At 35.2% G+C, this 114657-nt stretch overlaps 9 protein-coding genes and 2 pseudogenes across 9 annotated transcripts; 7 read left to right on the forward strand and 4 right to left on the reverse strand.

Moving 5' to 3' along the window:
* The first annotated feature begins 9636 nt into the window (after positions 1-9636).
* Positions 9637-11349, forward strand: LOC125203195 (pelargonidin 3-O-(6-caffeoylglucoside) 5-O-(6-O-malonylglucoside) 4'''-malonyltransferase). The gene is made up of 2 exons (XM_048101501.1): positions 9637-10328; positions 10564-11349. Exons 1-2 carry the CDS (start codon positions 9653-9655, stop codon positions 11142-11144), a joined length of 1257 nt encoding a protein of 418 aa, XP_047957458.1. The 5' UTR covers positions 9637-9652; the 3' UTR covers positions 11145-11349.
* A 2988-nt stretch (positions 11350-14337) lies between these two features.
* On the forward strand, positions 14338-17487 carry LOC125206129 (annotated as a pseudogene).
* A 2497-nt stretch (positions 17488-19984) lies between these two features.
* On the forward strand, positions 19985-23466 carry LOC125207869 (annotated as a pseudogene).
* Positions 23467-24457: 991 nt separating this feature from the next.
* Positions 24458-26592, reverse strand: LOC125206130 (polygalacturonase-like). Its single transcript, XM_048105423.1, has 4 exons — positions 26167-26592; positions 25258-25547; positions 24768-24993; positions 24458-24685 (listed from the first exon to the last, which is right to left on the reverse strand). The coding sequence occupies exons 1-4, from the start codon at positions 26590-26592 to the stop codon at positions 24458-24460; spliced, it is 1170 nt and encodes a 389-aa protein (XP_047961380.1).
* A 988-nt stretch (positions 26593-27580) lies between these two features.
* On the reverse strand, positions 27581-37824 carry LOC125206131 (polygalacturonase-like). Its single transcript, XM_048105424.1, has 4 exons — positions 37390-37824; positions 32659-32948; positions 32348-32576; positions 27581-27802 (listed from the first exon to the last, which is right to left on the reverse strand). The coding sequence occupies exons 1-4, from the start codon at positions 37822-37824 to the stop codon at positions 27581-27583; spliced, it is 1176 nt and encodes a 391-aa protein (XP_047961381.1).
* An 11676-nt stretch (positions 37825-49500) lies between these two features.
* Positions 49501-50987, reverse strand: LOC125206132 (ankyrin repeat-containing protein NPR4-like). Its single transcript, XM_048105426.1, has 2 exons — positions 50715-50987; positions 49501-49641 (listed from the first exon to the last, which is right to left on the reverse strand). Exons 1-2 carry the CDS (start codon positions 50985-50987, stop codon positions 49501-49503), a joined length of 414 nt encoding a protein of 137 aa, XP_047961383.1.
* A 3667-nt stretch (positions 50988-54654) lies between these two features.
* LOC125206133 (ankyrin repeat-containing protein NPR4-like) lies at positions 54655-56645 on the forward strand. Its single transcript, XM_048105427.1, has 3 exons — positions 54655-55215; positions 55784-56455; positions 56549-56645. Exons 1-3 carry the CDS (start codon positions 54655-54657, stop codon positions 56558-56560), a joined length of 1245 nt encoding a protein of 414 aa, XP_047961384.1. The 3' UTR covers positions 56561-56645.
* Positions 56646-58060: 1415 nt separating this feature from the next.
* LOC125207509 (UDP-glycosyltransferase 86A1-like) lies at positions 58061-60756 on the reverse strand. Its single transcript, XM_048106884.1, has 2 exons — positions 60168-60756; positions 58061-59072 (listed from the first exon to the last, which is right to left on the reverse strand). The coding sequence occupies exons 1-2, from the start codon at positions 60706-60708 to the stop codon at positions 58180-58182; spliced, it is 1434 nt and encodes a 477-aa protein (XP_047962841.1). The 5' UTR covers positions 60709-60756; the 3' UTR covers positions 58061-58179.
* Positions 60757-62618: 1862 nt separating this feature from the next.
* On the forward strand, positions 62619-64267 carry LOC125207510 (hydroquinone glucosyltransferase-like). Its single transcript, XM_048106885.1, has one exon. It carries the CDS (start codon positions 62705-62707, stop codon positions 64121-64123), a length of 1419 nt encoding a protein of 472 aa, XP_047962842.1. The 5' UTR covers positions 62619-62704; the 3' UTR covers positions 64124-64267.
* A 20695-nt stretch (positions 64268-84962) lies between these two features.
* On the forward strand, positions 84963-88190 carry LOC125204923 (UDP-glycosyltransferase 86A1-like). Its single transcript, XM_048103696.1, has 2 exons — positions 84963-85533; positions 87126-88190. The coding sequence occupies exons 1-2, from the start codon at positions 85014-85016 to the stop codon at positions 88046-88048; spliced, it is 1443 nt and encodes a 480-aa protein (XP_047959653.1). The 5' UTR covers positions 84963-85013; the 3' UTR covers positions 88049-88190.
* A 13369-nt stretch (positions 88191-101559) lies between these two features.
* LOC125204907 (pelargonidin 3-O-(6-caffeoylglucoside) 5-O-(6-O-malonylglucoside) 4'''-malonyltransferase-like) lies at positions 101560-103165 on the forward strand. Its single transcript, XM_048103680.1, has 2 exons — positions 101560-101626; positions 101702-103165. Exon 2 carries the CDS (start codon positions 101730-101732, stop codon positions 103011-103013), a length of 1284 nt encoding a protein of 427 aa, XP_047959637.1. The 5' UTR covers positions 101560-101626; positions 101702-101729; the 3' UTR covers positions 103014-103165.
* The last annotated feature ends 11492 nt before the right edge of the window (positions 103166-114657 follow it).

The following is a 114657-nucleotide window of genomic DNA, read 5'->3' on the forward strand; positions in this document are numbered from 1 at the left end:
TAATTTTATCGATTTTTTGGGGCATTTGAAGATTTGAAGAAGGCTTTGTGCGCGCCCATCCCCCCCCGTTGGACCAACCATTTGAAATATGTGTCCCCAAGCGAAGCTCTTGGGTCCCTTTGGGGAAAAAAGAGAGATAAGATTTTTTTATGGTCATTTATTACGAAAACAGAACCTTGTTCGCACAAAAAATTTTACGACTATAAAAAGGGGGAATTTTTGTATAGTTTATTCTTTTGATAAATTCATGGCTTATCTTGTTGGAACTAAGACCATTTTTACATTTTGACCATGCGCTTTGACATTTGTTTAAAAGAAGGGGGGCGGCAAGGAAACCCTGGATCTTCTACCCCAAGAGTTTGATGTCGAGATCGGGGGCAGAAAGGATGTGAGAATGTATGGCAGATCATTTGTCATGGTTAGAGCACCGGTGGAAGGAAAGACCTATTGCGAAATGGGTGAGGACCCGATGAGCTTTTGTTCCCACTCAAGCTTTTTTCCATTTTTGGTTTTTTGTAATTTTTGGCGCCAAGGTACCCCCCGATCATTTATAAAGGAAGATATTCTATAGAGATATTAGATCTTATGTTTGGGACAACCCCCACTTTTTTAAAGAGGTTAAGATCGATTCTTAGGAGGTGGTACCACAAGAATTTTGGGCCATAGAGAAAGATGCCAACCATAGTAAAAAAGATGCCCTGTCCCCAAACTGGGGGACCTTTGGAGTAAAAGGAGATTAAAATCCTACAAAGTGGGTTCTATTGGCCAACCATTTCCGTGTTTCCCCGGTTTTGTGCTCTCAAGAAATTTCCTAGGTTTATCTTTTCCATCTGGGTAGATAGGGGTTCTGATAGCTTATTTCTAATAAACATGAAATTTATACTCACTCCGAAAAGAAAAAAAAACGGGGTAATCGAGAATTAAGACAAAAAGGTAAAGAAAGAGAGGAGAAGAAGGGTTTGGAAAAAGTAAAAAGAAGAAGAATGGTATGGTAAAGAAAAAGAAAGGGAGAATGGTAGTTAAAGTCATTTTAGTGGATAGTGAGACCTATATTATTAAATTGATAAAAATTTTTTGAAATGAATGAAATTTTTTTAGGGGTGAGAAAAAAAAAAAAATAAATCAAAAAGAATATAAAAACAAATTTTGAAATTCGTTTTTTTTTTTCGATTTTCGGTTTGGTTGTTTTTAAAAAATAAAAAAATTTCAGTTTTGGTTCATTTCGGTCAAAAAAAAAAAACTTTAAAAAAATGAATTATATTTTAAATATAATATTATACATATTTCTTATTAACAATATATTTATCATATACCTATAATATATATTCTTTTTAAAATATTTTTATATAATATGTATTATATATATTTTTAATTTTATATTTTATATATTTATAGGTGGTGAGTTATATTGCTAACTCTTCTTTAAGGGTAACTACAATAGATATATCATTAGATTTTAAATAAAAGGCCAAGATCAATCAACTCCGGGGAAGGCTTTTAAAGGGGGTGCGACGGTTAACATAATTTAACAATTATTAATTGCACAAATAAATCACATAATAATGGACCCTTTTGGGATTATTTAGACAAAATCTTTTCTGAATTCTATATGTATCATGCTCATAACTTAATTAATCATGTTTTAAAGAATATTAAAACCTAAAACTTTTTTCACAGGAAATAATCCCTAATTAATTCCCCAAAAAATTGAAGATGGCAAAACCCCTTCCCCCACGTGGCTTTGAATCGGGGAAATTTTTCTGGTTCCCATGTACTCCGTTGTGGGCGTCCCCCGAATCTAGGACTTAAAAAAGGCAAAAGAAATCCCTTTGGAATAGGAAAAATTTGAACCCCTCAATGGGGGGGGGGGGCCGAAAATTTTATTTTATTAAAACTTTGTTTTTAAATTCCCCTTTTATTCCCTTTTTAAATTTAAGTTTTTTTGGGGGCCCCGGGGCGGGGATCTATGGAAGGTTTTGGATATGAGCTCATCATTTACTTTTTACTAATTAAATTAAACTAAATTTAATATAAGTTTAATTGGAATATTAAGTACCCAAAGTAATATTGAACTCTCCCCATCAAATAAAATTATAATAATCGGGTTTTGTTTTTAACTTTCATTTCCCCGGGAAGATAAAAAAAGTCCATTTTAATTAATGCGCTATGGACTTAATTAATTTAAATTTTCAAAGTGGGCTTAGCATGAAAACGCTTATTTATTATTCTAGAGTAATTAAACTCCCCTAGCAAAGTTGGAAATAAAAAAAGCCCCCTCTTGAGGACATTTTCAAAAGAGACTCTCCGCACGATTGTATAATAGCAAACCACACCGAGATATTAATAAAACCCATATATGGGTTTATTGGGGTCAAAAACCGCCCAAATTTTATAAATCAAAGTAATGCAAAACAATACCGTATACTCAAAGCTAACCTATTTGATTAAAAACAAATATTATCAAGACCTCCCTTTTTAGTGCCTGGACAAGTCTTTTTTTAGATCCGTTGTGCTATACCCCCAATGTCACTTATTTTGGTTGGTTTGAAATATCGGTGACATTCAAACCTTTTGATGGATAGTCTAATTTCATCTAGGTTGTGAAATTCTTCTTTTTCTTTGTTTAGGACTGACCGTGTTACCTTAAAGTGGACGCCGCCCATAACCGGTCTACTAAAACAAAGACTTAGACTTTGTTAAGTTAACTTATAAATTTAAACATGCATGAACATCCATTAAATGTAAAACATAACAGCATTGTGACCCAAAAATATGTTGTTTTATTCCTTGGAAAATAAAATAATAGTTTTATTTACAATATTCAATCACTCGAAACATGATTTCTAGTATACAAACTCTCACTTCTAATATCAACACATTGTAAAAAAATGTAAATAGACTTTGTTAAGTTAACTTATAAATTTAAACATGCATGAACATCCATTAAATGTAAAACATAACAACATTATGACAAAAATAATCTGTTTTATTCCTTGGAAAATGAAATAAGAGTTTTACAGTATACTAATCACTCGAAACGTGATTTCTAGTATGCAAACTCTATCACTCTTAATATCAACACATTGTAAAAAAATGTAAATAAGGGTATTAACAAATTAGTTACACCTAACTTTTGAAAAATATCACAAAACTTTAAATGCATATAACTATCACAATTTAAATTATTTTTGCACTCAACATATATCAAATTAAATATAGTTATATAAGGATTCTAACGAGATCTCACCTGCATATGTTCGGATTTTTATGAAACAGTTTAATGTTAATGTAGTTATCACAATATGTCAACATACTATGTATAAAATGTCAATTCGAAATTGTATTGACATATTCAAGACATTGTATTGATATGTTTAATACACTATAACATTTTGATCCAAAACCCTAATTTTGAGAATTTTAATTATCCTTTTAAATATAAATAATAAAAATACAAATTTACACATGGCAAATTATAGACCACTAGATCTCTAAACATCTTATGATCTCTAATTAGTTGTAGTTAGCAATTTATGAAGAGTTAGCAATTGATCACACCCCTATTTATAGGTTTGTGTTAAAATGACAACACATCTTAAAGTGACACTGTGACACCACGTATCCAGCAATATTATAAACGCCACACAACAATAGTATAAACGCTACACATCAACCTATAGATTGTTTTCTAGCATATTGGATATTTTTGGCCGATAAACAATTGCTGTAAATTGTTGTGTAGCGTATTGGATATTGCTGGCCGAGAAATTTTACCCTAGAGCATTTTTTATGATTGCCACATGGCAACTGATTATTCGTCTACATGTACAAATGATTGCCTAGGAATGGTGGTATGATGTTACTTTAGGTGTTGTCATTTTAACGCACCCCTTTATTTATATTCTATATAGATAAAATAAAATAAATTATATATATATACATATATATATATATATATTAATATATACTCCAGTTTATTTGAAAATTTCGATTTTTTCGGTTTTGTTCGGTTTTTGAAGTTCGATTTTCGGTTTTTTGGCTTTTGGGTTTCGGTTCGCTTTGGATTTTGAACTAAATTCGATTTTTCGGGTTTGGTTTAGTTTTAGCAAAAAATCGAACCGAAACCCGAATATACTCACCCCTAATATTTTTACAGGATGGACGAAAATGGAAAGTGCATATATTTTTATGGGACGGAGGGAGTATTTTTTAAGGCTAGTTCATTTTGAATATATATAATGTGAATTACGGTATCATATTGCATACGTTGGTATTTTAATATACATGTTGAGTTATGATACCTAAAAGACTTGAAAAAAGGTAAAGAAATGAGATGAAAATGAATTGGACACACACAATAGTCCTTTGAGTTGATCTCATTGTTCGCCGAGTGGTTCAGCAGTCGATGATGCAACACCCAACTCCTCGCTTTGTAACACATATTGATTCGAGAACATGCCCAACGACCCTGTAACGCCCGAGGCAAGAGTAGGAAAGTGATGCCAATGCAGAGGCATGGAAAATGAGCGGTTCCTACATTAGAAGCGGAGGGGGACATGAATGAATCGAAACACACCAGAACTAGAGGGATTATGAGGATATGCATGTATGAGACCGCATTTGAGGAAAGCTTAACAGATATGGTAGGAGCTACTCATACCAACAAATGCATCTTCTTTTATGGCATCCATTTTATAAGAACTCAAACGTTAGGCGTGCTTGGACTGAAGTGATTCTAAGATGGGTGACCCCCTAGAAGCCGCTGCCCAGAGAGCGTGTAAGTAAGGACAGAGCATGCTGTAAAGACTTGTGTTGGTCTATGAGGATATCCGTCAGTCTAGGGTCGGGTCGTTATAGCTTGCCGAATGAAAGTCAACATCCTGCCAAGATCAATGTTGAGAACCTGAGACCAAGTCAGTATTCCCCCGAGCGGCGCACAAGCTAAACCTTAGTTTGAGTTGATTTCTACTCTTTTGAGCTGTAGTTATTTACCAAATCAAAGAATGAGCCTTCAAGTTTATAAATATCCCACCACATACTTCATTGAAGATGGTCTAACTTTTGACATTAAAACTTTATATTTTGATTTACATTTTCATCTTTATTCATATTCTGAGTTGTGATCTATAAAAACGAACTAAAGACTTCAAGATCCAACCAAACATTTTATCTAGTTGTTATTTCAAAGAATGACGCAAAATAATATAAAGAATGACTGAACTGGGAGGTTGATGCACTTTTTATTAGCACTAAAAATACCTGCAAGTATACAGGGTAGATCTAATATAGCTAAAGGTCAGTATCGGGTTGTCGAACATGGGGAATATAATTGCAACTGACTATTATGCACTAAGCTTCAAATACTATCTAGATAAATAAGAGAATTTGGATTTTTGAAAATAAAAACAATTAAAAGCAAGCAAACAACTAAATGCAATTAAATCACAAAGATAAAATATGAGAGATAAGAGGAATTCTAGGGATGTGCGTTCACAATTATGGTTATACAAATTCCAGCTACAATACCCTAGCACGGTTTATACCCCGATAGAGGAGCGAGTCACACTAGTTATGCCCGTGCGGTACTGGCCGTAGATTACTAGCAGTAGGGTTATTGATCCTAGATTCGTAACTCCTAAAAGCTCCTAAGACCCTTGAAAAGTCCGCATCAACCCCTTGCACAATGAAGAACTCTCAAATTTATGCTATGAAATTAATTGTCAAATATGAAGGGTGAAAGATTAGGGTTGGAGGAGGAGCTATGAAAGCTCCCCTTCTTGGGGCTATGGAAGGGTGAATTCTATGAATGAGGCTATTGGGTATATATAGTCTTGAGAAGGATTTAAATTTGGTAATAAGTTTCCTCCAAGTATTAGGAAAGATAGAATTTTCGTGCCCCATAGTAGAAGGAAAAGATTTGGCTTCACAAGGTAATAATTTCTTTCTTTCTTTAAATTTCCGCCTGGACTGCAGTTGACAGCTTTGTGCGACTTTGGTAGAACGGTCATGACTCTCTCCATAGAACTTCGATTGAGGTAATATTTGTACCATCTTGAAGCTATTTTCAAGACGAAGAGAATGGTGTGTAGAACGCCCTGATCGGACTTTAGGATCGCCGACAAATTGAGTTTGAACATAGTTGTCGTGCGCCGCGTTATCCCGGCGGTCACTGGCAAGGGTCTAGCAACCGCTGGAGAGTGTCAGAGCCTTCTGGAGTCTTTGCAGCGACCGCTGCACTTGTTCCAGCGGCCCGCTAGGCGTCCCTTCAGCTCCTGCTTCTGGAAATTCACCTTTATATGCTCTTTTTCTGCTCTATTTTGCACATTTCTTACAAAACACGTCAAAATACTAAAATGGATAAAATATGCGAATAATGGACATGTAATGCAACTTTGATACTCAAAACGGACCAAATAATCACCTTAAAACCGTGCAAAATCCGAGTGTATCAAAGGTTATCACAGAAACCTTTGTTTTCTGAAACAAAAATACTTCCTTCATCCTATTAGAAATGAAACATTTGCTTTTAAGCATGAGATTTTATGTAGTATTGTTTTGTGAGTTAAAGATGAGATAATAAGAGAGATGAAAAGTAAAAATGATGTTGTTTCCATTGTAGGAAAGATTTCATTTTTAATGCGACAACCAAAAAGAAAAAAGTTTCATTTTAAATAAGACAAATGGAGTATTATTATAAAACTAGTGTTAGCCTACGCGCTATGCGCGACACATAATATTTTTGTTCTATTAATTAGATATTTTGAATAAATTAAATAAATAAAAAATAACATCATTACATAATATTAAAAAATAAAAAAATATAGTACTATATAGAATAATATGTTAAATAGACATAAAATTAAATAAATTCAAAATTAAATAACATGAAAATATTTGTTAATTACGATACTTCTCAATATGTTATATAAATTAAATAAATTAATAATAACATCATTACATAAGATAAAAAAATTAAAAAATATAGTACTATATAGAACAAGATAAAATGATGTACAAAGCAAATAAAACATAAACATTATAACAATAAAACAATAAAAAACAATAGTTTGTAAGACTTAAAAAAAATTACTATGTGTGAACAATTTTAATTGTACAATAATAAGAATAGCAAAATAAAATAAAAAATAAATAATAAACACAAACGCAAAAATAAATGTGATAGTTTATGATCTTCGTCTTTTTTGCTTCCTTTCGTGATTTCGTTGCTTAAGGTGTTTTCTTTGCATGAAAACTATGGAGTGGTGAAGTTGGTAACAAATGTGTAATGTTATAGCTTCAAAATATTATAGATAGTCAGAATGTAAATTCTATATTTGTAAAAATAGAACATTTATAGTATGGACAGAAAAATTGAAATAAAACTAATAAAAATAAAACAAACTAACATCAAGAAAAAACTGAAATATGAACTAACATTGTTGAAACAAATTAATCTCAAATAAATGTACAACTATAGGTAAAGAGTAATAACCATTTTAAGAAAAATTCTTCCTTTTGCAAAGAATCCGTGATGCAATGGGACATGACCATGAGAAATTAATTATAAGCTAGCAAATGATACATATTTATAGACAAAAAGTTGAAAGTATTATGTAAATTACTTAGAACCGTGCCTTGAATCCTTGTTCCATGCATGGAAAAATAAACAATGAATGATTTAGTTTTAGAAAATAAAATTTAGTAAAAAGAAAGCTGAAATTAAAACCCAATTGGAACATTAAAAATTTACATCTTTTTTTAATGAACTTAACATGCATGCAAAACCCCAAAACAAAAATAAACTAGGAGCCCCCAATTTTGGCATTAAATTTTTTTTGTTCAATTACTTGTGAATAAACTAAATAAAAAAAAAATAAAATTTTTTTAAAAAGATTAAAAAATATTTTTTTTTAAAATATATTAAATAATTATCGTAAAAAATAAAATTCTAAAAAACCCAACATGAAAATATTTTAAATTTTGACATTTGGTCCCCATTGAAGAAAAAATATTGTTACAACAAATAAAGTACTATTAATAAAAAATTGGGTTAAAATTTTTAAATCACAACTAAACTTGATGAGGACAATAAAAACAATAGATCGTGAATTAAAAAAACTTATAGGAAAGTTTATTGCAATTATGAATAGCAAAATAAAGAACAAATATAAAAAAAAACCCCAAAATAAATCCCGGACTTTTTAAAACCCTTTTTTCCTTCTTAAAATCCAAATTAATGATTGATGCATATGTAAAAAAATGTGATATTTATGATCTTTCTTTTTTCCCTTTCCCATTTTGTTGGTTTAGGTTTTTTTTGTAAAAACTGGAGTAAAATTTTTAACTATTAAAGTTGAGCCAAAATAATAGATGTCATAAATTTATGAATTTCATTTTTTGGAAAAAAAAATATTAACTGGACGGAAAAATTAAAACAAAACCACAACAAAAAAACAATCTTAAAAAGAAAAACTTAAATATGAACAACATTACCGAAATAAAATAATATTACATAAATGTACTAATAGGTAAAGTAATAACCATCGAAATATTTTTCCTTTTTAAAGAAATTATGATCATGGCAAAAAATGGGGAATAAATTATAACCCAAATGATCATATTCAAAGAAAAAATTAAAAAGTATTTTTACTTTCCCTGGGAAACGTGTTTTGAATTCTTGCCCCCTCTCAAAAAAAAAAAACAATGTATAATTTTAGTTTAGTAAAAACTTAAAAAAATAAAAAAACAAATAATATAACCCGATCGTGGAACACACCCCCGGAGATTACTTTGGGTTTTTCCGGGTTTAATGAATTTATAAGCCCTTTACTAAAATTTCTTTTTTGTAGATCGTTAAAAAAATTTCCCATTATGTGAAAAAATTTATATTTTAGCGGAAATTGGATGAAGTGAAGAAAAAATTGAAAAAATGAAAAAAATCTCAATTGATACATATTTATAGATATATAAAGTATTAAAAAGGGAATGAAAAATGTACTTTACAAATTAATAATTTGCATGATTACATTCATTTTTGTTTGTTTTTTTTATGAGGACAGTGTTTTGATAAAAATCAAGTTTATGGAAAAAGAAGCGTTTTTTTTTTATATATTAAAGCCCACAAGCCCTAAATTTAATTAGTTGACCTTTCAATATAATAACTCTAAAATTTATATAGGTTCATTAATCAATTAATAATTCTTAATTATAAAGAAAAAATTTAAAAGGCTGCATTTAAGATTCCCCGGATATAATTTTATCATTGCATACAATGAATTAGTTATTTATAAATATTCAAATTAATTCCAAAATTTTATTATTCTAGAATGAGGACAAAATTTAAAAATTTTTTGAAAAAACCCCCTTTTTATATATTATGTTTTGATGTGAACAAATTTTTTTTTTTTCCTCAAATTTTTACTCTTGCAAATTATACATATTTATGTATAAAGTATTGAAAATGAATCATTAATGTGGCAGTTAAAAAAACAACCATTTTACATGTATTCCTAGTCCCTTTATTAGAATGGTGGTTGGCACACATTGTTATCAAATCATATAGTCAATTGGAGTGAGTAAAAGTTAAGAATATTATATGTATATATACAAGGCTAAAAATTAACCATGACACATCACAACCCCACTACTAAACATGAAGATCAACAAAACCAGCACCAAGTTGATCAAACCACTGACCCCAACTCCTCAAAACCTCAAGAACTACCACATTTCCTTTCTAGATCAGCATGTTGTGAAGAAGTACATTGCTGTTGTTCTCTGCTACCAATCGGCCCCCGACAACGGCCGGTTGGAAGAATCACTCGCCGAAACCCTAGTCCACTTTTACCCTCTCGCCGGAAGATACATCAAGACCGATCTCATGGTGGATTGCAATGACCAAGGCGCCGAGTTTATCGAAGCAGAAGCTCAAGACGATGTTGAAGTAACGGATATGATCGGGAAGACCGACACCATCCACCTCTGTCCAGAGCAATACTTTGGTCTGGACGAGGGTGCTGATGATCCGCTCCTGTCGATCCAGGTCACGCGTTTCTCGTGCGGTGGGGCCACCATCGCAGTCAGTGTTTCTCATAGGGTTTTCGACGTGTCATCTCTGGAGACATTCCTTTCTGCTTGGTCGAGCGTGAGTAAAACGGATGGAGGAGTCGTCCCGGTCATCCCATCTTTCGTGCTCGCCACGTTGCTTCCAAACAAGGATGAAAAATTCGGGCTGGATTCGAACAAGTGTCAAGGAAAGGAGCAAAAGATTGCTGTGAAGCGGCTTTTGTTCGAACAAAAGGCCTTAACGAGGCTCAAGAGTGAGAGAAGTATAACAATAGTCTCTTCTCACTATCAAAAATTGAGACGCAATTACTAGCGTTAGAAAATTATTAAAAACACAAAATAAACCGTCCAGAACAAATTATCTTAATAAAAAGACGCTTTCTAATTTTTTTTGGGACACTAAAACACTTTATAAAGCGTTGGTGGTAAAATTAGATGCACAAATTAGCTTCTTTAATAGCATTAAAAAGTGTCCTTATCCGATTTTTTTTGTTGCAGTGTCTGGTGTTCGTGTAGCTTGTGCCGTCATAACAAAAGCCTTGATCCGTGTTGACCGCGCAACGCAAGGCAAGAGAAGAGACTTCGTCGTGTTTCAGCCAATCAACATGCGGGGGAGGACCAGCGCGTCGTCTCCTAAAAACGCTTGTGGGAACATGTCGTTTGGCTCATTCACACGACGCGTTTCTTCTTCTGAGGAGGAGCTCGGGATAGGGGAGCTCATGGATCTGATCAGGGACGGTGTGCGGAAGGGCATTGCCGAATACAAGGAGATACTAGATCCGCATCGAGACGGGCGCGATGTCATCATACATGTTCGCAACAAGAATATAAAAGAGGTGTTTAAACCTGAGACCTTTGTGGTTTCTTTTACAGATTGGAGCAAGTTTGGATTCTATGAAGTGGATTTTGGGTGGGGGAAGCCGATTTGGAGCGGCGTCGGGCCGCAGCGGCCGCGTGGGAACCAGACTATAATGATGAGAAGCAAAGAGGGAGATGGGATTGAGGCGTGGGTGCACTTGAATGAGGATGACATGGATTTGTTTGAGCAAGATGAGGAGATCAAATTATTTATATCCTAAAATAGTACTTTAATAACGTTTTTATGAATTCACTTTTGAAATAAGTCTTTGTTAGTGTTCAGCATTCCTATTTCTTAGCTAGTATCTGTTTAGATAGTGTTCCTTATTGTTATCTATTTTCAGTTATGATAATTTGACCTTGTGTTTTTAGAGGTCTTATAAATAGCACCTCATTTTAGTGGAATAAATAAGTCATTTTGAGTCATCTTCTTCTTCTGATACGTTTTTTGGCTACAAATATTATCTCATTCTGTGTTCTCTGCCTTCTTTTTCCAACATGTGTATCTTGCAATTATGGTAGGTGGCAGCCCGATCTGCCGATTCCAGCGTAGAAATCGGGCAAAAAGCGCGGTGTCGGATTGATTTGAAATTGGCACGGTACATACGAAAGCATAATTTAAGGATCGAACTCTACGACTTGGTCGAGATGATGGACGATGGATTTTGGTCATCGACATCGTTTAGGGGCGAAAGCGCATTTGCTGTTTTTATAGAACTTTATTTTTAATTTTTAATTTTTAAATTTTTTATTTCCTTATGAACAGAGGGTTTTTAATGACTTATAAATAGCGTTGCTTTTGTTTTGGGCCGGAGTTGAATTTTGATAATAATATTTCGTTTTCATTGAAAGCTAGGGTTTGATATACAGAATTCTTCTCGTTGATCAGTTACTATTTATACGTTTTGCATCGGCCACTCTGCTCCTGCCCGTCATCAACACTAAAATTTCTTGCCACATCATCATTTTAAGTAAATAGACTAGCCTAAGGCATGAAATTTATGTGATAAAAATAATTAAAAAACTTGACTAAATTCTGAGGAATTAAATATACGATAAATTACGGAATTAAATTTACGAGACATATTAATTTCATTTTTAAAAAAAAGTACATTATCATTAAAAAAAATTACATAATAAAGAAAAAAAACTATCAGCCGTGCAGTCTTCCGTGCCCACAACTCTTCAATTAAATCCTTTTGGAGTTGAATATGAGCATCTGACTTGGCGCATGGTCGGCATGTGCCTGGATGCGGTCGACTTCACATCGTGAGGTACCACCCGTCGTACGTTAGGGACTGGAGCACACCAAATGCGCGCTCCACGTCCTTGCGCGCCGACTCCTGCCGTTCCGCAAAGTAGGCCTTCCTTTCATCACTTGTTTGCCTGATCGTCTTCACAAAGACCGGCCACCGAGGGTATATCCCATCCGCCAAGTAGTAGCCCATATCATGCCGGTTGTCGTTGGCCACAAGCGACCGTGGCGGACCGATGCCCGACACTTGCTCGTTGAAAAGGGCGACAAGTTGAGGATGTTTAGGTCGTTGTTCGACCCGCTACCCCAAAATATGCGTGCCAAATCCATAACCGATAATCGGCTACGGCCTCGAGGATCATCGTGAGATTCTTTTCCTTGTAGCCGGTCGTGTAGGCCCCCTTCCGAGCGTCGGACAGTTCTTCCACTCCCAATGCATACAATCTATTGCCCTAACATCGGGGAATCCATGTTGCTCCCCGTGCATCGCATCGATCCGACAATCTTGGGGGGTAGGGCTTGAAGGTGCGATCCGGAATATTTCAATCACGTCGACGAGAAAAACATCGGACATTCCGAGGCGACTCACCGATGTGGAGGTACTCATCCCACATGTCGCTGCGCTCTGTAGGCAACGCACGATTGCCGCCATGCACTTTTGAGTAGGGGTGTGGCCGGGTTTGCCAGCCAGCATCGTGCCTGAGCGAAACAGGATATCGGCTGCTCAAAGCGTCAACGATACGCATAAACAACTCCCTGCGCATTCTAAAACGCTGTATGAATAGGTTGGCCCCAAACCGCGGGTTATCGAGAAGTAGTCGTCATATAGCCGCGATGTGCGCTACGTGATCCCGATCAATCAGCTGTTCGGGGTGGACAACAGGTCGAGGGCGAGGTACCGTCGGCTGCAAGGCCCTTTGCATGTACCGCTCTATCTCGCGGTTCATGAGCGTCCAATGACTCGTTCATTCGCCGTTCCTCCTCAGCATCCTCACCACTACCTCCACTACCACAACTACTACCACCCGCGTTACTCATTTTGCGTTGTTGCTCTTGTACATAAATTTAGATAGAGAAAACTCGTTAAAACAAGTGGTGCAAATGAAAATGACGTGAAAATCACGAATATATAGTGTTTCAAAAATTTTAAAAAAATAATAATAAAAAATTACTGGCTGATCGCTCGCGATCGCCGGCCACAATGGCGGCAGCGCATCGGCCGCGCCTAGAAATTGGCGTACGCTCACCTAATTTCTCGCCGATTCGGCGTTAAGCGATTGCGTGGTCGGCTAGCGGAACCCGGCTAGCGCGAATCGGCTAAGCGCGATGGGCAAGCTATTGGAATGCTCCTAAATCGTGGCAACTAAAAAAAGGAAACAATGGGGAAAACACAAAAATCAAAACAAAATTCGGACGATAATAAAATGATGTTTTCGTCTCTTAAACGATCTCACATTTATTGATTGAGTGCTTAGTTAGTTCCTTAGCCCATTTCACAAATTCAGTCTGAATTAAGTGATTTCTAGACAATGACATTTTCAGCTTAGACTATAACTACATTATCTGTCCTCATTAAGTTGTCTCAAGTGTTCTCTTCTTAAAAATAGATAAGCTTATCCCACTAATTGGGCTCATTGATCAGTCCTACACGACACGCAAGTCCTACTCCACATGTTCATCTTGCATAAGTTAGGGCATCCACAATAGAGGCCTGTCTCTGGAGCGTTTCAGAGCCTATCTCTATTTTCTCATGCTACGTCAACAAACCTATCTCAGAGCTATCTCCCTGCAATGAGAGTCCATCCAGAGTCTATCTCGAGTCCATCTCATTTCTATATCATTACTATTTTTATATATTTCACTTTTAATTGTTGGTGTAAATTAAAGACAACGTAATATAAGGTAAAAAAACAAATTTCATTAATAACAAGCGAGTTTCCCTTAGCGAGGTTCGGAAACTAACCTCCTTGGCCGGGCAAGCTGGTTCCCATCGTCGGAATTAGTGGACTCATCGAATTTATTTGTTCAGAGAAGTAAAATTAAGATTGGAAAGGAATGAATGTGAATTGGGGAATAAGGTATATATAGTGTAGATGAGATGAACTAATTTTTTTTAAAAAAATAGATATCGGCCACTGCATCGGCCCGAAGATCTCGCAATGGAGGCCGATAGACAAGCCGATGAGGGCCGATATTGGCTGGGGCGATGCAACGACCTTGGGGCGGAGCGGAAGGGAGTGGCCATCGTCTCCCTCTCCATAGTGGAAGCTAGGGCTGACAATTTTCAACACAACACGATAATCCGACACGAATCCGCACTAAATTATTGGGTTGGGGTCAAGCCTTATTGGGTGCGTGTCCTTATCGGGTTGACCCATTAAGAACTAGATAATTTCGGGTTGGATGCAGTCGGATACGAGATAACCCATTAAGAAATAATATTATTATTTTTATTATTATTTAAAAAAATATATATTACTTTAATTTTTTTATTTCTTGTAAATTAGGTCTAATTAGTAAAAAAAGAATTTTATCGTGTAAATTAGGTTGAAAAATAAGGTTTAATCGTGTAATATTAGGTTCGGTCGTTATCGTGTCGTTTCAATCCATGTTATATCGTGTCGGGTGTGGGTTGTGTTGGATTTGAAGGTAGCGGTCGGGTTCGTGTTCGGATTTACAATTTCCTTAACGGATCGGATTCGAGTTAGGCCTTATTGGGTTGGGTCGTTATCGGTTGACCCGGCATGAGTTTTAAAAAATGTAAAGGAAAGTGAGTTGAAAAAGTTAGTGCTAGGTGGATCATACCTTTTTATAATATAATATGAGGAAAATGATTTAATAGATTGTGAGGTCAATTACCAAAATAAGTAAAAGTGAAGTGAGACAATTAATAAGGGACAAACAAAATAAGATTAAAATAGTTATTTAAATCACCGAATTTGGTTAAAATCTGATCTATTCCAAAAGCTTAAATTCCACTAATTAAATCACGAAGTTTAGTTTTCTAGTTTATCCCATGGGTCTAATTTTAGGTGGAATACTTGCATCTCTACATTGAAATCCATCTTGAAATTTCAATCTATGTCAACAAAGATACTATCTAAAATTTGACTCATGGGGTAAACTACAAAAAAAAACTTTGTAACTTAATTATCGGATTTCTAACTTTGTGAGATAGATCGATTTTGACAAAACTTGATTATTTAAATGGCTATTTTCCCTATCAAGAAATATATAAATTATTTTATTTATATTTCTTGTTTATATATAAATGGGGAGTTATCAATTGCTAACTAATTAGCAATCCCAAACTAAGACTAAATCTTAGCCATTAGATTAGAAGATCTAGGGGTTGAAATAATGCCACATGGATTATATTTTTAATTAAGAAAATTAATAAATAAAATTAATAAATAAAATTAATAAATAAAATTAGAGAGTATTAATGTCAATTCCCTCTCATTAAAATCATCTTAAAACTTTAAATTTACGTAACTCTCTCGATTTAAATGATTTTTTCACAAAAATAGCAAATTAAAGATAATTTTATAAGGATTCCAACGAGATCCCAATTGCATATGTTCCAACGATGTTCGGATGATGAAATTTGATATTTAATATTTTTTATTTTAGTTTTCGAAATGTTGATAACGATTTTTATCAACAAATACATAAAAAATCTCAATAAAACAATGTAAAAATTTCAATAAATATGAGTTGATATTTCCTTGTACTAGTGTTGATATTCTTATGTCATATTGTTGATATTTGTAATACACTATGTTAATATAAAAAAACATTACGAAAATTATCATATGATAACATAATGATGATATTACCCTTTTGTTGATATTTTGTCTACTATTTATTGAAATTGTAAGATTTAATCTCATCCACTCATTTTAAAATCTAAAGGTGGAAATTAGGTCTTGATTTTAGATTAGGTGCTATAAGCATTAGAATATGACCCATATATAAATTACTTAAATATATACATTATTTTATTTATATATCTTGAATTTTTTCCATTTCTCGTTCTTTATGTCCTACGGTATTCCGCCATTCATTTTACTGGTAATATTTCATAAATTTTGTTGTGAAAATAGAAATATTACTATTATTATTTAATAAATATAACTGAAGCATATCACTTGTTTAATAAATCTAATTGATATTTATTACTGAAAGTAAAAATTTAAGTGTATATGCAATATTTTACGATGTGGTGGAGATGGCCAGTGCCGAGCGCCATGTTGTAGGTCTGGACATATCAGGCATTGCCATTAAGAAAGCAATGAAAGTAAGAGATGATTTTATAAAAAAGTTTGCAACTTTCCTTGTAGATGTGATGAAATGTTATACAAAAAGACTTCGCAACGCCCTATTTTGATATCGGTGTAAACGAACTTTTGTGTGCCTATATCACTTGATCAATGTATCGAATTTGTACAATATTTTGCATCGAGGTTCTTGTGTGTAATCCACAGTAGTTATGATGGTTGCATTACATTGTAGTTGAAGTCTGGTTCAGCAAAGGCAGAGCACTGTACTTTCTTAAAGGGTGACTTCTTCACATGGTGTCCGGCTCAGTTGTTCGATCTCATATTTGATTACAAGTAAGTTTCCTGCCCTAGGGACATGACATGCATTCATGCTGCATTTTCATTAAATCGACCTCTACAGGTTTTTTGTGCCATTGAACCCGAGCTAAGATCGTCGTGGGCCAAGAAAATGTCCCAGCTTCTCAAACCAGATGGGGAGCTCATAACACTAATCAATCTGGTTAGTCAAAATATATATACTGCATACTTGAATTATAAATACTAATAACGGAAAAAACTTGCGTACGTATTTATTTGAAGCACTTATATCGTTTGCATGCTATTTTTTTTGTCAGATCGATGATCGTGAGGGTGGTCCTCCGTTTAACGTATCAGTTTCCGAGTAATTTCCACTTGTTTTTCCCTACACTTCAGCTTTGAACTTGTCTGGTGTGGTTTTCATGATTTCGTTTATCTACACAGTTATGAAGAGGTGCTGCATCCTGTTGGTTTCGAAGCAACGTGTGTTTCAGACAACGAGTTGGCTATTCCTCGTCAAAAGGTAGATTGATTTCATGTGAATGTGGACAAGTCTTGTGATCGAAAACATCATATTTCTAACATCGATCGTTCTTGAACGCATGGCAGGGACACGAAGCTAGGAAGATGGAGAAGGAGAAGGGTTTCATCATATTCTGCAGAAAAACACAGGGACATGTTGACAAGTTGGGATGCTTGTCTATCTTGTTTCCTTTGTCTCGGCAATGAAAAGGAGGCAAATAAACGGTTATTCATTGATGAGCTATACTTTGATTTATGAGAATGGAATGAACATAAAAAATTGCATCTCGATTTTTTACTTTCGATAAAAATAGTCAATTTTTTTATACAACATTTTTGATACCTGGTCCTAATATTTGCCCAAAAAAGACGTTTTCACATGTTTGTCATGAAGGGCATTTTCGGGCATACCGAAAAAATCTAAAATGGGAATATGCTCTATTTTCTTTTTAATTGCCCACAAGTATGCGATTTAATAAAATTTGAAAACTCCTTTTTCTCTTATGAGGTGTGAATGTGATTCATTTTCCACTAACAATACTTTAATTACTTTTCTCTCTACATCTCTATAACTTTACCAATTTTGCATTAAAATCCGCTTTAAAACCCAAAGTGTATATTCTTTTAGGATGAAGGGTGTAAGTATATTATAAAAATCTTCTCTTTTTTTCTCTTCTTCTTCCCTAACTAATTTGATGCATATAAAAATTGTGTTTTCTTCCACCTTTAACAATATGCCATACATTTTTCCATTTAAATTGCAAGTGCATTCCAATTGGCATGGATATAATATTTTCCTTTGTAAGGCTACTAAACTAATATTTCTAAATTCTAGTAACATGAAAATTTGCTACTTCACACAGTATAAAATTGGATATTACAATCTGAAGTCTTTCCATATTGCCAAAGCCACCCCATCGAATTCAGAAATTTTCAAATAATTAAACAACATATTATCATTGCAAATTAATTTATTTACAATTAATGTCATTTCACTATAAAAAAAGTCTACTTTCTACTAACATTTATTTTATTAATTATATATTACTATTCATGCCAAAATGTTTCTATTTAATTGATCAATATCTGGTTTTAACCTATACTTACTCCTATAAGTTCGTTGTAAATATTATGAATTCTTTGAAACCGCGAAAAACTTGTCCCTCTATTTTAGTTTCTCTGTGATCACAATCTGACATTTTCTTTCTGCATCCGACATTCACTCTCCCTCCCAATTTTCAATTCCCATCTCCCAACTTTGATCAAAACACTAAAATTGAAAATTCTTGAGAAAAAAGCAAAACAAAAATGGACGATCCACCCAAAGATCCCGACGCCAAGGCGGTAGATGAGGTATCCCAGTCGCCTCCGCGCCCGAAATCCAAGTTCTACAGCCAGCAGCTGCCCAAGACGAGCGGCAGCCACCACCCCCGCAACCACAGCCTCGACGGCGCCGACGTCATCGGCGCCTCTGACGAGGAAGACTTGTACCGCTATCCCGTCAACCACATGATGGAGACGGGTGATGGCGCCGACGCCAGCGAAGACGCTCAGATGCTGCCCAACGAGCCGCTGCCCGAGTTCATTGGCAGCGGCGGCGGCGTCGGGGTGTTCAGGCCCCTATTAGAGCCGCGATGCACCCCACCCGCCCGCCGTGTATCGAGATTAGGCCTCACCCTTTGAGGGAATCTCAGGTTGGATATTTTAATTATCCATTGTCCAATTGTGTCAAAATATTGATTTTAATTAAATTTTTTAATATGGATGTTGAGATGAAAAGAAAGTTGGACAAATTGGAGAGTACACCTAGAGTTTTAATAGAAATTGATAAAGTAAGAGATTGAGAAAAATGTAGATAAAGCATAGTGGAAACTTTTCATTTATGAAATGAGCTATGTTATTTTTCGTGACAGATAGAATATCGTTAAAAAGATTGAAAAACCAACATGGTTGGCCTAGTGTTCAACATCTCATCCCTTAAGACCCTTGCCCCGCTTAGTGTCCTGACTTTTGGGACAAGAGATTAGTCTCTAGTTGTCGGTAGTATGGGACATATACATTCATTAAAGTAAGAAAGAGAGAATAAAGTAATAAAGTAAGATAGGTGTTGAAGTTTTGTTTTTAGCTAAAAAAGAAATTGATCATTTGTGGTGGGACAATTCAAAATGGAAAGTTGATCACTTGTGGAGTAGGGTTGTATGTTTGTATTCACAATTGAATTAGCTACTGTGCTTTGGTAAATAGAAGATACAAGGTGTGTGGATTTCAGAATTTTGTTTGTTTGGAAGTTTCTTAACAAAGAAATCAAATTTGTGATAGCAAAATGTTATGTAGTTTGTCATTGTGTACTTGTCTTTATAACAAGTCTATTAAGTGTAAAAGAATCTAGAAGTTTGTGGACTTCAACAGGGTGGAAAATTAATAAAGACGATTGCTAGCACAGACACACAGCTGTGGGGAGGGCAGGAAACTGGTGTAAGAGTGTGGAAATATTCGGACACATTCGAGCCGGGAGTGTAACGGAGACAGCTGGGCGAAGGTTACCAAGGGGAGACGAGGAGGCCGCCATGTTTCACGAGTCAGCAAGCATGTCTCAAACACTCTGCTTGATGATTGACGAAGCAAGTAAGATGGTTTGGAGCGGACACAAAGACGGTAAGGTTCTTCCTGGAAGATGGACCAGCAGTTCACTGATGGCAACACCTTCAAAGAAGGCTTGTCTTGGCAAGCACACAAAACTCCTGTTCTTTCCATGACAATGTCTTTCTACGGTAACCCCTTTCTTTAATCTTTCTCTATTTGTTGTTTATACATGTGTTCCGTTTCTTATGATCTCTGGGCTTGTATGTGAAGGTGACATATGGACGGGTGCAGAGGGTGGGAATATAAGGATCTGGCCATGGGAAGCTCTAGAAAAATCGCTTGGACTAACGCAGGAGGAAAGGCGGATGGCTGCTGTGCTGATCGAGAGATCAATTATCGATTTGAGAGCTGAAGTCACCACTAACGGCGTATGCAACATGCCCTCTTCGGATGTGAAATATCTGTTATCTGACAATGTTCGAGCCAAGGTTTGGGCTGCAGCCTCTCAAACCTTTTCACTATGGTACCTGCTCTCTCTCGAATTCATCTGGCTCGAGAAAATCCAAAAGTCTGATCGTTTGTATTAAACAGGAACGCTCGGACGAGGGAGCTTCTTAAAGTGTTCAACCTAGAGGGTCAGATTGAGAATCGCGTAGACAATCCATCTCAAGACCAGCCAGTTGAAGACGGGGATAATGCGAAGTCCGTCTCCAAGGGAAAAAGGATAAACCACAGGGCTTCCTGCAGAGGTCGCTCAATGCTCTGATAGGCGCTGCGGATGCTGTTCGTAGAGTAGCAAAGGGGGCGGGAGCTTTAGTCGAAGACACAAAGAAGATAGAAGCAATGATGATTGCTGCAGATGGTGTGATTTGGACGGGTTGTTCGAATGGATTGATAATCCTTTGGGACGGGAATGGGAACCGTATGCAGGATTTCACTCGCACCCTGCTGCTGTGCAAGCTTCTGCTCTCACGGTTCGAGGATATGGGTTGGATACGCAACGAGGAACATCCAGATACTAGACCTCGAAGGGAACTAGTAGCCGGCTGGGTTGCCCACAACGAGCCTGTTATAAAACTAGTCGTTGGCCACGGACATCTTTTTAGTTTAGCCACACACGGTGGTGTTCGGGGGTGGAACATATCCTCCCCTGCTACCATCGATAGCACGTTGCGCCAAGAACTATCGGAACGAGCAGATATGTATACAAGGCAGGACAAAGCGACCATTATGATTGCAACATGGAACGTTAGCCAAGGAAGAGCTTCTGAAACGGCCCTCAAGTCCTGGCTGGGATCTTCAGCAGTCTCCGACGTTGATATTGTAGTTGTCGGCCTGCAAGAGGTGGAGATGGGTGCTGGTTTTCTTGCCATGTCTGCAGCGAGAGAAACGGTACACCTCTAAGTACATCAAGTGTGTGATTTCGATGATTTTTTAAATTAGAATTTGACAATTGAGTTTGCTTTTTTTTAGGTAGGACTAGAAGGGAGCGCTGTGGGGCAATGGTGGCTAGATAATATCGGCAAGGCTTTAAACGAAAGAACTGTCTTCGAACGTGTGGTCAAGGCAGTTGGCTGCCTTGCTGATAGCGGTTTGGTATAGCTTTCATACTCTTAAGGGCATTTAATTTATTGATTCTATATGATTAGGGAAAAATTTTTGGGTGACATCGTTCTTCGTTTCAGGGTAAGAAAAACGGTGAGGCCCCATGTCGGGGACTTGGATGTTGCTGCGGTGGCATGTGGTCTAGGGCGAGCTATAGGAAATAAGGTGCGCCGCTCTAGTCGTCCCTTGACATCGAAATGGTAATTTATGTCGTCTCTACACTTGCAGGGAGGTGTAGGATTGAGGTTGAGAGTGTATGATCAGCTGATATGTTTTGTAAATTGTCATTTAGCTGCACATTTAGAAGCAGTAAACAAACGGAATGCTGATTTCGATCATATTTTCCGAACAATGACTTTCGGTCGGTCTACGCAAACCGCTGGTATGGTGCGATGCCTCTACTTGTCTTGCTCTCTTCTTCTCTGTGTATATTTATTTTGGCTGCTTTATTCGTTTGGCTTTCCGTGGCTCCTCATTTTCGCAGCTGGTGTTTCGTCGGCTAATCAGGCTGTCAAGAACTCAAATGTATGGTTTAGTTTTTTAGTTTGTTTGATTTTGTTAAGTTTTGGTTTGGGTGAAGTTGTGTGTTTTTCTCCAGCAAACAACACCTACTAGTCCTGAAGAGGCCAGGCCTGATCTTGCTGAAGCTGATATGGTCATCTTTAATGGCGATTTGAATTATCGCCTATTCGGCATAAGCTATGATGAAGCTCGGGACTTGGTTTCGCAGCGAAGCTTTGATTGGCTTCGCCAGAAAGATCAGCTACGCGCAGAGATGAAGGCTGGAAAAGTCTTCCAAGGGATGCGGGAGGCCATCCTTATGTTTCCTCCCACCTACAAGTTCGAGATAGGAAAACCGGGTTTAGGAGGTAAATTCAACGCCTTATGTGATTGTCTAATCCGACACGAGGTCCGAGGATATGCTGGTCTAACGGTATACGTTTCAGGTTATGACTCGGGTGAGAAGAAACGCATCCCGGCTTGGTGTGATAGAGTTCTGTATCGGGATAACAAAGATGGTACGACGACGAAAGAATGCAGCTTAGATTGCCCCGTGATCGCCTCCATATCCCAGTAAGGCTTGTTTCTCTTAAACACTACTTCTTGTTGTTGCTTAAATGGTAGTGATGTTTGGATGTTGCGTTCAAGGTACGACGCTTGTATGGACGTGGTTGAGAGCGATCACAAGCCCGTCCGTTGCAAGCTCAACGTCGACATTGCTCATGTCGATAAAGCAGTTAGGAGGCAGGAGTTTGCCAAGATCCTCATGACCAACGAGGAGATCAGGTCGAGCATCGAGGAGCTGCGTTTCGTCCCTGATACGTCGGTCAGCACCGACACCATCGAGCTCCAGAACCAGGACACATTCTGCTTCAAGATCACCAATCCAAGTCCCGAACACTGCGTCTTTTTCAAAATCGCGTGTCTAGGACTATGCGCCAATGCGGACCCCAACTGCCGTCCACGTGGCTCATTCGGTTTCCCACGTTGGCTCCACGTAAATCTCCACTTCTTAATTCGCACTCGTTTTGTAAAATAAGAGAAAAATGTTTACTTTTACTCTTTTTCTGCTTTAACTATTTATTACTATATAATTTTTCAAAACTAATAGAACAAATGAGGTACAATGCTAACTATCCCACAACAGGTGGCACCAGCGGCCGGCTTGATCAAGCCGGAGCAAGAGGCGGACGTATCGGTGCACCACGAGGAGTTGCACAAGTTGGAGGAGTTGACAGGGGGAGCTGCACAAAGCTGGTGGGCTGAAGACGGCAAGGACAAGGAGCTCACCTTGTTGGTGACAGTACAAGGCAGTTGCTCGACCGACGTCAAAACCCACCGTGTGACTCTCCGGCACCGCTCCATTCCACTCGGATAGATTAAACACAAGAAGCCACAAGGCTAACAGGAAGGTACATATTTGTAGAAATGGATATTCTTTAATGTGTTTAGATTCAGTAATATATCAAGGAAAGCGTGGTGATATTTTGGTAAAAATAATGGATTCGGACAATTTTTAAATATTTGGATCCTTTTAATTTTCAACCCTAAAAGAATTGTATTTTAATTAGTAAAAGTACTTATCTAAACATAAATATAAAGTTGATGAATTTTTAAGACTTGCATATACAGGCCTCAAAAAAAAATTTGCAGTCATTTTTGGACTAAAATTTTACGTGTTCCATATAGGCAACCCTACACCCTACGCTAGCCCCTCCCCAATTAAAAACATTAAATTGCACTATTCACTACTATTGAATGCATCGCTGCTCCACTTATGTCACCTAAAATTCATCTTTTGGCAGATTCATAATTTTTAGAATTTGGGGTGCGATAAATTTAATTGGATCAGTTTATGTCTCTTTGTTACGTTTTGGCTTCGCACGAACTCGGTCATCTGAAGGCCTTGAAAAATCACTTCAGAAGTCTTTCTTTCAGTTAGTGAATTTTCATATTATTATTTAGGAATATTTTAAGGATTGGACTCATAGGCAAAATTGTAGGTTTTTAATTATCAAATAAGTAGTTATTAATCTTGACTTGTATAACCTGATATAACTCTCTAAACCCCGTTTGGTAGTCGAGTTGGGATTTACCATGTCAGTTACCAAATGAGAAATCATTTAGTTTTATATGAATAAATATTTAAGCACCATATTTGGTATATTAAATTGTATTTTTGTTTGAATTGTAAGTCCACCAAAATACCTTTATTAAATCTAAATTAAAATGGAATGATGAAAATTTGAGGACAATAAGATAATTTAAGTCATTATCAACCAACCTACCAACTTGGTTGGTTAATTTAACACATCAAAACATAGAAAATGATATGTGCCAGAAAACTAACACGGACAAAAGATAATTTAATTTATATACCAAACATCAAGTAGAGCTAGGAGAAACATAGCTACTAATACCATTCCTAATGACTCGTGCTTGTATTAGACTATTATTATGAAAGAAAATAACGACAAGTAAGAAATCTTTAGCAATTTGGAATTACAACACCATTCGAAATGACTCCTGCATTTTCACAATGTGAAGCTGCATGCTGTTGGTTAGAAAATGTATTGATGTAATTTAGATGAATATCTTGCAGATATATACGTTCACACGGCTTCGTCCAACTGCAAATCAACACCAACGCGTCTTGAGTCCATGATGTGCCTGTGATGTTGTAGAATGAAACGTCGCTTAGTTTCACCCCAGAGTTCTGCAAAAGATGAACAATCACGTTTATGGATATTTCATAAATACTAGAAGGAGTAACTAATTAATCATGCAAGAATTTATACCCCATTTGGACAATTCTTCTCTGGGCAATACTCTTGATCAATGATTATAGGGTTGGAAACATTTTGCATTTGCAAATTTTCAAACTTGATGTCTCTTGCGTATCCATTGAATGGTTTAGCCCATGTTTTAATCCGAACTCCGTTTTCTGTTCCTGTGAAGATAGAGTTGTTTACGACAATGTGTTCCACTCCGCCTTCGTCTGGATTGCCTCCCATACTTCCAATGCTGATAATCATTTTGAAATTTCAAACATTATTCATCAAATTCAAACCTCACTATTAGAAGCTCTAAAAAGTAATCAAATGTTTAAACCCTTATTTTAGACGAAACCCTAAATGACTCATGCTTAAACCCTATTAGACGAAACCCTAAAGGATTCGTGTTTAAACCCTACTATTAGAAGCCCTAAGCAATGATTAAATGTCCATTTGTGTTTAATAATCAAGTTGAATTTGAGATAAACATACAATTTAAGACATCCGTACATACCTAATGCCATGGCCAGGGCCGCAAACAATGTTGTCCATGTACATTTGGGTGGTGCCGGGGCCAATGGAGATACAGTCGTCGCCGGTGGCAATATTAGCATGGCTGACACTAATATTATTCGAATTCCCAATGTGGATGCCATCGGTGTTGGGGCTATCACCGGGAGCCACAATTGTCAAATATTGAATTATCATGTTGTTGCATCCATTAATAAAAACATGGACTGCGTGGCTGTTATGTGATGTCAAACCATTGATTTCCACATCGTTGCAACTTTGGAACGAGAACGACTGCAATCACCATGAAATACATTACCAACTTTATTTGATAATAATAAGAAAATTTGTAAGTGATAATTGTATAAAACATTTTCGGCGCTTAAAAGAGAAAAAAGTACAACTAATAACCAAACCCTTGAGTTGAAACTTAAATTAGTGAAATTTGTATCTCATTTTTGCATAATTATAATAATAAAATGTGAGTAGAATGAATTACTATGATGAATATCTATTTAATATTTATAGTTAAAATAAATGGAGAATCTTAATTGCAGAATGACTTAAAAGGTAAATCTGACTCTTAAAAGGGAATTGAAAACAACCATTTTAAAAAAGAAATGATTCTAGTATAGTTGGAAAATTTGTGTCTATTTTTGTATATGAGTATAATAATAAAATGTGAGTAAATGACTTAGTGTGATGAATATGTATTTATCATCTATTGTAAAAATAAATGGAGAATGTTAAATGCAAAATGACTTAAATATCGTGACTCTCAAAAAGGGAATTGGAAACAACCATTTTCAAAAAAAAGGAAATGATTCTCATATCACAATACACAAATCGTAGATTTAAGAAATGAAAATCATACTCAAACAATATGTCAAAAAGGATAAAAAGTCGAGTTTACCCTTGCTCCAAAGGGGCAATTGGCTCCACTTCTTTTACATGCCCAATAACTTGTGCCTCTTGCATCAATATCGCCGCCAACAACTGATAATCCATTCACATATTCGAATCTTATCCAAGCTTGATCAGAGAGGAAAGACTTGTAATCATATGGAGCTACAAGAGCTCCAATTATTTGGAGCTGCATTTTACTCTTGCAAGCTCCGCCAAACACTATCGAGTTCACCAAGAACGTCCCCTTAGGGACGTACATGGTGGATTGCTCAACCGAGCTGCAGGGAGCCGCCCAAGCCTTGAGGAAGGCCGATGACGAGTCCGTCACCCCATCGCCCTTCGCTCCAAAATTTACCACGTTATAGAATGCCGCATTGCACGTATGCAATGTTGCAATCAGTGCAAGAACAATTGTGTGAGACAATTTAAGCATAATTAGGGTTTTTAGTGTGTGAGGAGGAACAGATTAGTTTGATTCTGTTGAAAAAAATAGAGTGGTGTTGCTGTAATTTATATAGTAGGGTGTGTGTTGAGACTATAATTAGCATGTATCTTATTGTCTAGCGGCTAATTAATACGAATAACTTTTTTATAAATGTGATAACGGATAATTATGTTAGTTTGTTAGAGAAAGGATCTTACTCTGAAATAGCATATGATACTCCTAACCCATATAATTGGCTCACTCAAGAATCTTTTGGTCATATAGCTAGAATGATAATTTGTAACGTATATACTTAATTGTAACTCATTAAATGTGCAGATCGTATATACTTCTTATGTTATTTTATGTATATTGAACATAAGTAGTTTGTACAGAATTGGGGCAGGAAGATAAAACCAGAATTATATCGAATAAATGGATTTGTCACAAGGATTAATTAGAAAGTTATTGAATGATAAAGTTCTTAATTAATTTGATAAATTTTAATTTTGGAAACGACTAACGAGGAGTAAAAATTCCATAATCATTCAAAATATTAGTACTATCATTAATAATAGAAATAAACCAATATATTTGACTATTTGAGTTATCAGAAATAAGGCTTTGTACGAAAGGAGGAGTACTATTTATGTTTGAAGATTTGGGTCACTTACTGTATATTCTTTTACTTAGTAACTCGAATTGGAGAAAAATTTATAAATCAGACTTTGATATCGATAATTTGCATAGTTGATACTGCAATGACTCGTAGTACCGATGAGAATTTAACTCCACGAGATATTGAACAAAAAGCAGTGGAATTCGCCTATTTCTTGTACAGATTGTGCTAGTATATATCATCAGTTACTAACATAAACTGATTTAATTAAAGACAATTAAAGTTTTACATACAAAACTAAATATATGCTTCAACTATCTCATGCAAAACTATTCCCAGTACTAATTAGATTAACATATCTTTATATATATCTCTTTCTCAAAACAAGCAGCTCGATGGTTCGACAATGCCGGCCACCGTGCCGGCGGCATTGGAGCATGTTGCTCGTGCAGCTTGGTTTTTGTAACTAAGGTTAATGTTTTCCAATTTTATGGCATGACATGGACTACTCTCACTGCACTCGAATTTCACGGCTACTTTTGTTGCCGATGTACCTTCAACGTCTTGGTAAGTCACATTTGAGATTTTCACCCCAGATACCTGTCAAATAAATACATAAATTAATAATATAATTGTTGGATATTGGACTCCTTGCTTTGGACTTCTATTATTATTCAGTTGGGCTGCTACTACTGTTGAGCCCATAAGATTAATTGTTGGCCCAAATCGAGCCTGGCCCGTTTACTTATCCAGAATGGCTGGATGTGTGCCACCTGGCTACTCCACGCGGATCACGGCTCACAGCCGTTGGATGAGTGTTGTGTTTGTTAAGTGAGAGAGACCGGTTAGTCTTCTCTGTATTCGATACTCTCTCTCTCTCTCTTGTTCCAGAAACCGCCTTCATCTCTCTCCCTTCTCTCTAAGATTCCGGCGACTCTTGCCGGAGTTCTCCTTCGAGCTTTCAGTTCCACCGATGATTCTCAGTCCCTAAGAGTTCTACCGGTGTAGATTGAGTGTTAGGCAACTTCTTCGGTTTCCTTCTCTTTCTAGGGTTTGGTCGTTAGTCTGTGACCAATCCCGAAGTGCTTGGAGTGTATAGTGAGGGGTCTTGCGTTCTTGGCTGTGTTCTGGGGTTGTGTGGGTGAGTCCGCGTGTGAGATAGCCGTGGTGTGCGTTGGCCGGTGAGATCTAGGGTTCCACTGATCTCTGGTTTTGGCGGGATTCGTTGGCAACGGTCGCTCTCCTTTGTGACTTCTTTGTGAGGATGGGGAGATCTGAGGCCTAGTGCAGTCTTCTGCTGTGACCTGAGCCGCTCGTGGCCCGATTCTCTGGCTTAGTCTCTTTTGTGTTTAGATCCTTCGGGATCGATCTCTTGTGTGACTAATCCGGAAATTTCTCTTAGAGTGCAGGAATTCTGACCAGAAAAGATGGACTCTCAAGAACTAAGGAGTTGCTTTAGCTTAGTCTAGGGTTTTTGTTTGTAACATTGTACTTAGTGTGTAATCAAAGATACACACGGTTGTATTTGGCTTGTACCTCTGAGGTGTAGCCATCTCAGAATTGATCAATATAAGAGGTCCCAGTAATTAGCGAATCCCGAGTGGTCTGATCCCTACACTAGCTAATTGATTCAGGATGCACTTTTCACATATGTCCTTTCAAAGATTCCTTTACTTTTCTCAAACCTGTGGAAAATGCTTTTGTGTCCATGGCTAATGACAAGAAGTGTAAAATCCTTGGCATTGGTACTGTACTTTTAAAGTTTGAGAATGGATACCTGTTGCCTTTGAAAAATGTGAGATATGTGCCTGATCTGAATTACAATCTGTTGTCTTGCTCTTGTCTTGAATCTGACGGTTTTGAGGGTAAGTGGGGGCAGGGTATTATGAAGATCTATAAGGGTGTGCTTTGCCTGTTTAAAGCTGTGAAAAAAGTGTAATATGTATGTGTGTACTGCTAAACCTCTAACTAGTTATGATCATAGTGTAAATCTGGTTAAAATGGATAAGGCTTCACTGTGGCATAATAGACTTAGGCACATGAGTCAGAAGGGGTTAAAACTTTTGAAAAATTCTGATATTTTGAGTGAGTTGGATTTCAAAAATGAGCTCCCCTTTTGTGAAACTTGTGTGATGGGAAAACAGCACAGGGTGTCTTTTCCCACCCCTTAGTCAATCTGTCTTAGAGTACTTGCATATGGATGTTTGGGGCCCTGCCTCTGTTACTACCCACTCTGGATCTGTGTATTTCTTATCCATTGTGGATGATTTTCCAAGAAAAGTTTGGTGTTTTTTTTTTAAAAAAGCCCGATTTTTTTCAAACCTTAAAATTTGGAGAGTTTTAATTGAAAATTAAAAAAAATGTATCAAGACCATTAGGCGATAAGGGCCCTTTGATTTTTGCAATGCTAAAAGGATTTTTTGTGAAAAACGAGATTGGAGACATAAAACCCCCTTCACCCCCAAAAAATTGTTCCGAGAGAATGAATGGGACTTTACTTGAAAAGGTTAGGGTCTTGTCCAAAAGTGGTTTGTCCAAAAAATTTTGGGGGAACCCTTTTTCCCTTTTTTGTTATTTGATAAATAGACCCCCTTCCGTTCCTCAAAAGGGGCGATGCCCCGAGCATGTTTTCAGGTAAAAAACCCCCAATGCACCCTGGGTTTTTGAGTGGCTTTTATTCATTCAAAACCAAGTTAGATCCAAGGTCTAGGAAGGGTGTTTTTTTTGGCTATCCGGTTTTTTAAAAGGGGATATAGGGGGGGTTGGGGGATAACCCCGGTTTAAAGGGTTTGTAAGGGGGATTTATCTTCAATGAAGAGACTTCCCCGTGGTGTCCCCGGCCCCCTTTTTCTCCATCCTCGGGAGGTGAACCTTTTTGTGAGGGGGAGAAACGAGGGGGCCCCCCAAGTGAGGGGAGTCCCGGGAGCCCCGAGGGGAGCGGGGGAACTCTTCCCCTATCAACCCGATCCTATCCCCCCCGAGTTTTGAAAACCAAGCCCCCGACTAGAAAATGTTTTTGATGGTGAGCCAAAACCCCAGAATAATTTAGATTTTACACTTTCAGTTAACTGGGGATGAGGAAAGGGTTGGTAAAGTCCCATAGATTTGGTTCATTTGTGAATTTATTTGCCTAGTTTTTAATGTGTTTAAACTGATAAATGAGCCTCAAACCTTTAAGGGCTCAAAAGTCCAAATCCCGGGTTTATGGTTTAAAGCTATGCAAGAGGAAATCCACCCCCTATTTGTCAATAATATTTGGATCCTGTCCTCGCCCCCGGTGCCCCCGTAGTTATCGGGGGGGTTTTAAATTTAAAAGGTTTCGGGGAGGTACAAGGCTAGGTTGGTCCAAAGGTTTTACTGGGGAGTTTGATTATACGAAATTTTTGCCCCCGTGGTTAAGTTTACCCCGTAAGAGTGATCTTTTATGTGCTCTTTTTAATTGGGAATTAAAGCAAATGGATGTAAAAACCCGTTTTTCTTCATGGGATTTGGATAAACCATATACATGAAACAACCGAGGGTTTTGGGACCCAAATTTTCCCAATCATGTGTGTTTGTTTAAAAAAGGGCCCTCATGGTCTTAAAAAATTTCCCCTGCAATGGAACATTAAGTTTAATACAAATGCAGAATTTAGATTTATTGGGAGTACCTTTGATGTGCTTGATGTGAAAAACCTTGTAAAGTATGTGTTTTTCTTTTGTATGTGGATGATATGTTGATTAGGGTCCCATTAAGTCTATTAAACATGTGCAAAGTGCCTTATGTGAAAATTTTGACATGAAAGATTTTGGGATGCAAAAAAGTTTTTGGGGATCAATACCCTTTGGGGATGGAAGTCCTCTCCTCCTTCACGGGAATTTTATGTGCAAAAAATTCTTGAAAAGTTTAATATGCTTGGTGCTAAAATTGTTCCCCCTTTACGCCATTTTATGCAAAGTAAGGCCCTTTTGTCCTAAAAAATTTCCGGGGTTTAAAAAATGAAAAAGGTCCCTTATTAAATCTATTGGTTTTCGTGATGTATCTTATGGTTAGACGGGCCCGATTTTCCCTAGGTTTTTTTAGTGATACATGCTAACCCCGGGGGCGGCATTGGGAAGTTTAAGGGTTCTTAATCAAAAATATTTTAAGTATGGTTTGTTTTTTTCTAAGCATGATCAAGGTTTTGAGTTGTGGGTTTTTTTATTCTAACTAGCTAATGAAAAAGGATAAGAGGAAGTCCACAACTTCCATGTTTTGGGGGTTTGGGTCTTGGTTACGGAAATCACCCAACACTTGTAGCTCGTACCAGACCGAGTATATAGCCATTCGAGGCATGAAGGAGGAAAATGGGTTAAAGGGGTTCTCTCTAACTCAAATTTTTTAAAAGGGCCCTGTGTTTTTTTTCGAAAACACCGCCATTAAATTTTTTAAAAATCCTTTTTTCCATGATAAAACAAGCAATGGTTGGGTTCCATTTTATTAGAGATGTTGTGAAAAAAAGGGGAAGTTCTTTTTTCAAAAAAAGCATACGATCATACCCCCTGAAGGGTATAAATGTCTCTTGGGGTGTTGTTTATGATCAAAAAAATTTCACTTTGATTTTGGTTAGCAGTGATTGTATGTCCCGAGGTAAAGACCTTGGATCTTTGAAGTCACAAGAGCTTAAGTCCTACAAAACTATTGGGGTTTTCCATCTGTTTTGTTAGGAACCCGGTATCTTCTATCTAATGAACTTTGGGGTTCTTTTTGGGATGGGAAAGCCAGTAATAACTAATAACTTTCAATTCTATGTATTAAAATTATCTACACAAATCAACACAAAGACATAAGTTTATCAACACAAGAATATTGATAAATTTATGTCTTTGTGTTGATATTTTTAACATACAAAATTGATACTAGTTATTAGTTATTACTAAAAATTAGTTAGTATTTGATCACACACCATAATATCTATCTATAAACTACATAATGTCGATGCAAAAGCGCATAAAGAATGATTGAACTTAATCAGATAAATTATAGTTTTTGAAAACAAAAGTAAGTATTAATCGAATTTATAAGTGACTAAAAAACCTAGTGACCCAGCGCAATTATAGATAAGCCCGAAATTCAAATGCTGTAAGTTGGTTTTTTTGCACGAGTTTATATGGGAGAAGTAGTACCTGGCTAGGACAATTCTTGTTACTCGGACAGTAGTTCTGATCAATGACTATAGGGTTTTGGACATTGGACATAATGGCATGTTGGAACAAAATATCATTTGCAAACCCTTTGCTTGGTCTTCCCCATGCCTTTATTCTCACTCCATTTTGTGTGTCTGTGAATATTACACTTTTCACTGTCACATTTTCTACCCCTTCCTCTTCAAAATCCTTACCTAGACTCCCTATGCTGAATCTCATAATTATCAAACAAAAATTTAATTGGTAGGAGATGTATTTTGGAAAACAAATTAATTTTGCAAATCAATTACCTAATGCCGTGGCCGGGGCCACAACCGACGCTCTCGATCCACAGATCAGTGGTACCCGGCCCTATCGAGATGCAGTCGTCTCCCGTGCCAATTTTCGAGTTCAAAATAGTTACCCCAGTCGACAATTGTACGTGAATTCCATCGGTGTTGGGACTATTTTCAGGGGCTAAAATAGTAACTCCTTGTAACATCACATTTTCGCAACCATTGATCACGATATGGAACATTTGGCTATTTAGGGATGTCAATCCCGAGACTGCTACATTTTTTGAATTCGTAATTCCCAGTGTCTGCATCCCAAAATAATTTCAGTAATACCAAAGAATAGAAACGATCAGGTCATCTCCAACCATCTAAGTTTATTTAATAATTTTTTTAATTTAAAATATAATTTACATGATATTATTTTAACCACAAGATCTCTTAATCTAATGACTAAAATTTGGTCTTAATTTGTGATAGCTAATTAATTAGCAATTAATTATAATTGTTTGTAATGCATACATATTTGATATATATGGATAATTTGAATAAAAATTACCCACAATAAATTAAATGTAAGAATTTACTTAACGATTTTCCAGTTGATAAAAAAATCATGATTTTCAAATAGTATAAAATATTATTAATTAATTACTAATTCGTAATTTGTTCGGATTCACGTACATATAAACTAACGCCGTCCACTTCTTCACTAACCTGAATTAACTCTATAATTACAAGGCAGTTAATTAATATCACAACATTTATGCTCAACTCAATTATACAATGTTATAAAATACTAGAGCTACAAAATTTAAAACAATTTATATGATCCAAATTAATTTATTATACATTGACATAGGGGCACACTATGGTACCACCTATATTAAAGTGACAATGTAACTCTATTCTTAACCGCCAGATCTCCTATATAGATGGTTTAGATTGGATTGTAGAAATAGAGTTGAGATTGCTTGGTTGTTATTATTGTGTTGCTTACCAAGGTAATTGTGTCTTTTTGTTGTTGGAATTAAATTCGAGACGGAAAGGAAACTCCCGGTTTTTATGGCCCTGATTCACTCTCTCTCTTCCACTCAGCTATAATGCACACCCACTCCGTGAAAAACTAAATCGTTTCTCTCTCCAAATCTTCCAAAACTATCTGCCGATTTTTTTTTTCATACATTTAATCAAACCCTACTTTGCGAGCGATTTGTGTCTCTTCTTCTCTGCGAGCGATAGTCACACCGGCGGTTTCTCTCTCCAAATCTCAGCAAAACTCTTTGTCAGCGATTTGTGTGTCTTCTTCTCTGCGAGCGATTGTCACACCGGCGGTTTCTCCCAAAAATCGGCGCTTGAAGTTTGCAGCCAGTCTCTTCAACCTCCGTCTTCTCCATCCGAGCGTTTTGTGTTTCATTATTGATTAGTCTGACTGCTTATTGAAGGTTGAGGGTTTATTGAGTAGTGATTATCCTCATTTGGGTTAACTTCGGACCTGTTTTCACCAACATTATTCCAAATATTCTGGGTTGAATATTCGTTTTTTTTTTCCTGGGTTATTTAATTGAATGAATCGTACTCAGTTGCTGGAATGCATTTGTATGAATCGGTTTTTGCTTGGTTAATCTTCTGAAATATTGTATTGGATGCTTTGGTCTAGTTTATATTTTGCTTTGTTCTATGTTGTTGTTTGCTTGGGTGTCATTAAAATGTATTTGTTTGCTTATTGAAGATTGATATTTTGCTTATTCTAATGTTAGGAAGTGTTGGGTGTCATTAAAATGTATTTGTTTGCTTATTGAAGATTGATTCTTTGCTTATTCTAAAGTTAGAAAATGCTTGGTCTCATGACAGACATTGTTTCATACGCTTTTGTTACGTTTTTTTGGTCACTTAGATTGCTTGTTTTTACTGTTTTTTTGCTTTGTTTTATGTTGTTGTTTGCTTGGATATCATTAAAATGTATATGTTTGCTTATTGAAGATTGATATTTTGCTTATTCTAGAGTTAGGAAATGCTGAGTGTTATTAAAATGCATTTCATTGCTTATTGAAGATTGATTCTTTGCTTATACTAGAGTTAGAAAATGATTGGTCTCATGATAGACCTTGTTTCCTTAGGGTTCTTTTGTTGATTGATACTTGATCTATTTCTGGATTGCATTTGTATGAATCGGTGTTTTTTTGTTAATAGGAATTGTTGTGTTGGGCAGTAGGAATTGCTTGCTTTCAATGTAGACATGGTTCATGCGAATTGTTGTGTTGAGCGGTAGGAATTGCTTGCTTTCATTGTAGACATGGTTCCTGCGAATTGTTGTGATGAGCATTAAGAATTGCTGTGTTGAGCAGTAGGAACTGCTTGCTTTCATTGTAGTCACGGTTCCTGCGAATTGTTGTGATGAGCATTAACAATTGCTTGTTTTTATTGTGTTGGTTACTTTGTTGGAAAAAGATTTTGTACACATTTTATTAACGGGGTGCTGTTGGGATTCATACATATTAATGGCGCATTGTTACCTTGTAAGTGCTTTGTTTTAATGTAATTTTTTTTTAGGACACGATTATACAATGGTGAGAAAGACGGCCAAGGGGATGCCAAAGGGCTTTTTCAAAATTTCGTAATCGGATAGGAAATTAGTTAGTAAAAAAAGGGAACCCCTTTTTTATTTCTTTTTGTTATGTTATTTCCACTTTTATTGTTGAACACCGTATCTCTTTTGCATATTTTTTTGCGCTAAATGTTCTCTTATTTTAGTACATTTTATTATTTCATTTCGGATGTAGAATACCAGATGTTTTGTTTTGAAGCTTATTTATTGGTGGGTTGGACTTTTTAGAATTCCCGAAAAGGGGTGTATACTAAATTGCCATTTTTATTCCAAAAAAAACAATGATCGCATATTGCTTTGTTTTTTTATACTAAATTGCTTTTTTAATGTTCCGAAAAACTTTGGATCCCTTTTGACAAACCCTTATTCTTCATCACCCCTTATGTTTAAAGGGAAAAAACAATTTGTGTTTTAAGGGAAACCTATATTAAGAAGGTTTTAGAAAAAGTTTTAAAACCCTTTGTTTCTTATTTATTTTTTAAAGCGATTCTTTTTCCCGGAAAAAGTTTTTACAAATATAGCATGTCCTTTCCAGGTTACTTCAATTAAATTTCCCCGATGTATTTAAAAATCCCCCTTGGGGTTCCGGATAATTGCCCCATTTTTTTCTTTTCCCCAACATAATTTGTCTCTTTTTTTTTTAAAATTTTTGCGATTTAAAATTCCCCAAAATTTCATTCCTCTAAATTTTTAAAAAACCAATATATAAAGGGGGAAATTTAACCATCCTTTTTAAACCCCTTTTAATTCTTTTTAAAAAAGCCCCCTTAAAAGGGGTTAACTAATTTTTCCAAAGGAGGAATTAACATGAGTTAACCGCAACCCTTGGATTTATAATTTTTTTCCCGTTGGCTATGTTTATGGATTTCCTTGGTTTGAAAAACATAAATTTAAATTTTTCCCTTTCATATATCAAAATGTTAACATATTTTCCAACCAAAAAAAACATAACCCAAAAATACCAAAAATTGAAATGGGAAAGCCTTATTCCACCATCCAAAACGGAAAAAAACCCAAAATTTTAAAACCGCAAAACCTAAAAACCAAAAAAAAAAACAATATTCGAAACATCCAAATAAAACAAAGTTTTTTTGCCATTTTTTTTTAAAAAAATGACAGTCACCACTCAAGGTTTTGGGGAAATCTTCCCCCATCTTTTCAACATCAACGCCCTTCTTGCCTCTTCAAGGTGGTCGTCGGCTTTTTTTTGAATCCTTCCCTGCATGAATGTGATCCATTTCAATCCCATACTTCAACTCTTCCCCTTGCCCACAATATATTGCCAAAAATAACAAACTCCGGAAATTTGGTTCCATGTTTCCCGTGTCATTCCGAAAAAAAAAGCATCATAGAAAGCAATTTCGGTGTTCAAGGTGTAAAATTTTTTGCCAAAGAATGGTTTTTAAATTTTTCATCGCAATGGGTTTTTTGGGGCTCGTGGATATAGAATGAGCTTTAAAACCAAATGAACCCAAAAATACATGGTATTCAATGGGGGGTGCAATAAAATCTGAATTAAAAACCAAAAAACCTTTTCCCATTTTAAACATGAAGCAAAACGGGATTTAAAGGCCCCAATTGGTCATCTATTACTAATTTTAGAAAAGCAAGCAAGGATATTTTTTTAAAAACAATCAAATGCAAATGGAGCCCAAAAAATTTAAAAAACCCCCCCATATTTTAAAAACTGAAATTTTTTAAATAATTAAGCAACACAACATTTAACCCAAACAAAAAGGGACAACTAAGCAACACAACAGTTTAACCCAAACAATGTAAATAAAAAATCAAAAAATTTGTAATTTTATGACAAATTCATAAACTTCATCAAATTCGTGAACTCCCGACAAATTCCAAAAATTTTATTTACAGTTCAACTAAAAAGATATTCGGTGTCCCAAAATCAAATTCGGGGGGAAATTGATTTTTAAAAAAAATTTTAGCATTTCCCCATTGGCATATTTTACAAACTTTTGAACAAGTTATTATAAAGTTCATGTGATACAAAATAGCATGATTGCAATAGTCAATAGAGAAATATATTTATTTTCAATGCATGTTAAAGTTAAAGTTATTAGTATTTTAAATAAAAGGTCTATGGTTCAGTACAAACTTCAATAAAACTGTTGATGATATCGTACCGTGGCACCATCGGGGCACTTGTTGCCACTCATCTTGCAAGCCCACAAGGCGGCACCATGACCATCGAGGACGCCGCCTTGTATGGAGACGCCGTGGGCCCCTTCGAAGAGGAGCCAGTTGGCGGCACCTCCAATGGAACCATAGTCGGATATTGGAGCGACTAGGGTGCCGTTGATGCGGAACGTCACGGCATTGTTGTTGCACGGACCCTTGAAGTGTAGGTCTTTTAGGAGGAATCTGCCTTGTGGCACATAAATTGTGGGTGGGGTTATGGAGGCACAAGCTAAGGTCCATGCTTTCAACATCGAATTTGTGGACTCGATTTCGCCGTTGGGATTTGCTCCTAAATCCACAATGTTGTACGTGGCTGATTGTGATTGGTGGAAGTATACAATGAAAAGTGTCTTGAAAAGAATGGTTGAAGGTTTAGCCATGTGCGTGGTAATGATTCTTGGCAATTTAATTAGTATGTGTTGTGTGTGTGAAATGAAAATTGATGAGGAGATTTGGAAGTGTTGGGCATAGTAGTGGGGGTTGTGGAAGTTCAATATGGTATTTATAGTTAATAAATGAATGCAAGAAGGTGCGATGTAGTAAAAATTCAATAGTCCGGATATATTGCCATGCAACATGCCTAATGAATTATGATGATAGAAAGAAAGTAAAAGATAAATTGATAATATTTTTGCAGATGTGAATGGTTCGACATATCATGTGACAATATGTTCAATAATTCACACAAGAGGTAAATCGTAATATTTGGACAAAAAGGATTTGATGAACTCAGAACTATAAAGTATTGACGGAATTTTAGTGCGGAGCTTTTGTTCCAAGAGAAAGCCATATATTTTTAAATGAGGCTCAGTGATATCCTTTGTTTAGGCTCGTGATGACTTGAACCTTCGATCCTATTAGATAGCCGAAAAACGTGTTATTAGTTGAGTTGTGTTTTATCATGTTAGTGGAAATAATTCCCAAGGTGATATTTTGATTTTTATTTTGCTTATTTCAAATGTATATAAGATGTACTAATAATATACATCATAGCGCACACATATCAGATGAATTTTAGAAGTAAGTTAGGAGGAATATTGATGGTAGTGTCGGACTTTATAAATGAAATTAATTCTTTAACTTATACTTAGATAATATTGTTATTTTCTTTGTGGATTTTTTCGGATTTTGGCACCATATATGCATCTTTGAATTCCACTATATAATATTCCTGTTTATGATTTAATGATTCATTTTATTATTTTAGGATGTTCACGATTTAATTACATCAGACTATAATTCTTAAATAAAATTAGTTGTATTTTCCATCTCAAAAAGATGGTCGATGTCGATGCAAGATGACAATTTACAATAAAAATTAGTGTTTTATATCATTATTAGTATTATCATATTAATATACTAAAAGTTTATTCATTTTTCTTTATTGATTTAGTTATTTAAGATAGCTAATTAAATACGTTTATTTTTAACATAAAATATAAGAAAAAAGTAAACTTAAAAGTATTGAGCGCTTGTCTTTAATAAAGAGAATACACCTGCCCACATTTTGAATTATAGTTTTAGATTTTTGGCATATTAAACAAATCATTGCAATAATAACAGTCTAAATGAAATAGACACATTTAGGCCATCTCCAACTATTTACGTCAAACTCAAACCCATTTTTGAGTATATGTCACACCAAAAAGTAGTTTTACTTCAACCATTTACATCATCTTTAAGTTTACACCATTTTTAAGTATTTCTCTAACAAAATTTTGGAGTAAATACCATATTTGGTGTTATTCCATTGAAAAACCTAAAAATGAATTTAAGTTTAGTGTACAGTTGGAGAAATTATCTACACCAAAAATAAGTTTTAGGATACGGTTGGAGATGATCTTAAACGACCAACAAAATGGCGTGGTGGAATTGTTTTCCACATTAATCGCCTAGAATTGAACATATTTTTAATTGATAGTGGATAAGTGGGTACCACACGTCCGCACAAAATCTTGGATACCTCTATTTTGTTGTAAATAACAAAATTATTGTGATGATATAGCTGGTCATAAATAGTACTACTAGTACTACAATATAAAAAAATATAGATATTATAAATATTAGTAATAATTTAATGTCATATTTAATGCTTAAATAATTTTACACCATTATAATTTCTATTTAATTGTATGTGTACAATTCTTTTATTCGAATATTATGTTTTTCAGAAGTTAAAAGGCCAAAAGTGGTCCTAAACATATGACCGTTTTATCAATTTGGTCCTTAACATTATCTTTTTGATTATTTAGTCCCTCACAAATGAACTCCGACCTGAATCAGTCCTCCAATTGACGGAACCGTCAATAATAGGCGGTCAACGTCATTTCCGCAGCCAACCTCAACTTCGGCAACCTTCTAGCAGCCTGCACTCTCCCCCTCTTCAACCTCAGCTTCGACAACACCTTCAACCTTTCCCCCCCCCCCCTTCGCCGCCAACTACTCCGGCCCCTTCAACTACACCTGCTCCAACGCCGCCTTCTGATTCCCCGCCTCCGCCAACGGCACCCAATCCGACTGCATCGCCGCCGTCTGGCTCGCTGATTCACTTGGATTTTACATGACTTTAGAGGGTAGCTTTACTTGGTTTTGATCATATATTGTGTACTTTGAGACATGGTTATAGCTACTTCTCTATTATGTTGGTATTTTGACCATTTTGTGAAGAATGTGTAGAAAAATGTCCAAAATATGTGGATGTCCAGCTGCTCAATGTTCGAGACAGCTTAGCTGGAGATTTTGAAGTTCGATTCACATGTAATGCATACCATTCTCTTCATCTTCGAAAGAGCTTCGCGTGGATATCTTAAACGTCTCAATCGGAGTTCGGTAGAAGAAGTTATGGCCGTTTTACCAAGACTGCGCAGAGCAGTGACATAGCTGGCGACCCGCCGTGTTCGCATGCAAACGAACCTGGCGACTCGCCAGCAATCCACGAAAAAAAACGCCGTAAGCAGCTGGCGACTCGCCAGCTTCGACGCACACCCAACCTGGCGACCCGCCCAGCTTCGTCGGACAGCTTATTTCGGGCCCAAAGTCAACCCTAGGTATATATATGCCTAGGAAACGCCTCCGAACACAACTTACACGCCTTCAACCCCAAAAATACTACTTTTTCACCTAAGAAGAAGAGAAGAACGAGCAGAGGACGAGTATTCATCGCAAGATTGAAGACGAGACCTCCAATCCGCCCAATCCAATTCTAGGAGTTTCTACTTTTAGTTTTATTCTTGTTCAAACAATGTTTTTGATTATTTCTTTGAATATTTCTTTGACTTTTGTGATGAACATGAGTAGCTAAATCCTTCGTAGAGTTCTACGGGGGAGATACAATGATTCTTATGTTTAATTGATTTCCTTTTTCTATGCCTTGGCTCATGTGGTTATTTTGATTTCTTCTGTGCTTATACATTTATCTGACTGATCACCTTATAAATGCATGTGGATTTTACTACAAGAACTGAGAAGTGAGTAGTTTAATTTGAAAGAGAAGAAATTGACGTCTTTGCCAATATAATCGAGAGATTTGAGCCTTTGAATGAAGCTAAGTATCTTAGGAGCTATTAGGAGTTGTTGCCTTAGTTCTAGGAAGGAGACTTCGGTTCTAGGTAGCAATCTACAAATTATATGCTTTGAGAAAAGATATAGTTTTACCTTAGTGATATCTTAATAACCCTTGAGACCCTTTGTTGGCATGGTTAGGAAGTTAGTTGAGCATAGGATAGTTGTTATCGATCCCGTAGGATTCTACCCTTCTCATCCTTGATCTACATTCGTTTTCTTATTTGCTTTCAGTTCTCTAGTTGTTTTAAATTGTTTTTATCTTGCTTTAAAGTAGATTTAGAAAACCCAAACTTTCCGATTCATCTAGATAGTAGTTGAGGTCGGTTCGTGGTAATTAGGTTAACACTGATTGTCTCTGTGGATACGATACTCTTTGCCTACATTAGCCCCGTACACTTGCGGGTATAATTGTGTTAAAATAAGTCGAGTCACTCGCCGGCGCCGAGCTCCTCCGCACCAGCACCCCCTAGTCCACCCCCGACTGCGTCTCCCGGTCCTTCAACAAGGACGTCACCCGCTTCTCCGCCCTCCTCCGTCGCCCCAAACTGACCCTCTCCGTCATGCTAGACAGCTAGAGAACACTGTTGATGATTTCTACACCGGCGCATTCAACGTCAACATCACCTTCCTCTTCTACAACGTCCGAAATTCCCTAATCAAAAACCGCCGCTCGCTCAATTCGATCCCTAGAAAAATCATAAAACGCAATCACCGGTGGCGGTCAGCCGCGCTCAAGAGCAACAGATTGAACATCACGCGCGGCCATGGCGTCTACCGCGAGATCCTCGTCACTCTCGACGGAAACGTTATGCGGTAGGATTGGGTGTTGTTGGCGGAGGCGGAGAATCAGAAGGCGACATTGCAGCAGGTGTAGTTGAGGGGGGCGGAGTAGTTGGCGACGAAGGGGGGGAGGTTGAAGGTGTTGCCGAAGCTGAGGTTGAAGAGGGGGAGAGTGAAGGCTGCTAGAAGGTTGCCGAAGCTGAGGTTGGCGGCGGAAATGACGTTGACCGCCTATTATTGACTGTTCCGTCAATTGGAGGACCGATTCAGGTCGGAGTTCATTTGTGAGGGACCAAATAATCAAAAAGATAATGTTAAGGACCAAATTGATAAAACGGCCATATGTTGGGGACCTCTTTTGGCCTTTACTCTTTTCAGAATTATTCGTAATTCAATGCTTTACTAAATATTATATATAATCTTGACAATAGTGTTATAGTTAAGTTATTGCAATATAATGTACGGGAAATGAAATGCCACACTCTGTATTTTGTATGAGCTCCTTATGTAAACACTACCCGTGCTCGACGCACATTTAACGTTATTTATTTTGTTTTATATATTTAGTTTAATTCAAATACATTAAAAATGTTACGGACATTTTTAATTTAAAAATTCATAAAAATCAATCTAAATCCGATGCATGTTTAACTTTGTTTGTTTTTATGAATTTTTAAAATTAAAATAGTCAATAAAACTTTTAATGTATTAAAATTAAGCTAAATATATAAAAAAACGTGCGCCGAACGACAGTGATGCTTATATAAGATATGCAACATAAGTCATGTAAAACCAACTAATCAAAGTACTTTACATGAGCCCTCTTGCCTTAAAGATCAAGACTTGCAATATGAATATATCTTTCAGTGGTTTTCTAGTTTTGAACTTAAATATTTCAACTGTTCTGTTTGTGTCAAATTCTATTCCATTAAAGTTAAAAGTTGGATTTATTTTCAGTTGTTTCCAACTAGGATTAGAAGTTGAGTTAGGTCTTTTTTTGTTGCATATAGGCCTTAATTAATGTCAATGTAAATGGTAGCTTTTTTTTGAAAAAATTAACAAACAGGTTTTAGAAACTTGAGTTTCCAATTTGTTTATTTCGTTTCTCTCATATGTTCGGTCATTCTCGAGAGTGATTCAACATCATTTGGTATCAGCTTCCAGGTTAAGCACAAATGATCTAACGAAGATGTAGACTTGGTGGTCGTAACATTCATGTAAGGGACAAGGAGATGTCCCCCAAACGAACAGTGGCGGATCCAGAAACTTTGATTCGGAGGTGCAATTTTTATAGAGGTTTAAAGCTTTAAAATTTGGCTCCTGTATTAATTGTGAATTATGAATATCTTATATACTAGTTGTAAATACCTAATATAAATATAGATACAGAAATACACAATAAATAAAATATTTTGAAAGAGAAAAAAAGTATTTGAATAAAGTTTCATTACTAAAAAAAACGTGAAAGGAAAAATATAATACAACGATAGTCAAATATTAGGAAATGATAAATATTTAGAAATTCTATATATGATTAGAAATAATAATACAAACGACTAACATAAATTAATTCTATATATGATTAGAAATAATAATACAAACTACTAACATAAATTATTTGTTAAAGATTTGATTTCTAAATGAATAAAACTTGAATTCAAAAAGTAGAAAACAAACTGCGTATACTGGGAGTCGACCTTGTGCCACTCCATAGGCTTAACCTTTACTCAGCCGCCGTGCCACTACTACTGTAAACAAATGTTTGTGTCAAAATATACTAAACGAGTATTGTTTGGGGGTACAACTGTTCTACATTGGCTCTGCCACTGCAAACGAAGATGACTCTCAACAACATCATCGACGGCGTACTGTAGAGAACGATGCATTGTGGAGATAAATTCAACAACTTCAACCACGCCTTGTGTGTTTGGAGATTTTTTTATTGATCATGTTGCAAAAATTGGTGAGGACAGTGATATCAATAAACCTTTTGTGCAAGACTCGAGGTCGAGTCTTTTTTAAGAAGGGAAGAATGATGCATGTGTTAGCCCTCTTGCGTTAAAGATGAAGACTTATAGTATGAGTTTATCTTTTACACCCACGGTCCCCCATTTTTTTGTCAGTCCCCCATTTATTGTCCACTTTCACTTTTACTAAATGTTAGAGGTAGAGTCACCTTCCACTAACTCATTCCACTCATATTTTATTATACAACTACCAATATACTCCCTCTGTCCCATTAGAAATGAAACGTTTTCCTTTTTAGTTTGTCCCATTAAAAATGAAACATTTCCTAAAATGGAAACATCTCTATCTCTACTTTTTCATCTCTCTTACTTTACTCTCTCTCCATTAACTCACAAAACAACACTACATAAAAACCTGTACCGATTCCCAAATGTTGCATATTTAGTGGGACGGATGAAGTATAAAAATGAGACTCACATTCTACTAACATTTTCTACTCATCTTCTTTATTTCTTAAAACTTCGTGCCTAACACAAAGTGGACTAAAAATGGGGGATGGAGTAGTTGTTTTCTAGTTTGAATTTAATTTTACATATTTTGTTTGCGTCAAATTCTTCCCTTTAATGGAATGAATTTATTTGCACTAGTTATGCTCTTAGGATTAGAAGTTGAGTATAGATATATAATTCTATCCCCTTAAGGTTATCATAAGGATTTTTTAAAGGCCTTATTATTAATGTTAATGGCAACTTTTTTGGAAATTTAATAAACAGGATTTAGAAACTTAGAATTTTTCTATCGGTAGGTTTTGTTTTCCTCATATGTTCGGTCATTCTAAAAAACGTCGGCATCATCCATGGACACAACCATAAACTAAAATTTAATTTGTTCAAAAAAAAAAATTATTAAAATCAATAAGAATGCGTTAAATAAATTATCTGCATCAATATGTAGCAAGTAAAAGTGAGTGTATCATCTGCGTTCAAACACACCTTTATAAAAACTGGTGTTTTAGACGGATAGATGCTTGATATATCAACTATCATTGCTGAAAGGTAGCAAATCATATCCCACACCACCGGCGACGGAGGCCCCCAGGAACCTACTTTTCCGCCCCCGACCTCCGCATCCGTGACTCCCCCCACCCCACCAAAAGGGCGAACATGGAGGCGCCGAGCATCACAAGGGGAGGCCGCAGAACGAAGGAGTTGGGGGGGAAGAGTCCTTCGTGTTAGTTTTCAAGGGAGAGAAATGATAATGGGGGATGTCATTATTGTTTTTTCTTTTCGAATTTTTTTATATGATCAAAATCAACTTATCTAAATTAAACACATACTTATAAAGTAAATATTTCTTAATTTCTTTTAATTTTAGTTTTATAATTTAAATTTCAAACCTTAATATTCATATTCGGTTTTTTTAATACTTAAAAAATTGGGGTGTTATAAAAAAATTTTCCATTTTTTATAAGTGAAGTGTTTTCCCTTTTTGGAGTTTTTTTTTTTATCCCAAAAAACAACACGTTGCCCTTTTTTACTTTATTCTCTCCCCATTGTTTTTTTTATTTTTTTCCAATGTACACCACCGAGACCCAACAATTACATTATAATATTGCATAAGGTTTTAAAGCTAAACTGTTAAAGCTTGTTGTTTTACACATGTTGGAAATAATTAAATACTACTATAGTTTTCTCTCTTTATTTGTTTCCTATTTCTTTTCTTTATTCCACTGTGAACGTAATTCGGTTGTGAACGTTATGCCCATTAAATAGGTTATACAATATTCTCAGTTTTTTTATGAAGGAATCATGCATATTCTAAGTTGATAATAAACGAAATATTAAGCTACTCTTTATTTGTTCCGACACAACAAATTCTTCAATTATAAGTCAAATATGGCTTTTAATTCTTTTCCTTGTTGGGAAGAAAGGAATTACTTGCCATTTCAATTTCGTTAGATACTGCACCCAACAAATAATTCCCATTCCTCTGGATAATTTCACTAAATCTTGGTACGCTACTTTGCTAAGTAGTACAGAATTAGCCAAGTAGAATTTTGTTTGAAGTCAATCAGATAATATGCGGTCCTTTTTAAAACAGCATGTGGACAAATATAAATCGATCATTTGTGGATAAGATTTTATAATTAAGCGTGAGATTTTAGGCAGCGTTCTTTTGTAAGTATAAGGAAGAGAATAAAGTAAGAAAGAGGGAAAAAGTAATTCTATATTTAGAAATATGTCATTGAGATTTAGAAATCCTAAAAAGGAAAATGTTTGACTTAGAGAAGGACGGAGGGAGCATTGTGTGTATATTGTGTTGTGTGTGTAGGGTGTGTATTTTGTGTATAGTGAGTGCAGTGCGTGGATTGTGTGTATTTTGTGTTTGGTATGTGTTGTGTGTGTATTGTGTGTGTAGTGTGTGTATATTGTGTGCAGTGTGTAGTGTGTGGGTTATGTGTATTTTTTGTATGGTATGTGTGGCGTGTGTATTGTGTGTATAGTGTGTTTGTAATGTGTGTAGTGTGTGTATAGCGTGTGTATAGTGTGTTTGTAATGTGTGTAGTGTGTGTATAGCGTGTGTAGAGTGTGCATTTGCGAAGTGAGTATTTTGTGTGTCTGTGTGTATAGTATGTGTATTTTGTGTAAAGTGTGTGGGAGTGTGTATTTTGTTTATTTTGTGTATGCATAGATTCTTCAAATTCAGTTGCATATCAATTACTTCATTTTATCAAACATAGGACTTGGATTTAAATTAAAATTCTTCCAATTCAATTCTAATTTTGTGTAGCAAAAGGAGCCTAAGAGAATTTGAATAAAGAACCTAAAAGGCATTCACTTGTATCTTAAGGAACATAACCAATATACAATATGGTTGTACGTTATAAGAAATAATGTGAGCAATAGTAAAAATATAAAGCATTATTTGGCCCCTTCGTTGGGTTCTTGAGGATTGGGTTTTCCCTTTAGAGTTCTTGGAGAAAGAGCCTGGTTGTTGTGAGTTCTATGACTCGGGGGGTCTCTTGTGTAAGGGTGGGGTATCCCAGGTTAGGGTTTGGTTTGCGGGGCTCCCGAGACTTTTGGGGAAAATTTGGGGGGTGGCCCGTGAAGTCGTTGTGTGCGACTGACTATATCCCAAATCTTTGAACTTTGTTGCTATTTCGTTTAGATCCGGATCTTCGTTTGATTACTAATCCTTTAGGTGGGGGTTTAATCGGGTCAAGCTTTTGGGGGGGTTTTGAAGGCTTGACAGGGTTGGGGGGAAAAGGGGTTTTTCGGCAAGAGGGGGGGGCTATACATAAATTTTTTCTTTGGTTAAGTTTACTATTTGGAGTGAGTTCCTTTGGCCATTTTAAATTGGGGAAATTTAAAAAATGGATGCAAACGCTTTTTCATGGTGACTTGGGTAAACCCTTTACAAAACAAACCGGTATGGTCTTAAACAATCTCCAAGGCAGTGGAATATTAAGTTCAATACTTGCATGCAGAAGTTAGGCTTTGTTAGGAGCTCCTTTGATGTTTGTTTGTATGTGAAAGATCTTGATAAAGTGTCTGTGTTCTTGCTGCTGTATGTGGATGATATGCTTATCATGGGTCCTTGCATGAAGTCTGTTAAACATGTGCAATCTGCTATCTGTGATAATTTTGACATGAAAGACCTTGGTGATGCCAAAAAGATTTTGAGGATCAATATCCTTAGGGATAGGAAGTCCTCATCTCTGATTCTTCATCAGGAACCTTATGTGCAAAAAATTCTTGAAAAGTTTAATATGCTTGGTGCAAAAACTGCTTCTGTTCCTCTAGCTGCTCATTTTTTGCTAAGTAAGGACTTGTGTCCTAAGTCTGAGTCTGATGTGAAAGCTATGAAGAAGGTCCCTTATTCTAATGTTATAGGTTTTGTTATGTATCTCATGGTTAGTACTAGACCTGATATTGTCTATGCTGTTTCTTGCTTAAGTAGATACATGTCTAATCCTGGACCTGTGCATTAGGAGGCTCTTAAATGGTTGCTTAGGTATCTGAAACATACTTCCAAGTATGGTCTGTGTTTTTCTAAGTGTGATGATGGTGTTGAGCTATGTGGTTTTGTTGATTCTAACTATGCTAATGACAAGGACAAGAGAAAGTCCACTACTTCTTATGTGTTTACTGTGTGTAGGTTTTGTATTAGTTGGAAATCACAATTGCAGCACATAGTTGCCCTCTCCACTACTGAGTCAGAATATATAGCCATCCCAGAGGCTATGAAGGAGGCTATTTGGTTAAAGGGAGTTCTCTCTGAACTCAAATTCTTGCATAATACTCCTGCTGTTTATTCTGATAGTCAGTCTGCTATTCAATTGTGCAAAAATCCTGTTTTTCATGATAGAACTAAACATATAGATGTTAGGTTCCATTTCATTAGAGATGTTGTTGAAAAATGTGAGGTTTTGTTGCATAAAGTGCATACTGATAAAAACCCTGCAGACATGGGCACTAAGTGCTTACCTGTGGAGAAACTGCTTTCTTGCATTAAAAGGCTGCATTTTGATTGTGGTTAGCATGTGCATATGCATGTCCCGGGGGAAAGACCTTGATGATTCATTAAGTCTTGGCTTAGTTGAAATCACAAGGCAGTAAAAGTCCTATAAGACAAATTGGCTTGCCATCTGGTGTCTTATTAGGCAACCTGGCCTTATCTCTTGACTAATGAGCTTTAAAACTCTTTGGTGTCTTGAGTGGGCTTTGTAGGCTATGATGAAAGCAACACATGACCGTGGCTCTCCTCTATTTACCCAATTTAGTCCAAGGTGGAGTATGTGAAGTATGATGGACTCTAATTGTGATTGGGCTTGATTAAGTTGGCTGGGCCGATTTAATTCAGAGGCCGAAGTGTTTATTGGTGACCCATGATTGGTTTTGTCCCAATAACTTAGAGGGATGCTCCGATGGCTGCCACGTGGATGCCTCACTCGGATCTTGGATGAAGGCCGTTGGATCTGTTGGTGTGTTAGTTTAGAGTCTGGTGACTCTTTGCTTTCTCTCATTCGACACCAGACTCTCTCTCTCTCTTGTGTGAGCTGCTTCTGCTTCTCTCTCTTCTCTCTCTTTGGATTCCGGCACCTATCGCCGACCATCTCATCCGATCTTCTGTTTCCCTCGTTGGTTCTCGGTTCTAGAGAGAATCATCGGTTTAGTTTCTGAGTGTGTGAGTCTTTGAGCATTCCTTCTCAGATCTAGGGTTTGTCCAACCTCTTCGTTGGATTCTTGAGAGATTGGAGGTTTCCTTGAGAGTTCTTGTGTTGTAGAGAAGAGCCCTGTGGTTGTTGTGAGTTCTGTGTGACTCAGGTGGTCTCTTGTGTAGTAGCAGTCGGAGTATCCCTAGGGTTAGGGTTCGGTTACTTCGCGGTGCTCCCTTGAGACTTGTTGGTGAAGATTGAGGAGGTCCTTGGCCCTGTGAAGTCGTGTGTGTGCGACCTGAGCCATATCCTAAATCTTCTGAACTTTGTTGCTATTTCAGTTTAGATCCGCAAGGATCTTGCATTTGATTACTAATACTTCTACTTAGTGTGCAGGTGTTTAATCGGATCAAGCTTGTGGAGTCCAGCCTGGTTGAAGGCTTGACTAGTAGCTAGGGTTCCTGATTTGTACTCTCTGTACTTAGTGTATTTTGTAATTTTGCTAACTTGTAGCTATTGTTGTACTTGGCTTGTAATTTCTGAGATTAGCCGTCTCAGAGATAAATCAATAAAGAGGTCCCGGTAATTAGCGAATCCCGAGTGATCTGATCCCTACAACACCCCACCTGGGGGGGCTCACGGCCGCCTGGAACGCCATGGTTGTGATCAGGGTCATCACCACCATGGTCTGCTCTCTCTTCTTTGATAAGTATCGATAAATTTTGGACTGAATAACATTTGTCCTGAAATTAGTGATGATATAATGCTTTCACTTTCCTCTTCTTTCAAGAGTTCCACTGCTGTTCTGCCCATCGAATTCCTTGCTTTCTTCTCTACTAATTTATTGATCTCTACCAAGTACTTGACCATCTGCGCGTGAGATTCTAATTATTGATTATTGGTCGTTGACTGCAGTTCGGATTTTAAGAAATATAAAGGAAACTGAATTGAAAAAGTTAATGGTATATTGAGTTCTACTTTTATGTAGTACTCCCTTTGTCCACCATAAAACGTCACAAGTTATTGGAATGTGGGACCCATTACCAAAAATAGGTGTGACAAGTATTGGCAGACGAAGAGAGTAGTATATAATCAAACATGAATAAAAATGAGTTAGTGGACCAAAAATAGTAAAAATAAAGTGGAACAATTAAGAGTAAATGACAATTTTAGTCCTTAACATATAACAAAATACGAATTTGGGCCAAACCATTCACTTTTGAAAAACAGGTCCATAACAAATGAAATCCTTGTCGGAGTGTTTTTTTTGACGATTTTGCCAAAAACTAACGGTCACACAACTGTGCAATTAGCGTTGACCGTTAGTTTTTTGACGGAACCGTAAAAAAAGGAGTACTTTGGTGACAGATTCATTTGTTATGGACCTATTTTTAAAAAAGTGAATGTTTTGGACTAAATTCATATTCTGGTCATATGATTAGGATCAAAATTGACCTTTACTCAACAATTAATAATGAACATGTATGAATTGGTGGATCAACCAAAGTTGAAGGGGCTCTTATAATTATTGATACTCCCAACGTCCTAGAAAGATTGTCCCATTTCCTTTTTCACACTCGCTTTGCAAAAATAATAATATATAGTTAAAGTAGAGAGATAGTAAAGTAAAAGAGAATAATGTAGAGAATAGTCTTACCTACATTATTCTTTCTCTTATTTTACCCTATTTCAACTTTACCTATTTATTATAATTTTTGCCAAACGGGTACAAAAAATGAACTGGGACAATCTTTCTGGGACAGAGGGAGTATGAATGAAGAGTTGTGACATGTGACTCACCTCAACTTGTTGGGTCCTAACAGCCCAATGCAAGAGTGTCTCTCCATCATCATCTTTGGCATACACAAGGTCACGCAACTTGTCCGCCAAAAACTCCAGTGCCCTAAGCTGGCGATGTTTCATGCACAAATGCAGCACAGTTTGACCGCGGTGCACTCTCTCCATAACAGACAAAAGATCCTCTTCAAGCAGCTCTTCCAATATCTCAACATGCCCTTTCTTGGCTGCAACTTGAACTGGGTTCAGGCCTTGCTCGTCTCGCCACCAGCACATCTCCGGGGCTACTGATAACAATCTTCTCACGATTTCAAGGTTTCCTTCTTCCAGTGCAATGTGAAGAGGAGATGATTTTTGGGAGTCAGAAATCCGGGCTAGCCCCGGAGCACCTCTTCAACGATGGCTACTTGGCCCCGTAGCATTGCTACGTGTACGTAGAAGATTTCTCGAACATGGATACGAAACTATTTCAACAAGATACGGATCTTGTTGAAGCAGTTGTTGAAATTTTGTTGCGTCTCCTTTCGATGGAGCATCATAAACCTTCTTCACAAATCATTCTTTCAACCTTATATATGAATTGTATCGTACTATTATTATATAGATATACGGACTTCTTCTGCATTATTCATATAATTTACTTTTGCATGTGGAAAGTAAAGCTTTTGGTTTACACATGAGGGCATATACTTTTGTTTCTATATTTGTATCCGATTCTAGATGCTTTTCTTTTCTTTTTCCTACATTTATTTGATTTATGATATAAATGGAGTAAAATAATTGACAAAGAAGAGATCTATGACTAATAATTAACGAGTAGTATGAGTTAGTTAGAATAAGATACATTAATAAAGAAAATATGTGTGAGTAGAAAACAAAGAGACAAAATCAGTTTATTATATAAATATAAAAATTATATAAAGTTTAATTGTGTATTATCATATGAAAAAAATCGAGGACACTTTTACATATATTTATGTATTGATTGTTATCATATAATTCTGACGGATGTATACCATTAAATTTTCTATGAATTTAGATAAGACTTATACATTATGAAACAAAATTAAACCTAGGTTTGAATTTAAATAGGTATATATATATATATAGGGTTTTGATCTATAAAGACCAGATTTAAATACAGAAATGCAGAACACGGTCATACGTAAGGCATTTTTAGGTCATAGTTAGTTTATTTTTAGGTCATGCTAACAAAGCATGACCTAAAATGATCTTAACATGACATAAACCCAAATCTTATAATATGACCTAAAACTACTTAATTATGACCTTCCGTGTTTTGGGTTAATTATTGACCATTAGATCATCTAATCCTAGGGCCAAGATTTGGGCTGCATTTCTGGATTTAAACACATACTTGTTTTGATCATCTCCCTATATATATATATATATATATATATATATATATATATATATATATATATATTATATATATATATATATATATATATATATATATAAAGGGAGTGTATATATTGCTAACTCAATACCTAATTGCTAACTACAACTAAATAATAGCCATTAGATATTCAAATTAAGGGCCTAGATCATCAACCAAGAAATATCAATACGATAAAAAAAAACGCCAATAAAGCCATATGATTAATTCCATAAAATATCAATAGGGGTATTAACTACATGTTTAGTTATAACTAACTTTTAAAAGAAATCCCAAAACTCTAAATTCATATAACATATATCAAATTAAAGATAATTTTATAAGGATTCCAACGATTTCATATATCCATATGTTCCGACGTCAAAATTTGAAAAAAAATTCAAAAATTTTTCAATTTTTTCGTAAAGCAGAAATGTCAACATACTATATAAAATATGTCAATATAATACATATAGAATGTCAATATAAGCAATGGGTTAACATTCTTAAAGCATCGTGTTGACATTCTCAAAGCATTGTGTTGATATTTCCGGAACACTAAATTGATATTTTCATCTAAAACCCTAATTTGGCGTTTTTTTTATCTTTTTTTATTTTATTAATAAAAACGAAAATTACACGTGGCAAATTGTAGACCACACGTTTTCTAAAATCCTATGGCCTTAAATTAGTTGTAGTTAGCAATTAAATGATGAGTTAGCAATTGATCACTCCCTATATATATATAGTAGATCAGTGATTGTATAGGGTTTGTCGTTAAAATGACAAAACCTCTTAAAGTGACACCGTGACACCGCTTTTTATACAAAGAATATTATAAACGCCACACAACAATATTACAAACACTACACAGCAATATATAGATTGATGTATAGTGTGTCGGATATTGTGGACAAGAAAAATTGCTGGATAAAGACCAAAGCAAATTGCTGACCGAGTTTTTCAGATTTTTTTTAATTTTTTTGCCACGTGGCAGCCTTTATTATTCGTCCACGTGTACAAATGATTGGCTAGGAATGGTGGTATGGTGTTATTTTAAGGGGTGGTAGCACCCTAACATGCCCCGATTGTATATTTATAAATGATAGAGATTGAATATTGAATATAAATAAAATTTTATACATAATTATAATCTAAAAGTAATTTCAATATACCAAAAAGTTATAAAAAATAGTCAAGCAATTAATACAAATTTAAATTTGATTTTAAAAATATATACAAATATACGTAGTACAATAAATTTAAAGTCTAAAGAATCCATTAAATTTTTTTTATCGGCTTATTGGTAATCCATGATCAACTTCCTTTCCTAGTACCCTACCCCCAGGGGAATTCGAATCCCCGCTGCCTCCTTGAAAGAGAGATGTCCTAAACCACTAGACGATGGGGGCCACCTTGACCAACCGCCCTCATAACGAAATCACAATTTTCAAATATAAAATATTACTCCCTCCGTCCCACAAAAGATGTCACACTTTCCTTTTTAGTTTGTTCCATAAAAGATGTCACATTTCCCTTTTTGGAAAAAGTTCTCTCTTACATGAATATAAAAATTATATATTCTCTCCATTTAACACACAAAACAAAACCTCCTAAAATCTCGTGTCGTCCCACAAGTGTGACATCTTTTGTGGGACGGAGGGAGTATTAATTAATTGGTAATTCATAATTTATTCGGATTCACGTACGTAACTACGGCTGTCCAGTTCTTCACTAACCTGAATTTAACTCATTATAGTTGCAACAGTTATGCTCAACTCAACTATCATGTTATAAAAAAACTGTCCAGTTCTTCACTAACCTGAATTTAACTCATTATAGTTGCAACAGTTATGCTCAACTCAACTATCATGTTATAAAAAAACTAGAGCTACAAAATTTAAAACAATTTATATGATCTCATTTATTATACATTGACATGTTTTACAAACTTTTGAACAAGTTATTATATGTTCATGTAACACAAAATAGCATAATTGCAATAGAGAAATATATTTATTTTCAGCACATTAAGTTAAGTTGTTACTAGTATTTTAACTAAGAGGTATATGGTTCAATACAAAATTCAATCGAACTCATGTTCATGACACGTACCGTGGCACCATCCGGGCACTTGTTGCTACTCATCATGTAAGCCTACAAGGCGGCACCATGACCGTCGAGGACGCCGCCTTGTGGGGTCCACTACCAAAAATAGTAAAAGTGAAAGGTGACAAAATTTTTAAGAACAAACGAAAATGAAAATAAGTAACAAATTTTCAGAGATGGAGAAAGTAATTTTTAATTTTAGTGGGAGTAATGTACACGAATGAAGCATATGTTAAAATAGGATACAAACAAAGACACAAAAGTATAACTAATTAAGCCAACATATGTAAACCACAAGCTTTACTTTCCACATGCAAAAGTAAAGCAAATGAACATTGTAGAAGATGACCTTATATGTATATAATGATAATATAGAGTACAATTCATATATGTATTAATGTCTTAATCAACAATATAGTAGAGTAGTTTGAAAGAATGATTGGTGAAGAACTTTATGATGCTGCATCGAAAGGAGACGTAACAAAATTTAAACAACTACTTCAACAAGATCCATATCTTGTTGAAAGAGTTTCGTATCCATGTTCGAGAAATCTTCTACACGTAGCAACGCTACGGGGCCAAGTAGCCATCATTGAAGAGGTGCTCAAGATCAATCCGGGGCTAGCTCGGATTTCCGACTCCCAAAAATCTTCTCCTCTTCACATTGCAGTGGAAGAAGGGAATCTTGAAATCACGAAAAGATTGCTATCAGTAGCCCCGGAGATGTGCTGGTGGCGAGACGAGCAAGGCCTGAACCCAGTTCAAATTGCAGCCGTGAAAGGGCATGTTGAGATATTGGAAAAGCTGCTTGAAGAGGATCCTTTGCCGGTTATGGAAAGAGGGCACCGCGGTCAAACTGTGCTGCATTTGTGCGTGAAACATCGTCAGCTTAGGGCATTGAAGTTTTTGGTGGACAAGTTGGGTGACCTTGTGTATGCTAAAGATGATGATGGGGAGACCCTCTTGCATTGGGCTGCTAGGACCAAACAAGTTGAGGTGAGTCACAAGTCACAACTTTTTATTCATCTAACATTGTTACTTTACTTTCACAACTGTCAATTTTATTACTTTGGGTGATCCACCACTTTATACATGTTACTCCCTTCGTCCCCTATTATGTGTCTCAGTTTTGCGTTTTGGAATGTTCTTTATTAATTGTCCCATTTTATTTTTACTATTTTTTGTCCACTAATCAATGTCATTCATGTTTTATTATAATACTAATATGTAAAAAGTAGGATTCATGTAACACGACTTTTTCATTTCTTAAAACCCATGCCCGGTCAAAATGTGACAAAATTTAAGGGACGGAGGGAGTACATTTTTCGGCTATTGGTTGCAAATATGAGGACTTATGGCCAAGTTTCAGATTATTCCATAAACTTAAAACTTGATCATAAAAATTACGAACTTTGATTGGATTAACGGTAGGGAAAAACAACGATTGCGCTATGTTATTCATGTCCATCGAATTTGTTCCTCTTCTTCAATTATATATATGTTCAAATTTCATGATTTTTACGGCCAATAATTGACCATATTTTTTCTTCGTGCAATCTCACAGATGGTAAAATACTTGGTGGAGAGCAATAAAGTAGAGAAGGAATCAAAGAATTCGATGGGCAGAACAGCAGTGGGAATCTTGAAAGAGAGCCATGATGACAGTGAAGGAATCATATCAATAATTGCACCACCAAAAGCAATGTCATGGAAAAAAACAAATCCAATATTACTCGAATACTTATCAAAGAAGAGAGAGCAGACAATGGTGGTGATGACCCTGATCGCAACCATGGCCTTCCAGGCGGCCGTGAGCCCCCCTGGCGGGGTGTGGCAGGATGACACGTCATCACACAGAGCCGGGGAAGCCGTGATTGCAACCACTCATCCCAAGATATACAAACACTTGGTACGAGCAAACACCACCGCTTTTGTCTCGTCTCTCATCACAATCTTCTTGGTCGCAGTTCCGTTTCCGATCGGGCGCGGCGCTCTCTTTGTTTTCACCACCTACGTGATGAGGGTGTCGATGGCGGCTATTTCGGTCAGCTACGGAGGTTCGGTGCTGGTCAGTGCGCCGAATACGCAGACGCGATCGCTTACCGGAATCATTAATGTGGTCCTCGCCGTGTCGCTTGGCTTATTCGGGATTAAGCTTGTGCGGAATATTGTGATGATGTGTTGTAGGAGACTCTTTGGTTCGAGGTTCGTTGATGATGATCTCTCGTACCTTCGGGTTAGGATGTTTCAGACACTCAATTCCATTTTGTGTGGTCTTCTTACACCTGACCCATGATTTTTTTTATTTTTATTTTCCATACTATGGCAGAGTGAGAAATGAACTTATTTGGGCTGGATTACCAAATTCTTCATTTTCTTGTTGGAACACTTTGACTATGCATTATGGATGTTTATTATTGTGTGCATGTGTAGGTCAAGCGATAGAGTGGTTGATGCTTGAATCGAAGGTCATTAGTTTGAGTCTACCGTGGTGTAGTTTTTAAAATTTATATTTAAATACTAGTATGAAGCAATTGAGCATTGTGGGACACATGATGCTTTATTTTAACTATTGCTCACTTTATCACTTCATAACTTCGGTACAACCAACTATATTATATACTTATATTGCTTAAGAGCATTTGCAATAGCTACGTTCCTCCCAAAGTCCTCTAAAAAATTTCTCCCGCCACATTATCGCGTCTCTCCCACAGTCCCTTCCCAGTTCCCCCCAATGCCGTAGCCCTTCCATTGCTCTCCCAACAGCCCTCCCATTTAATTCATTTTATCAAATTAATTGTTCGTGTTTTTATCAAATATTAAAAAACAACAAATACGAAATTAGAACTGAATATACACACAACAAAATACAATTAATTCTCTACACTATCTACTCTCTTCTACTCTTTACGTGTGCCTTACCAAACCGTCTATGCCTCTCTCGATCACCATCTTTAAGATGATATACATAAGCTATACCAGCATATTAGTCAGCTGGTATGATGTTTATTCCAGAAGATCATTTTATTCTTAATGTTGGACTATGTAATGAGATAGTCGATGTTGAATAAATGTCCTGTTTCGTCACATGAGGAGGTGCAGGGGCTTGAAGCTTTCAAGAAGGAGCTTAGTGGGTTACCTGATGAAGAAAGTGCCTTTATTCAGCCTAAAATACCATTGAAATTTGAACATCTCTCCACATAAAGCCTAAACCAACTTATGGTTTCAAATTATGTACAAGCCTAATAACACTTGAAAATTCAAAGGCTTGTTTGATCAATTATTGGCGATTAATCGTCCTGTCGACAATTCTGACAAAGGGCATTGGTTCTTGCGTGGATTAGGCAGTCAATATTCATCCTTTGCTGACATACGACTCGCTCTTACTCCCATGCCTCTGTTTCGCAATATCTTGCATTACTTAGGTGGATAATGGATTTCGATGTCCTTAATTTGCTCGACTTTTTCATATCGGTTGAGTTTTATTAGTAATTTCTTTTGGCAATATTTCCTTGGGTAAGACTTTGAACCAGTCTGTCCAGTTAAAACTCTGCTTAAGCCCTTGTTTCCCACATTGTTTTAATATGTCTTTCTTAAGTAAGCTATATAGATTTCTCCAAATTGAAGTTTCACACATTGCCCTATTTTTATTATTGTTTCTCATGGGTGCATTACTTTTCGAACAAATGGAACATGGTTTTAACATGAAAAATATCCTAAAGACCCTACATTTCCTGAAGGATTGTTGTGGATAAGCAACGTTTGCCATTGTAAGACAAGTTTTAAATGAGTTATAATGTTAAATTTCTTTCTCCCTTGAGGCCAAAAATAACATGAAAAGGAATGGAAAATTCTCTGTGTATTTCAGAATATGTTTATGCTCCAAAAGTACATTGGATCTTGAGTACCTCCAAGTTGTTGATGTTGGAGTTTATTGAAATCGATCAACTTTGGTACTTATTAAAGCCTCAATTTCAAACCCTCACAAAATAGGTCCAAATTTTTATGTGATGACCCTTCTCCCCCCAATGAATCTTGCAACTTCTTACGCACTTTCTCAACCTCGCACTTCATCCGAAGAGCAGAGTTTCCCTTCATCACGACATCGATCTTCTCAGCAACTTCCTCCCTCGTCACGCGCCCTCCATCGCATAAATTCACCCCAATCTTCCAATCATCCACCACAAGCTTCCGGTTCGTAGGCTGATCAACAAGAAACGGATAACAAATCATCGGAACACCATGCCACATGCTCTCCAGAACCGAGTTCCATCCACAGTGCGTCAGAAAACCTCCCGTGGCAGGGCTGGCCAGAACCCCGCCCTGGTCGCACCATGGCACGACCAGTCCTCGATTTCCCATCCCATCTTTAAAATCACTAGGTAGAAATTTTTTTTCTTGATCATGAATATTATCATCCTTGATCACCCAGATGAAGTAAACTTTACTCATGAGAAGGCCGTAAGCAAACTCCGCGACTTCTTCCTTATCAGCAATGAAATTGATGCTACCGAAGGAGATGTAGAGGACTGATGAGGGGGGCTTGGAACTCAACCACTCTGTGCAATCTGTGTGGGGCCTGAGGCTCCGGGCCAGGCTTGCGTCGTAGAAATTGATCGGGCCGATGGGGAAAGATGGAAGGATTTGATTCAGGGCTGAAAGGGTGTCGGATTCGAGCTCTTCAACTGTGTTGTATAGGATGAAGTCTGCTTGCTTCACATGATCGAATGACTTCACTTCAATCTCAGTTAACATTGGAATCATGTCTGGGTATTGCACATACGACATCAGATCTCTTGGTCTCATTGATCCTACTCCTGGTATGTAGTTTATGATGCCCTCCTCGCCTTTACCTGAAATTGTTACCATATAGATATTGCAATACTTTGTATAAGTATGATTTGATATGAGAAACTTTTACATTTTACATATTTTTAATACTATGTTCACAAATAAGGAAATATCCAATTACTTGATACAAAGACTACAATTTACCATTATTAACATGCCACTCTACTAAATTGTACTGTACTTCGTCCTGGAGTCCTTTACTCGCCATGATTTTAAGAATGTCAGTGGAATATAAGTATCTACTTACAATTTATAGTAAATTTATAGTAAAAGTAAAAAAAGGCCCTAATTATGGGACATACCAAAATAGCAAAAAGAAACTCTAATTTTACACAAGGAGTATTCGGGTACGACACCTCCTCCAAACTAAGCAGTGTTATCCTACCAATCAGTCCTCGTGTTAGTTTGTTATAATAGACCTACAAATCCTCTAAAATCAGTACACCCTCCGTTTTTAGGAGTCTCGTTTAACTATTTTAGTATGTCTAATATTAGGAGTTCCGGTTCACTTTTACTATAAATAGTATGTAGATTTCACATTCCACTAACGCATTCCACTCACATTTTATTATAAAACTAATATATGAAAATGGGTTTCACATTTTACTACTCCCTCCGTCCCGGCTAAGATGACATATTTCTTGGCCGGCACGGGATTTAGGAGTTATTGGTTAATGTATTTAATTGGAGAGAGAAAAAGTAGGTGTAAGTATTAAAATAGAAAGAGAAAGAAAGATGAATATTTTAATATGGATGAGAAAAAGTGTTTAGATGTATTAATTGAAGAGAGAAAGTTTCGAAAAAAGGAAATGTGTCATTTTAGTCTGGACAAATCAAAAATGAAAACGTATCATCTTAAGTGGGACGGAGAGAGTATCTTTTTCAACTAATTTTTTATATATTTTAAAAATCGGTCCTGAACTCAAATGACACTCCTAATGACGAATCGAGGGATTACATGTAGTCTATATTATTAATTTACATATCGATCCTACAAAGTAAATAATGTTGTTTCATCATACTCAATGATAGTGGACCACAATTACCGCGATTACTCTGATTAAAGAATGAAAGTATTTTGCAAAGAAGGAACATACCATGTTGAGGGGGGAAATGGGCATTTTGTCTAAGTAGATCAAAGTGATAGTTGATTGCAAACACAGTAGCCGGCTGTGTCCAAAGAGAAACGTTAAGCAGGCCATATTTCTCACAAATCGGCGTCGCCACCCAAGAGAAGAAGGTGTCGGTGATCATAATCGACGGCGGCGAATCTCCGCTGCTCGCGACGATCCCGGCGACCAGTCCATCCACGCGCCCCGGGAAATCGAGAAACATGGTCTTCCAGTAGTCGGTGTAGTTGCGGTCGACGTCGTTGCCGTCCCTGTCGAAGTCGACAGGAAATCCGTCGGAGACAGGGGCGTAGCGTATGTCGAGGCCCGCGTTTCGGGCTCCGGTGAAGATGTCTTCATCGGCGTGGAGATTGTGAGCTTTGGAGATGGAGTGATGGTTGAATTCGAGGGGGATGAAGGTGATGATGAGGTTTTTTGATGCGAGGTTTAGGCATAGATTGATCATCGGAGTAATGTGGCCTTGATATGGGTATGGAATCACAATCGCGTGTGGCTTTGAATTTGCCATCTTTCGACTTTGCAGATAGAGAGAATGAGAGAGAGGGAGACAAAAGTTTCGATATGATGTTGTCACATTACTCTACATAATTTAATTGTCGATTTACCAACTCTTCAAATTACTCTCATCGTTTCTATTAATTTTATTACATTCATATTTTATTACTCCTTATAATAAAACTAAAAGTTCTCTATCGATTCATCAATACCTATAACAAATTTCATGTTTAGTTTATTATTTTTGCTACTTTTTTATAATATCATATTCCCATTAGTCAACTCATTACACTCATAATAAAATATACCATATTACTCTACCTAATTCCACTCATAATTTTATTATGAAAGTATAATAGTAGGACACACATTCTACTAACTCTTTCTATTAAATTTACTTTATCTCTCACTCCGAATGGAGCATTTTTGTTTAGCAAGATATTTTATATACTCCTTCTGTCCTATTCAAGATGACCACCTTTCTTTTTTTGTTTGTCCAAATCAAGATGACCACTTTCCAATTATGGAAATAACCTCCTCTCTCCTCTCTCATTAAAATATTCAAATACTTTTTTCTCTCTACTTTATTCCACCTAACAACACTTCCTAAAATCCCGCGTCACTCAGAAATGTGTCCATTTTGAGTGGGACGGAGGGAGTACGTAGTTTATTTTATGAGTTTAGTGGAGAGACAATAAAAGAAAAAGAATAAAATATAGATAGTGATGTTTCAATTTTAGGAAATATGTGAGGCATCCAAAAATAATAAAATTGTTATTTAGAGAGGGACGGGGTAAGTATTTTTTGACACTCGAGCCGGGTTAACTGATGACAAGTAATAGTGGACAAATGTAGTGTATAAAGATAAAGTTCATACTCCATTAGCTTTTTTCCAATCGTTGCCATTATAATTCTTAAAATGCGAACCGAATCAAACTGAGACAATTAATGATGAACGAGGGAGTACTAGCGAATATTGAAATTATGTACTATTTATATATTATAAATTAACTGTGTAATACTCTCTCTGTCTACTATTCATTAAAAAATGAGACATTTAATCATGGACGGAGGGAGTATATGCTCTAAATAGAATATTTTTAATTTAGCGAGAGATTTTATATAGAGTTATTTTGTAAGTAAAGTAAAGATAATAAGAATGGAAGAAAAAGTAGAAAAGTGATGTTTCTATTTTAAAAAACGTATCATTTAAAACAGCGCATTCCAAAAAGAAAAATGTACAGTACGTATATCATTTTGAATAAGACTATGGGAATATATATAATTTACATTGAAGGAATCATACACGCATTTCACGATTTATATTGCGTATTGACTCGAAAATCTTTTGGTTGAATATGAATTAATTATCGATGGTTAGGTGCATCAGTAGATCAATTTCCCGAGATAAATTGATATTTTAAGAGGGATATATTTTATTTGTAGTAATTGATATACAAGCCTCGACGACAATTGAGAGTCATACAATCTTCATAATACATAATCCAAAGAGGAAAACGTTATATTTTTAGTAGAATTTTATTTTTAATAGTAGTCAGTATATAATTTTTATCGACGGAATCATACATGTATTTCACGATTTATATTCATATTGACTCGAAAATCTTTTGGTTGAATTGATTATCGATGGTTAGGTGTATCAGTAGATCAATTTCCCGAGATAAATTGATATTTTAAGAGTATATATTTTATTAGTAATTGAATATACAAGCCTCGACAACAATTGAAGGTCACTGACATCGATGATATGTGAATATATAGATTTTTATCAGTTTTCAATGTATAATGCACGATCTTAATTTTTAAAGATCAGTAATAGTAACTTTTAACATTTACAAGCTGTAAATGATTTTAAAGATCGGTTAAGACACATGATCACGAATCAAGTCGTTAAGAGGAATAAGCTTCCATGGCATTAGGGCCTAAGCTATAAATTGCACTGCAAATCAATTTTTTCACATTCCAATTCATCGATACAAATCTCCACCATGGAAGCTCGTCACAACATAGCCTTACTACCTCCTCCGGGCTTCTTAGGCCACCTAATTCCCTTCATCGAACTCGCAAAGAAACTCGTCTTCAACCACAACTGCACCATCACCCTCATCATTCCCGACTACGGCGACGGCTCTCCGGTTACCCTCCAATCTTCACTCCTCCAAGGAATTCCGGCTGCCATCACCCCCGTCTTCCTCCCCCCGGTCTCCACGGCCGACCTCCCCGATGACGCCAACCCCGAGATCCTCCTCCAAGCCCGCCTCGTCCGGTCCCTCCCGGCTCTCCGCGACATCCTCTCCCGTCTCAGAGAGTCGGGAGCCCCGGCCCGGGCCCTCGTGGTCGATCTCTTCGCCCCCGACGCCATCGACGTAGCCAGGGAGTTCGGCATCCCTGCCTACGTCTTCTACGTCGTTGCAGCCATCGACGCGTTGCTCTCCTTGACCCTGCCGGAGCTCAACTCGTCTTGCACGTTTCGCAACGATATTAAACAGGCGGAGCCGGTGAAGCTGCCAGGGTCTTTAACCCTGGAGGTTAAAGACTTTCCAGACACATTTACGGACTGCAGAGTCCATAAATGTGCCATGGATCTCAGAGAGATGTATCTCTCTGCGGACGCGATTCTTGTCAACACTTTTTATGAGCTCGAACCGGATGCGTTTCGACATCTAGAGAGACGCCGCCCTGGCATCCCCCAAGTTGTCCCGGTTGGGCCGCTGATCCGATGGATCGATAATAGTGAATCGGATCGGTCATCGGCCTATTTGAAATGGCTGGATAATCAGCCACGGAACTCGGTTTTATTCGTCTCGTTCGGAAGTGGAGGGACGCTCTCGGTCGAGCAGATCACTGAGTTAGCGGTAGGGCTGGAAATTAGCGAGCAGAGGTTTCTCTGGGTGGTGAGAAGCCCCCAGGAGAACGCGGCCGCTGCCTATTTAAAAGTTGGTGGCCGCGACCCCAGGGACCCTCTAGCGTTTTTGCCGGAAGGATTCCTGGAGAGGACCCAGGGGCGCGGGCTAGCTGTGGCCTCCTGGGTCTCTCAAATCCAGGTGCTGAGCCATAGCTCAACAGGTGGATTTCTGACGCACTGTGGGTGGAACTCGATACTGGAGAGCACAGTCCATGGCGTGCCACTGATCGCGTGGCCAATCTGCTTCGAGCAGAAGCTCAACGCGACAGTGGTGGCGGATGGACTGAAGGGGGGGATTAGGGTTCGGGAGAACGAGAAAGGGATAGTGGAGAGAGAGGAGATATCGTGTGCGGTGAAACAGCTCATGGGAGGTGAGGAAGGAATTAAAATTCGAAATAAGATTTCCCAATTAAAAATTGCTGCTGAAAATGCTATCGGTAAAGATGGATCTTCTACAAAGGCACTTGTTCAAATTGTCAAGAGCTGGAGCGCTTCAAAATAGACATTCCTACATTAAAGTTACATTCAATGTTTAATAAACATCAAATGCAAATGTCAACACTATCCAATATGCATGTTTCTCTGCTCACAATAATTTGACACCTTTTAGATGTTTCATTTATAATTTCTAAACCTTTTCCTATAATTTTATTGACTAAGTACTATGATTTTAAATTTATTAATTATTTTAAATTTAACGAGCACATATTACTAAACACTCTTATACATTATTTATTTAACTACAATCAATGTGGCAAATGGAAGTTGTATAGATACTAACGAATTTAATGATTGTATGTTTTTTTATAGTTTGTAAGTTTTGAATACGTTGACAAACGATTGGGAACAAGAATTAAACAAGAATGAGTTGCGAAAACGAAAATAGGAATCTTAATGATCTTGGTTGAGAGAGAAAACGAAGAGAGTGAGCTGAAATCTAACAGACTAAACAAACTTTTAAACCTAATTCAAAGTTCACAACTTAATACAGACACTTCTGATATTACTTCAGATATTTCTTATCACTTTCTAACTCCTTTAATTTTTCTTTTTTAAACAACCTTCCTTTCTTTTCTTTTTTCTTCTTTTTAAATATCCTTTCTAAATTTTGGCACACTTGATTTTCTTCTAATTTTCCCAATACACACTTTTGCATCACATTAAATTTCACTACTTTCCATTATCTCTTCGATTCCTTCATAACATACAATCACAGGAATTTTCCCCATTACATTAGCTTCCAAAAAAAGGCTCAAAGTTTCCACAGGGCTAACAAAGTTAAAATGGAACATATATTAAGGGTCCTAAAAGTAGCTGAAAGCCTTGCCTAACGTTTTTAATCAACTTAAGCACTATACAAATTTAGGCAAACAAGGAGCAAGTTCTAAAAAAAAATGCATGTATGCAGATAAAAAACAAAAGAAAAAATTTAAACTCAAATCTCGCATGATTCAAGACGAAAAAACAACTCACTAATTATGAACATTTTCACCAAACCATGAAATAAAGGCATCAATTCATACTCAATAAAAATGGTGGAAAGAGCATTGCCAACCCAGTTTAATATGTCCCTAAACACGCGAGTTTCTAAAATTCTTCAAGTTATGCTTATGACATGTTTTTCCTTTGGCTATATTTGGTTGACGAAAAAATAAAGTTGATAAGGAAAATGATTCATGGGAAATTGAATCTCGAGAATACGATTCCTAATAACTTTACTTTCCTTTGTTTTGGAAAATATCAATATTTTAAATTTTATATTTGATTTAAACACCAAGCTAAAAATACACTTAATATTTTTTTATTTGTAAAAAAATATACAAAATTTTTAATAAACTATTCATTACAAATGATAATAATTTTATTATTATATTTATTATTATTATGATGCATAGTTTAAATATGGATCATTCGTCATAATATATATTGATATAATTGTAATTTTTTTTTATGATATAATTGTAATTATAGTTACATGGAGTATTATATCATAAATGACTAAAATATTAATATAATAATAATTATTATTATATTATAATAGTTATGGATATTATAATTAAATAAATTTTGTAATTGAAAATTTCACTATGATTTTGATTAATTATTAATTAATAAATTATTATTATTATTATTTACTATTTAATAAATAATTATATTTTAATTGTTTAATAAATTATTTTTATTATTATGATAATAATAACAATAATATATAAATATAGTAATAATATAGTTATAATTGAGATAATTTAAATTATAGTTATTTATTATACTGAAATTAAGTATGATTTACAATTTAAAATTATTTTAAAACATTTTATTTAATAATAATAATAATAATAACAATAATATATTACAATAAATATGTAAGAATTCTAAATTTGGGAAAAAGAATACCTTAGAAATTTTAAAATTTAGAGTCTTGGAAAATTGTACTCCCTCCGTTTTTAAAAATAGCAACTATTTCCATTTTGTGCAGGTTCCTTAAAAATAGAAATTTTAGAATCTTTCTATTTTAGGACATGGACCTCACAATCCACTAATTCTACTTTCACTACTTTTTCTCTTCCTTTCTCTTACTTTACTCATTTTTCTTTTCTTCTCTCTTACTTTACCAATTCTTCTCACTTACTTTACCAATTGTTCATTAATATCCTTACCGTTTCAAATGTTTCTATTTTTTGAATACGGTCGTTTCAAATGTTTCTATTTCCTTAAAAATAGAAATTTTAGAATATTTCTATTCCAGGACATGGACCCACAATCCACTAACTCTACTTTCACTACTTTTTCTCTTCCTCTCTCTTACTCTACTCATTTTTCTTTTCCTCTTTCTTACTTTACCAATTCTTCTCAATTACTTTACCAATTGTGCATTAAAACCCGTGTCATTTCAAAGGTTTCTATTTTTTGAATACGGAGGGAGTACTAACTTTCCTTGTTCTCGATATTTGATTACTTTCCCAGTTCGATTAGAAATCGAAACAAAAATAGAAATTTGAATTTAAGGAATCAGATTACTTTCCCAGACAGAATCCTGACAACAATACATGGCCTTTGGGTTTTCTAACCTTAAAGTAACTAATAATGCAAATAAATCTTAATCTCACAGTCCACCATGTCAACTCCCAAACTTATTCAAAATCAAGTGAAGAATAAGTTTGTATAGTCTGTAGGAATGTGAGATAAACTAAGAAAACAATTGACTGAGTCTAGTAGCTGCGAGTTTCAATAAAACATGAAAACAAGAATTAAAATTAACACAAAAATAACATAAAACTTTAAGAATAACATAAAAAAGTCAGAAATAACATTGTTTTAACAAAAACATGAATAAAAAGATAACAATGTTGGTTTGCCTCTCAACAAACGCTTGTTTTTCATCGTTAGCTTGATGTTCTTCATTCAATCATTTTGAGGAGGAGATAGCAAATGGGTGTTGAGCTTATCAAAGATATCTGTCAAGTAGGATAAGTCGCCTTTCATATTTAGGCCCTCTTGTCTCGCCTCGGTGGCCATTCTCTGCAGCTCGGCAATTTGTTGCCATTGTTGAACATCTTGGAGCCTTTGGCTCTCCCAAAATTGATGCTCCACCGTCCTCCAATCATAGACCATCTTCCAATTTTGGCGGTTGTGATCATTCAATTGTTGTTGCTCCGTCCATTGATTGTCCTAAGTTTGAGACATGTTTCGCATGTAGGAGTACATCTCATCAAGGTGGCCTTGGTCGACTTCGATTCGACCTATTTTGGCGCGATGATGCTTAACCTCTCCTTTTCTTCGTCGCAAGGCAACTCATGAGTGCCTCCTCGTTGGTTGCTTGACTCTCCACCTTCGAATGGTGCGATGGGACCAAAATTGGGATCATTCGTCGGATCATAGATTGGAGTAGTCCTCGGCATGGTTCTCCTGTGGAAGTGACCTCGAATTGGAGTAGTCGTTATGGCCCTTTAGTGCATAGGGCGATTGAGCTTACAATAAGTTTGGTTGTCACATCCCTCACCTTTTGCCAAGTATGGATTTGGGACTGGAAAATGGTCATCATTGCCTTAGAGAAAGAATCCCTGGCCATTGTTATCGATCCTTAAGAACTCCATAGAAAAAAGAATCTCATACGTGATGAAGTTCTCGCCCATGTTGGGATTTAGATCATCAAAAAGAACCTCAATGTGCTCCTCAAGCCGTGATCAAACCGTCACAACAAATAACCCCAATGTCCCTCGTGAGGATGCAGTCAAAATAGTTGATAACCATAACTCCAACATTGAACCTCAATGAACCACATCACCTCTAGCTCGGTGTTAGACATCCCACAACCATCTACTCGAACAAAGATAAGTTGTGTCATAGCGCGGTAGAGGTATCTAAGGACGGGGTTGCGGATGGTCGTGGACTTTTACTCTTGCAAGACTTAAAATCGTTCGTCTCTTCCTTGATGGAGATTGTCCTCCATATCTCGGGGTAGTTGTACTTGACCTCATCGGTCCGGCTCATGGAAGTTGGAAAGTTTGCACAACTCCTCCATGGTGAGGGAATGGTTGTGGTTTCCGAGATAGAGTCGATTCTCTCCGGGGTGCGGGTGCGCCAATCTCTCGTCACCTCCAATGTGTATTTTCTGTATGAGGGCCACCTCCCCCTAAACACATTCACTAGGCCTTCACCACCTCCAACATTGTAAAGTGACCAAAAGTCCTCTGTGATCCCCAAGGTAGCTATAGGTAGCTTGTGAGGGTATCTCGACATCATAGAACCTCGAGCCTATATTTATTCACATGTCTCCTTGTCCTCAGCGCTGTTAAGGTGGAGCCATAGTTCCTTGCCTTCTCGTATTTTGCGTGGGGTGTTTTCATAAATATGAGGCAAAACCAATATGCAACTAGCTAATGGTTATTCTCCAAAATTGTACTCCCTCCATCCCTAAAGAATATGCACTTTGGGTTCGACACGGGTTTTAATGCAAAATTTGTAAAGTAACAGACATGTAGAGAGATAAAGTAATTAAAGTATTATTAGTGGAGAATGGGTCCCACCTCACTAGAGAAAAAGTGTTTCCAAAATTTGAAAGTGCATATTTTTATGAGACAGACTAAAAAAAAAGAGTGCACATTCTTGCAGGACAGAGGGATCCAAAGTATTGCCCAAATAATCATTTGCAATAAGAATAGGGCATACAAGTTTGAACAATAATCATCCCCCAACATATATATATATCCCCTATTCGAAGAGATACCTAGACAATAGTAATCATTAACCAAGCACTCTTATGAATCAATAAATACATAATTCATAGAAATAATAACAGTCTCAAAATGCTATGATTATTTGTGAAAAAAAGCAAATGGAGAAAGTAAATAGAATGTGAGACTCATTTTAAGTGTTCCCTCCTTCCGCCATTACTTGTCACACTTACTTTTTACTAGTTTTGGTAATGAACTCCATATTTCACTAACTCATTCTTCTCATATTTTATTATAAAATTAAGTATATAAGTATATGATACATGTTCTACTAACTTTTTCAACACACTTTCTATTACATTTCTTAAAACTTGTTGTCAAATTTAATGTTTAATGTTGAGTGAAAAAAGTAAACGGTGGACAGAGAGGGTATTATTAGTTTTATAATAGATTGTGTCTGAATAAAAAGTTAATGGAATTTGAAGGGAAAAAAGTTAATGATTCTTGAAATAGTAGACAGCTCAAAATGGCATAATGACTCTTTAAATATTGGACGAAGGAAGCAATGAAGTAAGACAAAGTAAGATGACGAATAAAACAGTCTTCAGGTTCTGATTTGGTAGCATTTGATGGAGACATATGATCTGTGACATCCCTAACCCGAAACCTACATTATTTTGCATATCATCATATTGCATATTATATTGTCATTTATGCTACAGAGATATGAAGTGTATCATAGAGAATATATTTATTTTTATGATTGACTCGGTATAGTCGTATATATAGATAGTTTTGATTCAGGAGAATTTTAAGTAGGAGAGTGTATATAGTATATAATTAAATTAATGTATATGCTATAATTATTTAAATATATGTGCATGTGTATATAGTACTAGTACTTATACGTACTTATAATATAATATATATGTATGCTTTAGGATAAAAAGTTACATGCATTAAATAAATTGCTATGTACGTTTTGTTAATATAATTACTACATTGTTATATTATTATTTATGTAGTTGACGTACGTGCTGCATTTTTAGATAAGAGCAAGACACTTGTAATTATAACATTCATTTAATTGGTATGAGTCAGGCAAAATGGCCGACGTACATAATTGTGTACAAATATATATACATATACCTATTGAATAAAAAGGGTTCAGAAGGAAAACAAAAGTTAGAGAAAAAAGTTTCGTACCGGGTGTTATAAATCAAGAGTCGAATCAGGAGTTTGATAAGTTTATCAATCGTGACCAGGTGTGTATAAATCACACTTTTAATTTTACATATTTTTATGTGATTGATTGCTATGTGTTAAATTGGAGTGAATATTTGAATTATACGTTGTGAGCTTGAAATGGTTATGTGTTATTTGATATTGATGGTGAAATGTGATGTGGATATGTGATTTGTGCAAAATATATGTTTACCTATAGTATTGGAATTAATTGATGGAATATATGGTTATGTGATTGGTGCAATGGATATGTTTGATGTATCATATTAGAATCATTTGAATCATGGGATTAAAGAGGATATGTGACACTCTTGCTCTGAATCTGATATACAATGGCAAAAGACCTACGGGTCATATACAATGATAATAGACCTACGGGTCAATACAAAGAGCAAAGAGGGACCTTCGTGGAAAGGTCATATCAAAGAGGGGCCTTCGTGGAAAGGTCAAAATATGCAAAGAGGGGCCTTCGTGGAAAGGTCAAATCAAAGAGGGACCTTCGTGGAAAGGTCAAATAAATATAAGGGACCTACGGGTCGTATACAATGGAAATCCCGGGCAGATACCAGGCTTGATGTGTCACAGAATAATAAAAAGAATGGAGAGACATATGCATATGAATGTTAAATTGTTTATGATATTTATTACTTCCGGTGATATATGTTGGTAAATGAATGTATTTGATATTTGTATATGGAATTAAAGGTAAGGTTTATATGCACTGAGTTGTGGCTCATATAAACCACTAATATTTTTCAGGAATAAGATATCAATGATGTGTGGGTTGATGTGAGTTACAGTTATTATAAGGGTCGGCGGCTGACACGTTTTGGCAACCTTCTCCTCCTCATCGTTTTTGCATGTAGATAAATGTACAGTATATAGAGTGGTGAGAGGGTCCCACTGCTTTTTAGAATGTTTGAAATATGTACTTGATAAATGTTGATTTTTGAAATTATATAATATGTTTCTGAATTTATTTATAGTAAGTGCATAAATCATAAGGGTTGGGATGTGACATGATCATTGTGTTACTTGAACTTTAATTTGGACGCCTTATCGTCCATTGATATTTCTCTTCCTGCCACATCATCCAGCACTAAAATAACTCCTGCCACATCATCAGGACAAGCAACTGGACAAGCAATAGGCTAGCCACATGCTAGCCACATCATCAGCACTATTTAAAAAATAATAACTAAATTTTACAGAATTAAACACAAAATGCGGAATTAAACATACGACACATATACGGGAAAATTCATTAATTTCATTAAAATAAAAAAATTAAATAAATTAAAAAAATACCATGATAAAAAAAATACACAAAACCAAAAAAACTATCGCCGTGCAGTCCTCCGCGCCCACAACTCTTTAATTAAATCCTTTTGGAGTTATATATGCGCATCCACTTGGCGCATGTCGGCATGTGCCTGGAGGCGGCCAGTTTCATCGTGAGGTACCCCCCTTCGTACGTTGGGGGTGGCCACGCCGTGGCTTGGACCGGCTTCATCGTCATTGGCCCAATTAGTCAGTTGTACACCTTCATCTTCGAATATCATGTTGTGCATGATAATACAGGCGTACATTATAGAAGCAATGCAGTCGACATGCCACAAACGCGTTGGACCCCTAATTGCCGCCCATCGAGCCTGGAGCACACCAAATGCGCGCTCCACGTCCTTGCGCGCCGACTCCTGTCGTTCCGCAAAGTAGGCCTTCCTGTCCTCATTTGCGCATCTAATCGTCTTCACAAAGATGGGCCACCTAGGGTATATCCCATCCGCCAAGTAGTAGCCCATATCATGCCGGTTGCCATTGGCGAAAAAACTGATGGCCGGACCGACGCCCTGGCACTGCTCGTTGAAAAGGGGCTACGAGTTGAGGACGTTGAGGTCGTTGTTTGACCCGGCTACCCCAAAATACGCGTGCCAAATCCACAGCCGGTAATCAGCTACGGCCTCGAGGATCATCGTGGGATTCTTTCCCTTGTAGCCGGTGGTGTAGAACCCCTTCCAGGTAGTGGGACAGTTCTTCCACTCCCAATGCATACAATCTATGCTGCCTAACATCCCCGGGAACGCATGCTTCTCCCTGTGCATCTGCATCAGATCCTGGCAGTCTCCGAGGGTAGGTTTTCGAATATACTGGTCCTGGAATATTTCAACGACGCCCTCACAGAAATGCTTCAGACACTTCAGGGCAGACGTCTCACCGATGTGGAGGTAATCATCCCACATGTCTGCCGCGCCTCCGTAGGCCAACTGCCTGATTGCCGCAGTGTACTTTTGAATAGGGGTGTGGCCGGGTCTGCCAGCCGCATCCTGCCTGAAGCGAAAGCATTTATATCGACGCTCCAAAGCGTCAACGATACGCATAAACAACTCCATGCGCATCCTAAAATGCCGCCTGAACATGTTGGCGTTAAACCGCGGCCGCTCTGCGAAGTAGTCGTCATATAGCCGCTGATTTGCAGCTACGTGATCCCGAGCAATCACTGCTCGGCGGTGGACAACGGGTGGAGGTCGAAGTGCCGCCGAGCCCTTTGTAGCAGCCGGTCTATCTCACCCTCCGTATAGGCCTCCAATGCTTCGTCCATTTGCCGTTCGTACTCCTCATCACTACTACCACCCGCGTTACTCATTTCGCGTTGTTGCTCTTGTACAGAAATTAAGAGAGGGAGAGAACTCGTCAAAACAAGTGATGCGAATGAAAATGACGTGAAAATCGCGTATATATAGTGTTTCGAAAATTTAATAAAAATAAAATATAAAAAATTGCGCTGGCCGATCGCCAGCCTACAATGGCGGCGAGCGCATCGGCGAACGCATCGGCCAGCGCCTGAGAATCGGCGAGCGCGCTCGCCGATTGTAATGGTTAGGCGAGCGGACCGGCTAGTGCCGGGTATCGGCTAGCCGGTCGCTCGCCGATTAAAGTGGATGCCCTTACCTTGTGATATTCATTGCATTTTTCATGGTCATCATTGTGATTTCCAATTTGTCAATTCATTGGGACAAAATTTTCATTAAGCTCTTTGTTTCGCCAATGAAATACGCAAGAATGTTGGATGATTGAATAATCCAATTATTGAGTTTTTCTGTGCTTAAAATTGCAGTGATGTTTGTGGGCTAATTTGATATACCAATGCTACCTGAGTGGAATTTTTTTTCATAGGTTATAAATCAAGCATTTAGGTTACTAAATAAATGTTTAAGGACTCTTTTTTTATCAGTTAATATATTCTGATTTATGTTTTTAAATACATTATTTAAGCTTTAAAAAATGTAATTCGTTTTGATATATCAACTAAAATCAAGCGACACAAACAAAAGTATCCTAAAAAAATAAAATATTAAGATGTCATGGACAATTGTGCCTTAAATTTTAGGGTGCTTTTCTTTGCACCATAAATTTGGCCTTTTCTTCAAAATTTTCAATTCAATCAATTGTATATTTAATTTTTTGTCCTTATAACATAAGTTTGTTGTAGTATGACAATATATTGATGTTACGCATTTACAACTTATACTATTAGACTCATTATTAAACCTTATTAAACCTTATTAAACACTAATAATAATGTAAATTCTATTAGTCGATACTATTTTATTTACCAATTATGCATTAATTCTCTTGCTATTTTAAATATATATTTTCTTTTTAAACGCAAGGGGTATATATTCTCAAAGTGTGGTCTCTACAATGATATTCAATGATTTATAATAGTTCAAAAAATTGATACTCTCTCTGTCCCAAAAAAGTTGAGTCATTCCATTTTTTAAACTCGTTTTGAAAAAATCGTAACAAATAGTTAAAGTCGATAAATAACAAAGTAAAATCGAAAATAATGTAGAGGAGACTTTTATCTACGTTATTCTCGATTTTACTTTACTATTTATTTACTCAAACTATTTATTACGATTTTTTCAAAACGAGTGAAAAAATAAAGTAAGTCAATTACTTAGGACATAAGGATTTCAGTGTACTAATATTTTATAAATTTAAAAAATTGATAGTAACTTTTAGAGTCATGATTTCAGTGTATTAAATTTTATTTATGAGATAGACGAAATTATGATTGACAAATTAATTTATTAGTATTTTATTTTTAAAATTTTGACGTTTGGGCCGTTTGGTTTGCATGAGATTACAATATAACAATACCTACTGCGTGGACAGTGAGAATCCATTGAAATCCTATAAATATTTTCGGAGCTACTGGATCGAAGCATAAACTTACTAGTATACGATCTATCATTGTTTTAAATGTCATTTTCACTAAAGGTAATAAATAAATTCAACCACCAAACAATGTTTGATTTACAATAGAAGAAATAGATCTAAACAAGGATTACTCGATCATAGATTGATTATTACGAACTCAATTCTCATATCGGTTATGAGAATAATTTACGTGGGGTATATAGATTAAATGGGCTCTTTCTTCAAACAGACTAGTCTTTTGTGATCGGTTCTCCTGTTTAGTCTGTATCAGTTAATGCTTTCATTGAGAGCCCAACGGCTCGGAATGGTGGCCGGACAACAAACTCGCCTTAACGAACGAGTACATTTGGGTCTGACGGTGGCCGGGCAAAGAATCTGTCGTGATCAACGAGAACTCGGAATGGTGGCCTGACAAGAACAACCCAGACCAATGTGGCCATGACCAACGAGGACGTTGGCCCTTAAACGAGGGTCAAATGTTACAGACTCAATTACCACATCGGTTGTGAGAGCAGTTGGTGTGGGTATATATACAAAATGAGCTATTTCTCTCTTAATAAACTAGTCTTTTGGGATGAGTTCTCTTGTTTGGTCTATATCATTGATATATAACATACTCCCTCCACCCCGCTCTAAGTTGAATAGTTATAATTCGGCATAAATATTTTATATAGTGTTGTTTAGTGGTTAAATGAAGAGAGAATAAAGTATTCCTTCCGTTCTATACTAGTAAATTTATTTTGTTATTTTGCTAAGTTCTGTAGTAGTGGAGTCATTTCATTTTTTTAGTAAAAGTCAACACATTTATTTCCAGTTATTTTACTCTCTCTTATTTTATTATATCTTCAGTTCTCTATTTTTTTTCCCTTTTTACTTTATTCTTCCTTTACTTAACTCACTTACCATAATTTTTCATAATTTCCATGTCGAAAAGAAATGTCTATACTATTATGAAACGGAGGAAGTAAAAATAAGAATAAAAGTAAAGAAAAAAATTTAAAAAAATGAAACAATAAGAGAAATATAGAATATTACCATTTTAAATACTCTTATAAAAGTGTCTCATTATAGTGAGACGGTCAAAAAAGTAATATGCTTCACCCAAACTTTGGCTATGAAATTTCTAATTATTATAAACATTTGTCATGTCTCTTGTTTAATTTATTACCAATAATTCATTTGTTGATTTCCGTATTTTAGACTTGATTCCCACAGACAGTATTCATTTCATACAAAATTACAAATAACAAGGTGCAATGATGTTTGGACCATTTCTTTCAATGGCAAACCTGCGTGGGCAGAAAGTCAATTGAATTCCCTTTTAAAATGAGTTATGAGTTCTTTTCAAGTTGATATCGTGCCAAAAACATAAATTTCAACGTCATTTGATTATTGAATTAATGTTTGGTTACCCACTCCATTACATTTATAAATATTTGTCAGGTCTCTTATTAAATATTAAGACTATGATACTTCGAAAATGACGACATATAAACAACTAAACAAGTGTCAAGCATGCAGAATATATTTAATTCTTCAATACTACTCCCTATAATACCGATATCTGCTGCTAACAGCAATATACAGCATAGTGGCAAACACAAATATCACTACCATTCAGTAAATTCAGTTCATTGTCATTTTTTGGACCATTAAAACTTTATTACTTCTTTTGTGCCATCCTAATTGAAGCGCTCCCATATGCATAATTTTTAAAAAATTATATTTAGTAGATTAGGTGAAAAGAATAGAGTAACGGATAAAATAAAGCAGAAAGATTAAACGAAAATTAAGTAAAAAATAGAATAAAGTAAGAAAATAAATTGTTTTTTCGCTAAAAAAAAAGTGTATACCATGTAATGACACGATTATTATCTTCTCTGCCCTTTATAAGGTTTTTTTAAGTGACGAGTGACTTATTTTTAATACCAAGATAGAATAAAATAAAATCCAATTTTATTGTGTTTTTTCTATTTCATAATCTCGTGAACATCGGAGAAATCTAATTTAATAAACTACTACTTAATAATTAATATATGTCTGTGGCAGTAGTGCGATATGAAAGGATCAATTAAATGTTCCGCCATTTGAGTCTCATACATACCTTCACGATGAGTCATACAAAAATATTTATTAAGGGTTTGAGCCATCGTGTTAGTTTTTCTTAAATTGTTAACTTGTTAACTCATTAATAATAATGTATTAAAAATATTAACATGATGATACTGAAATGTTAATACGATTTATTTAAATATCAATACAGTTTATTAAAATATCAACATATAATTAATGTGATCGTATTGACATTTTTAATAGATAACAAGTTAAGTAATTTAAAAAAAAAGTTATCATTTTAACGTATCTCAATTAATTAATATGAAATCAAATACATGTATGGTTAGTTGAGATTTTACTACTTAGATAATCGTGAGTGTTCTTCCTCCACGTGATTTGAGTCTCGTACATAACATCATGATGAGTCATATAAACACTAATTAATGTGAAATATTAGTATGGTTAGTGGAGTTTTTTCTACTTTTAACAATCGTGAGTATTCTTCTTTGAAGTGAAATCCAAATCTATTAATTACGATGCGTGTATGTGAGAATAATCAGTAGTGGGATATTAATTACGTTAGAGCACACGAAAGCAAAGGAAAACGAAATTATTGAGATTTTCCCTAGTGAAGTTCTAGGGTTTGTAAAAGATTAAGAAAATGAAAGTTTGTTCATTATTCTCATTGTCCTAGTGAAGTTCTAAGGTTTGTAAAGGTGAGAACACGAAATTTTGTTCATGATCCTCAATGACTCGAACTAATAGGATTTTATAATTTACAAAATCCCACCGGCTTGATTCGGACTCAGGAAAGAATCAATAAGAAAACACGAGAAGAATGACACAAATCTAATCCAACCACATAAGTGAGTCTTTCCTTATAAAGAAAAAAAAAATCATCTCTCTTACTTTATTTTTCCATCTTTTTTATTCTTTTCACTCATCTACTTTTCTCTCTCTCATACTTTACTCTCTCCAATTTAACTCTTTAATTATCAATTTTTTAAATCATGTGCTCAAAAGAAGTGACTCACTTATGGTGGGACGGCGAGAGCAATAATCAAATTTTCCAAAAAATAATGAAACATAAATAAGGAAATAAATCCAGCACTATCTCCTATCGCAAACTGAAATCGTGATATCTTCCGGAATTGGTAATCTTCCTTTTTAGTCTTTCCTGCTTCTCTTCGAATTTGTTGCGCCTTATGTGAAGCAAATTGTAGTCCTTTATTGCATTATTTTAACACACATTATTATGTGAAAAACTGACTCATTTTGATAAATTGTATGACAAAAGATAGAGCTATAAGTGAGAGTGAGGAAAGGAAAAAAGGTTTGAATCTGAACAACAATTATCCCTCAATGATAAATTTCAAATGCTCCTACAAGGCCATCATTGCATTCATCTTCAAAAGAGCCTCGTGTATATGCCTCGCACGTCTAAATCGGAGTCTTGTAGAAGGAAATATGATTGTTTTATGAAGACTGCACATTGCAGTGAAAAACACGCGACCAGGAGATTTGGGGCGTGTCGCGAGTCGGTAAAACGCCCGAGTAGGGTTATGGAACATGAACTTCTTTAACTGAATATTTATGATTTGCTTTTAGTTCTTATCTTTAGTGATTATTCTTATCCTTGTTGAGTTGATCATAAAAACTTAATTTGGGAATTGTCATGTCTCTTTAACTTAGAATAAGGAACAAACAAAGACAAGGAGCCTTCAGGCTATAATCGACTAGAGGATAAAACGTGGGTGGATCCCTTGTGTTGAATCGTGTCTAAAGCCACAAATTTATCACTTTTTAGTTAGATTTAGTACTCCTCCCTTTGGGTTCGATACCCTTTTGTACGTCTGTATACTTGCAGAAGTAGTATTTTTAGAGAATTAAAACTCGTTTTGTGAACTTAAATCACACCCTAAAAATCACAACAGCGCCTCACGTCCTTTTTGGTTGTTTGGATGTCGTCATTAGTTGTTTCGATGGGTTTTAAATGAGAGCCTCATCGAGTTGAGGTGCGACTACGCTTGACGGGAGGGATGTATTAAGGAGTCCCTATCAAACCCTCCAAAACAACCGCCTTGTCTTAAAGGTGGACGTATGGAAAATTTGCCTTTAACTCTCCATTTATTCCCACTATGGAGTAGATGACGTGTCAGTTGACTCTTTCACTAACCATTGCTCTCGTGGAACGCGATTGACGAGTATAGAATCCATAGTACGAACGAGAGAGTCAATGGGCTGTCAGCATCGAATATGAACCAGAAGGATGGTAGTGGCCAAGTCTTCCTGCGGAGGAACAAACAACCTTAAAAGCGAGACATGAAACGTGTCATGGATTGTACTATCAACGGGTAACCATTATAGTGAATGGCCTTTAAAATCGACGTCTGAGCTTTGCTGAAAGAGGTTTCCGACCAAATGCTAACGATACGATTGGATGCGAAGTAATAGCCTGATCCCAATGCTAAACTCAACATCTTTTCGGTGACGATTTGCGTAGTTCACCACTTCTCGTTTATAGTGAGCTATTTTCCCTGAGCGCGCGCAATATCTTTTCCATTTCCGACAAAATGTCCACCATGATGTTGTGCGACGACCTAGGGTAAGTGGAAAAAAGAATTGGGGGTTCTTTAACATAAAGATCTTGAAAAAGGTATGAAGCACAACTGCAAACACATCCAACACATCCAATATAACAAAATTGTCAGAGTAAGAGGAAAGCATCTGGAAAGCTTGGTTCGTCAAGACGAAGACTTCCATTTGCTCGAATATTCTTCGTGACATTAACTATCTTGTTGTTCACGTTTTCGTTGTTTACTATCGAAGTTTTTACTAGTTTACTCGGACATGAGTTGATAAATACCTTTGTAGGGTTTTTGGTGAAAACTACTTGTTTATGTTTTGGTTCATGATATTGAACCTTTTTTCCAAGCTCTTGTGAATTTTTTTTTTATCATTTTTGTACTTTAGCTAAATTAATAAAGATATGGTTAGTTTTACGTGGTAAACGTGATGACCATGAAGGGACTGGCAACGGAAGCGTGCGGTGTTTAAGCACAACAAATAAATCAGATAATCAAGATCTATTTAGCAGAATATTTTGACAAATTCTATTCGTGCAATTATCACATGTATCATGCTCATAACTCAAATAAATCATGCTTTAGAATAATTGAAACCTAAAACATGCTTTTCTGCGGTTTAGCTATTTTTCCTTGATGATTTTCCAAAGAATCGAAGATAGCTAGCGCCTTCTCCACGTAAAGATCTTTAGTACTAAACCACGGATCTTCTGTCTGGTTCCCGGACTGATATCAGGGTGGGCTGATCTCACCAGTATACTAGGACTTAAATAAAGAAGACGGAAAACCAATCTCACTGAGGAGAAAAATCGTCCCTCACGGAAAGGGGGGCGAAAATTTTGTGTAAAAAACAATTGTGATTTATGTCTCCTTTATTCACCTATTTATACAACATCGGAGAGGCAAGAGGATATGCACAAATGGCTTAGGGAGGAGAAATGATTGGGGGAATGCTCATTCAGAGCTTCTCTTAGCTCGGATATTACTTCAAGTTCTAGCTTAGATTTCTACACACTTGGGACGGGGAGGATTGCTGGTGTTGGTGTTATTTCTACGTTATAGCTGCTGAGTACCACCACTCTTGAGGAGTGAAGAAACAATCTCGTAATTCTGTCTATTTTTAGTATCGTGTTTTGGATACCATTAAATTCTGTGTAAATTTGGGATGCTTGTTGATGTTGTTCGATCAGATTTGATGTTTGAGGGTTGAAGTTGTTTTTGCGTTGATGTTATGAATGATCTGTGGATGTCTTCGTGAATCTGATGTTTGCCTATTGTTGAATCTAGCATAAATCTGTTTTATAGTTGAATTCTGTGTCTTACTATCGAGGTTTCAACTAAAATGTTCGGATCTGGTTTGTTTAATGATTCTCGCATTCAGTAGTAGTAATAGGGTGTTGGATTTAGCTTATTTTTTGTGCCTCGCATTGAAAGAGCTTTTAAACTGAAGTACTCAGAGTTCACATGCATATTAAAACACGTAGAGTTGTGCAACTTGATTAAGTCAGACAATAGATGGTTCATGCTGGCTAACAAATACTGGTCGCTGGGTATGCGAACAGAGAGACTCGGGGCTTTCAAGACCTTAACCCACAATACCATTAAACTAGTAAAGGGAGGTAAGGGTCGAATCCCTCAGGGACAGAGGCGAGTGGAGTTAGGATTGAGACATTTGGGAGATTGGCTGCGGCCACGCTTTTCAGTGGGTTAAGTTTATACTAAGGAAAAGAGAACTGATCAACTAACTATACTAAACTGATCAATCTAGACTAAACTACTCATAACTAGTGAACAAGTAACTTGATCAACTAAGCTCAGAACGGAAGGGTAAAAGTAACTTGGGACCACTGACACAAAATAAGCGCACTACCTAAAAAGCTGTAAACATCGAAATAGTGACAGAGACTACAGTTCTAACAAACTACTACCTTCTTCTTCTAAACAGAGCAACAAACATAAAAACAGAAATAAGATAAAACGAACACAGATCCATATGAAATCGACGTAAAGAAAACAGATCTAAAATATCTAACCTATTCTCTTGCAAGTTGACGAACTAAAATGTAAATTTACCTACGAGAAAACATAAACAAGGCAGAACTAAAACTAACGAAAGCAATCAAAATAGAGAACATCAGATCCAACACAACTTGCATCAAAAACTCCATTTCATAAAAGATCTTCAATAAACGTAAGTAAAACAGAATTCCAAACAAGGATTTAAAGATCGATTAACAACTGAAAAGTAACTAGAGTAGCAACTAGAAGAAAAACATCAAAAGCAACTGAGCTACGGAAAAGATGAACTAAAAACATAATAGAAATTGTTTTAACCCCTCGGGGTGCAACAAAAACTCCAACTACGAAGACTTCTACGCAGATCCAGGTGCCTCCTTCCTTGACGAGGAAGAAGAGATGAAAGTAGAGGTGGGAATGACGCTTCTGCTTCTAACTTCTTACTCCATGCTATGAGGTGAAAATGAGGTGACTGAAGGTGATGATGGTGTCCAACTCCCTTCTTGTGTGGACTCTCTCCATATTTATAGGATGATATTGGGCCCAATTCCTTGGGTAAGTCCATCATGTCTTGATATTTATGCCCTTGAGATGGCATCTTTTCATCTCTCTCCTCTAATCACCCATTCCTCAAGATGTTTGCAACAAATGAGAAAACACATCATCTCTGTGGGATTTGACCCTCACTTCCATTTACTAATTCATAATATTGTGGGTTAAGGTTCTTTGAAGTGCAATTTTATTTTAATTAGTGCAGCCAACGACAACGTAGATTTAGTCCTTAGAGATCGTCTTGATCAGTCTGTCGATTTTCTCTAGCTCAGTTTGCGACTTTTCAGCTTGATCAATTTGCTTTGCTTGCACACTAGATTTACAATAACTTGTACAACTTTCATTAGACAACAAATCGTCTGATTGTATCCCAAATTTGTATCTCGATCTTAGAGTGAACTAAGCTTATAAAAATATATAGGGGTCGTATAAAGAAGAGACATAATCCTACTAGGATAGGGAGAATAAATTTTTGATCTATACTCCTAAAGTGGAGATGAAAGTTTCTATCCTTAGAATGTATCTGTCTCTCATTTATTCTCTTATTTATAAAATCATGTTGGATCAGCCAGAGAAGTATGAAGGTTTGGATTTGGGCCACACTTATTTGACTTTAGTTAATCAAATTTAGCCTCAATTTAATACAAGTCCATATAAAATACTCCTCCCGTCCCATTTTTTTCTAGCACGGATTTTAAGAAATGTTAAGAAAAGTGGGTGGAAGAGAGTTCGTGGAATAGAGTTCACACTTGAATATATACTCCCTCCGTCCCAAGGAAGATGACCCCTTCCTTGGACGGCACGGAATTTTATGCAATTTTATTTTGTGTGTGAAGAGGAGAGACTAAAGTAAGAGAATAGGAATAAAGAAGAGATAAATGTATTTCCATTTTAGTAATTGAACATCTTGATTGGGAAAAAAAAAAAAAAAATTGGTCCCGTGGATTGAGTATTAGTTTTAAATCACTCTCCACTAAGTATCTTGGTGTCTTTTCAGTTGATATATATCATTATAATAGCCATAACTTATTAATGTTTTAACGCATCAAATCCAACAAATTTAGCATCTAATCCAACAAATAAGATTAAGGCATCAAGTGCGTAGATTAAGGCAAATTTAGTATCAACCACTCCATGTTCTTTCAAACTAGGCATCAGGCACACACAATATCCAAAATAATCATAGGCATGGCATAACAGTTTAATCCACCCTTATCGCTCCACTTTCATATATTTGCAACATAAGAGAGAGTTTAAGAATAAAGCCCACCTCGATTTCCTTCGATTTCAACTACGTACTTCTTCTTGTTATCGCACCGGGAACGCGAGCTATCACCTTTAGTTCATGTATTTCAAATAAGTCTCAAATCATGGATCAAAATATGCATGTTCTCACATTTCCCTTTTCCCAGCGATTATTTTCAATATTATCAATCGAAATCAAAGTATGATTATCATATCGTTTCTATTCACACAACAACTCTAGATTTAACATCAAATCGTGTCACGCATGAGTGTCTTCCACACACAACACACGCACACACACACGCACACACACACGCACACACACACCACACATACACATGCATCCAAATTCACCGATTAATTTCCCCTTCACTCGTTCTAAATGCATGTGGACTCAAGAACACGATTGATCGGTATAAGAAGAGAAGATCAAAAATAAAAATACCTTTTCAAGAGAACAATCGGTAGGAAACAAGTAGGATCTTGATTCTTCAACAAATTCTCGAATTGCAGCTTAAATGCTTCTCCAAAAGATGAAGAATTAATGGAGAAAGTAGAAGAAAAATTTTGAGAGAGTGGGAGAGAGGGAGAGATCGAAATTGAGGGAGTGGGGGGCGTGATTTGTGATGCTAGGGTTAGATTTTCACTCTTATTTATAGAGTGCAAGATATAATATCTTTAATTAAATAAATTAAAGATTTGGAGAGATTTGAGGGAAAGTGGCGTTAAAACCGTTGAGGAAAAGGAGGATTTCGAATTTCTTAGGCTATTTAATTAGCCTATGATTAAATTTGAATATTTCACGGAGTAGAATAAAATATCACGGAGCATGAAAATAATAATAATCTCCCAAAAATATGGTAGTAGGCGTGATTTTCAAATTCCTACTCCAAGGAATTTATTGAAATCCTAATTTAATTAGGATATGGTAAGATCTTCTTAGATTTGGCAAGATATGCTAGGATATTTGAATTTATTTATGGAAGAGAATAAACAAGGGATCAAATAATATAATAAAAAATAATCCATTCTCCCATAGTATAAGGGATTTTCGAAAATCCCATTATATGACAAGGGTTTCGAAAATTTCATCAACAAAATAAGGAATATTCGGACTTTGGATTTAATTCGGATAATTATCCCAAGCAATAATTAAATCCAAGAAAAATAGGATTTCTTTCCAATAATTAGGAGTGGTCGAAAATTCCACATAATTAAATAATGCTCCTATTTAATTCTCACTCATCCCTTAGGTTCCCACATCAAAATATCCACATATTCGAATTTCACCTCCACTTCACATTTTCCAACGACTTTGACCATTCCACGGCCACGTCATATTTTCCACAATATTGACTATTCAATAGTCACGTCACATATTCAACAAGTTGACCATTCAACTCAATCTCAATTCCAAATCGCAATTAGGTCACAAAGAACATTGCAATTAATCATCCATCATTTAATTCCACATAATCATAGCATTAAAAGCATTTAATGCCAAAATTTTATATCTTGAAAATTAGGGTTCGAAAAAGCGGGATGTTACAAGTGGAAGCGGTTTTTTTCGTCACGCAATCTCAGAAAAATATGTCTTAATTAAGTGAGTTTAGTAAAAGAAAAATAAAGTAAGAAATGAAATGGGTGAGAGATGAAGAGAGAATTAAAGTAAGAGAGAGTAAAGTAAGAGAACAAATATGTTGTTTTTTATTAAAAAAAGGAAAGGACTCCACTATAATACAATGTACCATAATGAAAAAATGACTCTATCATTTGAGGGAGTAAGAGAAAGAAAAAAAATGATTGAAATTAAGTAGTACCAGATGGTAAGACCCTTAAATAATAAATAAACAAAGAAAGGAGAAAAATACTGTCATCAATGAATATGGGCTTTACTCTATGAATAGGAGGGAGTACATTGTTCTCATGTATCATAAATGTGTTACTAATTGTTATACCTTCAATCTACTCCTTCTCTACTCCTTCTGTCTCATTGAAGATGAATCATTTTTCTTTTTGGTTTGTCCCAATCAAGATAACCCATTACTTAAAATGGAAATTCCTTTATCTCTACTTTATTCCCTCTCTCTTACTTTACTCTCTCCACTTAACACACAAAATAAAATTGCATAGAATCTTGTGACGCCCAAGGAAGGGGTCATCTTCCTTGGGACGGAGGGAGTATTATCTATCTATTTGTTATACCTTCACAATCAATCTATCTATCTGTAAGTAGATGCCGGAGTAGTCATATATGTTCACAAATATTGCTCAATCTACTAGAAAATAGAAATCAATGGCTGAATCCATTAAACCACACGCAATCATGGTGGAATTCTTATTCCAAGGCCACATTAACCCTTTTGCGAATCTTGCCATTGGCCTCGCTTCAAAGGGTTGTACCGTCACTTATGTCCAAACCGAGTTCATCCACAATCAGATGTCTCAGGCCAGCCAAAACCCCGGCTTCCTCTTCTCGACTGCTCGTGGCTCGGGTCTCGATATCCGTCACAAAACCATTTCTGACGGATTCCCGTTGGATTTCGACCGGGATTTAAATTTCGACGAATTTTTCAGCTCTATAGTGCGGGACTTCCCCACCCGCGTGGACGAGCTGGTCGGGAGGATCGTGAGGACGGAGCGAGGGCGTGACACGTCGACCTTCTTGGTCGCGGACGCTTATTATACTTGGCCGCCGGAAGTGGCGGTCAAGTACAACTTGGTGTATGTGTCCTTCTGGCCTTCACCAGCTGAACGGCTGTCGGTCGGCCATCATTTGGCTCTGCTCGAAGAGAAGGGCACTCCCATCACCTATGGTATGCACCTCATCTTTTCTTCAACTTCAACTTATTAATTTGCGTAACGTTTTTTTTTTTTTTTTTTTTTTTTACTGTAAAATGGTTGTCCCTGTATCCCACTATAGTTTCATTTTTTTATTTGGAATATCTAAACTAAATTCAGTTACTTATTTTTTTTTATAAAATATCTAATTCGTCTAAATTTATTTCCACTCTTACTTTACTTTCTATTATCTCTCATACTTTATTTTTTTCTTATTTTATATTAATTTCATTTAATTTATTTAATATAATTTCGTAATCTCCATATTCAATAGAAATACATCAGTTTATTTAGGACAAAGGAAGTATTCCTTTTTGCAGTGACGGATCCAGAATTTTCAATTTGGGAATGCAATATATAAGTACAGTGCTTCAGAACTTCAAAATTCGGCTTTATCATAAATTAAGATTAACATTATACTATATCTTAATACTTGAATTTAAAATATATAACAGTGACGCAATGTTTGTTGTATACAAAAAAGATGTACTATGTCAATTGACTTCAATTTTTATAATTTTTTTTTTAAAAATAAGAGCACTAAGGTAATATATGTCAATTTACTTTAATTTTTATGGATAAAAAATAAAAGCCATGTAATACAAAATACTAGACTAGTGTAATATTTATTAAAATAATATATATTTTGTCAATTGACTACAGTAAAATATATTGTATAAAAAATAAACAAAATTGGTAACTGACGCTGAGAGAAATCGAAGACGGGCCTCCAAAAGCGAATGTTTACCTAAAATATAAACTCCCTCCGTCACAGTAAGATGACACATTCCTTGGCCAGCACGAGATTTTAGGAGTTATTGGTTAATGTGTTTAATTTGAGAGAGAAAAGGTGTGTGTAAGTATTAAAATATAAGAGAAAGAGAAATGAATATTTTAATAGGAGTGGGAAAAATGGTTAGGTGTATTAATTGGAGAGAGAAAGTTTCCAAAAATAAAAATGTGTCATCTTAGTTGGGACAAACTTAAAAGGAAAACATATCATCTTAAGTGTGACGGAGGGAGTAGTTACGAAGAAATTTGGAGGTACAATGATACCCCTTATTCCATGTGGCTCGGCCACTGCCTTTTTGGATTGTAGTGCACTAACAGATGCGAATTTGCCATTAGGGATTAATCCTCTGGCCATCGGCAAGGGGGATAAGATAACCTTAGAAAGTACTCCTTTCGTCCGCCATTTATAGTCTCATTTTGACTCGACACGAGTTTGAATAAATTATTTGACTTTGTAAAGAAAATGAGAAAATGAGTTAGTGTTGGATCCCACTTTTATATATTAATTTAATAATATAATGTGAGTGTAATGAGTTAGGTGAATAGTTGAATCCATTTACTTAGAATGAAGAAAAAAAGGGGAAATGGGACATCAAATTGCGGATATCCTGAAACGGTAAAATGAGATATAATTTCACGTATGCATGAGTACTAAAAAAAGTATATAACTTAAATAAGGCTTACATTTTCATGTTTTGAAAAAATCTTATTTGCTTTGGAGAATTAATCTTATCTTTGAAACCTAACAAATTTCCCGTTGATGACATGTTATTAGATAATTACAAGGATCATATAGAGGAAATAACAGAAGTTGTGAAGTCAAAAAATATAGGAGATGTCATCAAATACAGCTCTCCTAGAGATGCCCCTTTCTGCCCAGAAATCTTGATGGAGACAATAATGAAAGCACATCTTCAAGTAAGAAAAGCCCATTTCATACTCTGCAACACAGTGGAGGAGCTCGAACCACACACCCTTTCAACTCTAAACCAAAAGCAGTACCTCCCAACTTATGCAATCGGCCCCACTAGTCTACTTTCTTCAACCTTGGCACCAGTGAGCAGCCTAATACCCGAGGTGGACTGTCTCGAATGGCTAAGTTCCAAGCCCCCTCGTTCGGTTCTTTTCATCGCATTTGGCAGCATTGCTCCGGTCGAGAAAAATGTGATCCGAGAGATTGCTCATGGACTAGCCACCAGTGGGGCGAATTTCGTGTGGGTTCTGAGGCCGGATATGGTGATAAATGAGGAGAACGACGACGTTCTCCCGCCAGGGTTTGAGGAAGAAATTGTTGGCCGAGGGCTAATAGTTCCCTGGTGTGATCAACGTAAGGTGCTAGCAAGCCCGGCTGTCGGGGGATTCCTGACGCACTGCGGATGGAGCTCGATTCTCGAGAGCATGTGGTTTGGAGTTCCCATGCTCTGCTACCCGATTTTGGCGGATCAGCCTAATAATAGGAATATGGTGGTGTGTGATTGGAAGATCGGGATGAATCTTTGCGACGAGCAAGAGATTTCGAGGCGGGAAGTGGAGGAGAAGATCAAGGGTTTAATGAGGAGTGGAAATGAGGTGAGAATGGAGATGAAGAAAGTGAAGGAGCTTGTGCATAATGCATTGGGCCAAGATGGATCATCCCATGCTAATATGAATAGGTTTCTGAGTGATTTGAAGAAAAAGATGTGCATGATGGAAAAATAAATTTTTAGAATAGACATCCTTGTGTTTTATTTGGAGCAATTTGGTTTTGATCTAATTTTGCCAAAAATGGGTGTTAGACAAGAAATTGTCACATTTCACAGAAAAAGATGTGCATAATGGGAAAATAAATTTTTAGAATAGACATCCTTGTGTTTTATTTGGAGCAATTTGGTTTTGATCTAATTTTGCAAAAAATGGGTGTTAGACAATAAATTGTCACATATCACTTGACTATTTTAATATTTCTCCCTATTTCCATGAAATAATATCCACATTTATTTTTTTTATTTTTGGTAAATGGATCTAACTTTCCACTAACTCATTAGATCACATGCTATTATAAAACTAATAAATAAAGTGGAACCTACATTCTATTAACTTTTTCAACTCACTTTTCTTTACATTTCTTAAAACATGCACTGAGTAATAGTAGGACTTTAAATCGTGGACAGAAGGAGTATAACAATAAAAAAAACCGAGGTTGCATTGCGAACTAAAATTGGGGTTGCAAAGTACTCCATCCGTCCACGAACAGGAGTCCTCTTTGTTACATTTTAATTCGTCTGCAAATAGGAGTCTCTATAAATTTTTACTACTATAAATGGTAATAGGGTCTCATATTTCATTAACTCATTCTACTCACATTTCATTTAAAACTAATATATATAAGTGAGACTTATATTTTATTAACTTTTTTCATCTACTTTTCTTAATATTTATTAAAATTCGTGCAACCAAGAAATGAGACTTCTAATGACGGACGGACGGAGAGAGTAGCATCCAATCGAATGATTGGAGCATGTATCATAAACAAAAGAGTTATGTACGAAACATTAATATTATGAAGTACTATATGTCATATGAAACAAAAATAATTACATGTATAAGTCGTGCACGACTTTCGCTATGATTATTAAGGAAAAAACTTGCTACTCTATGCTATATGAATAATATGATACTGATGAGGATTCTTATTGTTGAACCCTTGCATAATCCCAAAGATGTACCTCAAGTAGTGTTTGACCTCAATTTAAATTAAGATAAACAAGGATAAGTAAAGCCTAGGCTCAAAAACTAGACTCAAAATGGATTTGGATGGAGAGAACGAGATGGATAGAAATGTGTTAAGAAGGAGGAATCTTCTTTGGGACCTAAGACCTCTCCTAAGAAAATGGAGGCAACCCTAGGCTTCTTTCACAAAAGCAAATACTCTATTTGGCTCCACGTTTATGACTATAAACCATAAATGCATACCTCTACTTGATTTAATCTAAGACTAAATCAAACAACCTACAAGTAGGAATTTGGATAAAAATCTCACAAGGGAGATGCTCTCAAAGGAGTCTTCAAAATATCATTCATCAAAGTCTATCAACAAAAGTCTTACAAAATAGTATTTATACCTAGGGTTGGAATCCCAAGAAAATGGTTCAAAAACACGAAATTCGGCTAAAAACAGTTAAAACGCCTGGTCGGGCGTTTTGGACGTGAAATTGCTCGGCCGGGCGAACTCTCTAGACTCCTCGCCTTTTGTCGCAAACGCCCGGTCAGGTGTTTTGGAAAGGTGAAATCACCCGACTGGGTAAACTCTCTGGAATCCGCCGCTGCTTTGTCAAACGCCCGGTCGGGCGTTTTGGGATGGTGAGTTCGCCCAGTCGGGCATTTTGGAAGGGTGGATTCGCCCCATCGGGCGTTCCTTCTGCCTCCTCCATTGGGCTCCGCATGTAGTTTGAGATGCTCTCTCAAAGCTTTTGTCTCATGGATCTCGTGACAGGCCTTCCGGGCAGCCTATGGGGAGTCATGGTCGCGTCCGCCTTGGCCTTGGACCCCCAGTTCGTATCAGATACTCCCTCCGTCTCTTAAATTTTGTTACAGTTTGACCGGGCAAAATTTTAAGAAATACTCCCTCCGTCCAGCAATAGAAGTCCCGTTTTTCCGTTTTGGGACGTCCGGGAATAGGAGTCCCGGTTCTACTTACCATATTTGGACAATCTAATTACCCTACTCATTCACTTAAATTTCAAAAATGCCATCCAAAAACCCCCCAAATTGATTCCCTAATTTCCATTCTCTCTCTCTCATTCTCCCATTCTCTCTCGGAAAACCTAATCCTCCACCGCCTCCACCACGCTGCCTCCACCGTGCCGCCGCCATCGCCATCGCCATCGCCATCGCCTCCTTATCGTCCGTCGCCTCCACCACGCTGCCTCTACCACGCCGCCTCCACCGTCTCCTCATCGCCTACCGCCTCCACCGCGCCGCCTCCTCCACCCCATATCGAACCATAATCGGTCATCTCCTTCTCTCTATAATACAATCCAAAAATTGTCCCTTATCTCTCTCTCTCGGCGAACCCTAATCCCTTTCCTCTTCTTAAAATTAATTGTTGTGTTAAGTGTAATTAGGTTTTTTCGACTGGTTCTGTGCCTGATTTGGACAAAGATCCAAAACATTGTTGTATTGGAGTATTAATTTCAAAAAAAATTGTTCTTGAAAAATCTGTTCTTGTTGCCTCTATACGGTTTTTGATCTTTGATTTAAGTTTGGTGCTAGATTTGATTCATTAATCTCATCTTTTGAAATCGATTCAGATTGGGTTTGATTTAAAGTGTGGTTTTTGCTGCGTGTATTGCCTTGAGCTGGTTTGGTTTGGTTTGGTTTGGCTCCGTTCTTGGTGTTTAAATCTTCGTATTGTGACTGCAATTAGTGAGTTTTGTTTACTTTGATTGTGGGATAATTTGGAATAAAAACAGTGATAAAAAAACTAAAATCAAAAAATTATTGCACCATAAAAGATGAATTTATAAATTAAATATTTTAAGTGGACCCAAAATTCTACTATCACACATCATTTAATACACACTCCAAAATTTTCTTAAAACCCGTGCCTTTTAGAAATGGGACTGCTATTGCTGGACGGAGGGAGTATAATGGTAAGTGGATTGAAAAAAGTTAGTAGGTCGTGAACCCTACTTTTAAAGTATTAGTTTTATATTAAAATGTGAGTGGGAATGAGTTAGTGGAATGTGGGGTCCATTACCAAAAATGATAAAAAAAAAGTGAAATGTGACAAAATTTATGGGACAAACGAAAATAGAAAAATATGACAAACTTTCAAGGACGGGGGAGCAAAATATTTTGTTTTTACGGTTATTTTCTAACTTGTGAATGATAATAATTAATCAGCCGCCAGATTTTGTTGATTTACGATGAAAGAAATAAAACAAAACACTGTATATTCGACGATCGATAGACCATGTATACTTTGTCTAACCATGGGTAGTGATAAAATGCAAACTCAAATATTGTACAAATTCTAAACTTTTCAACACTGTCAACACAACGTCAACACAATATCAACCAAATAGCAACACGGTGTAAACCGTTGACACTGTGTTGATATTTTCTATTGTTGTTATTTCATAATCTACGGTTCAGATCATAGTTTAGAGTTTATAAACTATTTAGAGTTTTATTTGATTACATTCCGTCTAACCATTATACGGAGTACTCCCTCTGTCCCATTAAAAATGAAACATTTTCCTTTTTTGGTTGTCTCATTAAAAATGAAACGTTTCCTAAAATGGAAACAACTCTATCTCTACTTTTTCATCTCTCTTACTTTACTCTCTCTTCATCAACTCACAAAACAACACTATATAAAATCCCGTGCCGATTCACAAATGTTGCATTTTAAGTGGGATGAAGGGAGTATTATTTATTGACGCAATGAAATACGAAGTCATGCAGACACAAACATAAACATTAATTTTTGAAGCAATAAAATAATCCAATTGTTGATTTTCCTAATAGTATATTTTATAGTAGTTGATTACAGACTTACAGTATTAAACATAAATACAAAACACAAGTTACAAGTACCCTTCTCAAACACTGAAACGGAAATTAATGCCGAAGTAGTTTATGTCTATAGTTGAAGTGATGTTTGGAGACTGATTCACGTGAAATCCCATTCATTTGTTTTTTTCGACTTTGATAATCGTTCAAGGCCATTTTCTGAGATCATGAAACACCTTTTAATTTTTTAAATTCATGAAACACCTTTCAAGATGTGTACCGACTTTGAAAATCGTTCAAGGCCATTTTGTAAGATCATGAAACACCTTTTAATTTTTTAAATTCATGAAACACCTTTCAAGATGTATACCTGGGAGTAATCAGTAGGGGACATCAATTTCAAATTCCACCTGATTTGATGTCCCACTATTTTCAAGGTGCATGGAGTATAATTTTATTTTTATGTTGAACGAAGAGAATAAATCACGGAGAGTGACTAAAATAAAATAAAATAAAAAATTATTTGCAGTAATGAGACTTCTTACATGGGACAAATTAAAAAAACAGATTATTTTTACTATCTCTAATGGGACAAATTAAAAAAAACAGATTATGTGATATAAATGGTTAATAAATTAAGAGAGATGAAAAGAGAATAAACTAAGATAGAGAGGTTCTTTTTGTCAAAATAGAAATGACTCAATTATCATGGAACTTTCCAAAATAGAAAAATAATTCAATAACATGGGTCAAAGGGAGTAGTAGACAGTGGATGAAAAAGGTTAGTGGAAAGTGAGTCCTACTTTTATATACTTCCTTCGTCCCATAAAAATATGAGAATATGTGGAACAATAATTAACACATAATTCGTAAAGTAAGAGAGAGGAGAAGAAGGGTGGTTAGTGGACCCATATTATTATTAGTGTTTAATGAGTTGTAATGGTATAAGTAATAAATAAATTGATGTGTATATGGATAATGAGTTTGAGACAATTTCTTATAAATGGAAATGTCCATATTTTATGAGACGGATGAAAATGAAAGTTGTACATATTTCTATGGGACGGGAGAAGTATTAGTTTTGTAGGGAAATGTGGATGAATAAAGTTAGGGAAACGATGAAATTCATTACCAAAGATAATATTCATTAATGAAAATAGCAAAATATAACTATTACCGGTGGACGGAAAGTCTTAATTAATTAATATGTGTTAAAGGGAAATTAATTTTAAATTCAGCATAACTTGAGCTCGTACTATTTTCAAGGTGTCATATATTTTTTATATTTTTTTATTATGGCTTAGTTATGAACTCAAATTCGGGTTGGTAAATTATTTGAATTTTTTTTTATTATGGATTAGTTATGAACTCAAATTAGGGTTGGTAAATTATTTGAATTTTTTTTATTATGGATTGTGAAGTACCATCCGATTGAATGATTGGAGCATGTGTCGAACTTATACATCATCATAAACAAGACTTATTATATGCGAAAGAAGAAATATTTTGAAGTAGTATGTCATATGAAACAAAAATAGCAAAGTCTTGCACGACTTAAGCTATGATTATTAAGTTGTAGATACTAGATAGTGGCTCGAATTATTAACTTACTAAATTAAATATACTATATGATCAAATATTTTGTTTTAATGTCAGTTTCGATCTACATTAAATATTGCATGTAGCTTGTGAATGATAATAATTAAATTCACAGCCACCAAACTTTGTTGATTTACAACAAAACGGCGAATATTCGACAAACGATCGCTAGACCATACTTGGGCTAACCGCTCTATTTTATTATATATGAACTTTTACAATGTAAAATTAGTCATGTCTCTTATTTAATTAGTACTTGCAATGATCTACGCTAGTCATGCAGACACAACTATAAACATAAATTATTAATGCAATAGAATAATCCAATTGTTGATTTTCCTCGTATACTATTTGATTCCACATTTTTCCTCGTATACTATCACCAAGTCATGCAGACACAAGTTCCCAAGTCATATACATACGGGTTGGACCCCTCGTTGTGGTGAAAAGCACAGCAAAAGGTGTTGTTAAACACACCTTAATATTATTTTTAAATTATAGTAATTATTTTTTCTAAAAAATATTAGAATGACTGTAAAAGTACCCCTAATCGTGTATTCCACCTCAACAGGAATCCAAATCTGATAGATACCGAGCAGCTGCGTGGACATTGAATCAAGTGAAATCCAATTTAATTTATTTTTTCTACTTTAATTTGATAATCGTGTTTGATCATTCCGTGATATCAAAGAAATCCCATTTAATCAATTAAGATGTGTACGTGAGAGTAGATCATTAAGTACAAAAAGTCAAATAATTTTTTAAAATCCATATCTGGTCAAATTAGAACAAACTTTAAAGTATCGAAGGAGCAAGATGTATGAGATCTCAAATGAAATCCCATTCAAATAATTATGATGTGGGATTCAATTTAGAATTCCACGTGATTTGAGCTCATACAATTTTTAAGGTGCCATCCTTGTAATTAATATTATAAGAACTGTTATCGAAATGCAATCTCATATAATTAATTAAGATGTATATGTGGCGGTTAGAATAGTGATATATGACAATCAGTCAATCACTTCTTAAATGCATCTCTTTCAGAATTAAATAGATAGACAGCATATTGAACTGGATAAATAATTTTTTAAGTTAATCTTTTTTATTATTTGTGATTGTTATTTTGTATTTATTTCCTGAAAATATTTGGATTGTTCGATTGAAAAGTATGTTAATGGTTCCACTTTCTATCCTTTAGTTTCGAAAATCCATCAATTCATTACTCATATAATTTAAATATGTAAGAGATTATTCAGAGCACACTAGACTAGAGGAAATAAAGCCACACAATAACAATTTAAGAAGACAAAATTGGACTCCTATCCATCAGATGTACTTACTAGGTAGTTGAGTAGATGTGCTTACTAGGTATTCCCTCTGTCCGCGAATGGGAGTCCCGTTTTTTCATTTTAGTCCCTCCACGAATAAGAGTCCCGGTTCACTTTTATCATAAATGGTACTAGGGTCCCACCTCCACCTAACTCCTTTCACTTACATATCATTTAAAACTAATATATATAAGTGGGACCCCTATTCCACTAACTTTCTTCCACCCACTTTTCTTTACATTTCTTAAAACTCGTGCCGTAAACAAATGGGACTCTTATTCGTGGACGGAGGGAGTAGTTGATACAGATGCTGTATTGATAACTAGGCCCAAAGAAATCAAAAGTCTAGCTCTTTGGCTGTCGTTCAAACATTTGCAATAAAAATAGTCTAATAAATTTTCATCAACTGAAACATTTGCAATAAACATTGTCAGCTACATGTAGGCCTATCAAAATGGATTTCGGGTATTGGATACCCGAAACCCGATTTTTTGGGTATCGGATCGGGATCGGGTAGTGAGAATTTTGGATTATCGGGTATCGGATTACCTGATATCCGATCGGGTATACCCGAATTATCCAATTTATTTTCTAAAATTAATAAATTATATTTTTATTATAATTAAATGTAATTTAATTTCTTAACTATAATTTAATTAATACTCCCTCTGTCCCATTAGAAATGAAACGTTTTCCTTATTAGGTTGTCCCAATAAAAATGAAACGTTTCATAAAATGAAAACAACACTCTCTCTACTTTTTCTTCTCTCTTACTTTACTCTCTCTTCATTAACTCACAAAACACCACTACATAAAATCTTGTGCCGGAAACCAAATGTTGCATATTTATTGGGACGGAGGGAGTACTTAGCATATAAAATATGTAATTTAAATTTTTAATTTTATTGACTTGTGATATTTATAATTTTGAATTTTTGATGATATTACTGTTAGATTTTGATCCTTATGAATTATTGAATTGTGATATTCATAAAGGATGAATGTTCGAACTTATGAATTTTGATGGTTATTGACTTATTGTGGATGGATGAAAAGTTATGAATTTTGTATTTTTCAAAGTTTGTAGTTATTTTTTGGGTTTTTGGCCTTAAAAACCATAAACATTCCCCGAATTCCGGTTTTTTCCATGAACTTTCAAATTTGTTTTTAAAACCATCAACTTTCTATTGGTATGCGATTTCCCACGGCGGGTCAGAGGCGTGTCAGCGGTGAACGCCGACATGTATACGTGTCATAAATAATCCTATTCGGCATATCAAGGGATAACTGGATCCTATTTGGCAGAATCATGGTGATATGGAAATTAAATAGGAGTATATAATAATATGAAAATCATAGCTGGATCATATTTTCATATATAATAAAAAAATCCAATTTAGAAGATAAAATCATAGTACATTCTTCTTCGTTAATCGCTCTTTTCACACTCCTACGCCAGCTGCTGACAATCAATCGCGGCCGCAAATTAGTTCAAAAAGTAGCGGAGCCGCCTCCTCGCCACCGTGGACCAAAACATATGCAAAAGCAACTGCGGCCAATAATTTTAGAGGGAATAAATAAAGGTAGCAATAAAATAGAATAATATCATATTCCAATCAACTCCATTTTCAACTCTCGTTGCTCTATTATTTTCTCTTTCCACTTTACCAAACCTAATCCTCTTCTACTACTCCATTTCAAATTCAAAATTCCATTTTATTTTATGCTTTTTTGAATAAAATAATTTAATTTGCTGCTGAAGTAGTCGCGCTAAAATTGATTGTTTTTGATAAAAAAAAAATCAAAAAACTATATGCGCCAAAGCAGGGGTATTCTTGAGCGAGGAGAAGATGTGCGTTACATCTTGAGCGGTGGATGAATGGTCGGTGAGTACTTTTATTGGGGAAAGCAGCGAAAATGGTGGTGCGGAAGGTGGGGAAGTATGAGGTGGGGCGGGCGATTGGGGAAAGGACATTTGCGAAGGTGAAGTTCGCGCAGAACACGGAGACTGGGGATAGCTTGTATATGAAAATGCTCCAATGGAGGTTAAATCGGGCTTAAATGCTCCAATAAACATGATACGTATATTAAATTAGGGTGTGCACAAAACGACGCCGTTGCCCAGTCATTTTTACGGCGTCCACATTGGACAATTTTGTGCCGGAATTTAAGTGGAAATTGGGTATTCGGGTCGGGCTGGCAAATCGTATACGAATCGAAAGTTGATGGTTTTAAAAACAAATTTGAAAGTTCGTGGGAAAAACCGGAATTTGGGAAAAGTTTATGGTTTTTAAGCCAAAAACCCTTATTTTTTTTAAAATTCGAACTACTACAAGAATTTTGTATTCCTAAAAGTTTGTAGTTATTTTCTCTTAAATTCGAGCTAATATAAGAATTTTGTATTTCTAAAAGTTTGTAGTTATTTTTACTTGAATATTAGTACTTCAACTTTGTATTAAATTTGAATTAAATAAATTCTTAAAGTTTGTAGTTAATTTTCAAAAAAAAAAAAAATCAATATCACAATTGGGACTGGATATCCGATTTTTCGGGACTGGATACCCGAGTCGGGTATCCGGGTACCTGAAATAAAATTCGGGTCGGGTATGGGGTATTGAATTTCGGGAATTTCGGGATCGGATATCCGAAAATTTCAGATCGGGTATCCGCGGATACCCAATTTGACAGGCTTAGCTACATACATTCGGTGCATTTCCAGCTAAAATGACTCCAATATTGTCTTAAATTATTAACTAATACATCCTTGGTCCATGTTCACTTTCTATATTTATAAATAAATTCGTCTTTCCTCTCTAAAATACTATTCAACTATTTTTTTCTTTTTACTTATTCCACCTAACAACTCCTCCTAAAATTTTATGTCACTTAAGAATGTGGACATCATGAGTGGGATCCAGTGAGTACCGTATTTCCTAAATTACTTCCTCCTTCTTTCATTACTCGACTAGTAATGGTATTTGGTATATTTGTTTCTTCTACAAATACACTGTCCACACTATATTACATAGAATGTAACTAAATGCAAGCGATAAATATACAAATTTCAAACTATGATCTGGACTGACAGCAACAAAAAATGTTAACAGTATCAAATTGACATTGTGTTGAAATTAAAATATTGAAATTTTACTTTGAGTTGACACTGTGTTTAGGAGCTTGGAGTATTTACAATATATATGTGATGTTCGGTTTGCTATATAAAATAGTACTATCAAGATATAATCTAGAATTGAGTTGTGAGATTATTTTAGTTGGAGGGGATTAGCTATCATTAATTATCCCATGATTATCCATCTAGGATTGAGTTGTTAGATTGATTCTCATGAACCAAACAAACTACATACTTAATCACGAAATACAATCTTGCCAACCGAACGACCCATTAAAAGTTGTATCATCACTACCCTATATTACACTCAGCAAATAAAAATATAAATGTTCTGAATAAAATCTTCAACTGAAATTCCCATCTTTCAATAGGTTGTTAACGGTAGCACGTTTTCTTAATATCAGAACAACAAATACTGGTGATCCATAACTCGATCTCCTTTTCGTTATATGAAGATGATAGTATCTTATAACTACTATCAAAATACTTATATGCTGAATAACTTTCATTTTTGTGCAGTATCCCTGCTAAAATCCCGTAAGAAATCTGAATCATTTTTAAAGGAAGTTTGTATTATATAAGAAAACAAACATCTGAAATCTGACACAGTTTTAAAAGAAATTTAAATCAGTTTTCAATTCTGAAAGGAATCTAACTTTTTTTTAAGAAAATCATGAAACCTGAAGGAAGCATTACCTCAATTTTTTAGATCTAACTCAAGTTTCAAGACACCAGAAAGGAATCTAACATTTGTTAAGAAAATAAAGGAATGCCTCGATAGACAATCTACAAGTAATCTGATAGGAATCTAATGAAGTCTGTTTAGCTGGCTAGAATGATACATAATTTTTCACGCTTTTCTCTAAATCGAAATCTTAACACGAATATCTAATCACCATTATTAGCCTACAACGATACTCACTTCACTCTGCGTTTCATAGTACTCGTGTTGATCCACGCGCTTTGCGCGACACTAAATTCTATAAATTTGATATTAAGAATAAATTAAATAAAATAAAAATAGCATTATTACATAAAATAAAGAAATAAAAAATATACTATAGTGACAATATGTTAAAAAAAATGATAAATAGCTATAATAAGTGTTCAATTAAATCAACATGAAGATATTTGTTAATTAAAACACTTATTAGAGCATCCGCAATGGTGCTTAGGCTAGCAATAGGCCAGCCATTCTCTCCCCTGCCACGTCAGCAACACTAAAAAATCCACCTGCCACATCAGATTTAGGCCAGCCATAGGCATAGCCGCAATAAAAATAATTCAAAATATACTACATTTACGGAATTAAAATTACGATTAAATTACCGAATTAAATTTACGAGACATATACGGGAAAATTCATTAATTTTATATAAAAAAAAAAAGTACATTAACTAAAAATCAAAAAAATTACATAATAAAAAAAAATCCGGGCTTTCACACACGAGCCACCGCCCCACTCTACTCCTCACTAATTTATCAAAATATTATACGGAGTAGATAGTTAGTTAGCTTTACGTGATTTCTTACGAAAAAAGAATTTCTATAAGCTAAGAAAAAAAAATATTTAAATAAAACTAACAAAAGTAAAACAAATTGATATTAAAAAACCTTAAAATGAACTAACACCAACGAAATAGAGAATGCTCAAAATAGGATTAAAAATTGTTATTTTCCTTTCACCATCTCTCACACGATTCTCTCCCCACAATCTCCGACTCGCATCTTTAGCTCTTCGCCTTTCACTCTTTCTTATAGGATTATATCTTCACCACCTACGTCTCCAGCTCCATTATTGTTGCGGGAGAACCCATGCTGCAGGCCGGGTGTTGAATACTTTGAGAAAAGCGGTATGAAATTTACTATTGTATGAAAATAGTCTGTACAGTATACATTAAATGCATTTATATAGCTAATCAATAATAATTAATTGATAAGTTAAGTAAAAACGTTTTGAGAAATAAATGGTATAATCATATTAATTATATGCTCTTAATTGATTATTAATTAATTTAAATTAATTTGACAGTTTTATAAAACGTAGAGACGGACTATAGTATAGACCTATTCACTAATTAAAAATTTTTTGTAATTGTGAGTAAATAACTGAAATTGGTTTTAAAAAAATAGATTTCTTTATATTTTTTTTTGCTTTATCATGTGTTTTTTAAATTATCAAACTATTTGAAAAAAAATGCACGTCCTCTTCATCATTTTTTTAGCTATAATTTATTAATGGCCCTTGTTCCTAAATTACATCCTTAAAATTCTCCTTATGTACCCTCAAAGCTTGCCCTTTATATTGTAAAGATTTATTAAAAATTTTATATATCAAAATTCGTTGCCAACTAAAAATAAATAAAATGAGTTTAAAATCTAAAGATCCATGTTGTTTTTTTCATATAAATATTTATTCATGGCAGTTACTTACTACAAATATTTAAATTTATTGAGAACTATCCAAAATTTATAAATATTCACAATCTAGTATAAAACTCATAAATATTCAAAATTAGTTCAAAACTCATAAATATTTAAAATCATGCCCAAATTTTATCAATATTCAAAATAGAGGCCAAAACTCGTCTTTTATATATTTATAGATAGATAACCTACGTAACATTACGTAGTGATGTCGGTGTAGCCTACAACATGTATATTGTCCCGAATAGCCCACTAAATATATAGGGTTAGGATTTAAAAATTTTCAACACGATAATTATAACTTCATTAGCCCATAACTCGATAGGGCTAGACCCGAAACCCGATGGACTGACCTGGTGAGTTAGACTAAGTATTATTTCTTCATAATTCGACATTTCATTAATTTATTTTCAAAATATAAATAAGTATAAAAAAAATTCATTTTTATTTTTATAATACATATATATGTTAGATTTTTATTATTACAATAATAAATTAATTAATAAAAAATTCATATTAATTATACTAAATATTCTGTTTCCAAAATATGTTTTATTTTCTCTAAATATATTTAATTTTTATTTTATTTATATAAATCTTAAATTAGTATTTAATTATGTTTGACTTAAACATATATCTTAATATTTCATAATTAGATGTTTTACATCCATAAATATGATGACTAATTTTTATTACTCCCTCCGTCCCACTTAAGATGGCCACATTCTTGAGTGATACGGTATTTTAGGAAGTGTTATTAGGTGGAATAAAGTAGGGAGAAAAAAGGTATATGAATATTTTAATGAAGAGAGAAGAGGTTATTTCCAAAATTGGAAAGTGGTCATCTTGAATGGGACAAACAAAAAAGGAAAGATGGTCATCATGATTGAGACGGAGGGAGTATTACTTTTTGGATTGATCAACCGATTAGCTCGTTGGACTGGTCCAAAATCCGAACATTTAGGATTAGGTTTGAATATTTACAACTTGATAAAATCATAACTCGATTAGCCCGAAACCCGCTGGACTAACTGGATTGACATCCGTATTACTCACTCATTCTCTTGTAGTTGTACAGTAATATCATATGTGAACCACAGAAGAAATATGAATGGAACTAGCTTTTAACAAAAGTTGGTGGGATTAAACTTTTATTCTCTTGTGCTTACAAAAAGAAAAAAAAATTAAAAATTCACTAATAGGCCACATAGAAGAGAATAAGAAGACACATCCCTATTTAAGTTGACGCATGCTACCTTAATTTCTGCACAATTCGAGTAGCAATCTAAAGAGGTAATCCCTTATAAAACACCATTTACTATTTTAACTATACAATCTTAATCATACGCATATTTTGTGATATCTCAGGATTTGATTTCTGTAGCAAGCAACAGCCATGCAGGTGAAGATCGTGAGCAAAAGGCTTGTTAAGCCACGTACCCCAACTCCACAAAACCTCAGAAACTACCACATCTCATTCATGGACGAACTCAATCCCACCATGAACGTTGTCGGAATTTTCTACTACAACTCCCCCTCCGCCGCCGCCGCGAACCTCGAGCATCTCCATCAATCCCTGTCCGATATCTTGCCGTCTTTCTACCCTTTCGCGGGGCGGTACATGAAGCAAGATCGCGCCGTTGATTGCAGCGACCAAGGCGCCCTCCTCATCGAGGCGGACGTTGATCTCCAAATGCTTGAGACTATGAAGCTCGACGTCGTCGAGGAGCTCAACGACATTCTACCCTGCGAAATCGGGGCAGCAGACGACGAGACGGACCCTGTCTTGCTCGTCCAGTTCAACAAGTTTAAATGCGGTGGTTTGGCAATCAGTATTTGCATTTCCCATAGGGTCGTTGATGCGTGCTCCCTGGGCACGTTCGTCTCTGCATGGACGAATTCTGCCAGGGGAGAAAATAGGGAAGAAATATGTCCAGTCTTTGACGGGCCAGTTTTCTTCCCTGGAAAACATTTCCCTGCACCTGAGTTTGGGACAACCCGGGGCAGGGAAAATGGCCTCTATAACATCATTTGCAAGAGGTTCTTGTTTAACAAAAATACAATTTCTGGCCTCAAGGAGAGGGTTTTCAAGCCCAATGAGCAATCCCGACCCCCTTCAAGGGTCGGGGTAGTCTCAGGACTCATAGTCAAGGCCATTGACCGTGCTCGGGCCCAGGTGGGCCCGGCTACAGATTTATTCGTGGCGCAGGCTGTCAACATCCGCGAGAGGACCGTGCCACCGCTCTCCAAACATTCTTGTGGAAATTTGGTAGCTCTGTCTATCACAGAACTATCAACAGAGGAGACAAAGAAGATGGGGCTTGAAGACTATGTTCGCGTGCTAGGGAGCGATGCGAGGAAGACAGTGCGCGATTGCGCGGGACTGATAAGTGAGGAAGGGCACAGGGAATGGATTGAGGCATCTCATGAGGCGTCGGAGATATCTCTGAGGGAGGATGTGAATGTTGTGTGGGTGACTGATTGGAGCAAGTTTGGATTCTACGAGGCCGATTTCGGGTTTGGGAAGCCGGAGTGGGCGAGTGTGGCTAATGTGGTGGTGAAGAACCATGTTCTGTTGATGGACACCAAAGAGGGAGATGGGATTGAGGCATGGGTGCAGCTTGAAGAAACTGACATGCCTTATGTCGAAGCCCAAATCAGAAATTTCATTTCTGCTTAGTTTGGTTCAAACAAAACTTTGTATTGTGTAATATGTATTTTCGTTTCCCTTGTTTTACCAAATAATCGGTTCTTCTTTCATGGAAGTTCCAACTTTGATCTGTATAAATAAACCCTATGAGTATACTATTGTAATATTTCACCAATTCCTTATCATGGTTGCATTTACTTCCTCATCAGCTATGTTCGATACGGTTCAGTTGCATTGGGGGAGACGAGTTCGAACCGCTAACAACGATACTTGTCATATTTACTTTTTATATTAAATTTGGTAATTAATGTACCTTACAAGTTACTAACAATCGAATTTAAAAATGTACAATAAAAATGAAAAAGTATGATCCACATTCTACTAATTTTTTACATCCATTTTTTTTTACAGGATATGATCAATTGCTATCTATTTCCTCCGTCCCACTCAAGATGTCCACATTCTTGAATATCACGAGATTTTAGGAGGAATGGAAAAGAAGTTAAATATTTTAATGTGGAAAGAAGACAGACAGATTTATTTCCAAATAATAGATCGTGGACATTTTAAGGGGGACAAACATCTTGAATGGGATTAGGCGGGGGGGAGTATTTGCTAATTGGTAACTACTACCAATTTCCACCCATTAAATGTAAATGATCTAGTAGTATCCAGTGGTGCCACGTAGAAATTCTTTTTATATTAACTAATTCGAAAAGGACCTTTTCGTTATTTCTTATACATGTCAGTTTTCATCGTTCTCTTGATGTAAACACCTAACAGTAATAATGTTAACTAAATGTTGTGAATATGTCGACTTAATTTGATTGACATGGAACGTGCATATGATTGACATTATATGTACATGTGTTGACATGAGTTTGAAAGTTGAAAATATATAAAATTCAAATAAAATTATTAAATTTTTTCATTAAAACATATGCAATTAGGATCATGTTAGAATCCTTATAAAACTACCTCTAATTTGATACTCCCTCCGTCCTGGATAATTTGTCTCATTTTTCCATTTCGGTCCGTCCCACATAATTTGTCTCATTTCACTTTTTACCATTTTTGGTAGTGGACCTCATATTCTACTCACACATTTCTACTCACATTTTATTATAAAACTAATACTCCATCCGTCCACAAAAAATAGAGCACAATTACCATATTTGGCCGTCCACAAAAAAATAGATCATAATCATTTATGGAAAGATTCTCTCTTACTTTTCTCCTTCCCTATTACTTTTTTCTCCTTCTCTCTTACCCCACATTCCACTAACACTACTTCTCTCTTACTTTTTCTCATTCTCTCTTACTTTTTTTCCCTTCTCTCTTACTTACCAATTCTACATTAAAACTCGTGTCATACACATTTTTGTAACAGCCCGCCTCCCTAGGGTACAATAAATGCGGCGACTGCTACCAAAACGGACTTAAAAGAAGTAAACATAGACTAGGGTTTCATTTAAAGAGTTTTGACCAAACATAGGGCCCCATAGCCCAATGGAGCGAACTCTCGAACTGGGCATCAGGCGCACAATATCACAACAAAACAGACATAGGCATGACAAAACAGTTAAACCACCCTTATTTCTCCACATTCATAAATTTGCACATAAAAGAGTTTAAGAGTAAAGCCCACCTCGACTGCTTAGATTTCAAGTATGTTCTTTCCTTTGTTATCCTGCTTCGCAACCGAGGTTTCACCTTTTAATCACATAGGCATATATCACAAATCAGATTCAACCACGAACTCCTAACTCATGCATGTCTCAACGCTTTCCCTTTTCCCATCGATTTATCTTAACATCATCAATCAAGGCCATGTTCATCACATAAGTTCCATTCGCATATCAACTCTAGATCTAACATCAACATATGTCACACAAGAGTATTTTGCCAACAAACACACAACACACACACACGCAACACGCACACACACACGCCACGCACACACACGCCACACACACACACACACCTACATGTTTTCCATATTCCCTTTATCCCACTTTCACTCAAACAAGATGCATGAGGGTTCAAGAATACCGATTAATCGGTTAGAAAGAAGAGGAATCGAGTAGAAAGAAGAAGATTAATATGAGAATACCTTTTTGAGAAAAACGAATGGTAGAAACAAAGTAAAGACTTGGTTCTTCAAAAATCTTGAGGTTCAAACTCCATTTCTTCTCAAAGGATGGAGGATTATTGGAGAAAAGTAGAAGAAAATTGAGAGAGTGTGAAAAGAGGGAGGGGGCGAAAATTGTGATGGCTAGGGTTAGGGGTTTCTCTTATTTATAGTGCTCAATAAAATCTTTAGGTAAATAAATAGAATATTTGGTAAGATTTGATTCTACACAATTAAAATATTGTGCTCAAGGCATGTAATTTTCGAAAATTATGGCCCTTATTTAGCCAAGATTTCGTTTGGTATATTTTACGGAGTAGAATAAAATATCACGGAGCAAAATAAAAATAAGAATTCTCCCAACTAGGGATTGGAAATAGGCGTGTAGTAGGCCTTTTAAATAAGGAATGGATTTTTAATATTAACTAAAACAAGATATGACAAGATCTCTTGAGGTATGGAAAGATTTGGTAGAATATTCAAATTCTAGGTATGGAAGGAAATCAAATAAGGGATCAATTAAAATAAAATAAATTCTTCCTTCCCAAGAATAGGTGATTTTCGAAAATCACCTTAGAAATAATAGGGTGCGATTTTTCTCATTAAGAGATAGAGAATAATTGGGTTTTGGATTTAATTTGGATAAATATCCCAAAAATTAAATTAAATCCGGAAAAATAGAATTCCTTCTCCAAAGAGTCAAGGGGTTCGAAAATCTCAAGAATTAGGTGGCTAGTATTTATGGAAATTTTCCCTAATATTCTCACCCACCCTTAAACAAATAATTCACCTCATAATTCCTTTAGTTCAAATATTCACATGCCACGTCATATATTCAACAAGTTTGACTTTTCAAACTCCAACGCAACCCTAGACACAACTCGGTCATAGAAACTCATGCAATAAATTCATTCATCGTTTAGTTCACGTCTCCCACGTCATCAAAATTAGGGCTCGAAAAAGCGGGTGTTACAATTTTGCTCTATTTTTTGTGGACGGAGAGAGTATAGGACTCACATTCCATTAACTTTTTCAACTCACTTTTCATTATATTTCTTAAAACTCGTACCCAGTCAAAGTGAGACGAATTATCTAGGACGGAGGGAGTATATATTTTGTGAAAAAAATGTTTAAATCGAGATAATTATATAAGTTTGAAGCTTTGAGATATTTTTAAAAAAATTAGTTGTAACTAACAAAATTCTATTTATATTAATACCCATGATTAACTTTGTTAAACAACCGGTTGAAATTGAGTGTACTCTGGTCGACGTTGTTATAAAAGCCAGTAGATATTGCGCGAAAATTGATCCTGACCGTTTAATTTTAGATCGGATGGACTAGATTTTGTAGTAGTTATCAATTTAACGTTTAGAATTTCTTAAAATTCTTAAATCCCGAGCCGAGTCAACGATAGAAATATAAAATTGGAGAAATTTATTTCTAGTGATAAATTAAAAAAATAAAAAAAAATAAAACTTGAATTGAGATAAAAAAAATGTGATTGCATTAAAAATATAAAAGTATTCATATTCCATTAATTTTTTATATCTATTTTTCTTTGTATGGCTTGATATCCTAGCTAGGTTAGCGATAGAAATATGAACTTGGAGAAATTTGTTTATGGTGATGATTTAAAAAATTAGTTGTACTCCGTCCGTTCACCATTTAAAGAGCCGTTTTAATTTGGCATAGGTTTTAAGAGCTTGATTAACTTTGTGAAAAAAAGTAAAGAGAGAAAGTGAGTAGAATGTGAGACCCATTTATAGTACTCCCTCCACCATATAAAAATATAGACTTTGGGGATGTCACGGTTTTAATGAAAAATCGATATAGTAGGAGAGATGTAGAAAGAAAAAGTGATTGAAGTATTGTTAATGGAGTATGGGCCCGCCTTATAAGAGAGAAAAAGACTTGTCAAAAATAGAAAGAGGTTATTTTTGTGGGACAGATTAAAATGGAAAAAGAAAACTATTTTTATGGGACGAGGGGAGTATTAGTTTTAGAGTGAATTTAAAAAATAGTACTTGATCTTTCACTTTTGTATAAAAATAGTATCTGATCTTTGTTTTACATCATTTTTTCGTGCCTTGTGACAAAAATAACCATATGTGTCAAACATGTGATTTTTGGACCATAGAGGGTATATTTGAAAATTTCAATTAAATAGTACTCCCCGTCCCATTGAAGATGACTCACTTTCCTTTTTGGTTTGTCCCAACCAAGATGACCCATTACCTAAAATGGAAACACCTTTATCTCTACTTTATTCCTTCTCTCTTACTTTACTCTCTCCTCTTAACACACAAAAATTAACTGCATAAAATCCCGTGCCACCCAAGGAAGGGGTCATCTTTCTTGGGACGGAGGGAGTACCAAACATGTGATTTCTTCTTCTTTTTTCCTTTCTTTTTCCCTTTTTCTTCTTAGTTTCTATTTTCTCTTCTTTTTGTTTTCTTCATTTTCTTCTTTCTATTTAGTGTTTTATACATGCATCTAATTGACATTCATAATATAAATTAAGGATAAAACATCTAATTAAATCAATTTCTTAAACTAATTAAATTAATTGAATATTTTTAATATAATTATTTTATATTATAAATATGATTCATAATTACATTATTATTTTTGGGTATTTGCATGTAAATGTTTAAATTTTTTTTATCAAACTCTAGTTTTATATACAAAATTTTAATTTTTGTCGAATTTAGATTACGAGTGTCCAAGAAATAAGAATAAATCCATAGTTTGGCTATAAATCAAAACAAATCAATGGTTCAATATTGTATACATGGATTTTTAAAATAGTAAGCAAAATAATAATTGACAATATGTAAAAATTTAGAGGCAAATAACCTAGTTTATTAATTTTAGCTAATGTAAATAACGGTGGGTCATATTGATTTTTTTATTTTAGGTAATGTAATAATGGTGGCTCATTGTAGTATTATCTCCATTTCACTTATTCGTCTTATTTAAATAAATGATAAAATGAAAATATTATTACCTTATATCTGGAATTACAATACTCTCTATATCCCAAATAATAGGGGACAATGGACATCATGGTGTGATACTGTCATGTATTTTGTGAGTAGATAAATGACCACATTTCAGTCTTTTTCATGTTATTTAATTTACAAAATAAAATTAAAATTTTATAAATTAATTTTATAATAAAATATGAGATAAATAAGTTGGTATAAATCTGTGACCTATTTTCTTAAAATAATAAGATAGTATCTAAATAAAAATATATGCGCATGCACTTCAGGTCCGGTACAATATTTATTAGTAAAATGGGATTTCACTGATACGAAGGAAGCACCACCCACAATTATTAAACTGGAAAAAGCTCAATAATCCATACTAATAGATCTCGTATCATTAAAAATAGTACTCTCTCCCGTTTGTCTTATTGAAAAATGATCCCATTTTTTTGATTGATTTGTCTCAATCAAAATTATCCATTAATAAAATAAAAATATATTTATTCTATTTTATTATATTTTTTAATTTATTTTTTTTTCGTTTAATATAAAATTAAATAGTATAAAATTTTGGTACCACCCAAGAAAAAAAAAACATCTTGAAGCTAGTCTGTAAGATGGTCAAATCACGTGGAATGTTAAATTGATTCCTATTACTCATTACTGCCGCATACACATCATAATTAATTAATTAAATGGGATTTCACTGATATCATGAAAAGGCCACATACGATTATCAAATAGAAAACTCAAAAATAATGGAATTTCACTTGATTTTTGTGTTTTGTGTCTACATAGTCGTGAACGTAACCGCCAAACATCACCTCAACTTTAGTCATAAACTAATTGACCTAGTTTTTCGTTTGATTTCGATACATAAATGTGTGTGTGTGTCTGCATAGTTACTTGTGTCTGCTTAACTTGAGAACTTGCGTCCATGTAGAAATCAACTGTTAAACATATAATGAAAATCAACAATTGGATTATTTTATTGCATCAATAATTAATGTCTATATTTGTGTGGGCACGACGTGTATTTCATTGCATCAATATTTACTTATGGGCACGACGCGTATTTCATTGCATCAATATTTACTTACTCCATCAATCTCGTTTTTAAATGACACATTTTCTTTTTAAAACATCGCATTCTAAATAACATATACATTTAAATATAAAAACATTTCTTTAATAGTGTATTTTACTTTATTCTTCTCATTTTACACACAAAATAATAGTATAAAATTTTCTGCCAAGTTAAAAATGCTCAACTTAAAATGTAATGTAATGGGGGAAGTAATAATATAATAGGACTCATAGCTGATTACAATGAAAATTTTCAAATACGATTAATTAATTACATATCTAGAAATTTAATAAGTGAATGTTGAACGTTTACAAAAAAATATATGATAATAGTTTTATTTAATAAAATATTTAATTTTAAATAGGAGTATAATATATACTTCTTTCGTTCCATAAAAATAGGCTAATTGAAGATGACAAGGGTTTCAAAGCATAATTGATAAAGTAAAAGACAAGGAAAAAGTATTTGAAGTAATGTAGTGGATGGTGAAATCCATAAATAATAAGGTAAAACTGAAAGAGAATTTTTTTTTCATAAATGGATATGGACTATTTCTATGGGATGAAGAAAAAAGAAATTTGGCTTATTTTTATGGGATGGATTGAGTATAATACATCGGATACTAATTATAATATAAAAAGTCAATAATTCCTATTTTCAAATTTATTTAAATTAAATCACAATTACAACCTGAGTACCTATATTTAATCATAATTTATACTTATATAATTTTAAATTGAATAAATAAATAAAGTATCGAGCTTCTATTACTCTCCTTTAATAATTAATCATTTAATTAATAAAAAAAGTTAGAACATATTTAAATACCCCCTCCATCCCCGATTAAGAGTCACAATTTTCCATTTCGGTCCGTCCCCAATTAAGAGTCACACTTCATTTTTTATCATAAATAGTAAGTAGGTCTTATATTCTACTAACTCAATTCAATCACATTTTATTATAAAACCAATATAAAAAAATGCGTTCCACATTTTCCTAATTTTGTCAATCAACTTTTCTTTACATTTCTTAAAACTCGTGCCCGGTCAAAATATGACTCTTAATCGGAGACGGAGGAGTACATATTTTAATATAAATTTGATTTGTAACTGGAAGTAGTAGATTTGTATTAAATGGATGTACGCAAATTTAAAGGAAATGAACTCTTAGCAATATAAATTGGGTTAGGAAAATAATATTCCTCCCGTCCATCATTAGTTGTCACAATCATTTTTGTCCGTTCATGAAAAACTATCTTATTAATTTGGAATTGTTAACTTAAATAATTTAATATTATGATTTGGTTACATTTTTTCATTGTTATAAATGTGGACTCGAGGAAGATCAATAATTGGGTTAATTAACAATACATGATTCTTGGCGTATCATCAATACTTTACTAACCTTAAAAAAGACATATACAAATTATTTATTTATAATAAAATGGAGTGGTTAACCGAATAGGTACTATATTAATTTACACGTAATTTCCAACTACTAGATCTCGTATCATTTAAATATATCACCTTGATGCCTATGTATGAGACACAAATCACATGGAAATTTGAATGATTCTCTGATTTTCGATTACTCCCACGTACACATCTCAATTAAATAAATAGGATTTCAATGATATCAAGGAATACCACTTACGTGTGCGATTTTCTGCAGCAGGTGAGTAGTTGTGTTTTATGTTAGTACATGCGTAAAAATCTAAATTCGTTTTGTTTAATAATCCAAGAGTATTTTATCCTCTATAATATATGAAAGACATAACAAATATTAATAATAATAATAAATTTCATAATCATATAGATTTGTTAATCAGATGTTTACACTTATTTACATCTAATAGATCTTATTTGAATTACAGATGACTCATCTTGAGTTTTACGCAAGAGACTCAAATCATGTGGAAGGTTTGAACTTTGAAGTTAACGTATGAGACTCAAATCACGTGGAAATTTTATTTAATTCTTTGATATCCCAGACACATCTTAATTAAATTCATAAACTTCATCAAATTTTACTTATCCAACTTTAAAACTGGCATTAATTTTTTTTTTTGAATGCTATTAGTTTATTTTCATTTTGCAATTACAATGTCATATTACTATACTATGCAGCAGTAGTATTAGAAATTAGTCATTCATTCCCTTAAAAGGTCTTCCATCTCCATCACGTGGATAGGTAACACAACAGATAAAAAGATAAAATGTATCATCAATATGGAGTCATAGACCCGTCTTGATACCAAATTAGAAATGGACTATCACTTCCTTAAAAAGGAGAAAAAATTCACTGGTCAAGGCATACCAAGTGGCAGTGTGACATGGTATGCCCCACCAATAAATCATTGATATATAGATATATAGAGGCCCTACTATATACATTCTTTTATTTTAAAAAAAATAGAAACTATTATAAAATTTGAAAAATGTCCAAAAATTTAGGAATTTCTATGTTTAATACTCCATAACTTATATAGTACTTGTAATATACTTACATCCCTTGTGACCAAATTTATTACACTATAAGATATAAATTGTTCCGTCCTTTATTTATGAATAAAAAAATTAATGTAATAAAAAAATATAAGAAATAGTATTATGTTTTGTTTTTAGAATTTGTTCATTAGTAGACAAACGAGAATTTCATATTCCAAAATTAATTTCAGATCACTTGCTTACATGGACGGAACCAGAAAGCTTAATTAGTCAGGGCTAAATTTTTTAAAAAATAATAGAATTATTAAAACATTCAAAATAATAATAACACTATAAATAATATATATACATATAATTCAGTTTTTTTTTGTTTGGTTTGTAAAAATATCAAATCACACCATAAAACAAGTGGAACTAAGTTTAAAAAATTAATGTTTTTATTGAAATTAAAAAACATGTTATCATAATAAAGAAATATTTTTACTACTATTGATCTACACATAAAATCAATACCCTCCTTTTAATACAGTATAGTATAGAAGTTCATTGGATAAGAATTTTTGTGCAGGATTAGTTTTAATTATTTATTTCAACTATTTTTTATATATAATGATATACTACTGGAATTTAAATCTAATTTAACATTTTTAATACAACAATCTCTCAAAAACAAATTACGAAGCCCAATGAAGTTGAAGAAATAACATTTAAAGCCCACCACTTAAAGCCTTCTTCGCCAATGTTTTATCTCTCTACTTCTGAAAATCACACACACCAGTCGAGAAAACAATTGAGCGGAGAGCGGCCATGAGCGCGGAGTTACTGGGTCCGGCTCCGACCAAGACCCCGCTAGAAAGGCGGCTTGGCCATAAATAAAATTCAGAGACATTGTTTTAATTATGCGATATTATGAATACTTATAGTTCATTTTTATACTTATTTTATGGAAACATTTAAGTTTTGACTAGTTGCAAAATCAGAACAAATCTATGATTCGATAAATTATAATGAAATTTCAAAGATATGTGAAAAACAAGATTAATTAAATGCTAAGTAATCCATTAATTAAACGGGTCCGCGTACCTTTATTTTGGGAAAATTGAACCGGGTTATACCCGATTACCAGATTTCCTATTCTGAAAATTAAAACAGTGTGTATTCCTTACCATTTCTCTCCCTCTATCTTTTCTACATTTCATAATTTTGTTTGGATTTATACATTGTTATAATTATATTTTGTATTATACAAATTCTCTGACTCAATGGAGAATACACATGTTTGTCGATATATCACACACTTTGTGAGAAGAAGATATGTTTTTGTTTAATATCCAGCCCACTTATGAGTTCAGTAGTAATATTTTTTCAATGGTCCCTAAAAAAATTGTGAACTATCTTAATAGTTCATAATCTTATCAAAAAATGCATCAATGGACCCTAAATAAATTTTATATTTCAGTACGATAAGACTAAAGTAATCATAGACATCAAAAATGTGAAATTTTAATTATTGAGGGCATTTTGAACCTTAAATACTAATATATTGTTTTTGTAATTTTAAAACTCAGTCTATACGAAGAAAAAATTAAATTCAATAGTAACTTTTTTTAATAAAAATATTAAAGTGAATTATAGAAAATTCTTTTTACATTGGGATTTATTTTTACTTAAAATATTTAATTATATTTTTTAAATTTGAGAAGGAAAAATATTATAGTGAACTATAGTAATTTTTTATCTAAAAAATGATACTTAAATATTTAAATGTTACTATACTTAAGTGAAAACAAATATTTTAGTTACATTAATTAAAATATAGTATAGTGAAAAAAATTTGAAGTATAATAATTAAAATTTAAGTGAATTATATCTAATGTAATTAAAGCGAACTGTTTCAAGCAATTATTGTGAATTGTAATTCAAAATAAAATGTTTTATGTTGTAAAAATATAAAATCAACTAGTACATGAAATGTACATTATTTCTGCCCTGAGAGGTGATTTTATATATATTCAAAAATATTGCAAGATTGAAGATGTACCAAAATTGTGATTTCCAAATATAAAAAATGCCCTTCATGGCATTTAGGGGATTTTTCGAATGCAAATGGGTATAAAAGACCGACGGATACTAACAATGTGATTTTTAGAGACCAAAAAGGCTATAAAATTCTCTTAAGGATCATTGGTGCATTTTTCAACAAGATCAGGGACTATTAGGGTAGTTCACTGTAGATTTTAATGCACAATTAGTAAAATAATAAAGAAGTAGAAATAAAAAGTAATTAAAGTGTTGTTAGTGGAGAATGAGTCGGGTTTAGAAAGTGCATATTCTTGTGAGACGGATTAAAAAGGAAATAATACATATTCTTGATAGACGGAGGGAGTAACCAACAACATTGTTTTTTCTTCATACTCGGCTCGAGCATTTGGTACTCGATTGGTCGGATAAGGATACCAACATCGGGTAATTGGGTACCTGAAGGCTGAAATAGATTTAGGTTGGGTAATAGGTATAGACTTAGGGCAATTTTTGAGATCGGATATCCGATTTTTCGGGTCAAGTATCCAGAGACATCTTATTAGACACTTCTACTCAAATATATACTGATGAATTTAAGTCCGACACTACTTCGGTATTTCCTCCTCTAGTACTTCTTGTGTAAGTTTGTAGTGGCAATTTATTTCTCGTCATTTATAATCTACATATATTACAGCGTATGGAAAATGACAATAAACAAAAGATTTGATCATTATGCTATATAAAGAAATAAGTCAATAATTCAATTAATAATCATTAATCAAGAGTGTAAGTCGTGCAAGACATATACATTGTGATTTGTTATACTCCCTTTGTCCCACCGAAAATATTCACAATTCCTTTTTATTTTGTCTTATTTAAAATATTTACTTTTGATATTTGAAAAGAAATTCATTTTTCATTTTTTTTAATTAAAGTATTCGACTACCTTTTTTTCTATTTACTTCACCTTAGAACTTGATAAGTCGTATTCTAA

Source organism: Salvia hispanica, chromosome 2, assembly GCF_023119035.1.
Source record: "Salvia hispanica cultivar TCC Black 2014 chromosome 2, UniMelb_Shisp_WGS_1.0, whole genome shotgun sequence".
Taxonomy (NCBI): Eukaryota; Viridiplantae; Streptophyta; class Magnoliopsida; order Lamiales; family Lamiaceae; genus Salvia; species Salvia hispanica.

Coding starts and splice junctions, on each gene's coding strand:
- LOC125206130 (XM_048105423.1), bottom strand. CDS start 26,592: ATGCTTAAATTGTCTCACACAATTGTTCTTGCACTGATTGCAACATTG. Junction 25,548..26,166: donor ATTGCCCCTTTGGAGCAAGG/GTAAACTCGACT, acceptor TGGTGATTGCAG/TCGTTCTCGTTCCAAAGTTG. Junction 24,686..24,767: donor AGAAGAATTGTCCAAATGGG/GTATAAATTCTT, acceptor CATCTTTTGCAG/AACTCTGGGGTGAAACTAAG.
- LOC125203195 (XM_048101501.1), top strand. CDS start 9,653: ATGAAGATCAACAAAACCAGCACCAAGTTGATCAAACCACTGACCCCA. Junction 10,329..10,563: donor GAGGCTCAAGAGTGAGAGAA/GTATAACAATAG, acceptor TTTTTGTTGCAG/TGTCTGGTGTTCGTGTAGCT.
- LOC125206131 (XM_048105424.1), bottom strand. CDS start 37,824: ATGGCTAAACCTTCAACCATTCTTTTCAAGACACTTTTCATTGTATAC. Junction 32,949..37,389: donor AGTGCCCCGATGGTGCCACG/GTACGATATCAT, acceptor TTTGGGATGCAG/ACACTGGGAATTACGAATTC. Junction 27,803..32,347: donor ACAAGAATTGTCCTAGCCAG/GTACTACTTCTC, acceptor TTTATTTGACAG/GTATCTGGGGTGAAAATCTC.
- LOC125204923 (XM_048103696.1), top strand. CDS start 85,014: ATGGCTGAATCCATTAAACCACACGCAATCATGGTGGAATTCTTATTC. Junction 85,534..87,125: donor GGGCACTCCCATCACCTATG/GTATGCACCTCA, acceptor ACATGTTATTAG/ATAATTACAAGGATCATATA.
- LOC125207510 (XM_048106885.1), top strand. CDS start 62,705: ATGGAAGCTCGTCACAACATAGCCTTACTACCTCCTCCGGGCTTCTTA.
- LOC125206132 (XM_048105426.1), bottom strand. CDS start 50,987: ATGTGCTGGTGGCGAGACGAGCAAGGCCTGAACCCAGTTCAAGTTGCA. Junction 49,642..50,714: donor TTAGGACCCAACAAGTTGAG/GTGAGTCACATG, acceptor AATGTTATTCAG/TCCAAAATTTATCGATACTT.
- LOC125204907 (XM_048103680.1), top strand. CDS start 101,730: ATGCAGGTGAAGATCGTGAGCAAAAGGCTTGTTAAGCCACGTACCCCA.
- LOC125206133 (XM_048105427.1), top strand. CDS start 54,655: ATGATTGGTGAAGAACTTTATGATGCTGCATCGAAAGGAGACGTAACA. Junction 55,216..55,783: donor CTAGGACCAAACAAGTTGAG/GTGAGTCACAAG, acceptor GCAATCTCACAG/ATGGTAAAATACTTGGTGGA.
- LOC125207509 (XM_048106884.1), bottom strand. CDS start 60,708: ATGGCAAATTCAAAGCCACACGCGATTGTGATTCCATACCCATATCAA. Junction 59,073..60,167: donor CCATTTCCCCCCTCAACATG/GTATGTTCCTTC, acceptor TAACAATTTCAG/GTAAAGGCGAGGAGGGCATC.